The sequence below is a fragment of the Pholcus phalangioides genome, unplaced genomic scaffold, assembly GCF_987345545.1.
Source record: "Pholcus phalangioides strain wild (caught in Gottingen) unplaced genomic scaffold, Ppha-v1.0 ptg000020l_1, whole genome shotgun sequence".
In the NCBI taxonomy this organism is placed as follows: Eukaryota; Metazoa; Arthropoda; class Arachnida; order Araneae; family Pholcidae; genus Pholcus; species Pholcus phalangioides.
Genome location: NW_028301613.1, coordinates 13758684 through 13864123, shown reverse-complemented (window position 1 = coordinate 13864123; position 105440 = coordinate 13758684). Strand labels below are relative to the sequence as shown.

The 105440-nt window shown below is 41.3% G+C and overlaps 1 protein-coding gene across 1 annotated transcript; it reads right to left on the bottom strand.

Moving 5' to 3' along the window:
• Positions 1 to 4829: 4829 nt before the first annotated feature.
• Positions 4830 to 83353, bottom strand: LOC149071036 (ATP-binding cassette sub-family C member 4-like). The gene is made up of 27 exons (XM_089248297.1): positions 83099 to 83353; positions 52907 to 53014; positions 50809 to 50926; positions 44455 to 44673; positions 42353 to 42442; positions 40562 to 40725; positions 38805 to 38934; positions 36975 to 37223; positions 34972 to 35088; positions 34405 to 34491; positions 30000 to 30191; positions 28673 to 28767; positions 26891 to 26977; positions 25469 to 25565; positions 23838 to 24056; positions 23476 to 23669; positions 22992 to 23299; positions 22586 to 22665; positions 16580 to 16730; positions 15404 to 15634; positions 15139 to 15242; positions 13854 to 14051; positions 11180 to 11335; positions 9169 to 9258; positions 8872 to 9044; positions 5905 to 6010; positions 4830 to 5322 (listed from the first exon to the last, which is right to left on the bottom strand). The coding sequence occupies exons 1-27, from the start codon at positions 83170 to 83172 to the stop codon at positions 4960 to 4962; spliced, it is 4200 nt and encodes a 1399-aa protein (XP_089104423.1). The 5' UTR covers positions 83173 to 83353; the 3' UTR covers positions 4830 to 4959.
• Between the last annotated feature and the right edge of the window lie 22087 nt (positions 83354 to 105440).

Sequence of the window (105440 nt, the reverse complement as noted above, 5' to 3'; positions counted from 1 at the left end):
TTGACAATTTTTACTACTTGAGCTTCCGAAAAAAAAGTAAGACATTTCTCTCTGAGTTTTTTCCTCAATCTAATTATTCACCTATTAAAGTTACGATCAACATTAGAGATATTTTGTTTTATGAACAGGAGCCGGATTTTGAATCCTGCGACCGCAAAAGGCGCCAACTGAAACGGATGATTTTTTTTATCACCAAAACATCATTCGCTTACACTTGAAAAATGTCCAGAGCCGACCCTGTTCATGAATAGAGTTCATGCATAAAAAACGTTTAAGAGCACAAATTTCCGAACATTTAGGATGTAGGCTACGTTTCTTACAGCCCCGGTAGTTCATTGCCTACTATCGGGGTCTTCGTGATTTTTCCCTTCTTGGTAAGAAGGGAAAAATCACGAAGGCCCCGCTACTATTAAATTAGGCTGATTGCAGCTAGTGTTGTTAATTCGACGCAACCCCTATTCCAGAGCGTCTTTTTGAATTTCGAATTTGAATATTCAAATATTGAGATTGCAATCTTCCATTTTGTTTGTGGCAAGAAACTCTTGGTTTTAAACAAGTAATGACATTGTAGAGCTCATATACAGTGAATCCCACTTATAGCGTTTCCCAAAAACTCATGAAAAACTTTGTTGGCGGGAAAACGTTTTAAACGGGAAATTTCAATTTTTATTGCGTGAAAAAAAAAGATGGTTATCGTCCCGGATCTCAGGGCTGGAGTCCTGTCAGCAGTGCCGTCTATAGGCCCGTGGGGCTTCAAGTGAAAAGGGGCCTCACAAAAATGAGATTAATTGAAATTTTCGAAGATCATACATGTAAATTTGCCTGGTAGGGCCTCAGAACATTCACTTGGCCCGGGGGCCCTGGCACCCGAACAAAGTGATATATCTGAGCCCCCCACCCCCTTCTGGCTGAAAATGCACACCTAATAATGTGTATGAAAAATGCTCCGAAAAAAAAAAAGTTCACCAAATCCTATTATTCTGAGCCCCCCCCCCCCATGTGAACCCTGGCCCGTAAAAGGGCTGGAACAACCAGAGTCCTGCCTCGAACAAATGGGAGGGCTTACAAAACAATATACACTTATTTTGCATTATAATAAATCTTTTCAAGAGGCCCCGAGAACGCACGCTACGTCCCTGGGTGGATCCCCATAGGTCTCTTCCCACAAGCAAGGTCGATGCTTGATCAGCCAGGCAAGTTCACAAGCAGCACCAACAATATTTTTAAAAATGAATGTCTTAAAGTAATCTAGAGTATTGAATTTTTAATTTCAATTCCCTTAAAATTGTTAGTGCCATTGTGAATTCGCTGCAAATGCTGCAAGGCAAAAAAAAACTTGCTATTGGCGGACGGCGTAACGCTTCGAGTCATCCGGTACATACGGGACTTATTACTTCCTAGATACAATATCTATAGGACGTACTGGCCTAGCCGGAAGACTGGATGCATTTATCGCACCCACGTCCTGCAGCAGGGGTCGCTAGGCTGGGATCTTTGTTGGGACCTTAGGGGCCTGGAGCCACAACTAGAGGTTTGGTCGGCTGTGTCAAGCGAGCATTTTGACACCCTCTTGTAATGTTGAAGCAGAGTTGGAAACAATTCAGAAAAGAAACCATAGTCGGTATTCTTAACTAAGGACGGTTCTTTGGCCGTGCGACCTGCGCGGCTGCATGAGCACCGCCAGGTGCGGATCCAGGTCGATGTGTCGGGAGAAGCGAATTGTGTAAGTTCGTTGGATCGTCCCGTATTTTACGGGACAGGATAATTTTCCAATATCATTCAATTCTTACCTATCGCCCCCACTCCTGGATCCGTTCCCGAGCAAAGGCGGACATCTTCAACTGCTGCGAATGGAACAGAGGCAGAAATATTCAGCTCCGAAATAATCTGCAGGAAGCTATTGAGCAACTGCTCAAAAGGAAAAGATGTATCGTGACTTTGTGCTCAAGCAACGAGCAACTTTTTCAGGAACGCAACTTTTTGCTGCCTCTGGGCTACACAAATTTTGCCACCCTTCTAGTCTGATTTTCTTCATTACTCATTCCTCGAATTCACTGCCCTGTGCTCCCCCCACCTGTAAATATGCCTGTTGTCTTGAAGAAAAAGCCCGGAATATCAGTTGAAGCAGCGCCCATTCCTTGGAAGCTAACAAGCCTGATCATTACCAGGTGATCCCCAAAGTGATGGTTTACTGCTACAGTGGAACTACCTCCTCCTAACCAGTCTGTGCTCTGTGTCTATGGTCTGTTGCTCTATCTCAACGAAGAGATATAAGCAGGTGGTGTAAAGACACCACCTTTTTGTAGTAAATTTGTATGTGTTGGAACCTGCAGGTTCTATACAGGGTGCTTTAAAAATGGACAGACCAACTTCCGTATTTAGAAGCACAGATTCATTCTAGCCAATCACTTTGATCTATCGCCATGGGTACTTTACTACCGATTGAGTTGTGCTGGAAGCAAGTGTGTGTGTACATAGGTACCTAACAGTCTGAGTATATTTAGTGTAGTGTTTTTGAATTTTCAGTGCTGCCATCTATGTGAAGTGCAATGATTGAATATTTGTAGTGTTGCTCTCTGTGGCGAGACTTCTTAACAGGCAGATTGACTTGCATACCACTGTGGTGCCGTCTTGAGGCACCGCCAAGTGAAGAGGGGCCTCACAAAAATGAGATCTGGTTGAAATTTTCTAGAAGTTGTTTGGTAGGGCCTCAGAAAAATCAATTGGCCCGAGGGGGGGGGGGCATGATAGTTTTAAGATGGCCCTGGCGGATGGGGTTCAAACCCAGGACCACATGATGCGAGTCCGTCACTATGAATACTCGACCACCACAGCAGCAGAAGGAAAGATAGCAGATGTTTCAATTTTGATGTTATTGTGTTGAAGTTTTACCTGCTCTTATCCAGTAACTACTGGAAAATGCATGGCACTAATGACACCTTAGGCAGTACCCCCGGTGAGTTTTTATTATGAAAAAAAGAGAAATATCGGGAGTTCTGTCGCAGAATATCTATACCCGGAAATATCTGGGTACGCAATACCTCCGGTCCACCAAGAGTTCTGTGAAAGTTGTTCTGGTGGAAAAGCATCAATACACGCAACATGATAAATACCTAGACTGACCATATTTCTTTCATAAACATATACGATATCGTCAAATAAATTATCAAATGCAAGTGAAGCAGCCAATTACAGCCAGAAAACATTGTGAAAGGAAAGTGAAGTTGCCAATTATAGTGAAAAAAAAATTGTCAAAGGCAAGTAGTTACCAATTATAAAATGTTACCATCTACCGAGAAAATGCTGTCAGTCTATGATGATGCTCTGAATCAAGTCAGCACCTCCTAGAGATAGGCCTCTGCACTCTGCTTGTGACGTCAGTAAGTAGTCCATTTTCCCTCAGAATACTCAGGGAAAAAAAATTCCCTGCTCGTGCCAGTGCCATCGTCGTGAGGAAAAGAAATGATTGGGCTCAGAATTGGCAATTTCTATGCCCCACATCCAATCACCATGCGGTATTTGTGAGCCAATCAGAAAGATTCTACGCCAAAATAAGAAGAAACGAAATAGGATGCTGTGTTTAAAAATGTGGAAAACTTGCTAGGTGGTCTGAATGACGTTTACGGCAAACAGTGCAGAGGCCTTCTATCTATAGGAGGTGCTGATCAAGTGCACCAGCCACAGGTCGAATGGTGCACAACAGGTCAAATTTATAGTGAAATATTTTACAAGATAAAACATTAGCTTTTCCTTTAATGAAAGCTTTCGCTTTTCCGTTCAAATTGGTCCCAGAGCGACATTTCAATTCTGTCTTCATTGTGAGTTGAATGATAAAAAAAACCCATATTTTAGATTAATGTCAGTCAGACCTTTGATTTTCACTGTCAGATGGCATTGCATAGTTGGGAGATCATTTGCAAAGAGCGCTGGATGTCGATCCCTTCTAACAAGGAAAGGGTAGAAAGGTGTCACCTCAAAAAATTATGAAAGATTTGAAGTGCATTCATCTTGCCTAGAAACAAGTAAAAAATAAGCGGCAGAGTTCAATTACTAAAAGAGTTGGCTACTTATCGCCTTTCAGCAATATTTATAAGATTTTCTTTTCACTATCTTACATTTCCCCTTTTTGTTTTCTGTTGAATACTAAGCGAGAAAAAGAATCGTCCTTGTTTTAAATATAGCGTTTTCCCCCAAAGCATATACAGTGTTACTGCAGAGCAATCTGGAAGAATTTTAAGACATTAATGGGAATTTTTAGTGTTTGAACCCGGGTCCATGTGATGAGAGTCTGTATAACCAGCACCTCCTACAGATAGGCAACCTCCACACGGGTTGCCAAGTTCACCTGTAACGTATAATTAAGACCACCCAGCAAGTTTGCCATATTTTGAATCACAGCATCACATTTCGGCGTAGAATCTTCCTGGTTCGCTCACAAATACCGCATGGTGATTAGATTATGTAGAAATCACCAATTCTGAGCCCGATTGTTTCTTTTCTGCACGACCATACTGGCGCAGGTAGCGGAATTCATCCCCTTGAATATTCTGAGGAAAAATGGATTACTTGCTGATGTCATGGGGCAGAGTGTAAACGGCCTATCTCTAAGAGCGGGTGTTGGTATAACATTGCTTACTGTCTCAACTTCAAGGTGTTTGAGGGTCGTCTCAAAGTTATTCAGTTGAGCTAAAATTTAACACAGATCTGCTTTTTTTTGACTGATTGGAATAGGGGGGAGGGGTAGAAGCGAAACTTTTAAAAAGTTGAAAAATAATAAGTAACGTGTTACAATTATGCACTTAAAATAATAGACACATGTTCAATGATGAAATAGTTCTAAATTTTAATTATTTAAGAATTTCACCAAAAACAAAAAGATGGGATTCACAAAACTCGTCACGTGCGTATGTATCAGAATTATTGGGAAGAGGCTATTTACATACAAAGGGTGTCGATTTATCACAAGTACGTCATCTCAGTCTGCTCATAAACGTCACTCGTTGGCTGTTGCTCTGCAGATGACGTCGGGGGAACCACGAGACCAACACTAGTCTTACTAATGGGGGATGTCGGAACTTCGACTGTAGGTGTGTTCATGTCCACGACCTCGTCTCCTTCGTCGCTGCCGAACACGGATGTCTTGTGGATACTGTCGTACCTGGAACGTTTCGTCGAGTTTTGGTGAGCCTGGCGGGCTACTTCACGGAGTTGCTGTGCCATGGCTGGTCCGGTCATCTGAACCATGTGCGAGAACTGACTGTTGCGGTTCTGGAGGAGCAGATACGGCTCGTTGAACTCTTTTATTTCCCCAGCGTCCAGTACCTTACACCAGGATGAGAGCAGGTTGTTAGCCATTTGTACATAAACATCAGTCAAGAATAAGTAAGTCACTTTGAAAGTTTCTGGATTGAAACAAATCAAAATATCCTTCGAGCGGAAACCATGGCGCGGGAGGTCCGCGCCAAATAACCTACTATAAAACTGAAGAAAATTTTGGGCAAATGCCTAAGACAGAGGATCATCATGACAATGCAGCAGCTGACCCTGAATCAAGAACAATCCAGTATCTGCAAGTCATGTTCGACCTGCGCCATTGCTTTTTGTTTTGCTTTTTTACCGAAAGTGAAAAATGATCTTTAAAAGTATGCTGTACATTCATGTATTGCCCTGGTTATGGATTTGGATGAGAAAGAATGGGAATTCAAACTTTTAATTCTTGGCTTTTGCCAATGAAAATCTGCACCGAATGCCACAGAGAATAGAAACCGGAAAAAAAATGTCGAAATTAACTACTAGCTACCTTTCTGCTATCCCAAAACTTTCGGAGTGACCTTAAACATCACAAGATTCTAATACATAATAAGAAAAGTCTAAATATAGAATTAGGAAAAGAAAAATGCTTACGAGAACTCTGTCTGAATCCATGATCGTGTGGAGCCTGTGAGCAATGGTCAGAACGGTACAGTGCTTGAACTGAGTCCTGATAGTCTGTTGGATCAAGCTGTCAGTGCTGAAAGGTAAAAAAGAAAAGATTAAACGGTATCAGAAGCAGAGTTATAAGCAAAGTGCAGTAGCACGTTGCTACTTAACCGTACATGCACCGAATACACTCTATGGAATTTCTAACGAATTGGTACATGCAAGAATGTGCATGTACATATATTGTTCGTAATGCTTGTTATGCGTACTGCGCTGCGTCTACCATCAGTTTTTTCTAACTATGAGTGAAGTGTAATGATTGAAAATTTTACAGTTGTAGCCTGCTGCTCTCTGTGGCGAGACTTTTTAATGGGGAGATTGGCTCGCGATTATGCCTTGAAGTTAGGAACCAGCTGTAACATTGCTGAAGAACAACTGTGGGTAGAGGCCGAATCTCCCCAACTCTATATTTGGTTAATGTCTGCACATGGTATTTGGATTTGTTGGCATTTTTCACTTGTTTATAATGGTGTGTATGTTTTATAAATACGTTACCTCTTACCTTATTTGGTGGTTGTACATGTCAATTCCACAGCAATGTCCCTTCTTAACATTGTTCATAAGCTAAACGAAATGAGTGATCCTGGCCAGTTTGTCATTTCGTTATCATAGTTGTCATTGTGTTTTTACAAAAAAAAATTCTGAAAATATCGATCTGAAATGCAAATTTGCATCATCAAATATTCTCACTAGCCGTTTTCTAAAATGAGTTTTTTTTTGAGATAGTAGGGCCTCGAAGTTAGACCGCACCACTGTACGTGAAAAAATGCAACTCGTTCTATTCCGCTTTCTCGCTAACTGTTCTTGCAGCTGCCTACCTCTTCTGAATTCCACCTTCGGTTACATTTATGTTCCAGTGATACACAGTTACTTGCAATTGTGTATTGTCCAATACCAGCCGGGCGGGGGCCTTTCAATTTTTCCTGATGTGCTAATCTCGCAGTTTGCACCCTTCAAACGCTGGTTGGCATGCAGTTTCACAGTAGATCACCAGGATTGCATTATGACAATGCCCACCTGTCACCCTTGTAGCATGATATTCCTTTGATGGAGAGATGAGTTTTCCTTCTCTTCCAAGGTCACATCTTCTCTCTACTTTACCTCACACCAACTCCAGTCTTATATCTGTATATGACAATTTCCTACCAGTGGAGTTGGGTGAGAAATGAAGATGGTGGTCGCCACAGGCTCCGTAGGTAAAGGACTTGATTCTGATGTTCTTTGGCTGGATTCGAGCCCTTGGACCAGGCAGTAACCGGTAACCTTCATAGTGAGAAGACGAGCATCTTATCACAGCGCCACTCTGGGCACCTCTGACATCATTGGGTTGTTTTCCTGGAACTCTAACGTCATTCTAGGATTGTTGGAATTCGGCTGCAACTTCATTTCCGAATGATAACTAGACTCGCCCGATGGCATGACTTTTGAATGGATTTTTTATTTCAATATTATCGAGATATTAACAGTTTTGTTTGAGTTGATGTTGTCTAATGAATTGATTTGTTTTAACTGTGGAGAAATGCCAATTTTGTCTCAGTATTATTTGTACCCCCTGCACTTTGTCTGTACGGGTTGGAAGTTGAAATAGGGTTGTTGCAGTGTGATATTGCTTAGCTGCTCGCTCTGTCTTTAAAGATATACAGGGCGATTCAAAATGCAGTGTACAAACTTTTAGAGGAGGTGGAGAACATTGTTAGGAATCATAATCACATAGGAAAGAATGGTTGGAAATGCCACCCTCAAGTGATAAAGAGCCAAAGACACAGTAAGGGCAGAATGCAGTGTAAAGCGCTTTATCACCCCCCCCCCCCAAAAAAAAGAGTACAATAATAGTTACAAGCATCACAGGAGGTGTTAAAAATTTCTCCCATTGGCATTGATGCAGGCATGGCATATACGTGCATGGATTGCCAAACATTTTCAAAGATACTGGCATTTCACGGATCATAGCAGCAGAGATAATGATTCGTACCACTAAGTCCATGTCTGAATCTACTGCGGTTTTGTAAACAATGACCTTCAAGCACCACAGCGGAGAAAAAAATCAAGAAAAGATAAATCAGGTGATCTGTGGGGGGGGGGGGGGGTGTCATGAGATGGGACCCCCACAACCCAATCCATCTACTTCTAAATGTCTGTGCATTGCCACCTATCCATTTCCGACCATGCTTTCCTACATGATTATGATTCCTAACGATGTTCTCTACCTTCCATAAAAGTTTGTACGTTGAGTTTGATTTACATGCCATAGAAAAATGTTGAACCTAAAATTTTATACTCAATTCCAACGAAGGTTTTTAGAAATCTGAGAAAACTCGATTAGTCTCAATCGGCACTCAGAAGATTACAAAAATATTTATACACATCTTAAACTATAATGCTTTTCCCACACAAACCTATGCGTTTGCATCCTTATACTCTGCGCGAGACATTTGCAAATACCCATAGAGACATACCATCCACATAAGTGCTGCACTTTGGTACGGTACAGCCCTACTGCACTGCTATCTTACGTTTGAAAGTGTAGGCAGATCTATGAGATGATTTTTTGAGAGGCGATTAAAATAAAATCAATGTCTCAGCCATGATTCAAACCCCTTATCTATACAGCCTGAAGCTGGTATGCAAATGGAACCAGGTGGTCTAGTAGGTTTAATTTAATATCCTCAGTTTTGCTGTAAGACAGTGCAAGCTGGATGAATCCATTATCTTAATGTCTTCTGTGAACTTCGGTACGAAGAAACATTTGGGTGGGGGGAACCCATGCGCAGGACACATGGTAGTGTAAAAATATAAAGTAGCCAACACATAAAAGTACATGAAACAATGAAATATTTTTTTATCTGGGGTAAAACTACGTGTAAGTGTGTATTACGGAAATAGATAAAATACCTGGGATCAACGTTTGCTGTGGCTTCATCAAGCACCAAGATCCTGTTTCTTCGCAGAATCGCCCTGGCAAGACATATGAGCTGTCGCTGTCCAACACTGAAATTTCCGCCTCCCTCTGATACTTCTGTGTCCAATCCACCGGGAAGTTCTTCGATGGCTTCTTTCAAGTATGCCTATTCAAACAAGCAGACAGCACATTAGTTACCAAACATTGAAAGACAAGCCTGCTGCTGGTTTTGATAACCATGTAACCCTTCTAGAGCAACCAACAAAACAATGATGCCAAGTGTTACTAACCTCATCAAGAGCTTGCCACAAGTCTCTGTCGGAATGTTCGCTGAACGGGTCGAGATTCCTCCGAACTGGACCATTGAACAGAACTGGATCCTGGGAAATCATAGCAATGAAATATTGGGTATTTTTGTTCAAATAGACATATATTATGAGGCAATACAGGGTGATTCAGAAATTCATGAGAAAAAATTTTAAGGAGTGATAAAAAAAAATTGAAATAAAAACTTTGGAAGCTCCAAAACTGTACAGGAGTGTTTTAAGACAAGATGCATGGCAGTTCGCAGAACTTTTGAGTCATTGAACCTGTCAGCGCAAAACAGTCTTGTTGCATCCTCATACTCCAGGCACGTCCTGTATCTTGTATCCTGTTAACAAGGGAGCCTGTTTTGCACAGACACAGGTACAAATCACTAGGACAATCACTAAAATGTTTTTAGATCTGGCATGCGTCGTGTTGGAAAACACACCCAGTGTAGTCTTGGAGCTTCCAAAGCATCAGTGTTCGCAGCACCGTACACGAAATGCATGTCTGCCTTATTCTGCTTCACGAAACTATCCATCCATTTTGCAATCCACAATACAAATGGCTATAAACAGCAAACCTGTACGCTCAATGACAGCTGTCTAGCAGTTTACTGTCTGTATTGCAAACATGAATTGTACAAAGAAAATTGCTTGTGTAGATGTGTTTTATGACTACTTGAAGTTTTGTCCGCGAGTTCTGAATCTCCTGCTCACCTCACTTGCATTGGCTGAACCACGATATCAAATTAGGCAAAATCAATAAATAAATACCAAGAATAAATCTATATAGAACAGGAAGGGGCAGAGGGCGATCATCTTGATAATTAGGCAGACTATTCCCTGTGGTTGAGATTTCGCAGACCTAGGGAGGATTGCTGAACTCTTAATAAACTGTTGGCATTGTTTCCGAACAGTCCAAATTCAATGTTACGTTACATCTATAATCTAATCTTAGTACTAAGTATAATAACGAATCTCTTAAGGACACCAAATGCTATTCCACCTCTTTCTCTCTCCCCCCCCCCATGGATCAGTTTGCAAAGGCCGAATCGTGATTCCTGGAAGCATTTCAATTAATAAAAACAGATTTTGGATAGGCTGGATGGAAAGCACAGAGCAGAATCCCATTCAGCATTGGAAAAGGATGTCTCAAATTAAACTGAGGGGGATTAGGAGATATATCTGTTGGTTTGCTGCTTGGAATTACGCTACAGAGATTACTCAAAATGACTGTGGGAAAAGGGGGTGCGGAAAGCATAACGAACTGAAAAGAAAACACAAACATTTTGTAGTATAATCAGCTTAGCATGAGTATCAGCATTACTGAGATTATGTAGAAATAAGATGATGTGAATGCATCTTGACAGGGGAGTCAAAGTCTTGAAAGTACATGATAAGAACCAGTTAAAGCTTCCCCTACCCCTCTTTAGAGCTACCATTCTGGCTTGGGACGTGTGATAACCCTTTAAGCGGCATTGACATGATATCTCGCCACTTTAAAAACCTTTTAATTCAGCATTGACGAGCTCAGACAATTTGTAAAGTTTATTTCCCAACAGAACACTCTTCTCTATACCCCTTCGTTTGCACCTGCTGAAAATCGAAAAAGAAAGCTTACTTTATTTACAGAGATATGACACTTTGAAGGGGATTTACTGGCATCTGCTGCTCTGCTTAGAGGGTTAATCATATCACATCACTTTCAAGTTGGAAACGCAGCTCGTACAAATTCCTCTGAGGAATTTTTAACAAGTCAGTGCATGCTGCGTGTGTATATGTGTGGTGCTAACCTATTAATGTTGCCAGAATTATGCATGTTTCGTGTTCTGCCCACTGCCTTCCATATTTCAAGGTGAAGGTGATGAGCATTTGAATTTTCACGTTATGTGAATATCACGGTGGAGGTCTGCCAGCTAATCTTTCTGGGGATAGGCTTTTTCAAGTTGGGAAAAACTACGCAAAAAAAAAAAGAAAAGGAACTGGTACATACCTGCGGAATTATAGATATTTTCTTTCTGAGATCGTGCAGCCCTATTTCATTAGCATTGATGCCATCAATCTCCACTATGCCATCTGGTTCAGTCATACGAAACAGTAGAGAGATCATCGAGCTTTTGCCAGCTCCCGTTCGACCGACGATTCCAATCTATTCAATCAAAGAAAGAGAAAAAGATTTCTATCATAAATTAAATATCAATGATTATATAACAATAAACTGCAACTTGAATCATATTATTGTACAGTAGAATCCAGACTGACTGGAGAGGATGGCTTTATACAAGATTACGGGGAATCTTGATTGAAAAAAAGAAAACATTTCGTTAGCTGAATAGATGATGCCACGTTCTGTGGTACTTATACTTCCTAGGATGAGTATTTTTTTTTTATGGGTGAGATGGGGACGTTGCTTGTTAGGTTTGACTGCCTTTTCTCGTGAACTATTGTCTTTTGAATATTTTTTGGCATGTGGCACAAATCTTTTCATGCTGGGAAATCATCCATTCGGCAATAATCCAATGCTGGCATAACTTCTGCCAATTTTCTGACGAGAAGCTGCTCATGTTACATCTGCTAGCATTTCCGAAGCCCATAAATGTAACCCTGGTCAACCCTTGGGCCTGGCCATTAATGGAATTTCAATTAATTAAGGTTCTATGTGATCACGTGTATATCTACTTCAGGGCTGGACAAATCTGTTGCCCGACATGCCCAGGGTATGTATTTTTTCAACCTTTCATTTTCTTTCAAACCGAGCACAACTCAGGTCTATCATCATTTATGGGCGATTTACTAGTGAGTTGTGCCAGAGGTGTAACTGTGTGTGTACCAATTTTTTCAACCACATGCCTAAATGCAGGCACGTAAAGAAACATTTTCGTGTTTTGATTGGTGGCGGGCGATGCAAGGCCAGTCATCTTACCATTTCACTACAACTGTGTAGTTGCATAATGAGGCGAATATGGGGGGTTTTATGGCATATAAATAGACAGTTTTCAGAAGCTTACTGGGAGAGGGAGGAGGGATATTAATATATTACATACTATGTAAATTGACCACGTTATTTGGATCCTTTTCAATCGAAGGTATGTTTCAATAACAGCTGACAAGAAAAAGGTTTGAACCAGGACTTCCTAGACATGCTTCATAGTAAGGTTTGCTGATAGTACTACCTGATTGTGATTTAGGAGCTACTAGTTATTCTTATTTAATTTTCAGCTAAGATATTGTTACACAATTGCGATGGATTATACAGGGTGAACAGCGAACACAGGGCGTATAACATTTTGCTGGCGAACCATTGATCTTGGAGGCACACTTCTAATTGGAAAAAGTTTTCAAACAACATGTAGAGTTCATGTACATCATTCGTGTTGCAAGGGTTTGTATAGTTATTAAAAAAAATACTGTGTAAAAATTAACTTTTTATACAACCCGTGTGTCCCAAACCCAATTAAGAAGGTGTTGCCTTGTCTCTCCTGATGCCAACAAGGGTAAAAAAAATCCATGTTCCTGGTGAAATATAATAATTTCTAAGTGTAATATTCACTGGGATACTCGAAAAATGGAGGAAAGTTGGGAAAGAACAGCATTAAATGCAAGTAAAATGGGTTTTCCGCATTTACAGGTGTTTTTTCTTACCTTCTAATTAGAATATCTCGTTGAATATTGAAGTTAAAACATGGATTTGGTTGTTTTTTTTGGCATCATGGGAGACAGGGCAACAACTTTCTAATTGGGTTTTGCAGCACACAGGGACTGTATTAACATTTTGATAACTATAACCTAACTAACCCCTTGCAAAATTAATGGCATATCCGAGTGCTACACGCTATTTGGAAACTTTTTCTAACTGAAAGTATACCTCTAGGATCAATGGTTCACCAGTAAAATGCTATACATCCTCTATAACATCAGTGCACGTTAATCTATTTCATTTTTATGGCCCTTAATACTTTGCAGCCTGGTGCTGCTCTCGTCTCTCTCGCACCTGTCCAAATTCGGTCCTGGAATGTAAATCAGTTATGATTCCACGAGCAAAATGAGCAGTAACTTACCAACTTCTATTCAGACACCAATAGCGCTGAAAATTATAATTGATGCGGATCTTAGACTTTCAATTTGTGACTGCAATAATTTGTATGAGGATCGGGATCGATAGTCCAAAAATGAATAAATTTGACCCTTTCAGACGAAAGAGGGAGTACGAGATAAATCTGCTGGTTTTCATCATATCGACAGTCACAGTAATGATAAGGCATATTCAGATGATGATTTATATTAAACATTTTGTTTGTCAGTCAACACCATCTATAGCAGAAGGCCTCTACACAAAGCTCGAAACGTCACTGAAGAACATCTCACCTATAGCCATTGGATGTAACAGGCCAATGCATACGTCATCATTATCCTTTTTTGTAGTATATCAATGGTTATAGGTGAGATGATCTTCAGTGATATCACAAGCTTCGCATGGAGGCCTTCTGCTATAAATGGCATTGGTTCAGTACAATTTTTTTGAAGATGATTATTTGAATAACTATTTTTTTTTACAATGAAATAAGAAAATGTAGTAACATTTAGGAGTATTTTTTGGGCATGTAAAAATATTGATTCGGGCACGTAAATTTTGTTCAGCCCCGAATTATTTCCATTTATTTACCCACCTTTTCTTCAGCAAACAACTGGAAGTTCAAGTTTCTAAGCACAGGAGGATCATCCTTAGAGTACTGCAGGGAAACATCGTGGAAAGTGATATCACCTTTTTGCGGCCATTGTGGAGGCGGCTTCTTGCCAGGCTTGCTTTCCAGATCTGCTTCGGATTTCAGGTTGCTGTATTCGATAACTCTTTCGACCGATGTCATCTATACAGCGCATAAGAGAAGAACTCATGGTTATTTTTAAAACATAGAGCAGCATAAATTACTTAAAAATATTTTTGCATTCACATTTGTATCAATAAAATACCACTCGATATGCTAAAGTGCTGATTGGAACGGAACCTGAACTAGAGAATCTATTCTAATACGAAGCAGCACCAATCCTTTTGCTTTATGACACACAATAAGACTATTTTGTAGACCAGGCATCTTCAACTTGTTGGTGCACCTTGAAGCACCCAGAGTGCTCAATGCTCATGTCTAGTTTCGTGCTTGCGAGCACTTGATCACCGTTTTAATCAAACAGCTTGTACTAATTGCACTAAAGGATCATCCTGAATTCATGTTTTCGTATGTCAAACTTGGTGTATGGGTGCTCTTCTTTTGATGATGCGTACAGACAGTGCTTGTGACTAGAAACAGGTTGAAGACCTTTGGTGTAGACCATAGTTTCCCAAATTTTTCATTTCATCTTGCCCTTCCCCTCCTTTAAAATTTTTTCTTCTCATCGCTTCCCAACTCAAGTCAACCCATAGGATCCCATACGGAACCTTAAGCTCCCACAGACCCTTCCATCGCCCACTTTGGGAAACACTGGTGTAGACTTTCATTAAATTTTTGAGACCAATTTCTGAATTAGTCAAATATCCTTAATATATCCCATTTATCCTTCAATATCCTATTCAAAAATCAACTAAGCAACTGACTTTGCAAGTAATATTGATTTTGCAATAAGATCATTTTAACGCATGGGTTTCTCCGGGGACTTATCTCTGTGTTATAGGGGAGGAGGGACAATTGGTGATCTTGCATAGCGATTAAAATTGCATTGCTTCAGATCTGTATTGAGTTGCTGAGCATTACTGGCAGGCAAGCATTTTGCTGCTAGTAGAAGAAGTGAATTGTTGGGATCCCTGCGAGTCTATGTTTAAACATGGTTCATGATTTGATAACAGGAACATCCTAGCAGAGTATGCATGAAATTGTGCATATTTTTAATGTTTTTTGAGCAGCAGAGAAAGCCTGCAACTGCTCCTGATCCAGCACGTTAAGAGAATTAAGAATTTCCTACCTGACTTTCAACTTCAGCAGACTGTCGCACACCCCACTGAAAACTGCCGCTCAACTGTAGGGCTGAAGCGATAGCCAACCCTGCTTTAGCAGCGTATGATGGATCTATAATGAACAAAAAAAAGTAATGACAAAATTCTAATGTGAAACACACTCTACATAAAAATACACAAACACGACAATTCAATATAAAAATCAAAGCATGTTTGTAATAACAGAGAAAATCTATACTTTGAACAGAGTAACTTATTGCAATTAAATCTTACCCTTAGATAAAACAACCATGGCAATAGTGACAGATGAAATGTAAAGAACGCAGAGCCAGTCCAGACAGATGCCAAACCACCGAGTGACGGCTATAAACATGAACCACGTCGAAGTGTGTTTGTCTTGGTAATGGTCAAAGGCAAGTTCAAACTTCCCTTGCACTTTGAAGGCTCGAATGGTAGTCAGACCGTACAAGGAAGTAGCCAAGTGCGAGAACACCGGACTTCTAGCTGAAATTTTGAAGGGGGAAAAAAATAAATTACAAGGAAACACTATATTGGGGGGGGGGGGGGAGTGACCAGATTTCACTGAAACAAAACAGAATATGTCAGATTTTTGTGAAATTCATCAAATTCCATCAAGTAACACAAATTTTTGGCAAGTCTTCAAGGGTCCAAAACAGGATCAAATGTTTCGACAAACTTCATATTTACGAAAAGACCATGTTTGTGCAAACTTTGCCTGTACACAATCTCAACCATTAATTCGAATTTCAGTCAGTTTGAAGTACAAACGGCAAGCCCATCGTCAAAACCACTCTGAACTTCAATATGTGTGTGTGGTGTCATAATTTTGAACCAGCTTGATCTAGTTCAATCATTTGTGCACATTTTCAAACTGCACTATACACAAGCCGAGGATTGCACAAATGTTTAATCATCTATGGAAAACATTAAAGAACAAATCAACAATGTCAAGGCACCAATTTTAGCATATTTTTGTCATTAAATATGCTAAAATTTAGGCTAGTATATGGACATCTTTTTCTCAGCCACCTCGCTGGGCATTTTGCCTGTTGTGGTGTTGTATTTGTATTTGCCTGCATCGTTGGTTTCTTCCTTAATGTGCATGTGAGGGTTCTTCATACATGATCAAACATTTGCGCAATCATTGGCTTGTGTATGGTGGGATTTGAAAATTTCCACAAACGTTTGAACTAAATCGAGCTGGTATAGGCTAGTATCAAGCAAATTATTGTTACTCCTCTAAGTATTGCTTATTTAAGATCAAATTACATTGTATTGGTGCACCCAGGGTAACCCAAAAATTGGCCGGGATACCGAGACATCTAGTCTGAAATCTTTCGATTTAAAATTCTATATGGTGCAAGGAATTTTTCCATTAAGTCACAATGTGTGTAAAAAAAGAGGCTCTATCAAGATTTGTGTACTTACTTATTCCTTCAAACCTTTTGACGTCTCGAGCCGTTGATATGTAGAAATTTCTCAGAAACACGAACAGAGCAGCTATCGCAATCGTTGGGATTAGAAGCCACGGTTCAACTGTGGCAACTATAGCTACAATTCCAAACATATTGAAAAATATCTGAAAACATCACAAGAAAATGTTATTCTTCTCTAGTCACACCCACATGCCATTAGCAAAAAAAAAAGTCTGAAAATCAGATTATGTTTCGCTTAGTCAGTGAATATCTCAAAGGTATGAGAAAATCAAGGTCACCCTTAACCACTTGACTCCCAGGCAATATGCAGCGCAAGTCCTATCATTTAAATATTTAGCAACCAGGACGTAAGCCCTTTTATGTCGTTTCTTTAAAAGCAATATCTGAGTGTTTAAGCCTGATTAGTCGGATATATGCACTTAAATATCAGGGTCCTGGTGGAGAGGTAAAAAAATTAGATGAATTTTTTCTACAGACAGCCTGCTATACACAGTAAAACCCCATAAAGTCGTCACTCATATTATCAAGAAATTATGATGGTTTAAGCGAACTGCTGCCAATTTCAATGTGCAATATTGTGAAAATTGTATAATTTTAAAATAATGTAAAATTTGTTAAAATATGAATTAAAATTACAATATTAACAACATTTATAGATTAGGAAAAGGAAAAAAAACAAAACTTCTACCTTTTTTTTAAGATTTCAGTATTTTACTTATGGTGGTACACTTATCAGTAATTCATGGCATGGGGCCCAATTTTGCTTTTGGTGGGAGGGGGGGGGGTCCCGGGCAGGGCAAAGCAGATGCTAAAGGGCCTGAATTTGGAAAAAAATGTTAGATTTTCCAACAGATATTTTGTTTAAATTTGAAACCTTAATTTCTCAGTTGGCAAATGAACTTCCTCAGCGTCACTTCAGCTGTTCAGTTTTCATACACAAGGCTTTTATGATCATATAACTGTGCTGTTTCTTTAAAGCAAATCAAGCTCTTTCTCCAAAGGGAGCCATCGAAATTTGTTCTCTTATACTTTCCCATAGTGAAGAGTTAACCAAAATTAGCAACGAGTAAACGAGAGTTTAATAATGTTATCTGGAGTGTATGGAGACGGAAGAGAAAAATGGCAATTTAACACCAGAGTGACAACTTAGAGGTTTCACTTGTTGCACACCATAGCTCTTTTCTTGCGTTTTTATAACCAGACCTAGTATAATTAGGGATTTTTAATCTTTGTGGAGTCAAATATTCTATGCCTGATCTCGAATCCAATCTTAAATACACCTTTTCTTAACGCCACCAAAAATTTGCCACCCTTTGCATACGCCTAAATAGAGCAATACAAAGTATCATCTAAAATATGTACATAAAAAATAACATTATTTAACACTAAAAACTATTAATAGCATAGTGAGTTAAAAGAATCAATAAGCTCCACTAGCATGCAAAGCGATTTCAACTTTAACTGGAACTGCAGTTTCTGACAGCAACACGTAAGACAGTGATAGCACGGGACAATCAATGCACAGGCATCTGCCTAATGTACCCGAAGGATGTTCCATAGGTTTGAAAATGCAGTTTCGTAAAAAAAAAAGTTTATTACTGCATTTGATGCTGAATCTCACTCATAACATTTATGTAGTTGCTTATAGTGTTCTTATTTGCGATGAATGAATCCTGTTGGGATAGATATTGACACATTTACATAATTGTCTTTGTCAAAGGAAGAGCTCATTAGCATCAGCCAAGGAGACAAGACCCAGAACTGTCTTAGATGCATAGGGTGAGAAGACAGCCTTGTGACGATGAGATTTGGCACTATGATTTTCAAGAGTAAGTAAAGAAATTGGTAGGCAGGTACATTGAGCTAGATAAAACACCACCACAATGCTGCTGACTGCCCTAAAAGGAAGAATTTCTAAAGGGTAAGGCTGGGATTACACTGGAAAAGTTCATTTATAAAACTTGAAAAATGCAAACAATAAAGTTATCAGTTTGCATTGGCTCGAATGTAACCGATAACCTTATTGGTTGCATTTTTCAAGTTTTATAAAAGGACTTTTCTAAAACGTTTATAGTGTAATGCCGGCCTAAGACAAATTTGTAAGCCAATACTATCATTTATTATTTCACCTGAATGGCTGTTAATTAATTTTTAATCTTGTAAAATGCAGTTCAGCATCAGAAGATAAAAAAAGCAAATGCATTTCAAGCGAAAGTGCGTCAGGCGGCTATTGAGAATAAGCAGTCATATCTTTGTATATACCTCAATGCAGTCGGATGCAGTGGGTGGAAGCACATCGTCAATCATTCCAATGTCCCGAGAAGAACGATTAAGCACATTGCCTATGGTCAGTAAAAGGAAGAGGGGGAGAAGGAGGAGGAAGGGTTACGATGTTAGTTCAGGCAGTGTTAGTTACATCAAAAGCATTATACAGTGGCACCTCGATCTACAAGTGTCTTGAATTGTGAGATAATGCAAATTATGGAAAAAAAATCTGCTAAAGAAGCAAATACTTGAAAGCAAATATTCAACTGATGAGCATTTAATGTGTACAATGTAAAATATCATCCAGCACATGAATGCTCTTTCTTTTCCAACAAATTCAAGGCAACAACTTTCTCGAACTGCACTCTACTATTCTAATGGCTTTCATATGAGTTTAAATGGTATATGTGTGTGAGAGGGAATCTGTTATTTTATAATCTATTATCTTTATAATTAAAAGCTCAAGTCAAGATGTGAAAAAACTTTCAGAAAAAAAATTATAGCTCGTAAGTCGAGGCACCACTAAATACAAAAAAAATCATTACAAACATCATTCAAAAACATTCAGACCAATTGTTAATTGTGTTAGTAACACGGTAAAGAATCCATTGAAACAGCATTTTTCAAACACTCGTTCAGTGGTACAGTCTCGATAGTATGATGAGAGCAAGAATTCAAACCAACTTTGATCCAAATACAATCTTGTATCAGGTAAATGTTATATATGCATAGGATGACCGAAAGTACAGAGGAAACTGGTTTGAATATTATGTAATGCCTACCATGGGAGCAAATGCAACTCATAGCATTGAGATTTAACTTGATAAACACTAATTCACATATGTATTTAAAATGCTCAAGTCCTTCAAATGCACTGACTTATGCTTAACAGAAAACAAAACCTGTAATAATGCACCTGCAATCCCCCATTTACCATTATAACCTGATTATTATGCAACCAATTTCATACTTTACTACAGCGTTTCTCAGCCCTTCTGTACTCAAAGGCCACTAAAATGTCTAAAGTGATTCAACTGACCACTTAATTTACACAACCGGACCACATAACTTTTTTTCTTCAAATCATGGACAACTCAGGTCTGTTGCCATGGGCAATTTACTACCTAGTAAGTTGTGCGGGAAGTGGAAGTGTGTGCATCTAACAGTTTGAATGTGTACTTGATGTTATATCTGACTTTTCAGTGCTGCCATCTATATTTCAAAAGTGAACTGAGTGAAGTGTAAAGATTAAATATTTGTACCGTTTGGCTCCGCATTTATGCCTCGAAGTTGGGAACTAACAGAAACCAACTTCAGTCGACCACCATCACCGGGGGGGGGGGGGGGGAAGGGGTAATGTATGAACCATGAAGTAAACACTGTCTTCTAGAATTTTCGCCCAGTGGTTAGGGAGATAGCTTCTGACTGCAGGTTTGGGTTTGAATCCTGGCTCGGGCATGGATGTCTATTAACACTAACAAATTCCCTGAACGGAACATGTAAATCTCTTGGGAATAGGCGTGAGAGAGAGGATCACATTATTTATTTTTGTAACAAATATTTTAGAAAACACCAATTTTGTACTGGATGTCATAAAGGAGTGCAATAATTTTCCCACCCATAGCACAAAACAAACTGAATCAGTGAAGAAAGAATGTCCATTGTAAACTATTTACATTTAAAAAACACTGCATCATGTATTACATGTTAATCCTTTGCATGGCAGTGGGGGGCATACAGTAGACTGGAGATTATCAGCGCAATTGTCACACTACTCGACTTTCAAATATGTCATAGCAGGGGCGTAGCCAGAAATTTCGTTCGGCGGGGAGGGGGACCAAAGTGACAGAACAATGGATTTGGCCATCTTTTCCCTTTTTTTGGCCATTTTCTCATGTTTCGGGCGGGGGGGGGGGAACCAGCCCCCAAGTCCCCCCCCCCCCGCTACGCCGTTGTCTCATACCATATAAATGCAACCTAAGGTATGATAATATTACAGTAAAACCTCTTTAGCGGTCACCAGTGGGACAAAAAAGGTTGCAAAAGAGAGATGTCCATTAAGATGAGTTTTACTGTATTAGCATAGCTGACTACTTTACAGCACACCAACGCCAGTCATATATCACCATGTGGGAATTCACAACCGGTGGAGTTAGGTGGGAAATGAAGGTGCCATCTATTGGTGGAGTCGCTCCCGCTTGGTTGGTAAAGAACTTGTTTCTAATGTTCTTTTGGCTGAATTCAAACCCATGGACCTTGATGACAACCTTGATAGTGGAAGACAAGCATCTTTACCACTGCGCCACTCAGGCGCTAGCATAGCTGACTAGCATCATTCACACTGGGCATTGACGGTTAAGGTATCTGACTACGTTGAAAACATCATTTTGGAAGAAAATATGGATTTTTATTTTTTTTATTTTTTTAAAAAGCCCTATTTGTTGTGATTCCAAAACGGGCCTTGTTTTGTTTATATGATGCTTAGAATCAACGTTACGTTCACTTTAGTGTTGCGTTTTTACATACATGTAATACGCGAATAAAGACTTTAAACGTGTTTTACGAAGAATGCTATTTTTGACATTTTACTTGACTTTGTGACATGATTTGTAAAAATTGGTGCATTCCATCCTTACGAAATTTTAATGTGATATTTTGCTATATATTGTTCAGGTTATGAACCAAAATTTAAGGTCTATCAAATATATTTTTTGAATTACAGTGTTTTATAGACAAAATGTAGGATGAAATTTCAAAAAATTCACACGTACTTAAACATATTTTGGTGTAACTTTTGAACATATCATGCAATCCCTTGAATTTTGGTTCATAACCTGCAACATTACTAGCTAAATGCACTGTGAAAATCACAAAGCATTTCATTAATACAATTTTTTGCAATCGTGTTTCGAATATCACATGAATTTTGCCTAAAATTTCACATAAAAACGATTTTTTTCATACAAAATGTCATAGGTAGACCAAAATTTGTGACTGTTTTCAACATTTCGAGACACTTTCTATCAAAAAATTAAAGTTCACTCCAGTTCCATTTTCAAGAAAAGTGACAAGAAAGGTAGTCGGATACCTTAAATGTTTCACAGAATGACATTTACATCATAACCACCAGATTGTTTTTTTGTTTTTTTTTAAATAACGTGATCTTCACGTATTCCCAAGGGATCAGCATGATCCATCCAGGGAATTTGTTAGTATTTGGTTAGTAGACATCCATGCCCGAACCGGGATTCAAACCCAGATCTGTACAGTGAGAAGCTAGTTCCCTAACCACTCGACTGCCAGGCGGTTTTTGTTTTATTATCCGATCTTCCTTCATACCTCAATTTTGAAATGTAACATAACTTAAACTGTTTATTCTATCAACTCTCTTTAAAAATGATCGATTATGATCAAGAAAAACATTAAAAAACATTACATTTAGCGAGACCAAAAGTTCAATCCTTGTATAGCCATAATTTGGCGTTCAATATAGAATTCAGATAAAGCAGGTGAATGAATACAACCAAAACGAAAAGGTGAACTGAAGTGTGAAACAGGATTACAAGACCAAAACCAGGAGGAAATTAAGAAAAGAAAATAAGCTGTTGCAATTGTCATTACTACCGCTGATGCTGCCACCACCACCAAAAGCAAACCACAATGCCAAGCGCTCTACCGAAAACTACACAGTTTTCTACTGCTCATACAGACACATACATCAATCAATACTTACAGTACATGTATCAAGAGCTGCCATAGGTAAAGTTTCATCAATGATACCCGCATCCTTTGCGAACCGATTCAGAACTCTCCCTGTTACATATCGATTGAACCAGAAATTAGAAAAAAAAAATTTCAAGTTTTCTCATTTATAAGGCCATTTTCTCCCAGATACATGAAAACATAACATCACTATCAATAACAGACAGGTGCCTTCACAATTTAATAGTAAAAGAAAGTGTTTTATGGGGAATAACATCACCATATCTGGCCGTTTCCTGTTTTTCTTGGAATTCGAGTTATGCAAAACATGGAATGCATTTGAAACATACATGAATAAAGAAAGAGAGAAGAAAGCAAAGAACACATTACAGCTCCCATCTGCTAAGCATTAAATGCGACAAAGCTATTGCACTCACCAACAGGATTGTTATCGAAGAAAGCAATTGGTGCTCTCAGAACGCTACTAAACATTTTATTGTGGAGGTTGATAGAAGCTTTCATGCACATCGTGAAGAATGCCGATGTCCTGACAAGAGACAGCATGAACACGCTCCAAACTAGTACAGCGTATATTATCAAGTTGAAATTTAGTGGAACTGTATAGTCCGTCAAAGGTGCTGTGAAGTTGCGTGTGAGTTCTACACAACCGTCAAAGATTGTGCCGCTTTCATTATATTTCTGAAAGCAAGATTTCACATTGTACATCAACTGTTCTTCTCCGGTCCTACAAGATGACGAGAGGGGGAGGAAAAAGAGAAAATGTGTTATGCATTGACCACTAAGGATTAAAAGCATCTCCATTACTGTATCATTACTTTTCGATCATTGTTTTTTACTCTGATAAAAATTATGAATCATTCATGAACATATAAAATTTTGTACATATGCAGTGACACCTACCATTTCGTGAGCCAATAATCACTTCCATTGAAAAGAGCCTGAGTTGTGAAATACGAGAAGACCAGAATGGAACGTAGAATAATACCAGAACCTGACACAATATATTCTTTGTACACTTTCATCTTCACAGAACCGGAAGACTTGATCTCTTCGGCGACTTTTGGCATCTTATCGATAATTCGTTCACCTTGGATCTGGAAAAGTATTTAATCAATGAAAATTAACGTGCTGATAACCAAATGAATATTACAGTGACAATTCTTTTATGAGCTGTTCGGTTATGCATTACTGAAATTTTCTAAAAGTACATAATTATTAGTTTTTTATTTTTTTGATTTCAGTTATTAAGGCTTTGTAATTACCTCATCTTCATCACCAGGGGAAGAGTTAACAGACAAAGTTGATTCGTACAGCGGAATCGGGGGCTCGATCAAACTTTCTTCAGCTGACAAGTTGCTTGTGGTTGAAGCTATGGAAGCCAACCTCTGCCTTCTTTCCACTTCATATTCTTCCATTAATGCACCAAAATCTATTCCTGATCCGACTAGTTGTTGGTAGGTTCCTAACGCCATGCAACGGCCCTGAGATAGTGGAACAAAAAGAAAATTTTTTTGTAAACTACATTCGGTTAAGAAATTGACTTAGTTGATGCAAGTTCAATATGGCATTTTGAAGGTATTACTAGGAAGCAATATGGGAAAAATTCAGGTTTTAAAGCACACAGGGGGGGGGGGGGGGGTCATCAAAAAGTAACCAGACTATTGCAATCCATGCTTCAATGGTTAGATGTCTCTCACAAAGAACCTTCTGCATCAGTCTGTCCACAGCCATTAAATAACAGCGCTATGTAATAATGAATTCACTTTTGTCTACTTGTGGGACCAGAAGCCAGAAGCGTAACACAGCCCCCACCCGACCAAAAATTACAACAAAAAAAATTAATATTTCGGTAAAAAAAGATATATGGAAAGAAAATATCTTTCACATGATATTGTAACTCTTCCCCCCCCCCCCAAGCCTTTTGTGCCCCCTCCAAAGGTCGATTCTAGTATGCTCCTGCTCTAAAGCAGAATATTTTGCATTTTTCTGCAATGACCCCTCGGCTGACTGAAAACACACACCGACTTTTCTTAAAATTCTTCTAGACTGCTCTGCAGCAGCACAGATTGTTCTGCAGATTTTGGCACATCCTGCTTTTGGACACCCCTGTGTGTGACACCTGGAAAATTAAATAACTCAAATTGGATTGGAATTCTGTAACTTTATGATTTTCTGTTAGGGAAAACAGGGTGAAGTAATGCTCAAAACATGAGGAAAAGCTGCTCTGGGAAGGTTGCAGAAATGGTAAATTATCTCTCGCAAAATAAATTTATACAGAATGACTCTCGACATCCCAAATAGATGAAAACCTAACAGAAATTTGTGAACTGATCTCGGAAGACCATCCAAAAACAATGGAGGCTCTTGTTGATCCGTCTGGTTTGTTCTGGAGTTTCTACTTGTAAAGTCTGAACCAGGAATCGCAAATGAAAAAAGTTTCAGCAAGTGTTCTTTCGATTCACAAGCCATATCCACTTGTGACCACCTTTAATTAATAATGAACACGTGACAGCAATTTTGCTTCACTTATTTCCATCTGAAATTCCTTGCTTGAGATCATCCATTGGCAGGAATTCCAAGACACCAGCAAATCGATAAGTTCAACAGTTTTTTTTGTCTGCCCGAAATTTGTTCATGATTTCACTCAACCATGCTGGTCTGCAGACTGAGGCAAAAAATTTTCACAAGAGAGGCATCCAGCGGTAGAAGCATGTAAAGGAATAGGTCCACCCATCGAAGAACAATTTCTGTTACTTTTTGGAAATTTCTTCCCTTCATACTTCATACATTTACCTTGCCTTTTTATTTCTGAAAAAAAAAAAAAATACACACACACATATATATATATAGAATTTCATTATTGTATCATATTCATTTATTTTTAGATACTCACTTCCTTGAGCACGAGAATCTGATTTGCTCCTTTCAAAAACTGGATTTGATGTGTACACAAAATGCGTATTTTATCTTTTAGATAGCCATTTATGCACCTGAAAACAAAAATGCATTTAAAAACACCCATTAATGTCAACATACATATTTTTTTTCAAACATAAACTGAAGAGCCAAAAAATCTGGTACAGGCATGCGTATGCAAATAAAGAGATATGGAACCAATCAGAGTACGGCGCTGCGGTCGGCAACGCCTATATAACACAATAAGTGTCTGGCATAGTTGTTAGATCGGTTACTGCTGCTACAATGGCAGGCTATCGAGATTTAAGTGAGTTTGAACATGGTGTTATAGTCGGCGCACGAGAGATGGGACATAGGATTTCCGAGGTAGCGATGAAATTTGGATTTTCACGTACGACCATTTCATGAGTGTACCGTGAATATCGGGAATCCGGCAAAAAATTAAATCTACGACATCGCTACGGCCGGAAAAAGATCATGCAAGAACAGGATTGACGAGAATCATTAAACGTGACAGACGTGCAACTCTTCCGCAAATTGCTGCAGATTTCAATGCTGGGCCATCAACAAGTGTCAGCATGCGAACCATTCAATGAAACATCATCGATATGGGCTTTCGGATCCGAAGGCCCACTCATGTACCTTTGATGACTGCATGACACAAAGCTTTACGCCTCGCCTGGGCCCGACAACACCGACATTGGACTGTTGAGGACTGAAAACACGTTGCCTGTTCTGACGAGTCTCGGTTCCAATTGCTTCGAGCTGATGGACGTGTAGGGGTATGGAGACAACCTCATGAATCCATGGACCCTACATGTCAACAGGGGACTGTTCAAGCTGGTGGAGGCTCTGTGATGGTATGGGGCGTGTGCAGTTGGCGTGATATGGGACCTCTGATACGTCTAGATACGACTCTGACAGGTGACAGGTACGTAACCATCCTGTCTGATCACCTGCACCCATTCATGTCCATTGTGCATTCCGACGGACTTGGAAAATTTCAGCAGGACAATGCGACACCCCACACGTCCAAAATTGCTACAAAGTGGCTCCAGGAACACTCTTCTGACTTTAGACACTTCCGCTGGCCACCTAAATCCCCAGACATGAACATTATTGAACATATCTGGGATGCCTTGCAACGTGCTGTTCAGAAGAGATCTCCACCACCTCTTACTCCTACGGTTTCTTGGACAGCCCTGCAGGATTCATGGTGTCAATTACCTCCAGCACTACTTCAGACATTAGTCGAGTCCATGCCAAGTTGTGTTGCGGCACTTCTGCGTGCTGGCGGGGGCCCTACACGATATTATGCAGGTGCACCAGTTTTTTTGGCTCTTCAGTGTACATTCATAAGCGGTAAAGTTTTTCATGGAAGAAAAAAAAAAAGGTGTACTTTTCGAAGAGATGCTTTGAAACAGCTGCGTCGACAGCACTCAGAGGATCATCCAAAAGAAATATATCAGCATCGAAATACATTGCCCTGAATACAAAAACAAAATCAGCACACGTGCGTATTAAAAATAAAGAAATACACATGCTAATTTTCGGATGAATCAAAAAATGATCATAGCATGGATCTTAATTCTTGATTCATATACATATACTATGTTTCCAAAAGTCTGTTCTTTTCGGAGTTTAGACATTTTCTTCAATTTCTAGAATAGTACAAGGTGAATTGTTCTGAAATTTCAGGCATTAACATAATATGTTAATTTTCACTGGAAATGGTGAGTACTAAGTCACAAGTGCATTTAAGCGACTGAAAAAAAAATTAAATAAGGAAAAAAAAAGTTTTTGATTAACCCTGTATCAGAAAAAGCTACAAATGTCTTGTAACTTTCACAAGATATTGTAATAACTTTCTGCAATACTTCTGTGAATTTTTGTGAGAATAGCACATATACTCACAAAAATATTTTTTCTATAAAAATTCCATTTTCCATCTCATGTGTTTTGCTTAAAACATGCTGAGTTTTCAACCAATTTTTACTAAATTCATAAAAAAACATGACGTTATAATTGAGACGTACTGTATAGAAATTTAAAATGTGACACATTGTTATTCAATGAGATACGAGTATTTTTTTTCAGTAAATCATTAATTGCATATGAAACATAAATTTCATTTTTCATAATTGGATTGCCAGATACATAATGCAACGTATATGAAAATTCCAGCTGAATGTCATGAAAATTCAGAAAGATGTACACGATAATGTGAGCTGTAATTTGAAAATTTTCTGAAAGTAATTCAATAATATGGGATTTTTTTACAAATCGGCATACTATTATTTGCTGTTATTTGATTATTTTGGGAATAAGCTTTCAGCATTATACGAATGAGCAAAGATGCATATCTGATGCCGTGTATGATGTCAAAATAAACTCAAGTCAAAAAATGAAATAACAGCATTTTCATGACATTCAGCTGGGATTTTTATACATATTGCACTATATATCTGGCAATCAAATTTATATTTTTTGCAGATGTGCAATTAATAATCATTTACTGAAAAATACTCGTATCTCATGGTCAATAACAATGTGTCATATTATGAATTTCTATACAGTACATCTCATGTATAGCGTCATGTTTTCTGTGAATTTAATAAGAATTTGTTAAAAAAACTGCATGTTATAAGCAAAAATCATGCGATGAAAATTGGAATTTTTACAGAAGACATTTACATTTTTGCGAGAATACGTGCTATTCTCACGAAAACTCACAGAAATATCACACAAAGTTAGTACAATATTTTGTTTTTAAAGTTGCAAGTCATTTGCAGCTTTTTCCTGATACAGGGTTGATCAAAAATGTATTTCTTATTCAATTTTTTGTCAGTTCCTTAAATGCACTCCTGACTAAATTTTCACTGAAAATGGTGAGTACGAACATAAGGTATACATGACCAAATTTTCAGAATGATCCACCCAGTTATTTTTTTACAAATTCGAGAAAATGCCTAAACTCCAAAAAAGACAGACTTTTGGAAGAATAGTGTACTTGTTTATGAGTACCACAACCCACATAGATATGGGAGGGGGAGCACAATGAGTGAGGGACAATCATACTCCCTCTTCAGAAAAAAACATTCTTCCCTCCCCATTCACTATATTTATAATGTGCCCTGTGATTTGCCTTGAGTTAATGAAAATGTGTGTAGTTTCTTCATACCTGGCTAAATTAACTCTTGCTTTTTGGCCACCACTCAAGCTGACACCCCTTTCACCAACTAACGTCCTATCTCCATAAGGAAAAAGCTCTATATCCTAAATATTAAAAAAAAACAGGAACAAATCATTAATCACTCAATAAGAGGACCAGACAAAACACTTCAAATGAAATCCCCATCTTATGATGGATAATATTTTTTATAATTTCAGAACTAGGAGACATACAGAGGCAGACATTGAGTTTAAGTAAACCAAAAGTACAAAGGTCATCCAGAAAGTAACAACTGATTGCGTATTCTTGTCAAGCGATCTTCGTCATTCAAGGTCATCTAGTATCCCCAACTATTCTCTTCAGTTTTCTGTGAGTATTAGTAGCAAAAGTTTATTTTTCTGAGGATTCTGTGATAATTTGAAATGAACTACTGCCTGGTTAAAAATCCTGCCGACTGTAAAGTGAGGAAATTATGGGCATTCTGATGCGAGTATCGTCACACACATTAGTTTATCCTTCATTTATTAAACTTAACATCTTTATATTTATAAACATTACATACATTCTCGCATTTTTTTCATTCATTATTGTATCGCCGTTCATTTCCTATAATTGATGACAGATTTCACAGAATCTGCAGGATTCACATTTTGAGCATTCAAGCATTGAATAACAGGATATTGGGACCATATAAATGTTACTTCATTTGCATGGACAATATCTTTATATTGAATTAAATTTTTACAGCTTTATATAATATTCAAGCTTTAATGCGAGTAAAATAAAACACAAGAAAATGATGGTAGAGTAATAATGAGGTAAAAATTAAACATATTTAGAAAAATATATCGGCTTGTTATCAGCCCATTGCAAGAATAGAAACGGGCATGAATTTATATTAAAAAAAATCACGTCCAATAGTTATCAAAGTTGAGACACCAATTAAACTTAAGACATAATAAAACACTAATATAGGCGAGACTTTAATGCAAACTTCAGGGCATGAATAATTTCTAAAATCTGGGATCCGCGAACGTAAGACAGAGAGAGAAAGAGTTGAAAGCCCCTTCCTCATCCCAATCTACATAGGAAACATATTTCCTGGATATTATGCCAAGGTGAACTCTGAAAGAAAAGTCATACGGAAGGCAGGATCGTGTCTTGAGTGGTGTAGATGGTAGCGTGCTTGCCTGGTTTGCAAGAGAACTTAGGTGAGCCCCGTGGAGACCAGATGGCTTTTTTCCTGACTTCACCTCAGGATAATATAAAGAAAATATCTATTTGATTGATAAGACATAGAATTAACAAATTTCCTATGACTAAAAGCATTACTCACTTTGTCCAACGCGCATACAGTCAGAACAGTCTTGTATCTCTGCTCGTCAAATGGACTACCAAATATGACATTCTCTTTCACGTTTCCATTGAAAGCCCATGGTTCTTGAGATGCATAAGATATTTTTCCGGACACTTTAACATTGCCAGAAGTAATTGGTAGCTCACCAAGGATGGACATTAGAAGAGATGTCTGAAATTATATTTTAAAAAAAGATAAAAATATGTCACTGTCAAATCATACCATATAAAAAGCGGTACAAATTTTTATACAAATACAAAAGCCACAACAGGCAAAATGCCTATGATGAGTGAGGTTTCATTATCATAAAAAACCTAATAACTATAATATACTATCCCTATAAAAAATTGTGGTCGTCTTATCTAAGTATGAATAGCTTCTTGATTTATCTCAATATGAACGTCACATTTCTTTTTTAAACCTATCAACTATAGTAGAATTCATGACACCCAGGGGTAGGCTATTCTATTTATTTTTCAACCCTGTTAGAAAAAAATTTCCTGCGACACCACAATCTAAAGTCATTCCCAAGGCCATTTTAAGAGCATCAGGCTCCCACCAGGCCAATTTACATGCTTACTCTAGAAAATTTCCACCATATCTTATTTTTGCGAGACCCCCTTCTTCTTTTGAGGTGCCCGAGTAGGCCCATGCATTAAGACGGCATTGGTTGTTCCTTACCAAGTGATGCTGGTGTCTTCTTGTTGAAGCACTCAATTGACAATGTCTTATTAACTCTGGTCCATCCTCTATCTAACTCCTTGTAAGTTTTAAACACGTTGATCATATTCCCCCTCTCCCCTACCACCTCTGTTCTTCCAATGTAAACATATTCAGAAAATCAAATCTCTTTTACAAACAAAAATTATGACCAGTATTGTATCTCTCAAGCGTGGTCCAATCCCTAGAGGTAAAAGGCTTATATCCCTCATGGGACACAGCCTGGGCCACGACTGGTCTTACAGTATTGTATCTCTGATGCCTGAGTGGCATGGCGGAAAGATGCTCGTCTACCAAAGTGAAGGTTGCTGCAGGTGCCAGGTTTGATCCTGGGGCAGGGCAGTCATTTCAACTTTTTCCAGGGGGAGGGAGCAAAGACATATACTCAATATATGTGTATATATATAATTTTTAGTGTATTTTCACCCCCCCCCCAAATGACAGGTCGGTCCAGGGGAAGAATATAGACAAGATATTTTCCCTAATGAGCTTGAGGCAACCACCGATAGATGACACCTTCATTTCCAGACAAACTTGTTAAGGCAGTAAATTGCATATGGCGATATGGACGAAGTTAGTGTGTGGGGAAGTAGTATTGTATCTCTAGGAATAAGTAGCCTACCTTGTTCTGAATGGCGAAACTCATCCAAAAGTATTTGTGGATCTCAGGGGTGGGAAGTGGTGAAGTCTATTTTGGAGCAGCAAAATATAGGATTCAGAGCAGTTTTGAAGTAGATATTTATAAAATGGAGCAGCGAAATTAATTTGCAAAAATATTTCCGTTAACCCCACTTTTTTTCAAAATAAAACAACTGCACTGCCTTTTGTTATAAAACATCTTTTTATCAACCTTTTTTTTGTTTTTGGTGTTTCAGGCTTTTGACACCTTGTTTGAAAGAGCGACTGTCATAAAAATTCTCACACTAATGTATTTAAGATGACATTTTTTTATACTCGGAAAGAAATTATAGCAAAATGGGAGAAATTCAGAAGATTCAACACTGTTTAATGATTCAGCACTCGTTATTTAGCGAGATTGGTCATTTGACACGTTGTTTGGCAACATTGGCAGTTGAACACTTGTTATTTGGCAGTATTGGTGATTCAACACTCGTTATTCGGCAAAGTTGCTAAATTGGCATTCGAAATTTGACAGACTTGCTCTTTTACTCGCCGAATGAAAAGATTTTTCATGAACCATCAGGATTTGACACAATGACGATTAACTATAATAATTTCTGCTGCAAAGCAGCAACTTTTCTTTTAATACGGAAACTGACTCACATTTGTGGTTTAAAGCCGAAAGACCATTGCAAACCATCTTCACAGTTGCATGATCACAAATACCATCAAGGTTTTGCAATGGAAAGACTGATGAGGGGCAGATAGTTTCAATAAGGGCCACAGTTATCCGAATCGGATTTTAGGGTACAAAGTTGAGTGCAGGATCTTGCCAGAAAATTCAAAAGTTGATTCAAAAAAAAAATCTGCTACCTTCTCTCTAATTTTGCAAACTTTCCTAGACTTCTGGCAACTATTTCAATGAGACACCAGATGGATTATTAGTTCGACATGCTTGTAGCACTTTAAAAAAAAACTGTCTTGGGGTAAAGATAAATTAAATATTTTTTGATTGAAAATTTTTATTCATATGTAAAAAAATCTCTCTAGTGCTTACAAAGCATGAAAAGCACACATGGTTAGCCCATGAGTTTTTTCGCACCAGTGTTGTCAAACTACTTTCTAAGAGAGACCTTTATTTTTTTAAGGTCACGAGATAGCACGACTACAGATGATGGGAGGAGGTGGTACTGAAGAGTACAGAGAAATAAAACACACTCTTCTTGGAAAAAAACGTTCTGTGGCAAGCAAAAACAAAAAACTTTTGCCATCCTTTTCAAAATTCAGGGATTACTGAGGCAAAATTCTCTATTTTGGCTATTTGGCACAGAAAAATATGAAAATACACTATTGAAGCAAGGATGGCGAAAGATATTAATTTTGGCGAAGTGTTTTGGCACAATTGTTGCACCCCTGGGACCTGAGCGTTGCATCATTCTGGACTAACATTTAACTTAATTTTCATTTCAGGGACATTGTTTCGTTAAACCTCGAAGCACTACCAAAATTCTGTCATCCAGTGTTTGTGACAAATAATGCTTTGGTAATGGATTACTATTCAACTATTCATTGCCTACATGCCACAGACTTCAATATTCCAGATTCATTACCTACATGCCACTTTAATTCCGATTGGAAAATGTTTGCGCATCAGGAACGAAACATATTTGTAACCCTCCATAACAGACAAAGGTTAACGCTGTTTACTGTGGGTATGCACATATACAACATGTGACCCATTATCGTCCATGATAGTGATATGTGCCATACATCAAGTGACAAGCAGAATGAAATGCAGGAGTGGGGCTGGATAGCAATTAATTACTTTTGTGGATGCAAGTTTGTGAAGCTAGTTTTTTTTTTTAGAAATGAAAGAACAATTATAAGGGGAAAAGTTTCCTTGGCATGCATATAGCATCACTTCTACCTTAGAAACATACATGCCAACTTCGGAGCCAAGCAACCTTTAATTCAAATCAGTTTTCTTTAATGTTAGAAAAAAAAATGTGAATTTGACATTCTATACCATAGTTTCCCAACCTTTTTTGTCCCATTGCCCCCTTCTTCAGAAATTATTTTCTCCCATCGCAATCTAACCCATAGGTTCCTATGTTATGTCCATAGCTTCTACCTCCCCCAAGGGGGCATTAACGCCCACGTTGGGAATCACTGTTCTATACCAAACTGGCACTGCTCTGGCTTTCTTCATATACTGGGAGCATTAAGAAAGTGACAAACCATTGTTTGGGAACCAAAGTAATCAAAATAGACATTCCAAAAGTCATTGTTGCTGGACAGTTTTTTGACCCTATCAGGCATTACCCCGCAGTTCTCCTGAACTTTTAAAATAGCCCATCGTTTACTTTGAAGCCTGGTTGGTACACATACAAAATTTGGCAAAGATTGATCGAAAATCGTAGATTTGTATAGAGGACATACACACAGAAAACCAATTTTATATACATATAAATATCTAGTTTTTCATTTTAAAATAAATGCCATTTGTGAGTGAAATCTTAACTTTCTTTTATTTAACAAAAAGAACTCTAGGCCATAAGTTACCTCATAGCAAACCATGTTCATATGAATTGGCTGATTTGTTATTAATTTGATATTTATTCTTTGGAGATACAGTTTTTGTGCATGACATCATTTTGTACTTGATAGGATAATGGAATTGAAAGAAATCTGAGCAAAATGTTCTATAAAAACTGGATTTGCCATAGTTTATGACAATTCACCTAGTTCCTTATTTTATGGTAGGAATCCATGGTAACTACGGAAATTCTGCAGTAGCTGGCAAGTATACTCAGAATTTTCTCTTCCCTCACTATCAAAAAAGGATGCCTTCAATAGTTTTGCCAGTAACATATAGTAGACCACTTACCATTTCAAGATTGTCACATTTCAGAGATAAATATTCATCAATAAATACTTGCTATAAATGTCAAGGATTGATTCCGATAATTTAATGGTGATTCAATCAACTGTTACTTGATAGTTCAACAATATTGTGAGCAGGACAATTTTGTTTTTCACTTACTTTTCCACAGCCTACAGAACCAACGACAGCTAGAAGCTCTCCTGGCCTTATGTTGACTGTTATATTTTGCAAAGTCAGTTCGTTGTCCTGTAAAAGTGTGTAAAATAGGGATGAATTATATGAAATGTTATTAAACTTGAAAGCTTATTGAATACATCGAGCACATACACACAAAGCACACCTAATATAAAAAATATTCTCTCAAAGAAAACATAGAAATGCATGGTTAAATATATTTAGTTTTCATAAATGAATATTTTTTAAACCTTATCGCTAATACATTCTCTTCCTAACTAATAACTCAGACTTTGTATGAATGCATGAAAGAAACATTCATTTGTGGGATACTTGACAATGCAACTTGATTATTTGGCAAGTTTTGGGGCTAACAAACACCAAAATCAGGAGACCTAATTCCTGACCTATTAAGACAAACTGTTTCAAATTCACAGACCAATAATATTTATAGTGCCATAAGTGATGAATACTTGGCAGATTGGACATGGTCAAGTTTTTCTTCAAAGTTCTAAAAAAATTAAGCATAACCATTGCAATGATTAAAAATACCTTATTCCAAGCCGCTACAACTTTCTCCATCCAGATACCACAGTGGTTGAGTTTTGGTCGGAGATTTGAAATGGTAAGGAGCTGAGACTCTTCTTTTTCTTCTAATAGGAGAAATTTCTAAAAAAAAAATATGCATATGAGGGAATCAAATATTAACTAGAACTTCATTTCAGAGGAGTAGAGTGCTAGTGGGTGGCACTCTAATACAGTCTGCGCTCAATATAATGACCTCCTTTGTCCTGTGGAAAATGGTCGTAATATTGGGAGGGTCATTATAATGAAAGGAAAACATATATGATAGTCATTATTGGGACTTATCCTAGTGGTAGTTGTAATAGAAAGGTCCTTATATTTGAGGTCATTATAACGAGCAGTGACTGTAGTTACTGGAAGGTTCTCTTCACATATAGCAATAAGGCCTACAACATTTAAAAAAATTCAGTATAATACAATAGGCAAAATAACAATGCTGAGTTGTTTGCTTTCATATTTAGAAGACACTTGGCAGCATTTTTTGGACACAACACACATTTCTCAGAAACAAACTTTACATTAGGCACGCAACACATTCCAACATGCTCTAATTCATTAGAAGTTCCTCGCAGGATTGCTTACGAGGTGCCCGTATGGCTTAGTGACAGTAGTGGTGAGTGGCAGTCCTTTTGCATGTTTGCAGTGTCTTACCTCTTCTTGTCATCTGTACTCAGCAGCACAATGAGTAAGCAAGTGGTATGTACATCTGTTGCACAACACAAACATTTTTGGCGCTAAAAAGTTTAAAATTTTGAGGAGGCTGTAGCAGTTCAGGGAAGAAACTGTCTTCAAATCTGAAGTGTATGATTGGCATAAAAAAAATTCTTTTCCAGCAATATATGATGCAGTAAAAATGAGCCCCCATCATGGACAAAAATTAATGCCGAAAATATTTGTGCTGTTCACAAAATTATTTAAGTAAAGTGAAATGCAGACTATTCACCCTTATGTGGTGAAAAGGGAGTGGATAACAGAAAAGCCAGAGATAGGTCGGAGTTCTATAAATGCTTATTTCCCACCTCCAGCCATGCCATCAAAAAACAGCCTTTTTATACCCCAAAAGCCGCTCTTATTCATATTTTGTGGTCTTGGTACAGGTCAGCACTTCATACATAAATGTGTACTTAGCAAATGTTTGTTATGTACTGTACATTTTGAAAATTTATTATAGAAAAAGGAAGTATCCAAGAATATAAATTTTGTTACGAAAATTATGTAAATGGTTCTTATTTATTATGTCATTTTGTTTGCCTGTAAGTAGTCATTATCTTATGTAAAAATGAAATTAAAGCATTTTTTTGTAAGTATTGGCAAATTGGCAACAAACAGTGAAGTTTGGAGACAACTTGATGATTTGACGACGTCATAACACCAAGAGACTAGGCTGGATAGTTGCAAGCATCAAGAGTTGGTAGAGTATCACCTATCACAGAGCTCAATCTATCACTGAGGATAGCCTGGACCCTGGAGTACTGAAAAGTGTTTGCTAGGTGGGTTTCTTATGCTATTCATTGCCACATTATTTACTGAAAAGAGTTAACTGATCATCTGTGAAATATTGTCCTAGAGTCAAGATTCATTCCTCTATGAGTAACATTTGTTTGGACTCTAAGGTATTTGAAGGACAGCGATTCAATTATGTAAGAGTAAAGGAGTATGTGTACAACTGGCTACATATGCATCCCCCCTTATTTCTTCAAGAAAGGGATTCAAAAACTATCAATACATTCAGAAAAATATATTTAAAAATCTGGAGATTATGTAGCAAAGTTATGTTATTTTTGTATCTTTTTAAATCTTTTGCAAAATTTTTTTAAAATAATTTCAGTTTACATTTGATTTGTTGCTTTATTTTCTATTCAGTTAAAAACAAGAATTTACAAGAATTTAAAACAATGAATACAGTTTCAAACAACTGATCAGCTGCAATGAAAGTCTATAATGATAAAATTTGAACAAACGATAATTACTTCAAGTCTTTTCAATGAAATGATGGATTCCGCTCCTTGTGAAATGGCATATGGGAAGAACAATGTCATTGATAACCGCAAGCTATTGAATAAAGACATGCTCACAAAGACTCTCTCTGGTGTTAAGTCCCCTCCATACGCCAGTACAAACACGACGAAAGCTATGAATAGGATGACTTTTGATGAAACAAAGAACAATGCAATGTTTACGCCTCTCAGAATAGCAGTGTGACGAATTTTCTTGACTTCCTTTCTGAAAATTTGAAAAAAACGTTTAAAAATGTGAAAATAAGCATTTATGTAATTGAAATACCAAAATCAACAAAATATAGTGAAACTTTAATAGGCAGCCACATCTATTTCTTGGCCAACTTCCCTACGGGGCCAGTTTCTCTTGGAACAGGCAATATACACATATATAGGTTTCACAGACATTATAATACAAAAATAAATCCTATTTTGCAGCCACCTCTGTATGTGGTTATCGACTAATTTATTTAGCAGTTATTTCCTTATAGATAAGAGTGCCAAAGAAACCAAATTTTTGTGAATTTTTTTCTTCTTAATGCATTTAGAGCTAGCAGTTTTCCCTGTAAATAACTTTATAATCCTTATACATCAGCATAAATACCTTTTCGGATCAATCAGATTTTCCATTCATGTGTGACACTATCAGGTTAAAAACATTTGTAAATAGGAGGACAACTGCTAATGCTATACAATTGCTCCTAGTTAATAAGACAGTTTAAAAATTTGCTTCCCGGGTGACAGGGTAAACAAGACAAATAACCTGTGATTTTTACTGCATAGGTGAAGGATGTGGAAGTTCTGGCTTTGTGGATACTTTCTCCATCATTTAGCACCCAGAGATTCAGTATAACAAATGTGAGGAAAAAACATGTACAACTTATTATAAGGCAAGAACAGAGATCCCTGATAATACAGATCAAGGAATTGATAGAATGATTTGGTAGTTCGAGAATACAGTGAAACCTTGATATACATAATGATATCAGACCAAGAAAAAATATTGTTGCAAAGGGATTATCATATCAAGAAGCAACATTATCACGTGACACAAAATTTATGCTGCTGTTGGCATTTTTTCTAAATCAGCATTGTTAGTACCACTGAAAAAATATGTTTTCGAGTTCTTGATATTCACCGTAAAAGATTTTGATTAGCTGATAAACAAAATTGAGTTAGGTGTGTATACTGCTCCAGTAAAACGGTTTATCGCAATACACTTTGGTTGTATCACACAAAAAAAGTAATGATACCAAACACTTAAGGTGGTTAGGAAATGCAAATACTGATATTGTCAGATGTCTTCGAAAGAAGTAAAATATGTGATAAGTTTAAAAATACATTAAAGGATATTACGGATGAAAAATAAAGAAAAATATTGCTATAGCGATTTCAAAAACTCCTAAAAAATATTGTTGCAGAGGGTTATCAAAATAGGGTTTATCATAGTAAAGGATACCATTGTACCAAAAGAGGACTTTAACATTAGACTACAGGTGATGCCTAAGAATATTTGCAATGCCATGATATATCAAGGTTTTACTGAACACCCAAATGTGTGGGAGTAAAAGAGATTGGTATGTTTCACTGTCTACCATTAACGGAAACCTTTGGTTTTCAATCAAACCAAATTCATTCATAAAATTCCTTAAACTTTACTGTGTTTCTGAAAAAAAATAACAGGATGCAAAGTGAAAGTTTATAAGAGAAATTATATGATGGAATATACAGGATGCAGCAAAAAAAAAAAAAACCCCATAGAGAAATATTTTAAAGTAAACATGAGATAAACCATATCTGTACTTGCCTGCGTATCAGATCAACCAATTTCGCGAAGGGATATTCCCAAGTATACATTTTGATGACTCGCATGCCGCTGATTATTTCATTCATCAGACGTATCCTCTCATCCGTTAATACAGCTGTTTTTATCCTACATTAAATCAATAACAAAATCACTAAACTTAATATTGAAAAAAAAAAAAAATAAATAAATAAATGAATAATAGTAGCTTTGCACTCCAAGCGAACCAGATACTTTCGCTTATAGGTAGCCAATGCAGGGATGGTACGGCCACAGCTACTAAAAAAATATCTTTACAGGCTTCCTTAAGAAGGCATCTGGGTGCAAAAATTTCTTAGGATATGTTTCATAGTCAGATGAAAATTGTATGATGCCATTGGCTAAGAGGACCATTCAAATTTTTAATTTCATATGCAAGTCAACCAAAAAAAAAATAAAAAATTAGAATGGAAATATGGTTTTCGGAATCAATAACAATAAAAAAAGTGCACTGTCACATGCTTTTACGGGGATAAAAATTGCCACAAACCATGATAAAGAAGAAAACTGTCAGATTCACCTAAAAATGTCAGGCTATTGATATTATAGATTACGCCATCACCTAGAGATAGGAGGCCTCCACACGAGTTGCCAAGTTCATCTTGACTTCATTAAGACTACCTAGCAAGTTTGCCACATTTTGAATCACAGCATACTATTTAGTTTCTTCTTATTTTAGCGTAGAATCTTCCTGATTGGCTCACAAATACTGCATGGTGATTTGATGTGGGGGCATAGAAATTGCCAATTCTGGGCCCCGCTCATTTCTTTTCCACACAGTGATGATACTGGCACGAGCAGGAATTTTTTGCCCCTGAATATTCGGAGGGAAAATGGACTACTTGCTGACATCACGAGCAGCGTGCAGAGGCCTTCTATCTCTAGGAGGCGCTGATTACGCTCCTCATTACACTGTGTGACATGATTTTTGTTCTTGGGTAACTAGCAATATTTCCCAATCACTAATGACTTCTCAACTGGAATGCCTGATTCCATTCTCAAAAAAAGTCTCTGCGTTCTCCTAAAGTGATCCTTACACTTTTCTGAGGCTTAGTTGATCCTGCATTGGAGTATGCCGAGAGGTTTTGAACACCATACTTACAGAGGAGCACTGATTTGGGCGAGGGGTATAGAAAAGAACCACACATGCTCTTGATGGCAAATGGGACTTAAGCTATGAAGAAAAAGACTTGGATTTTTTTGAAGATGTTTACATTGGAAGAGAGCAGATGATGGGGGACACACATTCTTTTCGCATTGGAAATAAAAGTGTGTTAAGAACCCAAGATATTTTGGTGTGACTGAAATGAAGTAAATCAAGTTCAGCGAAACATCTCAGGATTACCGCTGTAAGGGTTAAATTATCAGTCCATAAAGTTCTTTTTTTTAGTCAATTTCAATGTTCCAGTCACCCAATAGTAAATAGCTAATTAACAAATAGCGATTTTCTTGCCATAAAAACCAAGTTTGAAGGGGAATGATCATTATTTTTTTATAATTATGTACGCAAAGCAAACACACACAAAGGAAACTTTTGTTTATTACATAGTGATAGTGTTATTTATCACTGTATGATATTAGATACTGAATTGGTCTTGTCAGAACTGAACGCAGTTGCCATTACACAGGCAATATTAGATCTTGCTTACTAATATAACTGTTATAACAACACAAATAGATTTCTGGCTTGTTTTTTTTTTTCTCGTATCACACTCACCTGAGTTTAGAGAAGAGTCTTCCCATCAATCCTTGGAATGGAATGTAAAGCATCAGGATAGACACACCAGCCAAGCAAGCGTAGTTTATATGCCTCCACAATACACCAATTATAATTGCTGTTTGCAATGGGCCCGCAACAAGATATGGCAGATATATGACAGACTGCAAAAGAGGAGAAAAAAACCCATTTAAATAGCAAAATTGCTTTTAGATTCTTTTCTTTTCCTATAGATATACTGAAAAACTCGCTATTCATGTAGAGATGCTGATTTTTAGGAAAATTCATCTCTACTGCTACCGGGACTCAAATCTGGATCCCTTGAATGTTGGTTGGGTGCTCTACCAATTAAGCTACAAAACGGCAGATAGAATATTTCTCCTTTGGAGCACATATATATATGCTGATAGCGACAGAAATAGAAAATTAAAAAGAAAAAAAAAAAAAATCAGCATCTCCACATAGATAGCCAGTTTTCCAGTATATCTTGTATTAACAAGTACAAGTGGAAAGTACATCTTCCTATATATATATCGCCACCTGACCTGATGTCATTTACGAGCAATTAGCAGATTTCTGTCACAATCCATAGCACGGTACCATTCAACATATATATGCACTCTAAAGGAAAGAAATATTCAAAGCAGGCACTATAGCTTAGTTGGCAGAGCACTCAACTGTGGAATTTGAGGGACCTGGGTTCGAGTCCCAGCAGTGACAGAGATGAAATATTTCCAAAAATCAGAATCTTCACATAAATATCCGGTTTTACAGTACATTTTGTATTAACAAGTGGAAAGTGTGCCGTTCTTTATATATTTAGTCTGAAGTTCATCATTAAGTATCAGTCTACTTGGTCCAAGTGGTTGGGGGGGGGGGGACCTCTACCCTTGACATAAGGAGCCAGAATGTAAATTTTTGTACTTGCTTCAGCAATACATATACTAAAGTTGGAACGATACAAAGAATGTAAATCTTTCTGAATCAGGGTTTAATGAATCCCAGGGCCAGCTTGCCATATGGATTAAAAGATTAGTATTGGAACCTAAAATGTTCTATGTGTGATTACTAAACTGGAGTCTAAGAAGAGCACATAACACTTTTGTGAACCTAAATCAGGAAGCGTCAAAATGTTGAACAAAAAGTTTGTGTATATATATTACAACCTCAACTATTAGGATTCCAGTTATCTGAATCGGATCGTTTTGGGGAAAAAAAAGTAAATCAGCAAAATCTACATTTCAAAAATTAGTAAAAGGAATTTTAAGTCAAGGCACAGAGTATCCCTGAGTTAGATCAGACCCTGGAGCAGCAGAAAACTTTACACGCATGTTGGCACTATGGTTGGCCAATGGCAGTGCCGAATGAGTAGCTATGGTGGACTTTGACTGATATGTGCCAGCATGGCACCAGATTCATGGCACAGACAAGGGGAGAAAAAACTGGCATAATAAGTTTTGACACGAGTGGTTTTTTGTGCCTTGAATTGTTGGCTTTGTCTTTAGAATAGCTAACAAATGACCAATTTTCGTTATGAACTGCTCAAGATATGGTGAAAAACAATTTGTTACAAATCAGGGAAATGGCTCTGGTGCCCAGACGAGAAGAGATATTTAACTGGAGTAATATCAGAGAATGCATCTTTGCAACGTGCATCAGACGATACCATTGCTTTTGACTTGTGTTGCATATGAATTCTGCCACACAACTTTTTACAAATGCTTCAAGTATCATCACATGATTTGAAAGACGTTTTCATGCAAAAAAAGGAGTTATAGATACATTACTAACCTGATCGAAACGATTCACATCGTTAGATAGCAAGTTGACCATCTGTCCCACTGTCGTCTTACCAAGTGCTGCTTGGCTTAGCCTTAAAGCCTGTAAAAGAAGTGCAACGATCACTTAAAAACAGCAGACCATAATTTATGGAATAACACAGTATTTGTGGGTATATGTCAACGTTATTAAGTATTTTCACCAACTAGAGTGGCAGTGTTTCTTCCTGATGCACCAGTAGTGAGCCACTTGTTTTGAAAGGTGAAAAAATAAAAAAAAGATTTGACGATCAAAGATTAACAATAAGAGAAAAAAATCGGAATAGTTTGAACTCTTTCCAACCATGTAGCAAGTCATTGTTTTTAGTCCCTCTCCCTGCCCGTTCATTTTGAGGTAAGTAAAAACTTTTTCTTTTTGCTTGACATAGCATATAATCCCTTTTCAAAATCACTTTTAGTTGTAAATTTCATGTTTGCATTTAGACTCAATAATATTACTTGGCGAGTAATGCAATAATTATAGCTAGAGTCTGGAAGTTTAGGCACTAAAAATGGTCAAAATAGGCACTAAAAAAAAGCATTTATAATCTATGGAAGGAAGGAAAAATAACTAAAAATATTAAGAGTAAGGTATTATGGGTCCGAAAACTAGCTGAAAAATTGGTTACGCTTAATCTGTCTATATTGTTTTAATTGTAGTTTATAATAACTTCTCATTATTCTCTGATTTAAACTGATTTCAAGCCAAAAATGAAATGTTAGCAGACTCGTAGGATTTAGGCAAATTTGGGTCAATCCACCACTACCACATGCGGAGTCTGTAAAGAAAATGCTCTATAATAATCTTTAGAGTTGCTCCAATTCTCGTTTATTTGTTGTATTATTTGGAATAATCACTATCGTTTTTATTGTTAAAACATTAGCTACCTTGTTCTATTGTAAAAAAATTTTACTTTTTTTTTGTATTTCCACATATGTGGCATTCCTTCCAGAGCGGGTCCCTATGTGGCATATTTTTCGCACACCTCCTGAGGGCGACTCTGGTCAATTTAATTGAATACCAAACATGTATATAAAATAGAGCTATGGTTGTTTTCAGTGCATTCATGATGTAAACACCAAAATCAAAATAATGTAGGATTCCAGAGCCCCGTCTGCTCCTATCCCACCTTGTGTGAGCCAAGATGCCAAATGATGACCTCTAGGGACAGCCATCAGTCAGTCATACATATACTGTACAATGCAGTCCAATGCCCAAGCGAGACATATAATGTGAAGCGGAGAAACAAATTTCCAATTTCCCTCCGATTCTCTAACATGGGCTGCGTTCGTCAGAAACGAAATCATTCGCGTCCAACACTATCCGGTCAAAGAAAACTTTCAGACCTCTCAGATCACTTATTTGCATGTGGACGGAACTGGAAGGAACGAGCTTTCTGATGGCGATTGATACAGAGAGTTGGAAAATTTAAAAAAGAAAATGCAATTCTTTTGTTCTCAATGCTTAAAATATCCGAGTTTTACCCAATATTATAGCGAACTATAGTGATATTAAATATCCAATATTTATGACCTCTGAAATTCACTAATAAACTTAAAAATGTGTGAAAATAGGTATTTATGGCAGGAAAAGTTTAAAAAAAGGCATTTTTAGCAAAAAACGTTAGAAAATATACAAAAAAAAAAGAGAAAGTTTTTTTGTTGGAAGTTGCCTGAACTTCCGGCTCTAGATATTAGTATTTCATATGATGGCACAAAATATGTTAAATAGAAAACACTATTAACCCTAGAATACTAACGATACATGCCGGAAATGTGTACGCATAGGTAGTTAACATACAGAACTTATATATATCTGTTTTTATTTTGGTCAGTATTCTAGGGTTGATTATGATGTAGAGGTAAATTGTCAGCTGCGCCACATTTGCAGTTGAAGAAAACTTTTTTGTACTTTTCTGCTAATTGAGCAGTCTTTTTTTTCTGATTGGCTCTTGTAATTTCACTACAGGTTCTAATCAAAGATACGGCATCCGTATATCAAGTAGTAACCTACGATACAACTAACGTTTCATCGTTCTTTCTTCTTTTAAAAAATACAATTAAAACAAAACATACTTTTCTGTATACAAGGTTACAGGAGGCAACACGCAGTCGCATGCCGAACCGCTGTGCACCGAAAAAATATGGATGGTGCGTGAAGACAAACATTGCCGCAAGGAGGCAAACACTAGCAGCATATAAATAGATATCTCTGTCTTCAAGGGTCCTCATCCTTGCAAAGTGTTCTATAAGGTACCCGAGTAAAATAGGCTGCATGACGTGGATGAAGCATTCCTACATATAACGGGAAACACATTAGCAAATAACGTAAGAACAAAACCATAACATGCAAACATAAAAACAAATAAAACGGCCAAATCAAAATATTAAATAGTGGAAGCTAAGGAAGTAAAAAGAAACAGAAACATGCATTAAATGACAAAAAATACTGTCACGGGATCACTCAAGCAACTGAATGAATGAGTGAACACCAAGACTCTGCCAACAAACTTATCCCATTGTCGCGATCTCTTCAAGCCCAGCTTCGAACCATTGCCACAGTGGTGGTCGGCTGAACTTGGTTTCCTGTGGTTCCCAACTTCGAAGCGCGAATGCGAGCCAATCTCCCCATTAAAAAGTCTCGCCACCGAGAGCAACAGGCCTACAACGATAAATTATTCAATAATTACACTTCACTCATAGTTAGAAAAACTGGTGCAAGCACTACACATAACAAGCATTACACAGAAGCAAACTTCACGTCAGTTCGTCAGGTTTCACTACACGTACATTCCTGTATGTACTATTTCGGTAGAGGTTCCACAGAGGAATATGGACAAGGTGCATGTCTGGTTTAACAGTAGCCCAGCTTCGTGGCAGAGCCTGGAGCAAATTGTGCTATGTAACATTCAGAATGTATGTGCCTAGTGTTTTATCTGATTTTACAGCACTGCCATCTATTTCACATTGTGAGTAAAGTGTAATGATTGAATATTTATACTGTTGTACTTCCATTGCGCTCTGTGACGCCTTTTCACCGGGAAGATAAACTGGCATTCACGCCCCGAAGTTGGGAGAACCACAGAAAACCAACTTCAGCCAACCACCACTGTGGCACCGGTGGGGTTTGAGAACCAGGTCCTCGCGATGCGAGTCCGACACTCTGACCACTCGATCACCACAGCGGCTCATTCAAGTAATCAGCGGCGCTGTTCAAGATCATCTAATTAAGTGGCCCGCGACAAACTTTTTTAAAATTAGTGAACAGGGTCGCACTCTCTTAAAGGTTTAACACCCTTGGTCAACGTGGTGGCGAACGGGAATGCAATGGTTGCAGCTGAAAAAAACATACGGTTGAAGATATTGATTTTTCAACCGCTTTGGTTGAACCGACCTTTGTCCCGATATCTTTGCCAGCACATCTTAAGAGCTTGCTTCAGATTCAAAGGCAAGACGATGAGGAAATTATCTAACACGACGCACATTTCCTCGCTGTTTTCAAAGGCTATCGATAAACTATCGATGTACATTTCCCAGCGATGGTGACCGAATAAAAAAAAGCTGGATCTTCCGCACAACAAAACGAAATGTAAACAACGATATCGAGTCGGCTCTGACCGACCAACTCTGCTAGTCACTTTTCGTTCACCGCTAAAGCCGGGTTTTCCTAGGAATAGGTTTGTTGCGCAGCGTGAATCGAATTAGACTATTTCGCGCCGACAGAAACGTGTTACATAATCACGCTACGCGTTTGTGTTTTCCTAGCGAGGCGCATCAGATCGGGCGGCTATATAAAGTATATCGCTTCGGCATCAGCTTCTCTGTCGTCTGCATGCTCCGGTTTGAAGGGAAGGAAAAGAAAACACACAAGGAGTGGAGAGAATATCGGCAAAACCGCGGCGCATGACGCATTTGACTCCTCCAGAAGCAGTCGGCCAATCACGCCCGGCGTAAAGCGCTGTCGTCAGGCGTATTGCGCTCTGTAGGGAAACAGTCATGCTGCTTTTCTTACTGGTGAGTGGACGGCGTGTCGCGCTGAGGGAATCACGTTGCGTGCGACACGGGAAACCTGCTCCTAGGAAAACCCGGCTTTCGCGTCATAAAAATCCGATACAACGCGTTTCATCTTCAGCGTCATAAAAATCCGAATCAACGTTTCGTCTTTGGGTCATAAAAATCCGAATCAACGTTTCGTCTTTGGGTCATAAAAATCCGAATCAACGTTTCGTCTTTGGGTCATAAAAATCCGAATCAACCTTTCACATCAACGTCATAAAAGTCCGAATCAACCTTTCACATCAACGTCATAAAAGTCCGAATCAACCTTTCACATCAACGTCATAAAAGTCCGAAACGACGTTTCACCTAGGGTTCATAAAAATCCAAATCGACGTTTCATCTTTAGCGTCATAAAAATCCGAATCGACATTTCATCTTTGGGTCATAAAAATCCGAATCGACGTTTCACCTTGAGTTCATAAAATTCCGAATCGACGTTTCGTCTTTGATTCATAAAAATCCGAATCGACGTTTCACCTTGAGTTCATAAAATTCCGAATCGACGTTTCGTCTTTGATTCATAAAAATCCGAATCGACGTTTCACCATTGGGTCATAAAAATCCGAATCGACGTTTCACCATTGGGTCATAAAAATCCGAAACGACGTTTCACCTTTGGGTCATAAAAATCCGAAACGGCTTTTCACCTTCGTTATGAGAGTCCGAGGCCTGGTGATAATAATAAAATGCAAAAGGCAGTCTAGAATTCTTTTATTAGGAGTCATCATTGGTATGCAGTCAAGGGCGTAGCCGGGGGGGGGGGGACTTGGGGGTCTGGTCCCCCCCCGAACGAAATTTCTGGCTACGCCCCTGTATGCAGTGGAACCTCTCTTAACGGACACTTTCCTGAGCTCCGGTCCCATGGAATAGGGCTTTAATGTATTTCACTTACCGTTACCGGACACTTTTCATAACGGAATGAATGGACACCAGAACTTTGCCACTGGACTTATCCCGTTGCCCAGATCTTTTCCAGCTCAGCTTCTCCCGATAACGGACAGTAAAATCTGGCAAACTAATTTTTTTTGTGAATTTTTGTTCATAAATAGGGAATTTATCTTACTCAACGGTGATCATGCATGACAGGGGCGTAGCCAGAAATTTCGTTCGGGGGGGGGACTACTTTCATTTTGGGGGGGGGGAACCAAAGTGACAGAAGAATGGATTTGGCCATCTTTTTCCCTTTTTTCGGTCATTTTCTCACATTTCGGGGGGGGGGGGACCAGACCCCCAAGTCCCCTCCCCCCGCTACGCCCTTGATGCATGATAAAAAGCTCGTATTGGTAAATATGACAAACAGTCAATTATTTACTTGATGGTGATGGTAATGTTGGTTTTTTTCGCACATGTTGATACGTGTGAAAAAAGCCAACACATTACAAGACTGATATCGATATTGTTTTACCTTCTTCGCACTTATTAATTTAATTCAATTTTTATTACAAAACTAGGGGGCTCCGGCCGCCTTAGCGGCCAACCCCCTCCCCCCTTTTCTCTTCACAACATATCTTGTTTATTTCGTCCCACTTCATCAGCGTGCTATGGAAAGGGACATGTGAAAGCACCAACTTACTGAAGAAGCGAATTTTACAATAATAAAGCAACAAAAAACAAATGTGAGTCATCAAGTAACCCCAGAAAACTCCCCCCCCCCATGGGATCCCCAGACTCCAATTTGCTCAATTTCAGTGGGGACCCAGACTGGATTTATCTCGGGCTACCGATGTGTTGCAAATTTTACAATGTTAAACAACAAAAATCAATGAGGTTCATCCAGGGACACCCGAAATGAAACCTGTCAACTTTTTCACGGGGCCCCGACCTGAATGCTTGCCGGACATCCCCCTGCGAGGGGCCACGAAAAATTCTCATTTTTATAAATTTTAGAACGAATAAAATCCAGAGCCCACATCCAGTAGCGGAGACCCAATACGCAGATTTTTAGTGGGGGACCCAGTCTGGATTTATCTCGGGCTTCCACTGTTGAAAATTCTACAGTGTTAAACAACAGAAAAGACTGAGATTCATCCAGGGCCTCCAAAATGAAACTTCTAAACATGGGGGGGGGAACCCCGACATGGAAGCTTGTCGGTCATATCCCGCTGCGAGTGCCATGAAAAGTTTTCATTTGTATTCATTTTGCCAACGAATAAAACCCAGGGTTCCCAACCAATTACCCGGGACACCAATTCGCATACTTTTAGTGGGCCCCAGACTGGCTTTATTTCGGGCTACCGATGCTGCAAATTTTACAATGTTGACAAATAAAAATCAGTGAGATACATCCAGGGGCCCCCGAATTGGAACCTGCCAACTTTTCCATGGGGGCCCCCGACCTAGAGGCTTGTTGGACATCCACCCTTTAGAAGTTCCTATGGAATCTTAACTTGGAGGCGCGTCTGGTTTTCATGTCGGACATCCCCCTGTGAGGAGCCACAAAAATTTTTCATTTTTATCAATTTTAGAACAAATAAAATCCGGGAATAGGAGAGACTGGATTTATCTCGGACTTCCGCTGTTGCAAATTCTACAGAAAAAAAAAAGAAGAGATTCATCCAAGGCCCCCAAAATGAAACGGGACCCCTGACTCGGAAGCTTATCGGACACCCCCCTGGTAGGGCCAGGGGGGGCCCCTCTGTAGGATGTGGGAGCCTCTTGGTACATGCACATAACTTGGTCCCGATGGGTCAAATGGGTCCCGATATACGCAAGAGTTAAACGAAAACTTGACCCAAAATCGTAACCGATTTTCGTAACCAAAATATCACCGACTTCCGTTACACAAAAACGTCACCCATTTCCGTAACATAAAATCGTCACCCATTTCCGTAACATAAAATCGTCACTAATTTCCGTTGCATAGAAACAGGCCCTTTTAGAGTTTGTGATTTTAAAAGTCTCGCCACAGAGGCCTACAACGATACAACAATTCAATCATTGCACTTCAATCATAGTTAGAAAGGCAGATGGCAGCACTACACGTATATATAACAAGCATTACACAGAAACAAACTTAGTCAGGTTTCACTACACGTACGTACACATTCTAACATGTACCAATTCGTTAGGTTTCGCAGAAGACTAGGGACGAGGTACATGTATGGTTTAGTAGTAGTAGTGTATCATTTTTACATACAGTAACGAATAGAAAGCAATTGCGACAGACGTCAAACGTCGTATAAGCGAGCAAATGTGGAAGTCGTATAAGCGAGGCCCTACTGTATATCGTACCTCCCCAATAGTGGGCACTCCCGTTAGCGGACAAAAGCTTTCATCCTATGAGTGTCCGTTATCGAGAGGTTCTACTGTACTTTTTAGTCTGTCTCCCATTCTCTGGGAAGCGTCAGCTGATGAAGTGTCAAATATCTGACGTCTGAACCGGCTTTAAGCCGTGTTTTCCTAGGAGCAGGTTTTCTGTGCCGCGTGCAACGTGAATCGTCCATCGCGTTACGCCGTTCACTCCATGGCCCCCCAGGGTTCTAGCCATGGGGCCCGCGCGGGACGGTTATCATCATTATTTTACTTTTTCACGCTATAAATTAACTACAGAAGGGGCCCGCAAAAGATCCCAGTCTAGGGGCCCCGCTACAGGATGTGGGGGGCCATGGTTCACTCTACCAATAAGAAAAGCGGTACAACCGAGGTTTCCTTGGAGTAGCCCTGTAGGATGGACAACTTCGCCAAGTTCTAGGAAAGAGCCGCAAAGCAATAAAATTAACCAGACGGCGTGGGAACAATTTATTATAAACAAAGGGAGTCAGTGTGGCATGTATTTGTTTTTTTTCTTCTGTTTTTTGTTTTATTTTAGCGGTTCTGGTTTGGTTGGGAAAAATTATTGTCGTGGCTGGTATTTTTGTCAATGTGGTAGCGCCATCTGTTTTGAATTAGGAAGTGACGTTACCAAGGGTGCGTGCATACGCAGGCGTCCTTCTTTCTTTTTGACATCTTTTTTGGTCATTCACATGTTTGTACACGCTTTAGGTCCCTCGTTTAGTCGCTCACTGACCTGCTCAACCCTCTCCTTTAGTTCACGCTTTTGGTCATCCAGTTCGCTTGGATACGCTCTGGGTATCTTTTTTTGGCCATTGAAATGCTTGCACACGCTCTAGGTCACGCGCTTTTGATCGTTCACATGCATGCCTCATGGTTTGGGTCACTCTTTTGCTCACTAACGCACTTGCACACTCTTCCGTTTAATTTATAGCATGAAAAAACGTTATGGTAATTTTCCCGTGGAACCCTGTCTGCTCCACGCTTGTGGGTGGGGGAGGGGGCAGGCCTAGAATATTCTCAAGTGCGGAGTATACCCATGACAGGAGATCAATCCTCATAAAATCAGATTGTTACGTCTTGAATGAATCCGAAACTTACCTCAACTAGAGTGAAAAGCCCGTTCATGGCGTACAAGAGCCCAAAAGCTCGTATAGAGGCTTTTATGAGGCTGGGCTTTTGGCCTTTCTTCAACTTCTGCAATTCTTTGTCCCATTCTCTGAAAGAAATAAAAGCAAACGACATTTAAATATTTTAGATTACATGATAGCTATCTCAACGAGTTCGGGGGCCTTGGGAACCTATTTTGGGAGCACCCCTTGAGTTCCGATTTTAAGGGACGATCGACATCCAGAAAAAAAACCATTCGTAAATACAAAATCTGCAGATTCTAAAAAATGTTTAATCAAAAATATACGCGTATTGAACAAAAAAAAAAATTGATTATAATTACTCTGAAGGAAATAATTCCAAAAAATTCAATGAAAATTAATGAAAAATTAATAAAAATTTCATAATTAATGAAAGGTATGATTCCAAAGAGTTGATGAAAGGTTCATAATTAATGAGATATAAAAATTTGTGAAACGGAAGAGACTATTTCAATGCGGCACGCTGATCAAAAATCGATCTTCAATTTCAATCGAAGAATCACAACAGCTGTACTTTTTATTTGATAGGTGACAGCAGTAGTTACTGTTCAACGATGTTTTACATCAGTGTTTCCCAAAGTGGGCAATATCCCCCCCCCCCGGTGGGCGATGGAATGGTCCGGGGGGACGATCGAAGCTACGGCTGTAACATAGGAGGATCCTATGTATTCGCTTGAGTTAGGAGGGGCGATGAGAGAAAAAAATTTCTGAAGGGGGTAATGAAACAAAAAGTTTGGGAAACTATGTTTTACGTGTATATAATAACATACAGGGTGCATAGGTAACAGAGTGTATTGCATTTTACCGGCGAACTGTTATGGAGAATGGGAAAAATGGAAGATGTAGTGTTATTATTTTTTGTGATTATTATTTATATTTTCAAGCCCGTGAAGGGCGTCGGGCGTGATTGGCCGACTGCTTTTGGAGGAGTCAAATGCGTCGTGCGCCGCGCGTTTTGCCGATGTTGTCTTCACTCTTGTGTGTGTTTGTGAGTGTTTTCTTTCTTTCCCTTCAAACCTGAGTATGCAGACGACAGAGTAGTCGATGCCAAGGCCATATAGCCACCCTGATCTGATGCGCCTCGCTAGGAAAACACAAACGCGTAGCGTGATTATGCAACATGTTCGGTTCACGTGGCGCAAAAAACCCATTCCTTGGAAAACCCGGCTTTGGCTCACAAAAATCCGAAACGACGTTTCACTTTGGGTTCATAAAAATCCGAATTAACGTTTCACCTTCGGGGTCATAAAAATCCGAAACGACGTTTCACCTTCGGGGTCATAAAAATCCGAAACAACGTTTCACATTCGGGGTCATAAAAATCCGAAACGACGTTTCACCTTCGGGGTCATAAAAATCCGAAACGACATTTCATCTTGGATTCATAAAAATCCGAAACGACGCTTCATATTTTGCTCATAAAAATCAGAAACCGTTTCACTTTCGGTGTCATAAAAATCCGAAATGACATTTCATCTTTGGTTCATAAAAATCTGAAACCGTTTCACTTTCTGTGTCATAAAAATCTGAAACCGTTTCACTTTCTGTGTCATAAAATTCCGAAACCACGTTTCATCTTCTGGTCATAAAATTCCGAAACCACGTTTCACCTTCGGGCCATAAAAATCCGAAACGACGTTTAACCTTCTGATCATAAAAATCCGAAACAACGTTTCACCTTGGGTTCATAAAAGTCCGAAACGATATTTCATCTTGGATTCATAAAAATCCGAAACGACGCTTCATGTTTTGCTCATAAAAATCCGAAACCATTTCACTTTCGGTGTCATAAAAATCCGAAACCGTTTGACTTTCTGTGTCATAAAAATCCGAAACAACGTTTCATCTTGGGTTCATAAAATTCCGAAACCACGTTTCATCTTCTGGTCATAAAATTGCGAAACCACGTTTCACCTTCGGGTCATAAAATTCTGAAACGACGTTTTACCTTTGCGGTCATAAAAATCCGAGCCCTAGTGATCATAATAAAATGAAATTTTGGCCCCGTCTAGAATATTTTAGTGAGGAGTCATCGCTGGTATACGTACCTTTGTAGTTTGTCTCCCATCCTCTGGGAAGAGTCAACTGATGGACAGTCATAAATGTCTGACATCTTAAGACCTCGATTGCCTCTCTTGAAGAAAGGTAGCAGCCACCTGCAAAGGGGGGAAAAAAAGTTAGAGCTTAAGAATAAGGCCCCCCCCCCTTCCATCGATATATCGACGCCGAGGCGCCGACATGAATAAAGAAAGCATTGGGGGGACTGAAAGTTGCTGGTCGTCCCGTATATAAGGGATTCAAGCGCGTACGCAGGAGAGGGAAGGTGAAATTGCATTGTTTTTTTTTAATATAAAATATTGGGAGGGAGGAGGGGGGGGGGGCTCCGTCCCCTTACAAAACTTATTGGGCGGCCTTTAGGTTACGGCACCCATGCATCGCTGTTGATTTGCCTTCAAGCAGATGAGTTTGGGATTGCTTCGGAATCCGAATTACTTAAGCGTGCAAACACACACAGCCCTTCTTTTGGCCACTCACGTACTCTTTTAGTCACTCACGTGCTGGTGTACTCTTTTGGTCATTCATACACTTGCGTATTTTTTTTGTCGCTCACATGCTTGCTCTTTTGTTCACTCATATATTGACACTCTCTAGGTCACTCATATGTTGACACTCTCTAGGTCACTCATACGTTGACACTCTCTAGGTCACTCATACGTTGACACTCTCTAGGTCACTCATATGTTGACACTCTCTAGGTCACTCATATGTTGACACTCTCTAGGTCACTCTTTTGGCCATTCAAATGTTTGCACACTGTTTCAGTCACTCACGTGCTGCACACGCTCTAGGTCACTGTTAGGTGTTTACATGCACACGCTTTGCGCCACTGTTTTAGTCATTCACATGTAGAGCTGTTTTGTTTACTCGCATGCTTGCAAACTCTTTAGGTCACTCACAGACCTGCACACATAGGGCGGAGGGAGAGTCAAGGTTATAAAATTTTTCCACCCCCTCCTAAACTTTCCGCCCTGGCCGATATACCCGCTAAAAAAGGCCCACCTGTAAATACGCCACTGCACACACGTTACACCATACATGCTCAAAGCAAGAAGTCATCGGAGGTGGCCCGTGACCCCAAGCCCAACTTTGTAAAAGTGAATTGAGGGACAGACACATCACGAGATCAATTCATAAACTCGTGTTGCAGCTCCACATCACTTGAGGGGAGTGCGGCACATTCCCAGATCACTTCAGTGATCTGCAGAACATTTATAGATCACTCAAGTGGCCTGCGGCACATTCTCACTTCAATTAAGTAGTAAGCGGCACATTTACAGATCACTTAAGTGGCCTACGACACGTTTTCAAACCAATAAAGTGCCCTGCCGTCTCTAAAAGTTTGAGCAATTCATTTGAGTTAAATTTATTTTGGTGATTATTTCTCACTCGTATGCCCACTAACTTGCTCATTTACTGCTTCCATGCTCACCAAATTGCTCATTTACTGCTTCAATGCTCACCAAATTGCTCATTTACTGCTTCCATGCTCTCAAAATTGCTCATTTACTGCTTCCATGCTCACCAAATTGCTCATTACTGCTTCCATGCTCACCAAATTGCTCATTTACTGCTTCCATGCTCACCAAATTGCTCATTGACTACTTAGTTGCTCACTAAATTACGAAGTCACTACTTAGTTGTTCACTAAATTACGAAGTCACTACTTAGTTGCTCACTAAATTACGAAGTCACTACTTTTGTGCTCACTGACTTGCTCATTTACTACGAAATGAGCAAGTGAGCATGGTAATGAGTGAATGAGTAAATCAGTGAGATCGTGAGCATAGGAGTGACGATTAGCGAATAAGAGTAAATGATCACAGAAGCATTGAATGAGCATGTTAGTGAGAAAATGAGAATAGGAATGAAAATGTGTTACAAAGCAGGAGCAAAGGAATGAGTAAATGACAAATCGATGAGCAATTGAGCACTGAAGTGAGTGATTGAGCAAATCAATGAGCAAGTGAGCACTGAAGTGATTGAATGCACAAGTCAGTGGGCAAGTGAGCATTGGAGTGGCAACTGATCGAATAACTGAGCAAGTGAACACAGTAGTAGTTAATGAGCATGTTGAGCGAATGAGCATAGGAATGAGTGTGTTACAAAGAAGTGAGCAAAGGAAGGAGTGTATGATAAATTGGTGAGCAAGTGAGCACAGAAGTAGTGAATGAGAAAATGAGCCTAGGAATGAGTGAATGAGAAAATGAGCCTAGGAATGAGTGAATGAGAAAATGAGCCTAGGAATGAGTGAATGAGAAAATGAGCCTAGGAATGAGTGAATGAGAAAATGAGCCTAGGAATGAGTGAATGAGAAAATGAGCCTAGGAATGAGTGAATGAGAAAATGAGCCTAGGAATGAGTGAATGAGAAAATGAGCCTAGGAATGAGTGAATGAGAAAATGAGCCTAGGAATGAGTGAATGAGAAAATGAGCCTAGGAATGAGTGAATGAGCAATTCAATGAGCAAGGGAACATAAGAGTTGTGATTGAGTGAGCACGTGAGCAGAAAGAATTGAATGAGCGAGAAAGTGAGCATATGAATGAATGAGTGCATGACAAATCAGTGAGCAAGTGAGAACAGAAATGAGCGAAGGAGCAAATCACTGAGCAAGACGTGAGTGAGCGATTGAGTAAATCTGTTGGCAAATTAGTGCTCACTGCACTGATGTGCGTGAAGATACCTTGAAGCCGGGTTTTCCCAAGAGCAAGTTTCTCTGCGCCGCGTGAACCGAGTTGGACCGTTTCGAGTCGGCAGAAACGTGTAACCTGATCATGCTAAAGCCGGGTTTTCCTAGGAATAGGTTTTTTTGCGCAGCGTAAACCGAATTAGACCATTTCGCGCCGACAGAAACGCGTTACATAATTACGCTACGCGTTTGTATTTTCCTAGCGTGGCGCATCAGATCAGGGCGGCTATATAAAGTATATGGCCTTGGCATCAGCTACTCCGTCGTCTGCATACTCCGGTTTGAAGGGAACGGAAAGAAAACAAAAAATGAAGGGAAGATTGGCGAAACGCGCAGCGCACGACGCATTTGACTTATCCAGAAGCAGTCTGCCGTCTCCAATAAGAAAAGCATCGTTACTGTTTTCCTACAAAGCGAACACGCCTCACGCGAGCACCGGCGTGAGGGCAACACGTTTCTGCCGACGCGAAATGATCCATTTCGGTTCTCACGCGGCGCAAAACACCTATTCCTAGGAAAACCCGGCTTTACTCCTCAAATTTGACCATAGCCAGCTTGGTCCCCACTCCATGTTGATACGCCTGTGTGTCCAGGTCACTCACATGCTTACGCACTTTCTTGGTCCCTCATTCTGTGGGTCACTCATTCGGTTGCTCACTGACCTGGTCCCTCACTCTCTAGGTCACTCACATGCTTGCAAACGCTGTAGGTCACTCGTTTCGTCACTCCCTGACCTATTCCCTGGGCAGAGGCGTATTCATGGTTTCACCGCCTGTGAGCCATGGGAATTTTTTTCACCCTTCTTTCGTTCTACTTTTCTTGACCACTCATCAGTGCCGTCTTAACGCATGCACCCACCCGGGCAAGGCCTGCGGGGGGGGGGGATGAAGTGCAGAGTTGTTTCATTTAAATGAGACGTAGGCAGTGGCGTATTTACTGGGGTGTTCAGCGGGTTAAAGCCAGCGGCGGCAAGTTCAGAGGAGCGGCAAATTTGAGGAATGAGTGGCCCAGAAAAGTAGAGGAATGGGAGGGGCGGCAAAACACTTATAACTCCCAAATAAATCCGCGTGTGCCAATCAGTGTCGTCTTAACGCATGGGCTTACCTGGGCAAGGCCGGGGAGGCCCCTCAAGAGCAGAGGGGCATCATAAAAAATGAGATCCAGTTAAAATTTTCGAGAGTAAGAGTAACTTTTTTACGGACAAGCATTTTTATCCAGGTAGGGCCTCAAAAATATACACTTTACCCGAGGGACCCTTGATTCTCTTAAGATGGCCCTGCTTCCGAGACAGGAAGAGCCCAAGGGACTAGGTTATTGAGTGATCAAGAGTGAGCACGTAAATGCAGGAATGGGAAAAAGGGACTTGGAGCGTGAGCAAGTATGCTAATGAACAAAAGATTGACCAGTAGAGCGAGGGAAAGCATATGAATGACCTAGAGCAAAAGAGTGACCTATAAAGCAAGGAACCATGTCATTGAGCGACCAAGGGAGTGATCGAAACAGTGTGCAAGCATGAGCATGTGAATGACCAAAAAAGTGATCTAGAGTGCCGGCAAGCATGTAAATGACCGGAACAGTGCAAGCATGTGAGTGACAGAAACAGTGCAAGCATGCGAGTGACCGAAACAGTGCAAGCATGTGAGTGACCGAAACAGTGCAAGCTTGTGAGTGACCGAAACAGTGTGCAAGCATGAGCATGTGAGTGACCGAAACAGTGTGCAAGCATGAGCATGTGAATGACCAAAAAAGTGATCTAGAGTGCGGGTAAGCAAGTAAATGACCGGAACAGTGCAAGCATGTGAGTGACCGAAACAGTGCAAGCAAGTGAGTGACCGAAACAGTGCAAGCATGTGAGTGACCGAAACAGTGCAAGCAAGTGAGTGACCGAAACAGTGCAAGCATGTGAGTGACCGAAACAGTGCAAGCTTGTGAGTGACCGAAACAGTGTGCAAGCATGAGCATGTGAATGACCAAAAAAGTGATCTAGAGTGCGGGTAAGCAAGTAAATGACCGGAACAGTGCAAGCATGTGAGTGACCGAAACAGTGTGCAAGCATGTGAGTGACCGAAACAGTGCAAGCATGCGAGTGACCGAAACAGTGCAAGCATGTGAGTGACCGAAACAGTGCAAGCTTGTGAGTGACCGAAACAGTGTGCAAGCATGAGCATGTGAATGACCAAAAAAGTGATCTAGAGTGCGGGTAAGCAAGTAAATGACCGGAACAGTGCAAGCATGTGAGTGACCGAAACAGTGCAAGCAAGTGAGTGACCGAAACAGTGCAAGCATGTGAGTGACCGAAACAGTGCAAGCATGTGAGTGACCGAAACAGTGCAAGCTTGTGAGTGACCGAAACAGTGTGCAAGCATGAGCATGTGAATGACCAAAAAAGTGATCTAGAGTGCGGGTAAGCAAGTAAATGACCGGAACAGTGCAAGCATGTGAGTGACCGAAACAGTGTGCAAGCATGTGAGTGACCGAAACAGTGTGCAAGCATGTGAGTGACCGAAACAGTGCAAGCATGTGAGTGACCAAAACAGTGTGCAAGCATGTGAGTGACCAAAACAGTGTGCAAGCACGTGAGTAACCGAAACAGTGCAAGCTTGTGCGTGACCGAAACAGTGCGAACACGTGAGTGACCGAAACAGTGTGCAAGCATGAGCATATGAATGACCAAAAAAGTGATCTAGAGTGTGGGTAAGCATGTAAATGACCGGAACAGTGCAAGCATGTGAGTGACCGAAACAGTGTGCAAGCACGTGAGTGACCGAAACAGTGTGCAAGCACGTGAGTGACCGAAACAGTGTGCAAGCACGTGAACGACCGAAACAGTGCAAGCATGTGAGTGACCGAAACAGTGTGCAAGCACGTGAGTGACCGAAACAGTGTGCAAGCACGTGAGTGACCGAAACAGTGTGCAAGCACGTGAGTGACCGAAACAGTGTGCAAGCATGTGAGTGACCGAAACAGTGTGCAAGCATGTGAGTGACCGAAACAGTGTGCAAGCATGTGAGTGACTATAAGAGTGCTTTTAGAGACACGTGTGTGTTTGCAGGATAACCGGTTAGCCGGTATTAAACTATAAAAGCCTGATAAAATATCTTTTATAAAACTTGAAAAAGTGCAACCAATCACACAGTATCGATTTATTACATTCGAGCGAATGTAGTAAACCATAAGATTATGGGCTTCATTTTTCAAGTTTTATAAAATATATTTTATAAAACGTTTATAGCATATGCTGCCGCCCTTTGACTTGCCAAAACGTCAAATTTTTTTGCCACAAGAAAAAAAAAAGTTTTTGCTGGTAAGAGTGACGCTATTTTTGAATACAAAATAGTTTACTAAAATACCACACGGAAAGCATCTACAGTCAAATCCCGTTATAACGAACGCCAAAACCGGAGAAATCACTTCGTTGAAACGAAATTTCGTTATGAAGGAATTCCAGGTTACCTAGCATTGTTCCTATGTAAACTTACTTGGGGGATAAGAAAAGTGTTCGTTAAAAGCGAGATTTTTTGATTATAACGTTATTCGTTAAAACGGGATTCGACTGTATTAAGCCGGGTTTTCCCGGGAGCAGGTTTTCTGTTTCGAGTGCAACGTGAATCACTCAGTGCGACACGCCGTCCACTCACCAATAAGAAAATCAGTATGACTGTTTTCCAACCGAGCGCAACAAGCCAGCGCTCTACGTCGGGCGTGATTGGCGGACTGCTTCTGGAGGTGTCAAATGCGTCGTGCGCCGCGTTTGTTTTCTTTCCCTTCAAACCGACAGAGCAGCTGATGCCAGGGCAATATAGCAGCACCTCCTAGAGATAGAAGACCTCTGCAGTGTGCTTGTTACGTCAGCAAGTAGTCCGTTCTCCCTTAGAATATTCAGGGAAAAAAATTCCCTGCTCGCGCCACCTGACCTGACCTGAATGGAGCCTATTTCGGCGGTGCCGTCGCATCTTGGCAACTCTGCCGCACTTAGCGAGCGGGCCAATGTGGTGGCCTAGAACGCCTGCTCATGCCAGCCTCATCGTTGCGAGGAGGAAAAGAAATGATCGGGCTCAGAATTGGCGCGATTTCTATGCCCCACATCCAATCACTACGCGGTATTTGTGACCCAATCAGGAAGATTCTACGCCAAAATAAGAAACCAAATAGGATGCTGTGTTTCAAAATGTGGCAAACTTGCCAGGTAGTCGGAATGACGTTTATGGCAAACACTGCAGAGGCCTTCTATCTCTAGGAGGTGCTGCATATAGCCGCCCTAAGCCGACGCGACAAGCTAGGCAAAAAAATATAAAAAAAAAGCAAACGCGTAGCGTGTCTATCTAACGCGTCTCTACCGACGCGAAATGGTCCAATTCGGTTCACGCGCGGCGCAGAAAACCTACTACTAGGAAAATATCCGGCTTAAAGTAGATAGATACCGCAGAGGATAATTGACGTCACGTGTCGCGATGTAAACAAAAGAAGAGGCAACGAGCTCCGTGTCGCAACAAAGCGCGTGGCTTCGGTTTCCACTTTTGCGTCAATCCAACGTGAAGAAATTCCGACACTTCGCCATCACGCGACAACGCGATGCCGCAAAATACGTATCGGACCGCAATCTTATCTCGACTCGAATGGCTTTTTCTTCTTTTGGTTATTATCGCTTATCCGCCTGTTCATATTTTTGTGAGGGCCCCTCGGGCCCTTGCGTTAAGACGACGATGCCTGTGCTACCTTAAACCCAATTTTGTAAGGGAAAAAAAACAGTATAAAGTCGCACATTTCCAGAACCTACTCAAGGGTTCGAACCCCGCTGGCGCGACAGTGGTGGTCGACTGAAGTCGGTTTACTGTGGTTCCCAACTCCGAGGAGCGAACGCGAGCAACAGGACTACGAACGGCACATATACAGTCGAATCCCGTTGTAACGAACGCGAAGAGACCGGAGGAATCACTTCGTTAAAACGAAATTTGGTTATAAAGGAATCCCAGGTTACCTAGCATTGTTATTATGTAAACTTATTTGGGGGATTAGAAAAAAAAAAAGTGTTCGTTAAAACGAGATTTTCGCTATAACGTTAAAACGGGATTTGACTATTCAATCATTACACTTCACTTCTTAAATACAGATGGCAGCAATGAAAAATCAGACGCGACACTCGATACGCACTCGGAGTATTAGGTACGCACACTTACATTTCCGGTACAACTCGCTAGGTGACAAAAGTCCCATGGCAATGGACCCGAGTTGGGCTTGGTTTGAAAGAAAAATCACTCAAGGGACCCGTAGCATATCCACAGATCACTTGAGTGACCCGCGGCACAATTACAGATCACTTGAGTGACCCGCGGCACAATTACAGATCACTTGAGTGAACCGCGGCACAATTACAGATCATTTAAGCACACACACACACACAATCAGTAGCACATTTACAGATCACTAAAGTGATCCGCGGTGCTGTTTCACATCAATTAAGTGACACGCAGCACACTCAGTGGTTACTTAAGCGGCACGCAGCATATTCAGCGGTTACTTAAGCGGCACGTAGCGCATTCAGCGGTTACTTAATCGGCACGCAGCACACTCAGCGGTTACTTAAGCGGCACGCAGCACATTCAACGGTTACTTAAGCGGCACGCAGCACATTCAGCGGTTACTTAAGCGGCACGCAGCGCACTCAGCGGTACTTAATCGGCACGCAGCACACTCAGCGGTTACTTAAGTGTCCCGTGGCATATTCACAGATCAGTCGAGTGACCCGCGACACATTTAAATGGCCCGCGCCCGAGTACGGCTCCGTTTCGGTTGGAAAAACCCCATCGTTGTTTCTCTTGCTCGGTATAGTGGCGCCATCAGTTGTGAACATATGCAAGTGACGTTGGAATGATGGGCGTCCCGATTCCTGAGTTTCGGAATCTGGTAACCCTACACCGGGATCGTCATTATCTTTAAGGCGAAGGTCCCGGCATTGGTAGGAAGATGACGTAACGGGATTACGTAGGAACGAACGAACGCTCCGCCATTGCCAACCGTTCATTTTCGAGGAAATGAATGAGGTTTTGTTTTTTTGCCGTTAGCGGAACTAATTCGCGACCGTGACCGTGGGCACTTCTCGGGAATCACGAGACGATAAACAAAACACAATTCATGCCCCTTTTTTCCTCATTAATTACGAGGCACCAGTTTCCACTACTGCAGAAGGAAGAAGAAGGCGAATATGTACAGGGTGTCCCGTAAGTGCTAGTTTGGCCTTAACCTCATCAACCGTCCGTCGTACAGGTATAGTTTCAATTTAAGAAATGCTCAAAGGACGTTTAAAAATTACCCCGTACCAGTTTTGAGAGGGCAAATACAGTATGTAACAAAATATGAAGTCTAAATTTTTATACGGTCCCTCCCCTGTTCTCTAACTTCCAATTAGAAAGTTGATGCCCGGGTCTCTCCTGAGGCCAACAGGAAGAAAAAAAATTGCAAGCTTCCAAGTGCAAATTCGGGAAATAACAGCAAAAACTAGCGGTCAAGGCTCCTTTCCAAACTTTTCTCCGGTTTTTTGAATTCGAATATCTCAGCGGATATTGCGCTAGGAAATTTTTCTGTTGGCCTCAGGAGAGACCCGGGCAACAACTTTCTATCTGGGAGTTAGAGGACGGCGGGAGGGACCGTATAAAAATTTAGATTTTTTTTTTAATTCTGTTACACACTGTATTCTCACTCTCAAAACTGGTACAGGGTGATTTTTGAACGTCTTTTGAACATTTTTTGAATTGAGACTATACCTCTACGACGGGTGGTTGATGAGATAAAAGTCGCATTGGCACTTACAGGACACCCTGTACATATATCTTGACCTTCGTTTGAACATGCAATAGCCACCCGATACCCCAGTTGAACGAATACAGTAGAACCTGCCGATAGTAGACACCCTTGGAACCAGTCGTGGGGGAATCCAGAACGGTGTGCTGGGAGGGGGGGGGGCGAATTGTGTAAGTTCGTTTAATCGTCCCTTAGTTGACGGGAAAGAGACAAATTTTCCCATATCATTCGGTTCTACGGAGGGGCGGTCGTTCCCATCGCCCCCTACCTCTTGATCCGCGCCTGAGCGAAGGCAGAAACCTTCAGCTTCGGATGATGAAGCCGAAGCAGGCATCTTCAGCTTCGGATGATGAAGCCGAAGCAGGCATCTTCAGCTTCGGATGATGAAGCCGAAGCAGGCATCTTCAGCTGTGCATGTAGCGAAGGCAGGCTAATCTAGGGCGATGTGTTGGAGAAGCCGACAAATTGTGTAGGTCCATTGAATGCTCCTTTATTTTACGGGACAGCAAAAATGGGACAGGGAAAATTTTCCCCCCTTTTATTACTAGGCTTTTGGGTTGGGGGCGATCGCTCCCTCGCTGCCCCCTTTATCCGTGCTTCCTTGGAATCGGAAATTTTGTTCGCAAACAGTTATCGAAATTTCCATACATCGCCAAAAAAAAAAATTGTCAAGGCAAAATCGCCAAAAAAGACGAGTAAAGTTGCGAATTACAGCCAAAAAGAGTTTCCCCCTCTATCACAATCGCGGAATACGCGTGCGCGTATGTGTTTGACAAAATATGTGAGATGAGTGTAAACCAACTTCAGCCAACCACCACTGCGGCAACGGTGAGGCTTTGAACCCGGGGGGACAAAATTACTGGAATATCCCGTGAAATGAGGGTCATGTGGTCACAATAACAAGTTTATGGCCTGCGATTGGCACAAATATCGCATATCTGGCCCGCGGACTGAAAAGATTGTGCACAACCTTTGCCAAGAACAAGGGTGCCCTAAATTTTGGTTATTGTGGGGCCACTTTATTTGTTTAGAGACCTGTCACGGGTCACTTGAGTTATCGAAAAAATGTGTCCCGTGCCGTTCGCCTAAATGAACTGCTCTTGTGTCGTGGGCCGCTTAAATGATATGTAAGTGTGCTGCGAGCCACTCAAGTGATCTCGTAGCGTGCCGCGGGCCACTCGAGTAATCTGGAAATGTGATACGTTCTGCTTAAGGGAACTGGACGTGTGCCGCAGGTAGCTTTGGTGATCTGAATGTGCGCCGTTGGCGATGTGCCACGGGCCACTTGAGTGATTTTATTAACGTTGAATGGAACACTTGAGTGGTTTGGTAATTTGTTGCGGGCCACATCTGGCACGCGGATCATGGTTTGAGCACGCATGCAAAAGCTGTATTAAGAAGATTGAGGATACAGCTGTAAGAATACAGATAAGCTGTATATTAAGATTATTAATGCTCTTTATGCAGCTTTGCCCTGTGTACATACTTCCAGCTAAGTATGAGGTCCCAGAACATCATTTACCTAGGGACCCATGACGTTGAGATGGCCATGCAGCTCCCACAAGAAGGAAGCTCACTGTATCCTAGGGTAGGCACGGGCCTATGGTGATGTGTTGGGAGGACAATTTATTATGCAGGCCAGTTTGAATCGTCTTGTATATTTTAAACAGACTTATTTTTCTCTTCATAGACCCGTCTTAACAGCATCAAGGGCCCCCCCCCCCCCGGGCAAAGTTTTTTTTTGCGCCCTACCTGGCTGGAAATGTTTGTCCATAAAAATTTACACGCTTACCCTCGAAAATTTTAACCGGATCTCATTTTTTTCATATATGAAGCCCTACCCCCCTACTCTTGAGACCCCCAGGCCGTGTCACGGTAGGCCCATGCGCTAAGGAAGGACATGCACTTAGGAAGGATAAGTGCCTCTCCCTCCGTCTGGTCCACGGTTCCAGACATCAATCTTGTTTACAAAATATTTGCACATTACAAATTCAGCTTTGACCAAATTCAACAAGAAAGGGTCTCGCTCCTGGATGAGGGCGGGGAGGGGGGATCTGGGTAAAATGGGGGGGGGGGGCACAAAAAAATATGGTCCAAAAGATGGGACACATGAGCTAAAAAATGTTTGGAACTACTGCAGTACAATTATACTATTACGCAAGAGAAACATCTTCAAACTAGAACTTGTGCTGCCACCTACCAATTAAAACTGTTACAATTTTTCGATTGAAATTACTGACCGGTTTTTGAATAATGTGCGGAATGGAATAAACAATATAATATAATATTATCAAGTAACTTTATGAGCAATAATATTAATTGTATTATCAAATTTACTTCAAAATTTTAACAGTTGTTATTTGTGTGACGTAAACTAACGTTAGTAAAACTTGCAAAGTATATCCGTCTTTGACTCTGTGATTGTAATCAAAAAGAATATAAACAGGAAACAGTTTGATCACAAAAAGCCAAGAACGACTGCAACTTGCTAGTTTTACTAACGTTAGTTTACATCACACAAATAGCAACTGTTAAAATTTCGAAGCAAATTCAATGATTTAACTAATATTATTGCTCATAAAATTACTTAATAGTATTATATTATATTGCTTACTTGATTCCCCGCATTAGTAAAAAAAAAAACCGATCACTAATTTCAATCGAAGAATTTTGACAGTTTTATTTGATAGGTGGCAGCAGATGGTTCTAGTTTGATGTTGGTGTAATGTAACACTGGCTTCACAGAAACTTTGTCCACGATATTTCGCCTCCGACACTTCGTCAATGATATTTCACCCCTAGCACGTTTTGTCCCGGACATTTCGCCTGCCCTGGCTATATGAGCAACCAAGTGAGTGACTGTATGATTAACCAATCGCATGACCGTATGAGTGGCCAAGTGACTGATAAGTAACCAAGGGAGTGACCAAATATGTGACTGAATGAGTGACCAAGCGCATGGGTCCCTGTGAATGACCAAGTGCAATATCATAGTACGATTTATCATGTTTACCAACGTTTTTTTTATATGAGTGATCAAGTGAGTGACCGTAAGAGTGATCAAGTGAGTGACCGTGAGAGTGACCAAGTGCATGACCGTATGAGTCCGGCCATTGACTTGATCACTTATATGGTCAGTCACTTGATCACTTATATTGGTCAGTCACTTGATCATTTATATTGGTCAGTCACTTGATCACTTATATTAGTCAGTCACTTGATCACTTATATTGTCAGTCACTTGATCACTCATACAGTCACTCACGTATATCATAGTACGATTCATCATGTTTTAACAACGTGTTTTTTAATTAATCATTAAACTTACCAACGACGCTTGGGTGCAATGCATAATCGCCCGTGAAAGTGATAAATTCAGAAAAAATTAATCAAACTCAACAAAATGCTCGGGCGATTATGCATAATAACCGGATTTACCACATATACCACGTAACATGTGCATTACGTGAATGCTCCCCCCCCCCCCGTATCTCCACCTCAAAGAAAGTGTCGCGGCGGCGGCTACGTGCGTAATCCAATTACAAGATGATACGCAAGGAGAAGACAAAAGATTGATCTAGACAACGGCAACAACGAATGGTTGGGGGGGGGGGGGAGACCGAGAGATAGCAGCTGAGAAAATGTACACGTTACGCCACCGCACAATCGTATCTCGAACGAATTGATAATTATATAAATGGAGATAACAATAACTTTGTAGAGAAGGAAAAAATAAAATGATAATAATAAAGACAGAGAGTGAAAATAATGTCGCCCGTTTTATCGCTTCGCTTCCATTGTTTTCTTATTTGTGTTTACTTCGTAACCATCAAAGAATATGCATATACGAAAAAAATACTTGCAGGTTTTGGCGATTAAACACCCCCCGCCATTTAGACATAATTTACATTGGGTTCGAGATTAGAGAAATGTCTACTTTTATTTTAAAGCTGTGCAGTCAAAATGTTTGAAAGCGCGATAAGAGACAATTGACGTGCTTGCCTTAATGCGCAGCGCTGCCATCTAGCAGGGGGTTGTTAAAGAAAAACCTTTCCCCCACCTCCTTATTCAATTTTTTGTCGGCCCCCCCGAATATGCTCGTGACTAAATTTTCACCGGAAATTGTGGGGGGTGGGGTGTTCACGTGACTGAAATTTCAGAACGATTTGCCGTGAATTCTCCCAGAAATTGCAGAAAAGAGCGTTGACTTTTGGGAATACAGTGTACTTTCAATTAGGGAAAAGTGTCCTAATAACGCGCTCATTTTGGACACGTCATTGATTTTGCTAGGGGCCGTGTATTTACCGAGGTAGAAAATTTATCTCGGTACATATAGGGTATATTTCCGTGGAGCCATGGGTCGATTTTTCTTTTATAAGGTCACCCCGTCTCCTCTAACTTCAAATTGAAAAGAATAATGATGACGAATCTGTTTTCACTGAGCCCAACAAAAAGTTTTTCACGTTTCCAAATGAGACATCCACGCTAGGAAAACACAAACACGTTGCGTGATTACGTAACACGTTTCCGCCGACGCGAAATGATTACGCGGCACAAAAAATCTTTCTCTATCCTTTAAAAACCCGACTTAAAGCCGGTTTTTCCTAAGAGCAGATTTCTACAGCGCGCGCAGCGTAAAAACGCTGATTGGTTAAAAACCTGAAATTCAGGTTTTTTTACCAATCAGCGTTTTCACGCTGCAAAAGTTTTACTCCTAGGAAAACCCGGCTTAACCCCGCCTCAGCCAAGCGCCGTGAGATGGCGGAAGTTGTTGTAGCAAGTTGGATAGATGACAGTTATGCTGTTGGGGCAATTCGGGGCAATCATCCGATCTTGCCTCGCATTCGTACATCTTGGCCTTCATTCCGACGATGAGTTCCTCGCAGCAACATTGCCTGCCAGCACCTTCACAGCAGTACTTCGGCATTATGTTACTATATATTGTATTAATATACAGCTCACACCACGTACCTGAAGTTTCATCAAATATCCGAAATGTGTGAGAGCTTAGAAACATGGGTGGCAACACCCTCCCCATCCCAATATTAGCTAGCTCCATGGTCCTCCCACAAGAGTAGGGCTAACGGGGCCATCCCCCCGAGATGATTCCACTTTTCTTTCAAGCTATTAATTCAATATAGATGGGCCAGCGGAAAGTCTGGCCTATATGATGCGGGAAGGGTGGGGGGCATGGAAAAAAAGGGGGACTGAAACATTTACACCAAGGACGCTCAACATTTTGGAGAATGTGGGCCACTTCATTGGTTTGGAAACGTGTCGCGGACCACTTAAGTGATGTGGAACTGCACCGCGGGTCACTTAGTAAGAATGTGTAGCTGACCATTTAAGCGACGTCACACTTCACTCAGAATTTATAATATAGATGGCACCTGTGCCGTCTTAAAGCACGGCCCGGAGGGCCTTCAAGCGAAGAGGGGGGGGGGCCTCACAAAAATGAGATCTAGTTGAAGTTTTCGAGAATTTGTTTGGTAAGGGCCTGAGAAAAATCAATTAGCCCGGGGGCTGCATGATACTCTTAAGACGGTCTTGAATGACATCACTAAAAATTCACGCGCAATACTAGATACGCACTCAGAGTATTAGGTACACACACTTACACGTCCCGCACAACTCACTAGGCCCACGGCGATAGATCTGAGGTTTAAAAGAAAGACCTCCGAGGGGGCCATGGGTTGATCAGAAGATGTTTGCATTTAGCACCGAGAGAGGTCGGTTGCGACAATCCCATAAAAAAAAAAAAAAATGACGTAAAGTAATTTTTGGTTAAACCCCGTTAAAACAACTTGAAAGGACCGAAAATATTCCATTTGTGGCGACAGCGTTCACCACTGGATGGCGCTGTCCGCGTAATAGGGGAAAAGCTTCAACCGCCTTATTCCTTCGACACGTTCGCTATGTATAAGCTAAGGGTGCTTAACACCTTTAGGAGAGTGCGAAATAATTTCATACAGAAGACTTCTCGGGTCGCGAACCACTTAGTCAAGTGGTCTGGAAGAGCACTGCAGGTCACTTAAGCGAACTGTAAATGTGCCGTTGGTCGCTTGAGTGATCTGGAAATATGCCGCGGGTCACTCAACACCTTCAGTACTGACGGTACTTTAAAGTACCAGAAGTTTTTAACCCCCGTAACATCCCTTACGTACGTTAGGTGTCTATAGGTTGTTGGTCATTTTGGCGTATAAAGGCTGTATAACTACAGTCGAATCCCGTTATAACGAACTCCAAGTGACCGGAGAAATCAAATTCGTTATAAAGGAATTCCAGATTTTTGCATTGTTCCTATGTAAACTTATCAGGGGAATTAGAAAAGTGCTCGTTAAAATATTTCCGCTCTAACGGTATTCGTTAAAACGGGATTCGACTGTAGTTTGCGATTACCAGATGGTGGCACAAGTGTGGGGCAACTAGTTTTTTAAATACAATCGAATCCCGTTTTAACGAATACCGTTATAGCAAAAATCTCGTTTTAACGAACACTTTGCTAATCCCCCAAATAAGTTTACATAGGAAGAATGCCAGGTAAACTGGAATTCCTTTATAACGAAATGATTCCGCCGGTCTCTTGGCGTTCGTTATAACGGGATTCGACTGTATATGTTAATTAGTTAAATACAATTGAAAGTTTCGACCCTGTAAGAGTGTTTTCTCTGCGCTTATACTTTTGTCTAATGCAGTAAAACACTGCTATTGCAAAATGTTCCCCCAATAAAGCGAATCACGGCTTTCTTTGTAATCTGGAAATTTGGCGTAGGACACTTGAACGATCAGCGCCGAACGTCACATAAGGACTGATCTGTATATGCGCAACGGGTCACTCAATTGATATGAAAATGTGACGTGGGCTGCTTGTGAGGAAATCTGGACCCGTGCCGCGGGTCACTTAAGTAATCTCAAAATGTGCCGAGAGCCTCTTGCGTTATCTGGAACTAGGACACTCCAGTCATATACCGGCATGCGGCAGTTTGTAACCAGTGGAGCCGGGTGGGAAATGAAGGCGCCATCTGTCGGTGGTCGCCCCAGGATCGGACTTCTGTTACCTGGAACATCACCAATCACTTAAGTGACATCTGTAAATGTGACCACTTCAGTGGTCCGGGAATGTACCGCAAGTCAAGTAAGCGATTTAGAATAGTGCCCGCGATCTGGAACTGTGCTTCATGTTACTGAAGTGATATGTAAATATGCCACCGTTCACTTAAGATCTATTTATGTGTCGCTTGTAGTTCATTTTCACAAAATCCGGTTCGAGGTCACGGGCTTAGCACGTATGTATGTCCTCCGCCAATCGCATGTCTCTGCGCTTAGACCGAAACCGGTATCATCGATATTTCTGAATCGATATTTCTATCGAACAAATCGTGCCATCTGTCGTCGAAAGTTCGTAACACCTCGTTTCTTTGAAACTGCGCCCCCCCCCCTAAAATTTTAGATAGGAGTGAAATTATTATTTGGGATAACACCCTGACCCTAACATATCATCGTACAATCCTATCAAGTTTCGTGTGTTATAAACCAGGCTCACTATAGCCAGGGGCGCAGTTATGGTTTTGCCGCCTGTGGGATACGCGAATTTTGTGCCGCCCTCCTTCCATTCTAGCATAATTTTCTTGACCACATTTTCCTCGAATCCGCCACCCTGTGCTGTAACCCGCGCTTGGCCTCCTCCCACTTCTGCAAGTACACCTGCCTGTCTGAGTCGCCCACACACACACAGTTGGTCACTCCCGTGCTCAAACACTCTCCAAGTCACTCATTTACACTGTTTTGCTCATTCACATACTTGCACACAAGCTCTCGGTCACTCACATACTTGCACGCGTTCTAGGTCACTCCCTTGGTTGCTCACTGACATGGTGTCTTGCTTTATGGGTCTCTCTTTTGATCATTTTAACCTTTACACATGCTCTACGTCACTCTTTTGATCATTTTAACCTTTACACATGCTCTACGTCACTCTTTTGATCGTTTACACATGCTCTACGCCAATCTTTTTATCATCTACATGTTTACGCATGCTCTACGTCATCATTTACACGTTTACACATGCTCTACACCATTCTTTTCATCATCTACATGTTTACACATGCTCTACGTCATCATTTACACGTTTACACATGCTCTACACCATTCTTTTCATCATCTACATGTTTACACATGCTCTACGCCATCATTTACACGTTTACACATACTCTACGCCAATCTTTTTATCATCTACATGTTTACACATGCTCTACGAAATCATTTACACGTTTTTACATGCTCGACGCGCCATTCTTTTCACCATTTACACATGCTCTACGTCATAGTGCTGTTGTGGTGGGTTGATAAGACATGAAATCAGAAACATGCTCTATGTCATTCTTTTGATCATTTACACATGATATAGGTTTTCCAACGGGTTTCCAACTGGCGTTCCGTGATAGCTTTTTTTTTTCGGGGGTTCCGCATGATCAAATGGCACGGAACTCTTAGAAATCACGGATTCCGGGGAGAGAGCTTTCAAATCCTAAAACTTTCTTGTTACTGAAGTTCGCAAAAACTGTTCTTTGTTGTTTTGAATTTCAACGAGGTAGTGTGTCGTTAAAAAAATTCAGACCTTTCGGGGGGCAAACGTAGAGAGTGTGACCAAAACAGTGTGCAAGTATGTGAGTGACCAAAAGAATGAACTGGTGAGCGAGGGACGAAAACAGCGGTCTAGAACGTGCGAAATAAAAGCATGACCACAAAAGGCAAAAAGGGTGACTTAGAAAGGCATATTTACGGTTTTTTGGGGGGGGGGGGTGGTACTAAGCGGGCTGTGGTTAAGGGTGGCCAATTTGGAGGAATGAGTAGTCAAGAAAACTAGGCGCGAATGGCGGCAAAATTTGTATCCCACAGGCAATAAATCCGCCTCCGGAGGAAGCTACGATAGGATTTCATCAGAAGGGCCCTAAAACTATGTGGTTCGTGTCACTTGCTCGAATTTCCACGTGGAAAAATGAAGCATTTTTGCCCAAGCGACACTTGCTATTTATCATAGCACGCGATCCCATTATCGTGGAATGCCCTCTATGTACGAGGGAAGGCCCTCCGGGCCGTGCTTTTCGGGTCCATGCTTTAGGACAGCCCTGGGGTAGTTTACTAAAGAATCAGGTAATATCTTTCTTCATCAATTCAGAAACAAGAAAAAAATGATAGAAACAACAATCAGTGCTTGATAATTAATAAACACGCTCAGTTGAAAAGCAACGGAGTTGTGGCCCTGCTTTTGGTTGAAAAATAATTGTTGTTCATTGTTGGTGGGGTGGCGCCATCTCTTGTAGAGGAACGTAGCCAAAGATGCGCGCATGCATCCTCATGTTGAAGTTTAGGAATTTCTGTTAACCCTACTTCAACGCTTTCTCTGGCACATCGAGTGCGTAAATATTGAATAATATCGTTGCACGTTGGAACCCTTGCCGACATAGGCGGAGATAGACGGGAAAGTCTGGGGGGGGGGGAGGCATGATGATGATGATTGTCAGTTCATATATACATATATGCATTAGATCAATCGACTCCACCTTTGATGCTGTGAGGGGGGCGGCAATATCCCCATGCCCCTCCCCCTCTGCCCATGCTTGCCGACTATTTCGATGGTACCAAGGATCTTTTTTATTTTTCAGACATAGTGGGCACATTCTGTTTGATTTCACCTGCACAGACCTGTTGTTCCTCTGCTCACACGATATCTGTGCAAATGACAGAAAATAACATGCAACCTTATACAAATGTGGGGGGAATTTTTTTTTCTGCGCAGCAAGAAACTATTCACACGAGAACACATTCTGAGTCATTCTCAAACCCTAAACGTGTAATTTGTAAATTTACCAACCACGAAAAAATAGTTTCTTACAAACAAACGGGTGAAAACAAAATTCTATCAGCCAAAACGTGTCTTTTAGAAAATAGTATACAGTATAGGATGTATAGGATTGAGTAGGCTGACCATATTTCCTCGAGAGAATTACGGTACATTGGGATTCCAAATACGGGAAAATACGGGACATCGCCAATTATCGCCAAACACGACGCCAAAATCAAACAAAGTTGCCAAATATTGCGAAAATTACGGGAAATTACAATTGCGGGAAATGATGCATTACTGCAAATTGCAGTGGATCAAAATGTATTCCACGAAAAAAAAAACTTTCACCAAAGCAAATGTGGGAGATTAATATTCTCATATATAGTTGTAATTATTATAAAATAATTTATGAGTTGAAAAATAATGTCAATCTTTGACTTCAATAAAGAATAAAAATTCAAGTAGGCTTCGTGTAAAATACGGGGAAAAACCGGGACACTTTTGCCAAAAAGTCGGGACGGCCAAAAAAACAGGAAATACCGGGACTGTCCCGGGAAATACGGGACGTATGGTCACCTTAGGATTGAGGAAGCATAATTTTTTTTTGTTATACTAGAACATCTTCTGCCACCTATCAAATACAAAACACAACTGTTACGATTGGCCGACCGGTTTCTGATTGATGTGCCAAATGAAAAAATGCAATATAATATGATGCTAGTAAATATTTTTTAAGTAATAATATAAATTAAATTACCAAGATTGCTGGAAAATTTTAAAAGTTGATATATGTTTGCAGTAAATTAACGTTAGTAACACTTGCAAGTTATAACTTTCCTATCGGTGAGACCTCCAGAAGGGAAGACAGGTGAACTTCGAAGAGAGCGGATGTGCGTGGGCAGTGCTGTCAACTTAAGTGCTGAGTTATATACATCGCAAGAAGCAGAGGTCAAGCTTGCGTGGGGACGGCAGTGACGCCCGTGTGTGTGTGTGGCGGGGTGACTAAGAGATTGTAACGGTGAAAAGTGTTTGCGCGGGAAGGTCTTAACGAGACCAACGTATTTCTGCAAATTTTGATACTTTGGATTCCACGTCCGAGACATTTAGTGCCTATTGGATATATATCGGCTAGATGAATGGATAACTGTATTAGCGGCGACAAAATGGTAAGTGCTGCTTCTGTTGTCATTTTCTTTTTGGCCGAGTTTCATCTGTGAATAGTAGTGCAAATGTCGCGGACCATGGTTGGTAAAAATAAGATGATGGTATGCTTTGCGCATAGTGTATTGCTAGATAATGATAAGTTAAATGTTAGTAACATAATTGATAAGATCAAAGAAACTGTAGATGATGAAAAGCTACCTCTTCAGGACACTTTAGAGTTTATTTTTTATGAACTGGATCCAATTATTCAAGAGTTCATAAATCATAATAAGTTCAGTGAATGGCTATGTGAAATTGATAGTGAATGTGAAACTAATGGTATCTTACGTACCATTATAAAATTAGTTGGAGACTACGAAAATTCAAAAGATGCTGCGTCTGATAAAATAATTAGTACCGAAATTCTCTGTAGTATGAAAAAATTATACAATTGTGATTTCCAGAAATGTGGATTGTATTTAAGTAAGGATAGGGATGACAAAAAATATCCGATAGGGACGCGAAGTAAAAAGAAAACTAAAGTAACTCATGGCATTATTGTCAACGATAAGGTAATTGTTGAAAAGGAAACTCGGACTGCGGATGAATCCCAGGCTTCCCAAAACAATCAACAAGAAAAAACAAAAATCATAGCAGATGATCAGGTGGCTGGCCCATCTAAGCAACCTGATAATTGTTTGCCCAATAGGGCTAATGGAAAGTCAATAAGTAAAAATGTTGAAAAAGAAAATACAAATGATCCAGATCCCACTAACACAAATGAGTGGCAGTTGGTTGAAAAAAAGAAGAAAAAAGTCAGAATACCCCCATTAAATCTGACAAAATACAAGAACTGGAAAGAACTCTCAGTTAAAATTAGGGGTGTTTGCGAATCAAATTTTGATGCCAAAAAAACTGGCACAACATTGCAATTACACGTAACAACAGAAAATGATCATAGAGCTGTGACTAAAATGCTTGAAAAAGAGGGAGTAAATTTTAGCACATTCACACTAAAGTCAGACAAAAACATAAGAGTGGTTATTAGGGATTTGGATACAACAACATCTTGCGATGAGATCAAAGAATCTCTCGAGGAGTTGGGTTACACAATTATTAGTGTGGTACAGCTAAAGAGCCCCCGTCATAAAGATGGTGAAAAGATTATGGTCCCAATACCATTATGGCTCATTGATTTGCCAAGAACAGATAAAAGCAAGGAAATATATCAAATATCTTCATTAAATTACTTAAAGATAAGGGTTGAAACATACAAAAGAAGGAAGGGGTACACGCAGTGCTACAACTGTCAAGCCTGGAATGGGCACACAGCCCGAAATTGTTATAACGAAGCCCGCTGTGTCAAATGTCCAGAAAAACATCACACATCACAGTGTGATAAGGTAAAGGGTAAGGACTTACCAGTGTGTATAAACTGTTCCTTAAATCATCCGGCGAGTTTCCGAGGATGTAAAAGGTACCCGGGGAACCTTAAAAAATCTGGTCCTAAAGCAATTACTGGGTCACAAAGACTTAGACCACCAAAGCCCAGGCTTTTTTCCGTCACAAGTTCAAGTGACGATGAAATTGAGAAAATAGACATTGAAGCTGAGGAATTACCTCAACAGCAAAAACCAACAGAAGTAAATAATAGACCTACAAGAAGGCATAAGACATATGCAAAAGCTGCAAATGTCCACGAAGAGGTGGAAAATAACAAAATAGAAACTAACAAAAACACAATGACATCAAAAGATGTTAACATGACTGAAACAAACAATAATGTATACTCTGTACCAGAAATTATACCCACATCAACTATTGCAGTTGAACGTAGGGAAAGTGTAAATAATGAGGTAACCGCAAAGATCCCTCCCAACAGGATAGATAGGGACTTGTCCCAGATTGTGAATACCGGTAATAATGAGATATCATTCCCCTTACAGGAGTTAATGGGTCTAATGAGAAAATGTTTTAATAACATATTACAAGCTAAGACATATCAAGAAAAATACTCAGTATTTATTGATAGCTTTACTGAAATATCTATGAAACTATTATCGGTAAACTTCACCAATGTTCAATAATAGTTCACAACAAATAAAATATCTCAAGATCATGGCGTGGAACGCCAGAGGTATTATTCGTGATCTCCAAGAATTAAGAGAAATTGTTGCAGATGAAGATTTTGATCTGATGTTAATTTGCGAAACATTTTTAAAACCATGTTATACAGCTAAGATAGCAAATTATGATTGTATAAGGAAAGATAGAACGCACGAAAGAGGAGGGGGAGTAGCCTTATATATCAAAAGGCATTTAAATTATGACATTGTTGACCTCCCACATTCCCGAGATTGCGAAGCGTTGGCAGTGGATTTGCACCTCACTAGCACTAGAAAAATCCGAATTTGTGTTTTATACAAACCACCAAATAATCAATTTGATATCTCTCTGTTAAATCATATATTTGACTGCAATTATGCAACAATTCTTAGCGGTGATTTAAATTCTAAATCACCAATTTGGAATTCAAATAATTACAATGCAGCAGGACGTATATTAGAGCAGTATTGCAGAAATAAAAATATTATTACATACGGGCCAAGTGCTGCGACACACTATCCGGATGACAGCAACCGAACACCAGACGTCCTAGATATTACACTTGTCAAAAACCTCAGTGTTCCTTTAGCAGTAGAGGTAATATCTGCACTTACATCAGATCACATTCCAACAATTATTGATGTTGATTTCGAAATTCCCATACAACAAAAAATCAAAAAAATTACAAACTGGCCACTATATAGGCAAGTGCTTACAGGAATTGAAACACCAGATAATGCTAGTGAGTGTACCATAGATATAGAAAATGAAATAAACTCATTAACACAAAAATTGCAGGACACTGTTAATAATTCCACTCGGGAAAGGTCAAACGAAAACAACCCATTAGCACTCCCCAGATATCTGAGGGAAATGATAAGAGAAAAGAATAGAGCTAGAAGAAGGTGGCAAAGAACCAGAGATGCTACACATAGGCTCAGATATACAACATTACGAAACAATACACGACGAGAAATCAGGGAATTTACAAGTGAACGATTTCTAAGGTTCCTAGAAGATGCTAATTGTGAGGATGGGTCGTTCTATAAAATTTATAGAGCACAAAAACCCCGTAGCCAAAGACTTACATCTATACATGGCCCGCATGGACTGGTATATACAGATGAAGATAAGGTAGAAGTATTTGCAGATACCTTTGAACTGCAATTTTCACCAAACACTAATACTTCAAATGTTCAGGTCGAGAGAGTGCTTAGAACTATTAATGAATATTTTGATAATCCTCCACCTGAAACACAAACAGCTCTCACTCCAACAGATATCAATGAATTAAAAGCAATAATAAAACATTTGAAAATTCGGAAAGCATCTGGGCATGACCTAATTTCAAATATGGCACTGAAGAATTTGCCCAATAATATTTTAGAATATATTGTCAAAATTTTTAATAGATTGCTGGAGCTCAAATATTTCCCATCTAACTGGAAAACAGCAATTGTTAAAATTATACCAAAAGCTGGCCAAGATTTGCACTTTCCAAGCAATTGGAGACCCATCTCATTGCTTAGTAATTTTGGAAAGTTATTCGAGAGAGTTGTGGTAACACGTATCAACACTTACGAAAAGTCTCATCCAACAATTGGGCCCGAACAACATGGATTTAGAGACGGTCATTCTACAACCACACAATTATTAAGAGTTATAGAAACACTCCAAGAAGCTAGAATTTATCATGATACAGCTGCAGTTGCACTGTTGGATTTAAGTAAGTCATTTGACAAAGTGTGGCATGAGGGGTTGCTCTATAAAATGATTAGAATGGCCCTACCCTTTAGCATAATTAAAATTGTACGTCATTATCTTGCAGCAAGAACTTTTTATGTAAAAATCAATGACACAATATCTACAACTAGACGAATTAGATCATCTATAGTGCAAGGCAGTGTTATAGGACCTTGCCTCCACAATTATCACATGAATGATTTTCCAGTCGCAATTAAGGGTATTACTGCGCTGTACGCAGACGATTCAATGATAATTTGTACAGATAGAAAACCACAGAAGGCATTAAGTAATTTACAAGAATTAATTGATCAAGTCGAAACATGGTGCGAAAACAGCAGAGTTAAACTTAATGCCGACAAGACAGTATTTATGTGGATCACAGGAAAACTAGATCTACCCCCAGATGCCGGAATAGTGGTTGGGGGGAAATTCATTGAACCTGTTATAAGTACTAAATACCTGGGAATAATAATTGACAAACGATTGACATTTGTGCAACAACGCAATTATGTAATACGAAGAGCAGACGTAGCAAAACACACTTTAAAACGCATACTTGCAAGCAGATCAACATTGACAATCAAGAACAAATTAAATGTATACAAAATGGCTATCAGATCCATACTTTTATATGCTGCACCAGTGTGGCTCTACTCGAGCAATCAACACATGGTTAAATTAGAACAATATCAAAACAAAACAATAAGAGCTATGCTGGGAGCCAATTGGTTCATCAGGAATAGAAGTATAAGAAACGATATAGGAATGCCCACCATACACGCCTTTGCTCAAAAGCTGGCTAATAATCTCTTCCAAACTCTTGAAGAGTCAGAATACCAACATCTTAGGGAAATATCCACTTACCCAAAAGATCAGATATCAGCTTTTTCCAGACCCAAAAACTTTCTGGTTATGAAAAGACCGGAGGTACCGGGATTGTGAAAAGTGTATATAAGCAACTATATATAGTGTAAATAATTAGACCAACTGCAAAATATCAAATTTGTAGATAATATATATTTAATCAAATAATCATAATTAACTGCATTTAATAACATATAATCGCATTTATTAATATGATCTATAGTTGACGCTGAACATAAAAATGAGAGTAGGTAATATATGCATTACGATGAATGATTAATGTTAAAAGAATAGCATTAATTATAACTTAATGACGTCCTAACAGGCTGATGAAGTGACATTCTGTCACTGCCCTGTTGAGTGACACTTTCTGCTTTCTATTTCTCCTCCAGCCTACTTAAGCTTTCTTTTCCCCCTAGATTAATAACCCAATATGGATAATATTAAACTCTAAGTAGTTTAAAAATAAAACATATACAACCATGGCGAAAATAGCACTACTAGTCCAGGATGGCTAAGAAATGACTCAGGGGTATGCACTGATTGCCAATTTCAGTCGGAACCCACAGGCCACTATGTCATATTTAGGATTTAGGATTTAGAACTTTCCTATCAAATTGATGTCGGTTTTTAAGTCTACTATCAATGACAATAAATTGAAAAGATAACACTTTGTGAGTATTATTAACATTAATTTACTATACGCAAATATCAACTGCTAAAATTTTGCTGCTAACTCGATAATTCAATTTATATTGTCGCTCAAAAATATTTACTAATATCATACTGTATTGATTGTTTTATCCTTCAACATTTATCAATCAAAAACCGGTCACCAATCCTAATCATAACAGTTGTGTTTTTTATTTGATAGGTGGCAGAAGGGAGTTTCTAGTTTAATGATGTTTCCTCAATACATCCTATGCTGTGTAGCAGCGTTTCTCACGCTACATGTGGTCCGCGACGATGACAATAGGAGGTCTGCAGGCAGATTTGATAAAAATTATTCACCAGTTGCAAGTGACATCTGTAATATTCACGCGGATTAAAAAAATACTATACAGGGCATCCATAATTAAAAGACCCTATTTTAAAGTAGTGTACAGGCGAAACCAGTCATCAGAAAATTGTGAAATTTTTTGGAGGACTTCATGAAGTGGATGGGGATTAGTTGCATATGTCACCACCAGAGTGCATTTCATTTTGAAATGACACATTTAGGCAAACGTTTACAATTGTTACTGCAACAAAATATGTTCCACATGGCCATCATTTTCAGATACCATGTGAAATCGCAAGGTGTTAGTTCTTCTACTGACCGATGCGTGTGCGGGAAATATTCAGCACATGGCGTGAAATGCTGCCTTTAAGGTCAGGTAAAGTTTTTGGATTGTCGCGACTTACCAGGCGTGTCAAATGCCCCCCCCCCCAAAGCCAAAAATCGCATGTATTAAGGTCCGGGAAGGGCATAGATTAGGGAAGTACCGGCTGATGAGACGTTCTTCTGCAAAATGTTTTAAGAACATTCTTAACACACCCTGCAATGTGTAGAGGAGCTCCGTGTTGCATAAAGATAGTGTCTGCAAGGGGCAGTGACCTGCTTGCAGAGCCGGAACTATTTCTTTCAGTAACGGCAATGCATATCGCTTACCGGTGATCGAACATGTCACACTGGACCTGTAGAACGTAACTCCTCGTAGAAGTAGTTACCGAGAATAAAATGATGCAGGGAGTAAATCCACACCATACCGTCACTTTTGGTGAACGCAACGGAACCTCTAAGATGGCGTGCGGATTTTGCGGTCGCCAAATTCGGCAGTTGTGGGTATTGACTGCACCATTCAAGTGAAAATTCCACACGAGGCCATTTTGAATCGACCTCAACGCGAGCTAGAAACTGCAGTGAGAACCGGAGTCGAGCGTCATGTGGAAGCAACCGCTGAGGGAAAATCCCGCTAAATTGGGATCTTAAATAATAATCCGTAAAATACGGGACGTCGCCAATCGTCGTAATAAAAAAAACAAAAAAATCGCCAAAGGTGAGCACAATCACCCCCCCCCCCGATCGTAATTAAAATTTCTGAAAAATTGGAAAAAAAAAACCGGAAAACCTGACAAATATGTGAGATGAATATTTACAATTTTTGTCATAATTACCATAAACACAATTTATACTATGAAAAAACGCTGTGTATTACTTGAGAAATTATTACAAATTGAAACAAAAGTAACGTTGAAAAACGGGACAGATGTACAAAAGAAAAAAAAATCGGAATAACGGAAATTACAGGTATGTCCAGAAATACGGGACACAAGTGATCCGTCACATTTTACTAGTCTTTGTTTTCAGAAAGGTTGAGAAACACTGCTGTATTGTATACAGTGACATGTTTTGGTTGATAAAATTTTGTTTTCCCCCGTTTGTTAGTTATGAACAAAAGTAATTGAGAAACCATTTTTTTCAAGGTTAGTAAATTTACAAATTACGCGTTTAGAGTTTGAGAATGACTTAGAATGTGTTCCCGTGCGCACTTTTTCTTTTTTGCTACGCAGAAACCTTATACGAATACCGTTAAAGCGAAAATCTCGTTTTAACGAATACTTTTATATTCCCCCCGAAGTAATGTAAGTTTACACAGGAACATTACAAAAACTTTGAATTCCTTTATAATGAAATTTTATTGTAACGAAGGGATTTCTCCGGTCTCTTGGAGTTCGTTATAACGGGATCCGACTGTATAAAACCGGTTATTATGCCTAACCACCGAGCGTTTTGGTAAGTTTGATAAATTTCCCTAAATTAATCGCTTTCGCCTGCGATTATGCATAAAGCGTCGCGTCGTTGGCAAACATGATAAACCGTATTATGTATACCATACGTGATAATTCATACGTGTTTGTATCATTATATCGGGGTGCGATCGTGAAATATGTTATCATTATATCGGGGTCCAACTGTATTCATCACACACACACTAGTCTCATTTGGATTTTTTTTTCCATATTGATCAAATTCACCATTTGAACATCTGACAAAGTATATTGGACAAACTATAAACTATGGAAAAAGGTAACGAAATGGTTATTACACTTAGGGGCAGGGGTTCCCAAACTGTGCGCCTACAACCTTTGACAAAGGTTTTTTCGAAAATATTTTTTGTTAAACAGCTCGCGGATAAGCATTGAAAGGGGCGATTACCTTGCGGCTGGGACATGCTGGAAGAACTCTCCTGACACACATCCAGGCCGGCGAACATCCCCCGACTCGCAAGCCACCTGGTCCGTCCCGCCGGGACCCCACTCCATCCCAAGCAGCCACACTCCGAGAAGCTTCCGGAAACCTCAGATGGTCAAGAAGGAGCACAGGTGGACCGCCCGCCAGATCTCCGACCCAGCAAAAACATTCCGCCGGCCCTCGACTCCACTAGTCCACGAAAGAACACCCCGGTCCGCCACTCATCGCCCTAAGGAGCAACAGAACAGAACCAAATGTCCGTCCCCCTACGGCAAATTTACAGATCAGCACGCTCTGGTGATATTTAACCTGGCATAACTCATCTGGAAGTGCCACAGGCAGTTCCGTCTTAACGCATGTGTCCACCCGGGCACGGCCCGGGGGCTTCAAGAGAAGAGGGGCCTCAGAAAAATGAAAAGTAGTGGAATTTTTCGAGAACTTGCCATGTTGGGCCTCACAAAAATCACTCGTCCCGGGGGGCCCCCCCATGATTCTCTTAAGACGGCCCTGGTCACAGACTGCTTAAGTGTCCCGGGGCACATTCTCGCTTCCTCTAAATGGTCCGCGGCACATTTCCAGACCACTCAAGCGGCCCACGACGCGTTTTCAAACCATTGAAGTGGCTCGCTCTTCAAAAAAAGGATGGGTGCCCTTGTTTTAGTCAATGCCGTCTGAAAATACCATAGGCTGGTATCTTTCGCGCCCCACCCGTGGATCAGAATTTTCATGAGACCCCCCCCCCTGAAGTGGCCCACGGCACGTTAACAGATGTCGTAAGCAGCTCGCGGCACATGTCCAGATCACTCAAAGTAGCCCGTCGCACATTCTCACTTCAACTGAGTGGGTCCGAGGCAAATTTACAGATCAACACACTCTGGTGATATTTAACCCGAGATAAGTGATCTGGAATTGTGTCGCAGGCTGCTTAAGTCACCGACGGCACATTCCCCGATTACTTTCAGTGGTCCGCAGCACAGCTACAGATCACTCAAGTGACCCGCGGAACTTTCTCACTTTCTCTAAATGATCCGCGGTACATTAACAGCTCACTTGAGCGGCCCGCGACGCGTTTCCAAACCAACGAAGTGGCTCGCAGTCTCCAAAAGATTGTGGCACCCTTGTTCTATTCACTATTTCCTAATTCACTATTTCCTATTCATTTTCACTATTTCTAGGCACTATTTCCTAAAGTTATCGACGGAATGGTCCGGAGTGGGGGCGATCGAAGCTACGAGTATAACATTAGATCCTATGGGTTCACTTGAGTCGGGGAGAGGGGGCGATGAAAGAAAAAAAAATCTGAAATGGGCGACGGAACAAAAGTTCGGGAAACTGTTCTTAGGCAGTGGCATGACCCCCACATCCAAGAGCGGGGCTCCTAGGCTGGGATATTTTGTGGGGCCCCCCCGGGTCATCAGACTTTTCACTGGCCCTTCTGTAGTTAATTTATAGCATGAAAAAGCAAAAAGTGATGAGAACTGTTCCGGGACTAGAGCCCTGTCAGCCCCCGTCCCCTTGTGAGGGCCATGGTAGTGGCCGTGTTAACGCATTGGCTCACCCGAGCACGGCCCTGGGCTTCGGGTGCGGGGGGTGATGACTCGTGAAAATGAGAACCGATTGAAAATTTCACGAGTGGGCATGCAAACTTGTTGTTGGTGAGCCTCATAGAAATTACTTTACCCGGGGGTCGGATGATGATGCTGTTAAGACGGCCCCGATTCTGGTGGAACGTTATCAAAGGTTCGGCACTTACCAGAAGAACAACCTCGAGAAGAAGTTCGCCCTCGTCCATGGATTTGGATATTCGGCCGTTTTCTCGAACTCCATCGTTTCAAATCAAATCACACGCACACACAATTGTCAAATACTAATTGTTTTTTGTTATTGTATTTACGGCACCACACTTTTAATTATTATCCGTACGTGTGTCGTCGGCGCCGTCCGAGTTACGAAAAGAATCCGATAAGAAGAGACGCGTGCGACACCTCAACTCAACCGACTTCCATGTGACACCCCCTTAAACGTGTTGACGAAAGAGCGACGCGAACAAAAAAAACAATCACCGATGATATTTCTTGCGGATGATAATCAATTGTTTAGAGAAATTGTTCTTTCCCCCCCCCCTTCTTCCGAGCGTATTCAGGGTCAGCGGTGCTGCCCTCTGTCGTCGATAAAGTCAGGGTCGCTCGCGTTGAGGCGTGTATAATCTCTTTTTTTTTTTTGTCTCGTTTCTTTTTGCTTCAGTGAGAGATGACGAATGTGTGATATTTTATTGGAGGAAATGTGTCGAATTTTGTGTATCGAACTCACATGAATGGTTCTTTGTTGCGAACAATGAACGTTTTTCGCGGAATACATGGAATCGCTGGAAGTGAATTTGGGGGCCGCCATCGGAAGGAATCGCGTGCGATATTTTGTTTCTTCCGCGGACTATTTTTTGTGTTTTGGACTTTTTTGGTCAGTCACTAGAAGCGTATTTATAGGGTTGGGGGGTTTGCCCACAGGGTGGCGAATTTCGTGAATGAATAGAATGCAAGAAGGGCGAGGCGACAAACAGTAGTGTATGCACGGGGGTTAGCGGGCTAAATAGCCCAGGGCGGCGATTTCGCAGGGGGGGGGGGTGTAAAATTTTAGGAATGAGTGGCTAAGAAAGTTAGTACGTAATGGGAGTAGGCGGCAAAGTTTTATAACCACGAAACGCCCAGAGAGCGAGAGAGAGATTAGGCAAGTGAGTGACCTGGAGAGAGTTTTCAAGCATGTGAGTAAACAAAAGAGTGTGCAAGCACGTGAGTGAGCAACGAGTGGCCTAGAGCGTGCGCGAGCACGTGAATGGCTGAAAGAGTGACGTAAAGCGTTTGCAAGCATGTGAATGACCAAAAGAGCACGTAAGCCCTAAAATAACCAAAAGAGTACGCAAGCACGTGAGTGACCAAAAGAGTACGCAAGCATGTGAGAGACCAAAAGAGTACGTAAGCCCTAAAATAACCAAAAGAGTACGCAAGCACGTGAGTGACCAGAACAGTATGCAAGCATGTGAGTGACTAAAAGGAAGACTTAGAGACACTGGCATATTTACAGGCGCGGGCAAAGAGGGCTGCAGCACCAGGCGGTGAATTCGAGGAATGAGTGCATAGGTGGAGATAGACTTGGAAGTCTTGTGGGGGGGGGGCACGATGATGGTGATGTCAATTCATATATACATATATACATTAGATCAGTCTACTCCACCTTTGACGTTGGGGGGCAAAGCCCGCACGCTCCCCGTATCTTCGCCCATGAATGAGTGATCAAGAAAATTAAATTAGAACTAGAGAAGGGCAGCAAAATTCGTCTAGTCCATAGTCTCCCAAACTTTTTGTTCCATCGCCCCCTTCATCAGAAATTTTTTCCTCTCATCACTCCCCCCCCCAACTCAAGCAAACCCATAGGATCCTATGTTAAATCAGTAGGTTCTATCGCCCCCTTAGACCATTAGGGAGGGACTAGACAGGGTCGCAACTACAAGGGAAGAGTAGGCAGGTCTGGTGCCCCGGTTGCCGACCAGGAGCGCAAATTTCATAGTTCAAACTCTCCTTCAACATTACAAGAGGGCGCCAAAATGAACGACCAAGCGTCCAGTTGCGGCCCTTTGACTAGGTCAGTGAGTGACCAAACGAATGACCTAGAGAGTTTGCAAGCACGTGGGTGATTAGAAGAGTGACACAGAGAACAAGGGACGAGGACAGTGGTTGACAAAAAGAGTGAGCTAGAGAGTGAAGAACCAGGTCGGAAGGTGACAAAAAAGAGTGACATGGAGCGTGTGCAAGCATGAGAATGACCAAAAATTTGACCTAACGAGCGAGGAACCAGATCAGCGACTGTCCAAAAGAGTGATCTAGAGAGTTTGCAAGCACGTGAGTGTCCAAAAGGCCCAGAGAGCGTGGGACTAGGTCAGTGAGCGACCAAACGAGTGAACAAGCAAGTGTTCAAGCATCTGAGTGACGAAAAGAGTGATTAAGAGAGACACACATGCGTACTTACAGTGGTGGGGTCTTAGCGGCCTTTTGAGAGGGCTTAACGAGATTTGCTAAGTGCGATAGAAAAAAAAAATCAATTTTTCTGGAAAGAGTGAAAGGAAAAAATTGGGGAAGGCCAGGGGGGTTCTTAACCTATGGGTCCCAAACCTGGGTCGCGGGCTTCCGAGATGGGTCGCTCAAATTCAACACCTTCTATACCAGAAAACCTCTGCTTGCGTAGTCTTTTGTTCACTCATGTGCTTTCATACGCTTTTGATCACTTTAGTGCTTGCGTTCTCTTTGGTTCACTCGCGTGCTTGCGTAAATCTTTTGGTCATCCACGTGTTTGTACTGTTCTGGTCACTCACAAGCTTGCACACTGTTTCAGTCGTCCACATGCTTGCTTGAATTTGAAAAATTGGAAACTTTTCAACAAGTTTTCCATACTCTTTCGGTCATTCACAAGCTTGCACACACGCTCTATGTCACTCTTTCGGTCATTCACTTGCTCACACACGATTTTCTTCACTCTTTTGTTCACTCACGTGCTTGCACACTCCTTTGCTCATTCACGTGCTTGCACACTCTTTTGTTTACTCTCATGCTTGTAAACTCTCCAGGTTATTCGCTGACCTAGTCTCTCTCTCGGCGGATAAGCCCCCGTTAAGGCCCGCTAAGCCAACACCTTCTATATCAGAAAGCTTCCGCGCAGAGCTTTGACGTCACTGGAGTCGTCTATTTCTAAGTGCAATATTCACTGAGATATTTGAATTCGGGAAACGGAAAAAAAAGTTGAGAAAAAACAGCTCTAAAAATGGGGGAAAAAAAACCGTTTTCACTCTGTTTTTCCCCCAACTTCCCCTCCGTTTTTCGAATTCGAATATTTCTGTGAATATTGCAATTGGAAACTTGGAATTTTCTTTGTCGGCCGTGTCCGGAAAATTCACCGATGACAATTCACCGCCATGCAATTCACTGCTAGGAAAATCACCGATCAGCAATTCACCGACGAAAAATTCACCGCCAGGCAATTCACCGCTGGGAAAATTCATCGACCAGCAATTCATCGACGGAAACTTCATCGACTACAGTTCGACACGAAGCTACCGAGACCCTGAGTGTGTGAACGAGCGAAATAGTGAGTGAGCTACCGAGTCAGTGAGTGAGCTCACACACTCTCTCGCTCACTTATATATCCACTCGTCCACACGCAACTCGCTCACTCGCTCCGTCACTCAATATTTCACTCGCTCACGGACTCGGTAGCTTCATGACGATTTGTTGTTGGTAAATTTGCCGTCGATGAATTGCATGGCAGTGAATTGCTGGTCATTGAATTGCATGGCAGTGAATTGCTGGTCATTGAATTGCATGGCAGTGAATTGCTGGTCATTGAATTGCATGGCAGTGAATTGCTGGTCATTGAATTGCATGGCAGTGAATTGCTGGTCATTGAATTGCATGGCAGTGAATTGCTGGTCATTGAATTGCATGGCAGTGAATTGCTGGTCATTGAATTGCATGGCAGTGAATTGCTGGTCATTGAATTGCATGGCAGTGAATTGCTGGTCATTGAATTGCATGGCAGTGAATTGCTGGTCGATGAATTTTCCTGGTGGTGATTTTTCCTAGCGGTGAATTGCATGGCGGTGAATTGCTGGTCGTTGAATTGCATGGCAGTGAATTGCTGGTCATTGAATTGCATGGCAGTGAATTGCTGGTCATTGAATTGCATGGCAGTGAATTGCTGGTCATTGAATTGCATGGCAGTGAATTGCTGGTCGATGAATTTTCCTGGTGGTGATTTTTCCTAGCGGTGAATTGCATGGCGGTGAATTGCTGGTCGTTGAATTTTCCGTAAACCGTTTTTTTCCCCCCAACTTTCCTCCGTTTTTCGAATTCGAATATTTCAGTGAATATTGCAGTTGGAAACTTGAAATTTTCTTTGTCGGCATCAGGAGAGAGAGAGAGAGACAGGGCAACAACTTTCTAATTATGTTATTGAGCACAGGGTGCCCGTATAAAAAAAGTTACCATTTTTATTTTAGTAACTATACGACCCCTTGAAATGGGAATGACGCATCTCAGTACCACACGTTATTCGGAAGCGTTTTCTAATTGGAAGTTTACCTCTAGGTTCAACGGTTTGCCGGGAAAACGCCATAACCCCGTGTTACCCAAGCACCCTGTATGCAACCTGGCAACTTTTTTATATTAAGAAATTTATTTCAAATTCTTTTCTGGTGCTCCAGAGCCAGAAAACAAGTCGAATTTTGAATCTTCCTGTATTTCACTTTTCCAGAGAAAATTCCGGAATGGGGGGTCTGGATCACCAAAGTGCACGCAATGAGTACATTCTTGTTTCTGGTATCACGGTCCCTGAGGCGCGGTAGGCCAGCAGGTCGATAAGATACTCGCCTAAAGTACCAAAGGATGTTTAGAGGTGTCCCGAGTTCGTCCTTGCCAGAAAACTTTCCCGACACAGGGGTACAACAGAAACGGCGACGTATGACCGCAGCAAAAGATTGCTACCCCAGGGAGTCCCCCACCCCCATCGAGGGGTTAGCGCTCCAACCTCTCGATGAGTATAAAAAAAGAGCCTGCCGTTCGGAATCGGCAATAAATTGTAGGCCCCGGTCTAATTAGCCCTGGTGTGCAGAAAATGACCCGTGGTGCTACAAAAATGATGATCACGGTCCGTTTCCACAAGTTCCCCCCCCCCCTCCCCAATATTTTCGTCATCCAAAGGTATGGCTCTCAAAAGCGTGATGTCACGTGAGTTCTTACCGCTGGGAATTTTCAAAATTTTGCGTAAGCTCTAGCTGCCGTCCCTCGCAGCCTGCCGCAAGGGTGCAGCGCACCCCCTTTGCGCCCCTCGCTTAAGCTACTGCTGTTAGAGATAAAGATCGAATTTTTACGTTTGCGTTAGTCTTGATTACGATTAATTTTGCTTTGTTGAAAATGTCGGCGGATACTAAGAACGAGCAAATTGGAAAAATCAGTGCAATGCGAAAGTACTTTTGTATTATAGTAGAAGCTCTCGAGATAACGGACACCCGCGGGACCGAAAACTAGGAAAGTCCGTTATTGGATAGTAAAATACAGGGTGTTTCAAAAAGAATCATCCGATTAAAAAAAAGTCATAACTATTCAGCTTTAAATCCGTTTTGATCGAATAATGTATAGGTAGAAAGAGGGGGGAAATCTCGAGTTTCACGCATTTGCCGACAGGTAGCGCTGACGCTCATATAGAAATGTCATCTCCACTTGTCAATACAAGATTCATTGTGAGACTGGTTATTTGTGGAGATTACAAGGAAGAAAAAGCACTAACGCCCTTCCTCCGGCCGCCACTTCCGTGTTTGCCAAGATGGCGATTGCACAACAGAAATCATCTTGTGTTCTAAGCTTCGCGAAGTGTGAGCCCGTAACAACTGTTCATCGTGCTTTTCGTCGACAACACCCTGGTGTTTAACTACCTGCCGCTCAGAGCATTGGGCGATGGTATAAATAATTCCGGGACACGTGGTTGTCTGTGTAAAGGGAAATTCCCTGGCCGTACCAGCATGTCAGACGAAAATGCGGAGCGCATCCGACAGAGTTTCGCACGTAGTCCACAGAAATCCACTCGCAGTGGATGCAAACATGCTCGCAAAATTCTAGGACGAATTTGACTACCGTATAGACCAGTGATTCCCAACGTGGGCGTTAACGCCCCCGGGGGGTGGTAGAAGCTATGGGTATAGTTAGATTGTGTTGGGGGGGGGGGCGATCGGAGAAAAAAGTTTCTGGAGAAGGGGGCGATGGGACAAAAAATGTAGGGTAACTACGGTACAGACATATGCTATACGGTAGGTACAATCATGTTGAGGACGTGTTCAATATTTTTCGTAATATACGCATTTCAAATTGGGCGATTCTTTTTGAAACACCCTGTACATTGGGGGCCATTCAAGTATCTCGTCAGCATCGATGGGGAGGGAGGGTTGGATTTACTGTCTTTTGTTGGCGGGGGGGGGGTTTGAAGGTTTTACGCCATCAATCACCCTTTACGGAGATATGAAACCTTTCCCTAGTTTGTGGGTACATTAACTAACCTCCCACCACCCCTTACTGTAATTCATCTATAGACACCCTTTTCTGGTAGACCTCTCAGACCTTTACAGACCGCACCCCCTCCTCCCCGTGCTTATGTTGGGGGGGGGGGGCGTCGGATGAACTGTTTTGTGTCCACTCAGTGCGTCATATGCGTTATCTTCGAGTGATTTTTTGCTGGACTCCCGTATAGAAGGGGTCATTCAAGTATTACGTCAGCATCGAGGAGGGTGTTTCGGATTTGCTGACTTTTGATGACAAGGGAGGGGAGGAGGGGTGTTTGAAGGTTGCTTACGTCATCAACCACCTTTTTTGAAGATATGAAATATTCTACGCTGATGACGAAATTTTGCTGACAAGTAGGGGGGGGGGGCAGTGTTTTGCTGACTTTTGCTGACGGAGGGGGTGGGAGTCAAAAATGGCTACAAATCTGCTTACGTAATACTTGAATGACCCGCTGAGCTAATACACGCTCTTCGAATGGGGGTGGGGGGGGGGAAGGAGCAACCATCGTAATGTTATGGAGAATGGGAAAAATGGAAGGTGTAGTGGTATTATTATTTCTGTGATGATTATTTATTATACTCATTCTTCATACTCACACACACACACACACACGTAAATACTCCCTGTTCATATGTGGCCCACACGTAAAAACAAACACTACACAGTCACTAATTACTCTTATTAATTATGTGTTTCAGCGAGGCTGAAAATTGTATTATTTTTTATATATTTCAAAATTGTTAAATCCCTCATTTGTGGACATTTTCTCTGTTCCCCCATGCTCATGAGCGGCAAATAAAATCAAGAAATCAAAATTCCAGATTTCTATCATGATCGTGTTTCGACATGAAACTTTGCTTGCTCTCCCTTCCCTAGTCCCTCCTCCTCTTCTCCCCCCCCAGGGGTGAGTCACCATTTTCGCGCGCTTTCATCGAGAGGACATGACGTGGCTATCTGGTGACCCCTCCGCCTCCAATCGGAAGGCCGGAAAGTTGAAGGTCGAGAGAAGAGTTGACGAAGACGAGGCTTCCTTTTTTTTTGGGGACTGAGAGATGTTGAGGTAGGACGTGCTCTCCTGAAGCTGCGTGGCCCCCCTCGCCACCTACTCCCCCGTAAGTCCGAACAATCCTCCTGCCCACGACTAAAGAAAAACTCCCCTCCCTCAACTATCCGGGAGGAAGTGGCGAAAGCCGGTATCGCCAAGGGTCAGCGACAGGGCCGTGGCCTTACTACCTGCCAAGATGCCGAGCTCCAGTTCCAGACACCAATAAACGACTGAAAAGAGCGACACATCCCGACGAACGGTATCAGCCAGCCACCGGGACATCAGCATGGACCAACAACCAGTGCCGAGCTCTAGTTTCTAGGTGTCACCAGTGAAGATGGAAAATTCGACTCTTCATCTATGAGTGACCTGTCAGCCACCATCACGTCCGTATCGCTCCAATGAGTGACTTCTGCCTTCCGCCTTCCTGAGACAATTCACATTCCACCGGAGAATGAGCTGAGGTCTTCATCCTCCGTGGGACAGCTCGGTAAAGTACTAAAAATTTACCTATCTTTCGGATACCCCCCCCCCCCCCCCCCACTTTTTGCTGTCTCCGTCATCTGACGATAATGTCCATGTACAGCTATTAATATCTCTGTAATATTCATATTATTAATATCTCTGTAATATTCATATTATTAATATCTCTGTAATATTCATATTATTCGTTCCAAAAGGGGCCCCTAGAACCAACGGTTCATTTTTTTTTAGAATTAAATTCTTAATTATTGAAATGTTGTCTTGCTTGATTCACTGTATCCTGTGATTTGTTGAGATAGCTTTTCCTTTCTATTTTTGGTAATAATATATTCTCAGAAACTATAAAAGAACCTGGGTGGTTATTCACCCCCTTTCCCCCTCTTATCACGGCATTCCTCTATTTAAATTAGGTAACGGTAAAATTAATGCACTAAGAGTTAAATATCTAAATAAACCATATAACAACTGGTGCCCGTGACCAGTGCCAGCTTCACTGGCAGTAAAAGTAAAATTTCATAAATTTTGAGAATTCAAAATTTTTTTTGGTTTGCCCTTTTCAACATATGGCATATTGATACAGTGAGTCATTCAAGTAGGGTGTATATGTATATATATTTTTTTTTTTAAATACACACATTTTGGGGGACCAATACATTTACTTTCATTTTGATGCACATATGTATGATTTTAACATTTTGGGGGACCGATCTTGTTTCTCCTCACAACAATGGACTTTTGCCGCAACTCCACCCTCATGAGTGTTTCCCTATGAAAAACATTTTCTCCTTGATTGCCTGTTTGTTTATCTTTTTCGCTTTTCTTTTGGGTGCTTTTTGTGTGTAACATTGTTGAGCAAGAGAATGGCCCGTAGGCGAGGACAACAGGACCCTGAGATGTCCTTTGTGATACCAGATGGCTCCAGAGGAGCGAGTGTCACTAGTTGTTTGGGGTGTATCCCAACTTTTAATGGGGAGGGAGACATTACACAATTTTTTTTCCATATTGAGAATTTGGGTGATCATAATAATTGGTCAGATATGGACCAGGCTTTGGTCGTAAAATTGAAGCTGACAGATTCTGCAGCCTCTTATTTAAGGGAAAACCTATTGGAAAGGGGACTTCGGTCTTACACCGACATCAAGTCAGCCCTCCTGGACAGGTACAGGGTACCTGAAAACCCTACCGAATACATGCGGCGGTTGCTGACCGCCTATCAACGACCAACTGAGTCAGCAAGAGACTTCTCAGCTAGAGTAGAGGCTATATCATACAAATCATACCCTAAGAACATTTTGGTGACTACAACAGGGGAAGCCACTAGGAAACAAATCGCCCTACAGGCTTTCCTGGAGGGGCTTGCAGCGACTCTGAAACCCATGGTTCTTCCACAAGATCCCAAGACCATGGAGGAAGCCCTCCGACAGGCCAAACTGGCCGAGGAAGTCGTGGCTTCACAAAACCCCATGGCTGAAGTAGCAGTGGCCCAACCCTCTCACTTAGAGGACCAACTGAGGGCCCAACAATGCCAAATTCAGGAGTTGACCTCCTTGGTTAGGGACCTGTCAGCCCAACTCACACATCAGTCGACGACACGACCCAAAAGGGAGTTTGACAGGCCTAACCAAGGTAGGTCAAACCAAAGATGTTGGTTCTGCTCGAGACAAGGGCACCTCATGAAGAATTGTCGTCAACGCCAGCAGATGATGGAACGGAGAGGCCCTCCACTAGAAAATGCCCAGGCGGGAGGCCTAAACAACCCATTCAGGTCAGGAATGCCCAACCAGGGAAACCAGAACTGGCCGGTGAGCAGGGATTAAGGGATCCTACGTCACCCATGGCTACCACTGTTATCGTCCCCTTAATTGAACCCAGAAACATGTCTTACCAGCTCCCAGTAGTCAAGGTACTGATACACACACATACATTTAGAGCATTAATAGACACAGGTGCATCAATAAACATAATACACAAAAACATTCTCAAACACATTCCACACACTATTGAACATACCAACATACAAATCAAGGGCGTCACACCTGGCTCTATGCCCATTTCAGAAACGGTGACACTTGACATACAAATACATGACACTACCCTCCCCGTCACCTTTTTTGTAGTGCCCAAGAACATTTCCACACACTACCAAGTTCTTTTGGGCTTCGATCTCTTGAGCCAAAACAACATCAATGTTTTCCCGAGGGATAAATGCATCGTGGGACCCTTTGGCACACTCCCCTTTGAGTTAACATCCCAAGAGTCCCTCGTTAACACTTGTACACGAAGTAAACAACACAAATTATTTGCATTTCTTCCTCAAAAAGTGACAGTTCCACCTATGTCAGAGAAATTTGTAAAATTGAAAATTTCACATAACACCTTACAGGTTGGGACCTCTGTGTTGGTGTCAAGGAATGACAAATTAAGACTATCCATTTTGTTGTCACAATCTCTTAACCAGGTCCTTCCCAATAATGAAATTCTTGTCAAGGTGGCTAATTTTTTGGACAACCCCTTGACTATAAACAAAAACACTAAGTTGGCATACATTGAACCCATACAAAGCCTAGAGGGGGAACACATAGTTAACACAACCGAAGTTCTTCCCAAGGATTTGGATGTGGTTGAGAACATGGACGCTTGGGGAGGCACCTTAAAGTTGGATCATTTGGAAGAACATCAACGTCAACAAATGTTAGACCTGTTGCAACAATACCCCAATCTGTTTGCTTATTCAGTTGGTGACCTACCAGGGACCACCACCCTATTTCACAGAATTCCCCTCCAGGATGATAGGCCTATTAGGCAGAAGCCCTATAGGGTCCCCTATCATCTTCGAGAGGAACTGGATAAGCAAATTCAAGAACTCCTAGATGCGGACATCATAGAGCCGAGTGACAGCCCTTATTCTGCACCAGTCCTCCTGGTTAAGAAGAGCGATGGCTCGTACAGGCTGGTGACAGACTTCAGAAAATTGAATGAGAAATGTGTCCCAGACAGTTTCCCCTTGCCTCTCATCACCGAAATGGTCGATAATTTGGCTGGCGCCCAATATTTCTCATGCATGGATATGACCAGTGGCTATTTTCAGTGCTACATACATCCCGAGGACCAGCACAAGTGTGGTTTCACCACCCACCAGGGTCACTTTCAATGGAAAAGAATGCCATTTGGGCTAAGAAATGCCCCAGCCACTTTCCAACGCCTTATGCAAGTGGTCCTCGCCAATTTGTCCCCCTTTCAGATAGCCACTTACCTCGATGACCTTGTGGTTGCTTCAAAGACATTTGAGGAACACCTAGTTCGTCTCAAAATGGTCTTCGAGCGTCTCTCAATCCACAACCTCAGGCTTAAGCCTTCCAAATGTGTCTTCGCTCAAAAAGAAATAACATATCTGGGATTCAGAATCTCTTCAGGGAATGTGGCCCCTGATCACAGTAATTTGAAGGTGGTCCAAGCCTTCCAAACCCCAACCACCAGAAAACATGTCCGGCAATTTCTCGGGCTAACAGGCTTCTATAGACGATTTGTTAAAGACTATGCCACCATTGCCCTTCCCCTCACACAGTTGACCAAAGAGTCCGTCCCCTTTGGGTGGAATGACGCAGCCCAAACTTCATTTGATACCCTTAAGGACACTTTGCTCAAAGAGCCAGTCCTTAAACTCCCAGATTTTGAAAAACAATTTTTCCTATTCACTGACGCCTCAAAGTTTGCCCTAGGGGCTGTTTTATCCCAAAAGGATGATGAGGGTCATTTCCACCCGGTGGCATATGCGAGCAAGAAGCTTAAGGGCGCTGAGATAAACTACAGCGTTGTGGAAAAAGAAGCCTTGGGAGTGGTCTGGGCCACCACTTATTTTAAATATTATTTGCTGGGACGCCCCTTCACTATCTACTGTGATCAGGCATCACTTTCCAAAGTGCTCAAGCTAAGAGACCCCACCTCCAGGATAGCGAGATGGATAATGACTCTGTCCCCGTACCAATATACCATTATCCATTGCCCTGGAGCATCCAACAAACCTGCAGATTTCATGTCAAGGGGGGTCAACACAGTCGAACAGGTGCAAACCTCAGTTGACCCAGCCCTGAAAATCAGAATCCAGAATCTTCAAGAAGATGATGTCCAGTGCACCAAAATTAGGCAGTGTTTAAACGAGGACAGGGTGCCCCTACCTAAGAAAATGCTATTCTTCACACGTGATGACTGCCTGTATGCGACCCTGAGGAAGCCCAAGGGGAGGCTACAAAAAATAGACAAGTTAGTAGTACCAGCTGTTTTGACAGAGGAGGTGATAGCTCTGAATCACTCGACTCTATGTACTGCCCATCCAGGTCTGACCCGCACCTTGGCCAGAATAAAGACCTTCTTTTATTGGCCAGGGATGTACACACAAATTAAAAGATTCATTGAAAATTGTCATTCCTGTCTTGGGAAGAGGGGTTTTCTAAAAAACAAATTGGCACCACTACAGAGGATGCCCATCACTAACAGACCCTTACAACTGGTTGCCATGGACGCTGTGGGACCCCTTCCCATTTCCTCTGCGGGTAACAAATATTTATTGGTAATCACTGACTACTTCACGAGGTATCCTGAGGCATATGCAGTCCCAGATATAAAATCTGACACTGTTGCATCGGTCTTGGAAAAGTTTGTTTGCACCCATGGGGTACCAGAGTCCCTTTTGACAGACCGGGGAACTAACTTTTTGTCCGAAACCATGCAACAGGTGTATCAGAAGCTTGGTATCAAGAAACTGAACACCTCAGCCTATCATCCAGCCACTGACGGGGTGACAGAAAGACTGAATGGTACTATCATTAGTTCTCTGAGTCATTTGGCAAAAGATTCACCAGACGACTGGTGTCGTTATGTGGATTTTGCCTTATTGGCTCACAGAACTAGTGTGCATACAACTACTGGCGAGACCCCAGCTTTCTTGATGTATGGTCGAGACCTGAACTTGCCCTCACAACTGTTGACCTCTCAGACACAAAGGTCTTACGCAGCAACAGTAGATTATGCCCGGGACCTCACACACCGATTACGACAAGCACACAAAATAGTCGAGTCCAACCTGCTCAAGGCAGCAGAACGACAAGAAAGGACTAGAGAAAAGGTGGCAATTTCCAAGAACCTACAGGTCGGTGATACTGTGTATTGTAATCAACCAAACCTCAACAGAGGGGTTCATCGGAAATTAGCACACCCTAACAAGGGTCCATACACTATTACGAGGAAATTGGGACCAGTTAATTTTGAGATTAGACTAGTGAACCAACCAAATAGGACCTATAAAGTCCATGTGGACAGGTTGGTAAAAGTCAAGTCACCACCAGTAGTGGTTAGTAGAGAAGAGAGGGGTGAACGACACCCGAATACTGGTTCACAAGGCGACTCGAATAGTCATTTTGTACAGGGGCACTATAACCTTAGGCCCAGGGATAATTACAATTTTGTACAATAATTTTTTTTTGTTTTTGTTTGACCACTTATACTTGTGTTTTTGTTGATGGCGAGATTATGTTCTGCCAGCGACTATATTGTTTTTCTGGAGAAGGGGAAAGGACTTTTCCCTTCCTTCCGGTATCAGTGGATGACAAGCGTTGTCCTATTTTCTCCTTGCCAAGGACTGTTAATGGGATTTGCCATGAGCGAAGTGAAGCTGCTCCCCGGGAGGGCAGTAACCACAGTGATAGAGAGCTGTTCAGGTTGTTTCAGTGTAGGGGGTAGGGGTGAGATAAGGGTCAGGCCTATAATAGCTTTCTTTTTGTCTACAACGTGTTGTCCCCACCATCCCCCCTGTCTTTACCCAGCACCCTCACTCCAACTGCCTGCACGGGTTTCTTCACACCTCATGATCTGTCTCATTTACACTCCCAGGGACCTGTACTTGTTTGTGCTGTGTACGTGTTGTTCTGTCGTTCATGTCTAACCAAGAGTAGAAAGGCCTTTATAAGGAGGGCAACAAGCGCTTTTCACTTGTGGTCCTCTGAGTTGGGTTCTCTGAGACTTGCCGTAGACCCTGTTGTCCTTTCGTCTCCGGAGTCATTCGCACCTCAACAAGTTTTTTTTTTCCCCTCCCGTTTCATTTTTCTTCTTCTCCCTCTCCGCACGCTGCGCTGAAAAATTCTGATGTAATCGGAATTTTTCTCGCCATACCGGGAGGGTAATGTTATGGAGAATGGGAAAAATGGAAGGTGTAGTGGTATTATTATTTCTGTGATGATTATTTATTATACTCATTCTTCATACTCACACACACACACACACACGTAAATACTCCCTGTTCATATGTGGCCCACACGTAAAAACAAACACTACACAGTCACTAATTACTCTTATTAATTATGTGTTTCAGCGAGGCTGAAAATTGTATTATTTTTTATATATTTCAAAATTGTTAAATCCCTCATTTGTGGACATTTTCTCTGTTCCCCCATGCTCATGAGCGGCAAATAAAATCAAGAAATCAAAATTCCAGATTTCTATCATGATCGTGTTTCGACATGAAACTTTGCTTGCTCTCCCTTCCCTAGTCCCTCCTCCTCTTCTCCCCCCCCAGGGGTGAGTCACCATTTTCGCGCGCTTTCATCGAGAGGACATGACGTGGCTATCTGGTGACCCCTCCGCCTCCAATCGGAAGGCCGGAAAGTTGAAGGTCGAGAGAAGAGTTGACGAAGACGAGGCTTCCTTTTTTTTTGGGGACTGAGAGATGTTGAGGTAGGACGTGCTCTCCTGAAGCTGCGTGGCCCCCCTCGCCACCTACTCCCCCGTAAGTCCGAACAATCCTCCTGCCCACGACTAAAGAAAAACTCCCCTCCCTCAACTATCCGGGAGGAAGTGGCGAAAGCCGGTATCGCCAAGGGTCAGCGACAGGGCCGTGGCCTTACTACCTGCCAAGATGCCGAGCTCCAGTTCCAGACACCAATAAACGACTGAAAAGAGCGACACATCCCGACGAACGGTATCAGCCAGCCACCGGGACATCAGCATGGACCAACAACCAGTGCCGAGCTCTAGTTTCTAGGTGTCACCAGTGAAGATGGAAAATTCGACTCTTCATCTATGAGTGACCTGTCAGCCACCATCACGTCCGTATCGCTCCAATGAGTGACTTCTGCCTTCCGCCTTCCTGAGACAATTCACATTCCACCGGAGAATGAGCTGAGGTCTTCATCCTCCGTGGGACAGCTCGGTAAAGTACTAAAAATTTACCTATCTTTCGGATACCCCCCCCCCCCACTTTTTGCTGTCTCCGTCATCTGACGATAATGTCCATGTACAGCTATTAATATCTCTGTAATATTCATATTATTAATATCTCTGTAATATTCATATTATTAATATCTCTGTAATATTCATATTATTCGTTCCAAAAGGGGCCCCTAGAACCAACGGTTCATTTTTTTTTAGAATTAAATTCTTAATTATTGAAATGTTGTCTTGCTTGATTCACTGTATCCTGTGATTTGTTGAGATAGCTTTTCCTTTCTATTTTTGGTAATAATATATTCTCAGAAACTATAAAAGAACCTGGGTGGTTATTCACCCCCTTTCCCCCTCTTATCACGGCATTCCTCTATTTAAATTAGGTAACGGTAAAATTAATGCACTAAGAGTTAAATATCTAAATAAACCATATAACATTAACATTGATTGATTAACATCTTTGAAATATTCAGAGATACCGTGACGAAGACGACGGGAGCCCAATGCTCGGTACTTCGCACCAATCAGCAACGGCAATCTATTTATACCACTCCATTAATTGATGCTCAACTTCAACCAGCAGTAAATTAATAAATTTGAAACACCTGCTAAAAACATAGTGTGTGTTCAGTCTGTACAATGACAGGAAAAAGAATCCCTGTGCATAGCAAAGTTGACTACAACAGTGTCCGACGGTGGTGTCAAGAGAGACCGCAGCATCAAGTACAGAAACGGTTTTCGCCTATCTAAGGGTGGAAAATGTACAACTCACACTTGCGGGCATAAATTGCGTGAAAAAATTTCGGTGGAGCACTTTAACATTTTGTATGAGCCTTTGATCTGTTGGTCGCCAAACACTCGCAGTGCTTGTATGAAATTTTCCGTTAAGAGGGCACAATTTTCCTTTCCGCGTTAGGCCGGCACTACATTATAAAAGTTTTATAGAAGTCCTTTTATAAAACTTAAAAAATGCTACCAATAAGATCATCGGTTGCATTTTCTAGACTGTAACCAATAATCTTATTGGTGGCATTTTTCAAGTTTTATATAAAAGGACTTTTATCAAACTTTTACAGTGTAATCCTGTCCTAAGGGGCCACTCAAGTATTACGTAAGCAGATTTTCAGCCATTGACCCCCCCTTCCCCGTCAGCAAAACACTGATGTCCCCCCCCCCCCACCTTTCAGCAAAATTTCGTCAGCAGCTTAGAATATTACATATCTTCAAAAAGGGGTGGTTGATGACGTAAGCAACTTTCAAACCCCCCCCCCTGCCATCAAAAGTCAGCAAATCCGAAACACCCTCCCTCCCCCGTCGATGCAGACATAATACTTGAATGACCCCCCTAAGACAGGTTTCGTTTAATTCAGGTTTCGGCATTGAAATCGCGGGACCACATTTTTTTTTCCGTTAAAGACAGAATACAGAATGAACCGAGCACGTCCAGGCTCTATCGCTATTGCAATTTAAGCACAGTGGTCATAAGACCGCGGACGGACGGAGAAAACCTACTGGTGTATCAGCCAAGCGAAGCCACCCCAAAAAAATCCATCCCCCCCCCCAGGGCGCCTCTCACCAACTCTCTCGTCACCCTGCCTCCCTCACATTCCCAACCCAACAATACCCCTGCATCTCCGCCCGGCACCACCAGGACGTTTGCGCCCCCAACCTCAACTGAACATCCTCAGCCCTAACACCCGACCACCCAAAAAACCCACATCACTCCGTTAAAGACAGGTTTCCGCTTAATACGGGTTCCCTTAAAGACGGGCTTTACTGTACTTGAATGGCCCGTCCAGTTGACACGTAAGTGTCCGTTAACGGGAGGCATGCCGGCTAATGCGGGGAATACACAATACGGTATACTCATTGCTCAAATTCATCACCCCCGCCGAAGAAATTTCCGCCCTGGTGACCATCTTCAGCCCGCATAGCAACCCCCACCCATACCTCTGTATGCAGTGCTGTGCATGATTTCCGCGAATTTACCGCAGTTCAGAAAAGAAATGGATGACAGTAATTGTCATCAAGATCGCCAATTGTTACCAGTTCCTGCCAAACAGAAGGATGAAAGGGATAGAGTGGATTCCGCTTATCTGGGGTTCGATCGCGATGGTCAATTTGCGGTCGGTTCGCGCCATTCGATCGTTGCAAAAAATTTGTCTTTTCCACGTACAACACACGCGGCCTTCGTCGTACAACAAAAATCGTCGTCGTACATAAATTGGCGTTCCTTTCCTTCCTGTTTAAAAGCGAAGGCCGATTAAACGACCTTCCCCCGACATTTCGTACCGACGTCGTAACAAAATCGACGCGCACACACATTAAAAACAGAAAACAATTCCGTTTCGGAACATTTCAGATCAAAACTGAATTTACCCAGAAAAAAGATAACGGTGTGTGACACATTTCGTTGTAACGGGGGGAAAGTCTTTGAGTTTGCGATTCGCTTGGCTGCTGGTGCATCGATTTCTTTTTTGAGAGAGAGAGGGAGCCACAACAACGAATGCAGAACCCTTTTGTCGGTCGTGGCCACCGCAACACGGATATGTAATCGCAGAGGTCATGGCCAGTGTCTTCGACACCGCGATGACCCTCGGGGAGAAGCGGATGATCGCCGTCGTGACGTCAAGACTCTCTTAGGCTTTCATGCTCAACGTTGTCAACAGTTACAGGACACTTGCAGTCAGGCGCGGATTCAGAGGGGCGGGGAGGAGGGGGGGGACGATTGCTCTTCTTCTAAGAGCCGAGTATCATAGAGAAAATTTGTCTGTCCCGTAAAATACGCGTTGATCCGATGCACCTACACAATAACTCGCTTATCTGACACATCGCCCTGAATCCGCCTGGCACCGTTCTATTCGCAGCTGAAGAGATATGCCTGCCTTCACTCCATTCCCTTCGTAGCTGAAGATGTTGCCTTCGCTCCATTTGAAACTGAACATGTCTGGCTTCACTCCATTTGAAGCTGAAGATGTCTCTTCGGCACGATTCGTAACTGAAAATGTCTGCCTAGGCTTCATTCGAAGCCGAATGATAAAACAACAATGAGTCTCTTCTCGGACACATCGCCCTGAATGCGCCTACCACCGCTCTATTCGCAGCTGAAGAGATACTTGGCTTCTCTCTATTCCATTTTTAGCTGAAGATGCCTGCCTTCGCTCCATTTGAAACTGAAGATGTCTACTTCGGCTCACGAGCGTCACTCTTTCGGCTCATGAGCGGCTGCCTTCACTCAATTCGCAGCTGAAGATAAAGCTACGATAAGTCGCTTCTCTGACACATCATCCTGGATCTACCTGCTTCCGCTCTATTCACGGCTGAAGATGCATGCTTTCACTCCGTTCGAAGCTGAAGATGCCTATCTTGGCTTCATTCGTTACTGAAGATGCCTGCCTCCACTCAATTCGCAACTGAAGATGTCTGCCTTCGCTCCATTCAAATCTGAAGGTGCCTGCCTTCGCTCCATTCAAATCTGAAGGTGCCTGCCTTCGCTCCATTCAAAGCTGAAGGTGCCTGCCTTCGCTTCATTCAAAGCTGAAGGTGCCTGCCTTCGCTTCATTCAAAGCTGAAGGTGCCTGCCTTCGCTTCATTCAAAGCTGAAGGTGCCTGCTTTCGCTCAGACGTGGATCCCGGGGGGGGGGGGGGCGTTGGGAACGACCACCCCTTGCAAGAGCTAACTAATTAACTATGCGTGTGATAGCTCAGTCCATATCCCTTCCAAGAGCTGGAGAATATGGGAAAATTTGTTTGTCCCGTAAACTAGGGGGCGATCAACCTAACTCACACACATTTCACCCCTCCCACCTCATCGTCCTGAATCCCCGCGCCTGGTGTCGGGAGAAGTGACTCATCACGTAGGTTCGTTGGATCGTCCCGTATTTTACGAGACAGACAAGTTTTTCCCATATTATTCAGCTTTGGTGAGAGACGATCGCGCCCAATCCTTCTGGACGAACGCGAAAGCGGAAGCAGATACAGTCAAATCTTGTTAATGAGTCACTCTCGGGAGAGCAAAAATATGACTTAGTAAGCGGTGCGACTCGTTAAACGGAGTAAGCCATAGCTGTGCTTTTCTTGCCTGAGGACAATTGGGACTTCCAAAAAACGACCCGGTAAGCGGAGTGACGTGTTAACCGGGTGACTCACTAACGAGGTTTGACTGTATATCCATCTGCGAATAAAGCTGTAGCAACGGACCCGCAATGGTACAAATATTCAATCTCATTAAAACACTTCAATCACTTCACGTCTGAAACATAGATGGCAGCAGCACTGAAAAATCAGAAAACACAACAACCTTCAGACGGTTACGTATACGCACTTCCGGCACAACTCACTAGGTAGTAAATTGCCAATGGCGATAGACCTGAGTTGTGCTTGGTTTGAAAGAAAAAGGGGACCACTTGCGTCCCGTATTCTCAGGTGTTCCAAATCGTTTTCCGGTTATTTTCAACGATGTCATTTAAATTTGTTATGTTTACTAAAAAATATAATAATCGTGAATAAACAGCCTTTTAATAATGATTATGATAATTATGGCTCTATAAATACAAATAATCATCTTACTTATTTGTCACAGGCTCAATAATTTTCGGTCTCAATTTTTCAGTGATTTTATCCGCAATTAGGGGGCTTTTGCCGACTTATGGTAACGTCCCGTATTTTACCGTATTTAAGATCCTATAGTTCCCCCGTTTTTTTTCTCTCTCAATGAAATATGGTCATCTATTCATTCCAATTTACCGTCAAATACAGAATTTACTTGATGCGATTTGTATATCAGGCCTTTATTTCCCCCCAACTCCCTCCATCAATTTTTTTGCAATAATTAGCGAATTTGCCATAAATTACATATTTTGGCAACTACTCAGTGATATCCCGTATAGCAACTTCCAGCATTTTTTCCCCTTGATGGTGAACCTGAACCTGCAATTTTCTATTTGATCCTTATTGGATATCAGTGCTATAAATTATGCAACAATCTTTCATTCAGTTGCAATCGAATTATCAAGACTGCCCGTGGGCCACCTATGCCATCGTCACGGTCAGGGACGGACCTGAGTATTTTGTGGCCCACTAAGACTGATATTTTCCCATTTCTCCTCCAGTGCCCGTGGGCACCCTGGTGCGTGCCAGGCTCGTACTGCCAGGGCCGTCTAAAGAGCATCGAGGGCTCCCAGGCAAAGGGATATTTTTGAGGCCCCACCCAGGCTAGAAATGCTTGTCCGTACCAATTTACGCGCTTATTCTCGAAAACTTTAACCGGATCTCCTTTTTATGGGCCCTCTGCTCTTGAGGCACCCCCTACCCCCGGGTCATACCAGGGTGGGCCCATGCGTTAAGATGGCACTGCACACTGGCACTCGTGAATGACTATCAAATTACTATTTCGTGGTGATAAAGAAGGCAATAAATTTCGGCAATAGTTCTCGCTGCCCACCGAAAATATTACAGGTGTATGTGCGCGTCTCTAGGACCACTGCTCTACAGTATATATATGCAAGGAACCATAGTAGAAGGGGCCTGTCGGGGCAAGAGAACCGACCACCTACCCAGGGCTGCAACTAGATACTCTTTCAGCCGGAGCAAACGCACATTTTACCTCCCCAGTGTAATTTTATATGGCTTTTGATAATTCGTTAACGGAAGAATTCATCGGCTCCCCTTTGGTCCAGCACCCGGGACACCAGATACACATACATCCAGTGGCGGATTCAAGTTGGTCGAGGCCCCGGGCACAAAAGAAAATATTGGGCCGTTTTAAATTAGAAAAAAAAGGTGCGAAGTTTGGTTTTTGGGGCTCCTTTAGAAGTCGGCGCCCCTGGGTGGGCACCCACCGTTAAATCCACCTCTGCCTACATCCCCCTGCCCCCCACTGGCATATTGAGGGGGAGGGCGAAGGTCAATCAAAACCTTAATCCTGAGAGTTCAATATCTGAATATTAAGGGTTCCCTGTCTTGGACAGAGGTTTAAGCTATGTAGTTCGTTAAGAAGTGGAATATTCAAAATATAATCAAAGTATTTTTATCCCGTATTGAGTCATGGTGTCGGCTGCACCCTTTCGCACCTTCTCAAGTCCGGTCCTGGCCACAGACGACCTCTGGTACCGTGGACCACAGGTCGAGAAATGCCCTGCCCAAGTGAATGAACTCCATGACAAGAGAAGGGGCGGCCTTTGCGTCGGCTTGTCGTCCTCCCGCCGTCTGTATCGAGAACCTCACGAGCGATTAATATATGTTGTTTCTTTCCCCCCCCCCCGTTTCGCTGGACTAGGCCAGCCTTTACAAAAGCCTCAAAAACGGCCACCACAGTTGTGTATGCGCGGCGACGACCCGATGTTTATTTAGAATGCACGAAGCCCGGAGCTAAAGGACAAACCCCCGAAGGCTGACGATACGCGGAATCTCGACAATTTAAACTGAAGAACCTTCGCAGGCACAATCTCAAGATACACAACATGGAAGACAGTTGAGTAACAACTTCGAATCTTAGGTATTTTTACGATCTGAGAGTAAAAATGCGATCTGTGCGCCGTGAGATATATGTGTACGCCACTGAGAAAATGTGTTGATAATTCTCCTTTTCCCCCTAAGTTGAATCTTTCTCGCTAAAGAGATCGAAAAATAACAAGCGTTCCCTCAAGTCCCGACAGTGGCGTAAGAATTGGGTCCGAATTCCGGTCAGTCCCATTCAAACCAGTGTGTATGTTGCCGCCAAAGCCCGAAATTGGCACAATTCGCGTCGGGTGCTGGCCACTTCTCGAATTGGCCAATTTCTTTGAATGTTGATCCGGCCAACGTGTGTCCGCAATTTAGACGTTGGCCGACCAGTTCTCGAAGTGATTCCCTGGCCAAAGTCCGACAACAAAAGACATGATTCGGGGTCATCGCCAAGTTGGCGTATTTTTTCCGTGCGAATTATGTCCAGGTTATTTATTGAGTGACCGTATGATAAGAACCGATGGGTGAATTAATGGGTGAATGACCGAGTGATAGTGTGAACCAGTGACCGTATTAGCGATCGAGTGGATGGGCGATTTAGACGGTCAGTGACCGTATGAGTGACTAAGTAGGTGTTTAAATGGCCGAGTGAGTGGGGGAGCGATTGAGCGAGGCAGTGACTCAATTGAGTGACTACGCGAGTGGGTATGGTTGAGTAACTTACTCTCACTCTGCCTGCGCTCCCATACTCTCATTTGCCCAGCTGCTCACCTCATTCGTTCACTCACTTGCTCAGTCATCAACTCCTTCAT

Excerpts from the sequence above, each read along its gene's own strand:
- LOC149071036 (XM_089248297.1), bottom strand. The coding sequence starts at position 83,172 with ATGGAGTTCGAGAAAACGGCCGAATATCCAAATCCATGGACGAGGGCG. Across the intron at positions 35,089-36,974 it reads TTTCATTGAAAAGACTTGAA|AAATTTCTCCTATTAGAAGA; the intron begins GTAATTATCGTT and ends TTTTTTTTTTAG. Across the intron at positions 26,978-28,672 it reads GCAAGAGTTAATTTAGCCAG|GGCAATGTATTTCGATGCTG; the intron begins GTATGAAGAAAC and ends TTTTGTATTCAG.